A 143,094-nucleotide genomic window follows, 5' to 3' on the forward strand; every position below is an offset into this window, starting at 1 on the left:
CCAGGACCCTGGTCTATGAAGGGAGGAAGAAGGCCTTTGGCAATTTCTTGAGCTGCTATGTTATCACTGCTTAATGCTTGCCCTTGAATCTGTATAGGAAACAAGGCTTACCTATCTTTAAAACGAATAAACTGATACCTACTTGTACTGACTCTAGAGCCTGTTCTTCCTTCCTTCTCTGGGTTTTATTCTGCCCAAACATTTCAGTGTTGACCCATTAATACTGGAAAATTCACTCCTTGAGCCTTGAGTTCTGACACTACCTTATGATGGCGATCTGCTACCCCCATGAGGTCTTGCCTTTCCCTGATGTTGGTAATTTAAAAGCAATCAGAAAAAAAAAAAAAAAAAATACGGGATCCCTAGGTGGCGCAGCGGTTTGGCACCTGCCTTTGGCCCAAGGCGTGATCCTGGAGACCCGGGATCGAATCCCACATCGGGCTCCCGGTGTATGGAGCCTGCTTCTCCCTCTGCCTGTGTCTCTGTGCCTCTCTCTCTCTCTCTCTGTGACTATTATAAATAAAAATAAAAAAAAAATCTTTAAAAAAAAAAAAGAAAAAATAAAAAAGTATAAATAAATAAATAAAATAAAATAAAATAAAAGCAATCAGAAAGCTGCATATAAAGTACGAATAAAGTAACTGCTCTTTTAACGTGCGTCTAAACATCCATTGTCCTTCACAATGATCTTTGAAATGTCTGTAGAATTATCTTCACATCTCTGCTATGAGTTTGACTACTTTACAATCACAGGGTGCTGCCGTGGCTAATTACCTCGTCCCCTACTTAGCTTAATTCGGTCCCATCCCAACTTCCTGTACTGCTGGCATTGACTGTGGGTCCAGACAGCGAAGTACAAGTGGAGGATGTCAAGACGTGGGCTATTTCATGCACGGTTCTGCATGTGCCAGATGCTTGCCTGCTTGAAGTGCTTTACTAAATGATAACTAGTTGTGCACCAGAAAACCCAATAAGAGTAGATCTCATTGTTATAATTCCATGGCTTCATATGCTAACAGGGAAGTCATTTTTTTCCTTTAAAAAAAAAAAAGATTTTATTTATTTATTTACTTGAGACAGAATGTGCGTGCACAAGAGGTAGAGAGGAGCAGAGGGAGAGGGACAAGGAGACTCTGTGCTGAGCATGGAGGCCAATGCAGCACTCAATCCCACCACCCGGAGATCATGACCTGAGCCAAAATCAAGAGTCAGTCATTCAACAATTGAGCCACCCCGGCACCTCAGGAAGCCATTTTCCGACTGTCTGCTCCCCTGACTTCTTGCTGTGTCATTGCATCTCACTCTACTTCTGGCCATGTATACCACATATAGTTGTACAGGTTATGCATTAATTAAAGGTACAATATCATAGATTAATATTAATAAATAATTTTTATGATTTATTATAATATCATAATTTATATATTTACTATGAGAACTTCCTGCCGGATAGAAGTGAGGTATTTTGAGAAAGAAGGGCCTTTTTCTGTTTCTTATGAAAATGCCATATTTTGCATTCTCTGCTTCTGAAGATCCCATACAGGTGTTTATTTACACACATGTACATGTGCATGCCTGTGTGTGTGTGTGAGTGTGCACGTGCACACACACACAAAATTTTCTCATCACTCTTTGTGCCCACAAAATTCTCATTTTAAGTTTTCTCCCTTAATATGTAAAGTATTATAAGGTCTTGGGATGCCTGGGTGGCTCAGTGGTTGGGCGCCTGCCTTCAGTTTAGGGCGTGATTCCTGGAGTCCCAGGATCAAGTCCCACATTGGGCTCCTCGTGGGGAGCCTGCTTCTCCCTCTGCCTGTGTCTCTGCCTCTCTCTCTCTCTCTCTCTGTGTCTCTCATGAATAAATACAATCTTTAAAAAATGAAGTATTATAAGGTCTGAAAAACATGGTTTCGTGGCTGATACCTAATCCACTGAAGTACTGATTAGTTCACTGTTGCCTTATAAGACAGTGCTCTGACTAAAGTCCTAGGTCAGTTTTAAGGAACTCATTATTATCAGGCTACCTTCCAGCTCCTTGGCTATTTTAGCCAGGAATATAGGACTGCCTTTACAGTAGACAAGGAAAGATGCTGCCTGCAGGATATGACATGGAGACTTTGCTCAAAATGATCACCTCCAATGGTAGTTTTTAGTACTTAACAATTCACCGAAAAATCCCTGAACTAGAAGGAAACTTGCAGATAGAACTAGGACAACCAAAAGTGCCCTGGGTCTCCCAACCCTGCCCCAGTCTTCCCCAACCACACAGGCATCACTAACATCACAGCATGTCACCTGCTGGGTCTGGAAGCAGGAGACCTTCCTAACTCCTGCTGCGAGCAACCACTGCATTGCTCCTGCAGTTGATGTGCACTTGAAATCTCTTTGCCAATTCTGAATTCTAGACCAGGAGTCTCATTAAAATGCAAACACCTGGGAGGAAAATATTTTCAGTCTTCACTGAGTAACACCTCACGAAGACCTGTCAGCCCGCCATACAACATGAGAGTCTTATGTGATTAATTTTTCTCTCCTTTGACTGCTACAATCAACTAGACCTTCCATTGTTCTGCTTCTGAAATAACCCTCAAACTTATCTCTGTGCCATTTCCCCCACAACTCCTGGCGTGTTCCTCCTCCTGTCCACCTGGGCTGTTGTGCCTACCATACCCGGTGCCCCTCCCATGACCCCTTTTTCCACTCTGGCCTCTGTGGTCAGGAGACCTGCCTGACAATGGATGCCACTGCCCAGGGAGGGCCGGTCACACCCAGCATCTATGGACTAAAGACCAGACTCCGAGCCTAATTGGGCTTGGGAAGGTACTTTAAGGAGGACACCAGGGTATTTTGTAGAAAGGGAACTGTATTTGCTTTGGAACATAGGAAGGGGAGGCCACCAGGGTATGAACTAAACAAGGGGAAACAAAATGCGCTGTATAGAAATAAACAGGAATTCCAGGGTTAGGGCCAGATGGAGGGCCTGGGAGTGGGGGACAGGGCAGAGGAGAAGACAGGAGTACATGTATGTGTGTGTGTGCATAGAGGGGAAGGGATGGAAGACTGCACAGATGGCCATCCCCAGTGGTGCATTGGTCAAAGATCTCTTAGGTGACACTGCTGTACATGAGTTCTGTAATCAGACAATGAAGTAAATGGACAGTGGGTAGTGGGCAGGAGCCAGGTTTCTCACTGAAAGTAGCAAGGGAAGAGGCTAGAAGGATCCATGTAGCAATGGATTGGAGTTGGAGACATCAGGATGAACACATTCTGGGCCTGGGGTAGGAAATATACAAGATGAATGAACCTGGAGCACTTGCAGTGGCAGAAAGTAAGGAAATGCTAAAAACAAAAAACAAAACACAAGACAAAACCAAAACACCCAACCACAGTGAATGAGGGTAGATCAAAGGTGCACAAGAGCCAACTTAAAGAGCTCCCAGGGACCCAAGCTGAAACAATTTGAGCAATGAAATAAACAAAGTGGCATTGCATTACAACTGAAGGCACAAAATAATATCCCTAAATCCCTACTGGATGATAGATTGTATAATTAAATAATTGGATATTATGATAGGTTTGATGAGACAAAAATTCCACATAATTTATATAGATACACCCCCTCTCAAGGAGGTGGTACAGAACTTCCAGCTTCTCAGGTGCAGGCTGTGTAGAGTGGCTTTCTTGCAAAGACAGAATGGAAAGTGGCAAAGTATAGCCGTGCAGTGGAGGAACCTGACAAACACGCCTAAGCCAGGCAATCAAGGCCAACATCAGGCAGTCACAAATCATGGTGACAGTATGAAGCCCTGACATGAAGGGACATAGATCCTATGTAAATGCAAGATGTCAATGACAGGAGAAAATAAGTGCATGAGAATGCTCTGTACTTTCTCAATTTTTCTGCAAGTCTAAAGCTGTTATTTTTTTTAAGTACAAAGCTGTTAAAAAAAAAAGCCTATTTTTTAAAAAGACTCCTAGAAATGGGAATGTTAGATATACAATTTCAAATTGTTCATGTGGCTGGCATATTAAACCCTCCTGTGTCCCCAAGCCCAAGAGAAGGTCCAGTGCACTCACTACGGTGGTGGTGGTGGTGCGACCGTAGGGCAGGAAACAAGAGACCCGCCTCTCCTCTGCTCTCTTTTGAGACCCACGGCAGTAATGTCCTCTACAGAGGGACTCCAGGGCATGCATCAGGGTCAGCACCCAGCAGAAAGCAGCAGTGACCTGTGGCAGAGCTGGCCTGGTGTGGAGAAGCAGCTTCATGACAGGCAGTTCTTTCTCAAGTATCTTAGTGGAAGATGTGTTAGTCAAGGTCTAGTCAGTAAAACTATCCTAAGTATTTCAAACATTAGAAATGTAATACAGGAGATTGGTGACAAAGCTGTTGGGAGGCTTATGAGGACAAAGAGGAGAGATATTAGAAGAATAAGAAAGAATACCCAGAGTTGAGAAGCAGTGAATGCCCAAGGGTGCTCAGCCCTGGAACAGCTCAGAAGAGAGGCACTGATTCTCTGACAAGATGACAAGATGACAGCTGGGGTTTGGAATCACCTACCTTTGCTAGTGAATGGCTAATGCAACCACTAGCAACTTGCAGCAACCACTAGCAATGGCTACACTGGAAGAGCCAGAAGCAGAAGTTGTCTCTCCCACTGGTCTTCCACGAGGACCTCCGAGGGGCAGATCCTGCCAGGGGCTGGACCATGCAGTGCATGTACTCCTGCAGAACAGAACAGAGGCCTCTGGGGATCCCTGGGTGGCTCAGCGGTTTAGCGCCTGCCTTCATCCCAGGGCATGATCCTGGAGTCCCAGGATCAAGTCCCACATCGAGCTCCTTGCATGGGGCCTGCTTCTCCCTCTGCCTGTGTCTCTGCCTCTCTCTCTTTCTGTGTCTCTCATGAATAAACAAATAAATAAATCTTAAAAAAAAAAAAAAAAAGAAAGAAAGAAAGAAAAAAAAAAGAACAGAGACCCCAAGTACAGATGGAGGCTGAGGCCACCGGTAAGTAGCCAGCAAAGAAAGTGACCCTTGGCCAGGGCCTGACTGACTCATGGTTTGTACTAACCCTCAAGGCCTTCCAGAATGTTTTCTTTCCAACATTTATACCTTCTCCTCTCAATCCCTGTCCCTCCAGCCGGACAAACATCCCACCGTTCCCTCTGGAAGCCTATCCCTCCCCCTTGCCCCTGTCCTTGCTCTTTCCCCAGGGAAACCCCACACACAAAATCTTACCAGTTCTTTTAAATCCTGCTGACGTAGCCCTATTCTGCCAAACCTTCCTCTCCCTGTTCTCACCTGGAAGCACAGATGTGCTAGTTTAAAAGGAAAACAAACAAAAAAAGGCAGCAGCAGCCCTGATTTATATCCATAGGTTATTTCTGTGGTACAAACACTCCCGCTGGAGCTGCTGCCTCTCAACTTTGGTGAGCATGTACCCACAGACCTGGTGCCCCATACTTCCTGGGAGCAGTGTTTCTGTCTTGTGAAATTTCTTAGCCATCGACAGAGCCTGTCCCACAGCCCTCACCATCTGCTACCAGGAATTACAGTTGTTTCTGCGCATGTTTTCACTCTCCTGCAGAGAGCATCCTGACCTAGGGGCAAGGTATGAACTAAAACCCCATCCCCAGGCTTCCAGTTACTGCCTAAACTCTTAAGGTTTCAGTCCCTCTATTAAACACAGCAGCAGCAATGGTGTCCCTATACCACAGGGCTGCTACAAGAATTTCAGATCATGTGTCAAAGCATCTTGTGGAACAGGCCCTGGCATGTGATAGAGGGGTAATAAGTGTTATTTCCTGCCCTTCGTAGATTTTTAACACTCTAGAACAGGAGCCATATCGATTCAATTCTTAATTACCCCTTGTAACTAGTAATTGCTCAAAAATATTCTTGTTGGGCAGCCCCAGTGGCCCAGTGGTTTGGTGCCGCCTTCCGCCGGGTTGTGATCCTGGAGACCCGGGATGGAGTCCCACATTAGGCTCCCTGCATGGAGCCTGCTTCTCCCTCAACCTGTGTCTCTGCCTCTCTCGCTCTGTGTTGTCATGAATAAATAAATAAAATCTTTTAAAAAAATATTCTTGTTAACATATCCACAGAAAGAATGATGTCATTGATAGGAAGGAGGAGGCGTGGGGGTGGGGACATAAGCACAGGCCTGTTGGGGGAAGTGGAGGTGGACTGGTTGGAACAAGACAAGAGAAAGCAGAGAAGGGGGCAGAGGGAATGACAGACCAAAGCCCACAGATTCCCTGATGAGTTTGGAGGACCTCTTTGGTACCTCTGTTTCCTTGCGCCTTTGCACCTCCACTGGGCACGAGATGTGCTGTTGCCCACTTCCCAATTCTGGCTTTGGTTGAGCTGGAAATCAGGGTCTTGGGCCACCAACAGCTTTCCTGGTGGTAATGATGGCAGCAGCAGCATTTTACCTGTAGCCACTGATGGCATTTCCATATACTTACTCCAGTGGGGTAGGAGAAATTGGGAATGGTGTATGGTGGCAGAAAAACACTCAACTAGGAATGTGGTTCTGCCTTTTTGTTCAGAAATAGCATGTGTTTCATTGCTGTCCTGTTTGAATCGATAGATACCTATCAATTTAGTTGATAGGAATCTATTAACCAAATCGTACCTACAACCGAATATGTTTGAAACCCACTTACGATTTTCCCAGTAGGGCAAGTGTCAACAAAATCTTTTTCATTATCTGTCCCTTACATTTAATCAAAAAATCACAGAATCAGAATCAGAGGAGCCCAGGGCCCTGCCTGCCCTAGGCACTTCCGTGCAGCAATCATAGATCTAACCCAAATCCAAATCCAAAATGTTAATGATAGGTGAACTAAGATTCACAGGCAAAAAGCGATTTGTTCAAGGCTCAGAGGCGGACTCCAGAACCCCTGCGTGTGTGGGAACACAGGCTTCTGGCTCCCACCGTAAGGCTCTGTCTGCCTTCACAGGAAGTGAAGGAAGTACCACCTGGCTGCTCCCATATTTTCAGAGACTGGGATCCAGGCATCTTGAAAGTGGGCCCCTCCATTTGTGGGCAGCATGACAGCAGGGTGGCTCTTCCCGCCATAAGGCTGCTCAGCGTGTTTCCTTCCATTCACCGATTCTCCCAGAGAGTTCCTGGGATACGCCAGGGATAGGGGAAGGTTGTATTGCATCACACAATCACAGCATTTGCACTGTGTGGTTTCAGGGCTGTAACGTGTTAGTGCTTTGGGTTTATTGCTAGTCGTTGACTATTCTTGGAGGCTTCTCGGGAAGCTAATACAAAGTATCTAACTGGCAAATCGGCCTGGCATTCCAGGGACGCTGGTGCTCCTCCGATTTCTCCCCGACGCTCTCAGCACTTCCATCCGGTAGCTCCCCAGCATTTTCTGGGGCTCACGGGCTTGGCACCGCAGGCCTGCGCGGACCATGCCCTCTCCTGTACCGGGGCCGGCTGCTGGTCCTGGTGCCTGGCGCGGCTCCGCGTTCGCAGCGGGCAGTCCCCGATGCTCCGATGCTCGATGCTCGCGGCCTGGGCACACCGAGCCGGCACCGCCGCGGGCGCACACCGCCGGGCCACGGGGTCACAGGTGGGCGCCCCGGGGCACCCGGAGCCGACACCATCCGTGTTTCCTCCGGGACGGACGGCGCGCCGTCATTCCTCCCCTTCCCTGGTGTGTCCTAATTCTGTACCGCCAGCAGTACGTGTTCATAATAATAACAACAAAGCTGAGACAGACCTCCCAGCGGGTCAAGGCCGAGAACCCGCCACCGGGCTCCGACTGCAGCGCGGCCGCAGGATCGAGCCTCTTCCCGCCCTGTTGCGGCCGAAGCCACACAGCAGCCCACGGGGCCGGCCCACTTTCTGAAAGACGCGCTCAAAGAACTTCAGAGACAGGCCCAAATTCCGCATAAACCTCTCCTGGCTCCCGGGGGCCCCGCCGCCCGCTGGGCCGGGCCCGGACACCAACGCGCCCCAGGTAGGACCCCGTCGGCCCCGCGGGGAAAGCGCGCCGGCACGCGCATGCGCCGCGCACGCCCCGCCCCCGGCACGCGGCCACATTCTTCGAAAACGGAGGAGCCTGTGGCGGCGATTGCGCCTGCGGGGCGAGGAGGCAGAGGGGCGGGGCGGGGCGCGGCGGGGCGGGGCGGGGCGGGGTCGCGCGTGCGCGGCGGCTCCCCCAGCAGGAAACCCGGCGCGCGGGGGCGGGACCGCGCGGGCCGGAGGTAGGGGGCGGGGCTCTCCGCGGCCGCCGCCGCCGCCGCCGCCACAGCCGCCGCCGCCGCCGTCCGCGCCGCCGCGCATTGTGCAGCAGGCGGCCCCGCGCGGCAGGGCCCTGGACCGGCGCGGCTCCCGGGCATGGTGAGCAAGGCGCTGCTGCGCCTCGTGTCTGCCGTCAACCGCAGGAGGATGAAGCTGCTGCTGGGCATCGCGCTCCTCGCCTACGTCGCCTGTGAGTTCGCGCCCTCGGCGGGCGGGCGGGGAGCCCCATTCATTCCGCGGCGCCGCGGCGGCGGGGTTGGGGGCCGGGGGCGCGTGCGGCCCGGGGCGGCCTGCGGGACCGCGCGCCGCGCTCTCAGCCCGCTGGGGGCTGCGGTCCGGCCCTCCCGGTGCGCTCGTGCGGCACAGCTGCCGGCCAACTCGGGCGCAGACCGCGAGCGCCTAGGCCCGGCGGGGGGTGCTGGCCGCGGGGCTCCGGGTCGGCCGGCGCCCCCCGCCCCCGGCCCCGCCGGCCCCGCCGGCCCCGCGCGGAGATCTGGCGTCCACGTCGCCCCGGCAGCCGGCGATTCCCGAGCGTGCCGCGAGGACCCCTGGGCGCCGCCGCTGCCGCGCCGCCGCGTTGGGGAAGGAGGATAAAAATACTGTTGCCGTTGGCAGAGCCCCCGCTTCGCCTGTTGGCTCCGCAGGAAAATTACTCAGCACTTAACCGTTGGGGAGCCAAGGGCTGCGGCCCCCGCCGGCCCGCGGCCGCGCCCAGACGTGCGGGTGCCCCGGGTCCCGGGCAGGCGCGGCGGCGGCCGGGTGCACGCTGTGCGCCGTGTGGCTCCCGCGGCTCCCGCGGCTCCCGCGGCTCCCGCGGCTCCCGGGACGCCCAGCCTCGGCCGGACCCCGGCGGACCCGCACGCGCAGGCAGCGGGTAGACCCTGTGGCATCCTAGAGGCGGGAACTGCCCTGTGCGGGCTTGCTTGCTGGGTGGTGGTGGTTGTTGTTTTCTAATCTATATGATGGGAATACATTTTAATTGTTGCTATTAATACTTTACCAACTACCACTGTTGGTCTAGAAATAGCTCCCCGTGTGAGCTCCGTTTGATTCCTAGCCACCAAAGTCTTCAATGAAACCCCCTGCTAACTGTTTGAGTTACCAAGATCTGATTCCAGAGGTGGCAGGGGACTTTAGAAAGTGACTTCAGTAGAGCTCTGGGAGGATATGTGTTATTAAGACGCAGGCTGTCCAGCCAGCACAGCCCAGCTGTTCCAGGAGGTGGAGCAGAGAAAGCTCAAGCAGGGCTCTTAGATCCTAGACAGTTTCAAGCCGGGGATGGGTGTTAGATGCCAGTAGTTTGAAAGGGAGAAAAGCTACTCTTAAGTGTTTGTAGTCAGTCTTGAGTAAGAAGAGCTGAGACTCAGGGGGAAGATCATTTAAAATTGCATAATTATTGTTATGAAACAATAATACCTAAATTTGCTGGGTGTTTACATGTGTGTGCAGGCAGGAGTCTCATTGGCTTATTCAGTTATCTCAACAACCTTAGGAAATACTGTGGTCATTCTCATTTTAGAGCTGAGGAAATTAAGACCAAGAGAAATCTACACAGATAACAAATAATAGCCAAATTTTGAACGCAGAAAGGCCAGGGAGCCCTGGGTAGAACCCATGTCTGCAGCAGCCTCAGCTTTGGTTATCGGACTTCTAAAGTTGGACAGAGGTGTTTAGAATTAATAAAGGGGGATGCAGGAAGCCATGGGAAGTTTTTCACCATTCATTCCACCGGGAAATCCTGCCAAGTCCTTAACTGTTGTCTGTGACCATGCTTGGTGTCAGGGGACGCTGAGAAGTGCCATCCTGGTCCCTGGAGCAGGGATTCTCAAACTGGAGTGTGCATCAGAATCGCCCTGAGGATTTTCAAAACGTGGAGTTTTTACCTCCCACCTCAAGTTTTTGATGGAATAGGTCTGGGATGTTGCACTTCATAGCTTCACTTGGGAAGCTGTTGCTGTGGTCTAGGAACCCCTGGCCTAGACAGTAAAGGGACCAAGAATTAGATAATCATACAAATGAGGGTTAATTTACAAACTGGTATGAAGGAAAGGAATGCCTGAGAGCTTATGAGAAGGACTCCTGAGTTACAGTAATCAGGGGCACTTGTTTCCATGATGAGTTGAGGCTCAAGCTGAGAATAAGGATGTATAGAATAGGGAGGCCTAGGAGGGAATTTGTTCCTCTGCATGTGCAGAGGTCCTGTGGCAGCCAAGAGCAGGGAGTGCTTTAGGAATGCAAAGAAGGGTAGTGTTCTTTAGAACATGAAAACAGGGTACAGTGTTGAGGCTGGCCGGCAGATGGGGGTCATATCTGGCTGGCTTGGAAGAGGCCTTGGGCCAGATTATAAAATTTGTGATTTTAGTTATGAGGGGCTGAAGAATAGGGTGGATCAGTGTTACTAATGAGCAGGGATGGTATATCCGAGACACTGCAGAAGGGGTGAAAAATGTTACAGGACTTCCGATTGGTAGTGTCCAAGGACACTGAAAATGTAAGTCAACAGGGAGCCAGCCCATTGACAATCTTGCCCTCCTTGTTAGGAGTGAAATCTCTTTGAAAAAACTGTTCACACTCCCACTTAACACACGCCCTCACGGCTAGCCCGTCCCGGTTCTGGAAGTGCATTGCCTGTTCCTCTCAAGTTCTAGTCTTTCTCATTTCTCAAAGGGTGTTTTTGTTTGTTTGTTTTTTACTGCTTGTGCCAGAGTCTCCCTTCCTATCAGTGAACATTCTGGACCATGCCTAGGGGAGTGAGCTTGTGCCCCGTGCATTGTGCACTAGAGCTCTTTTCCATGCCTGTGTTTTCTTCTCAATAAAATTCCCAATCTCCAGGACAGGAATTGTCACTTAAGTGTTTCAGCCCTTGTATCACTTGGATCAGTGCTGCTAGCTCTTTGGAAGAGCTCCGATGCCTGATTGAAAATCATGCCAACCTACTAGGCTGAGGCTCCCCAGGCAGAGGCTGAACTGGACTTACCTTTAGTGTTTTTTTTTTTTTTTTTTAACATGCATATAGTTTGAAAAGCCAAATAGTCTCTGCATGGTTTGTTGGGTAAAACAGAGTCCCTGCCTTTGTTTTTCCCCACCCAGAGGCAAGCACTTAACTTCGGTTAGCTGATTTTGGTATTTGTCTTTGTGTCATAGGATAATAGCTTGCTAATTTGTTATTTGTCCGTGTTACTTAGTGCCTTTATTCTTTGGAAGATGATGGTTTATTCTCTAAAGCTGCCCTCCTCCTCCATGTTTACATCCCTCATGTAGATATGGTGTAATTTTGAGATCAACATTTAATATATATGTGTATGACTGAACACTATTCTTATTGCTACTGAGCATGTTGTGCATGAATTTTTGTTTTTCCTGCAGCTAATAACTTTTTTTTTTCTTTCTATGTACTATTTCTGATTCAACTCCAAATGCTTGTCAGTTGTTTGCATCTTTCCCCAAATGTTCAGAGCCAGAGGACCTTTTGACTAGCACCTTCCGGAGGAAGGGCCCCCAGAGCCTTCGGACCTGCTCTGCCCGTCACAGGTGTCCTGTCCCCTGACTTCCCCTAACTTATTTCACACTTCTTTCACTTGGACATGCATTGGAGGAGAATTTTGAGACCATCATAAGTGTCTTTCTTTGCATTTAGTTGGTAGATTGATAATGCAGAATTCTAGAAAAAGATTCCTTTAGAACTTTTTAGGGATTGTCTCCTTACTTTCTGCCTTCTAATTTTTTTTAAATTTTTATTTATTTATGATAGTCACAGAGAGAGAGAGAGAGAGGCAGAGACATAGGCAGAGGGAGAAGCAGGCTCCGTGCACCGAGAGCCCAACGTGGGATTCGATCCCCGGTCTCCAGGATCGCGCCCTGGGCCAAAGGCAGGCGCTAAACCGCTGCGCCACCCAGGCATCCCTCTGCCTTCTAATGTTGACAAGTTGTTTCAGGTCTGTCCCTTTCCATGGGACTTGTGTTTTCTTTCTGGAAGATTGCAGGATCTTCTTTTGGCCCATGATAGTCATGGTTGACCACACATTTCCAGCTTTCTGCCACCCTGGCCTTGTCCTCACTCCCAGAGCTCGGTGGCCTCATGCAGTCACCATGCCCTGGAGCTGAGGCACGGGGTGCCCTGCTCCAGTTCTGGGGCCAGTGATTAATTGTGAACGTTTCCTCCTCTCTTAGTTGATAACTGGCATCATTTAAGGTGATGACACTCAGTGCGGAGCACCCCCCTCCCCTGCCTTAGAGTGACATGCCATGAGGAATGCATCATTGTTTTTAAGCGTCATAGGGTCTGGGCTTGCTTGTTGCTGCAGCTCAGCAGAGCCTGGCATGCATTTGTGCCCCTTGTGCTGGGTACTGGAGAGGCCCCTGGCAACCCAAAGACTCTTCCTTTTCAGTTCCGGGGATTTTCTTAAATAATTCTTTGCTTGTTTCACCTCCTCCATTCTGTGTTCTCTCTCCCCGGAATATCAGTATGCTGATGTAGTATTGCCTGCTCTAGGCCTTTTATTTCCTATTCTCCCCCACCCCACCCTCTTTAAAAAAGTTTTGCTCTGCTTTCTGGAAAATTCCTCTTTGTATTTTAGCACTTCTAGAGATTCTTTTTTTAATAGTATTTTTGCTATCTTTTAAAATTATTATTATTCATGAGTTCTTTTTTCTCTGGATTTAAAAGAAATTTTAAAAATGTCTTCATTTCATGTTTGTGTTCTCTTCATAGTAGTTTTGTTTGCTCATTTTTCTTTCTCGCTGAAGAGTCTCTTCCCTCCAGGTCCTTTCCCACATTTCTTGTGCGAGGCTTTCTTTGGTTTTCTGCTGGCCCTAGGTTGTTTGCTCCTGTTTCGGAGGAGTACTGTAGATCTGTCCTCTGGGCTCTGAGCTCTGGTGACAGGGCATTGCCAGGTTTCTGCTGGACGGCCCAGTGGGGACAGGGCTTCGGGTCTCAGCAGTACCTTGATCATCGTCCCAGGTGAACCTGGGGCTCCCCAGTCCAAGATGCCCTTCCTAGAGATGGAGCTGCCTGGCATCTGCTAGGGTGAGGAGTGGAGCTGCCACTCGTTCTGCTATTCAGACAGATTTGAAAGTCAGACCCCTGTTTCTGTAGCCTTGTCACCCCATTTCCACATGCACCAGTCATGACCATTCCAGACTCTCCTGACCATTCCGGCCTTCTCCGCTGCCTGCTCATCCTTCTTTTGCTCTCTAGCCACCTTCTGTTCCCCTTTTCCTGTCCACTTAGGCTTAGACCCTAAGCAAGAATGACAAAGAAGTCTACTTTCTGATGTTATAGTGAGCTTAGGAGCCATTCTTCAGCTTTTGAAAATTAGAGTTGTGATACCTTGTAATATTCAGGTATTTTTTGGTGTATCATGCATCATGTGGTAATGACACCACACTTGTGGTACCTTTCCATCCTGTTACTCTTGTTCCACTGGAGAGGAAAGCCACTAAATGGAACACTGAAACCCATCTAGAAGCATGGTATTTGCATTTGTGGGAACAGACTTCAACCTTCAACCTTCAACCTTCATCCACCAGTCTGAGTTGGGCTTCCCTTAGAATAGTTTTGCCTTAAGATAATCAACCTCACGTGACTAGGGACTGTCCTCGAGAATTCACACAGTAAATACCCACTGGCCTGCTGCTTGGGAGACATGGGGAGTTAGACTGCATCCTGATGCCAGCAGACTACTGGAAAAAAAAGGTAGGGGAAAAACAAACAGTCCAGGTGCTGGTTCCAGATTTACCTGAGCATGAGGATTAGCTCATGCTTGTTAAATGCAGGTTCTCAGGATCCTCCTGAGACCCACCAGGCAGGGACCTGAGGACCTTCCTTCCAGCCCTCCTTTGGGGTTAGGGAGGGGCATCTCAAAATGGTTTTGAGCCCTCGACATTTTATTTTAAGAATTCTCATGCCTGTTTTCTATTCTTTCTAGTGAAAGAGTATTTTGGCAAACACCCAAATACTCCCCTGCCCAGATTTACCAGCTGTTCTTTTTTTCCACATTTGTTCTTTCTCTCTGTTTTAATGTATACTTTTTTAATTTGGTGGAAATATATGAAAGCTGCAGACATAATATTGCTTTACCTTTAAGTAATATAGATCTGCTGAGACTAGAAGCATCTTCTGTAGAATCTCATACTCAAAAAACTAACATAAATGGTATTGTCCAATGTACAGTCCATGTTTGAGTTTCCACTAATGGTACCATCCGTGTCTGACAGCCTTTTCTGTTGTTGTTGTTTTAACTCTAGAATCAGTCAAGGTTTATATGTTGCATTTGGCTGTTAGTTCTCTAACTTAGTTTGATTATTCATGACCCTCACCTTTTAAGAAAAGCCCGGGCCAGTTGTCCTATAAAACGGCTTGCTTCCTAGATTCATCTGAGTGTTTCTTTACAATTAAATTCAGCTGAACTTTTTTTATACTAGTGCTTGTTGATTCGCATCCTGTCACGGTTGTCGCACTCTTCATCATATGCTAGATGCCTGGAAGGGCTGGCTTTATTTTAAAGGTGTCTTTTCCCTGCACACAGTCCTGGGGGCAGTTCTTGGGGGCTTGGAGTATCTTCTTGTCCAGCCAGTGCATTCAGCGTCCATTGGCAGTCCTTGCTTGGATCAGTTTTAACATTGGGAAATCCAAAATGCTGGTTTCTGATCCTATAAGCCCTTCTGTGTTTATTAACGTGTATTCTTCTGGAAAGAACTTGCCTCTCTCATTCATCTCTCACTTTCTGTAGTAGTTTCCTTTGCCTGCTGTAAGTAATTGCCACAAACTAGGTGGCTTTCACATGAGAGAAGGTTATTCTCTCACAATTCAGAGGCCAGAAGTCTGAAATCAATGTGCTTCTGAGGCCACTGTCCCTCTGCAGGCTCCTTTGAGCCTCCAGATGTCTTGGCTTGTGGATGCATCCCTCCATCTGCCTCTGTGGGTGGCCACATTGCCTCCTGTCTGTCACATCTCTGTGTCCTTTATGAGGACACTTGGTCCTAGACTTAGGGCCCAACTGGGTAATCTAGGATTCTCTTTTGGACTCAAGATCCTTAATTACATCCACCAGGAATCCTTTTCTAAGCAAGATCACATTCAGGGTTCCAGGGATTAGGCTGTGGACATATTTTGGAGGTATGTCTCACCTACCCCCACCTCCCTTTAAAAAAAAATCTTTGTGGACTCATAGATTCTCTGCGTCTGTGAGCACTTCCCTGGTCTCCAAATGTTCTGGGCTCTTGTTCTTTCCCTGCCCCAGACCTTGAAGTAGCCATTTCTTGAGGAAGTCCTGCTTCTTTCACTGGGAGACGTTGTTAAGGAATCAGAGCCTGTGCCCTGGTTGTGCACATCGCCATCGAGGTGTCCTTGCTCCCATCTTTTTTAGGGGACAGAGCCAGGAAACATACACACTTTTTCCAATCATGAGTTTATACACATGCACCCAGTTTAAATCCTAACAGGTTTCTTCCTTACCTTCCCCCATTCCATATTGTTGTGTTCTTTTTGCCACTGTGAAAATCTCATTTCTGACATCAGTAAAAAATCGTTAGCTCTCTACTACTGTACAGACAGAATGGTTTGGGAATTACTATGTCAGTACTACTACTGACAACAAACTTCACCGAATTCAAGATTTCTTTGTAGTTCTTTTTTATCCTCAGAAAATATGACCCACTGAGGATGTGCAGTTATTGTGTCCAAAAGCTCCTTGTAATAATTTTTTTTTAATGCCTGATACAAGTCAGACTCATTTCTTGGTAGGTGTCAATTTTCTTCTTTCTGATAAAGTATTTAAACCATATACCTGGTTCAAAAGTCAAAGTACCTAAAAAATTAGCAGCCTTTTGGGGAAATCTGGAGCCTTCCGCACCCTTTCGATATATTTTGTCCATCTTACTGCAAATGTTGGCCTTAGTCTGTGGATGCTTGCCCTTTCTTTGGGTTTTACTCAGCAGGTAGCATCCTGTGCAGACTCCTTGCCTCCCTTCCTGGAGAGCGAGCGTGCTGTGTGTGTGCAAACAGATGCCCCTGTGCTGTTGTACAACTGTAGTACTCCTGTGTGCATGCACCTGTCTCCTACAGAAGGCATTTCAGTGATTTCAGATATGTTGCTGTCACAAGGACCGCCACAACAGGGAAACTTGTGCTCATGTTCCCACCAGGGTCACAAGCAGCTGGTTCCCCTCAGCCTCCCCAGCAGAGCTTTGGGCAAACATTTGCTTTTTCACCAGGCTGAAAAATGGCATCTGTTTTAATTTGCGTTTCTCTTATTGTGAGTGTCATGAAGCATCTTTTGAAATGTTCAAGAGCTATTAATATCTCTTCTTCGGAGAACTGTTGATGGATTTGCTCATTTTTCTGTTGAGTTGCTGGTTCTCTTTTCCACTCATTTTTTATTTCAAATAGACTCCGTAAGTATCATGGGTCTTGAACTCATGACCGGGAGATCAAGAATCACATCTTCCTCTGTCTGAGCCTGCTAGGCACCTCTCTTTTCCACTGCTTTTTAAGAACTTTTTATGTATATGTTAGCTGTCCTGTGTGAAGTGAACGGTGATTACTTTCTCATGCCTGGTATGGTGTGGAGAAAAATATATTTGGTCTCTGTCCCCTATTCTTGGCGCAGGGTCCCCTGGGTAGCCAGGATGGGGCTGGTCATGAGAAGGACCAGCCGTCTGCTTAGAGGGTTGGCACTTTGGCCCCCCATCCACCAATCTTCAGGAAGAAAATGCAGTGCTGGAGGTTGAGCTCTACAGAAACCTGAGCAGTGGGATTTGTTGAGCTCCCCAGTTTTTGAACACAAGGGGTTACTGAGAGAGTGGTATGCCAGAATGCTCATAGAAGCTCCAGGCTCCTCCCTGTACCTTGCCCTGAGAAATGCAAGCAGGGATTGGGAAGGAATGGGAATCCCCTCAAGGCCCAGGGGTTGGTACTTTAGAGGATGGATAGGATTTGGACAGTAGAGTTGAAGGCACAGGTGCCAGCATGACTATGGGCATGGAGGTGACAGGGTGCACAGAGCAGGCCCTTCTGGTGCTTAAAGGCAGCATTTGAAGTCTGCCTCCACATAAACTTTATTCAGTGAGATGCGTAAACTTTTGATCAAAATTCGTGCAGCTGAGAAGGTAGAGATTTTGATGAATATATTTCAGAACACACAAACATTAGGGCAGGGCCAAAGAGAAACAGTTTTGCATTTGAGGCAGCCCATCTAGCCTGGATGTTGCACTCTGCCAGGTGCATCCCCCTGTTTTGTGTAGATGCACTGCCGGGTTTTCGGCCTGGTATGTGGTACTGCTGAGTAGGCCAGGAAGTCAAGAGCCTGGTTGTTGTGACGTCGAAGAGCTTTCATGAGTAGATGTTTAACATGCAGGCCCGGTTGCCAGATTCTCCATGAGTGTTGAATGCACATTAATGCCTGCTTCCCCCTTTTTGTTTTCTTGCTTTATGTTCTGCACATGTTTGGATCTTAGGAGCTCCTGAAGGATACAAGTGGGGAGAATGATTCAGGATTGGCCCTTTTTGGAGAAGGGCGGTTTCACTTGCCTTCATTCAGCTCATTCTGTGCCTTGGGGACAGTCATCTAACCCTGCTGTTTCATTTTTATGCACTTATAACATGGAATGCTGTGTTCTTTTATACTTGGCAGGTAATAGTACTTTTTAAAAACAGCTATGAGGAATTGAAAGAATTTCTTTCAAGAGATAGTAGCTTCAGTTGATGAGCCACCTGGAAGAACAGATGTTTCCAGGTGTGAGTGTGAGAAAGTGACCTCTGGGGAGGGATTGTCCTCACGGAGGAAGGGCAGTGACAGTGGACAAACAGGTGCACCCTGGAGGTGGGGCAAGGTGTTCTTTCCCTCCCTTTGATTCAGAAGGGCAAGGAGTGAATTTCAAGGGAATAATCCATGAATTTCTTTGAGTTTTTAGTTAAGCTTTCTATTTTTCTAACCAAAAGAAACTAGTGCCTTTATAGCAGCACCAGCAAACAGTTGAATCCTTTTATTGTATCTTTTTCAGAGTCTAAACATCTTGGAAAATGAAAACAATTTTGTTAGGGTAGTGAGACCTTGGAATTTTATTCTTAGTATCTTTGAACATTTTTATACTCTTTCTGAAAACAAATATGCTGTTTCTAAATTAGAATTCAGTTGACATATGTAATATAAGTGATCTGAGTTTCGTTTATTTATCTATTTATTTATTTTTAAAGGTCTTATTTATTTCATTTCGGGAGGGAGTGCTCACTTAGGGGTGGGAGGGGCAGAGGGAGAGGCTGGAGAGAGAATCCCAAGTTGACTCTCCACTGAGTGGGGAGCCTGACATGGGGCTCGATCTCACAACTCTGAGATCATGACCTGAGCCCAAACCAGGAGTCCCGATGTTTAACCGACTAAGCTACCCAGGCACCCCTCTTTATTTATTTTTGAAGGGTGAGCAGACAGCCGTCTTATATCAGCAACAGAAGATTGAAGGGGTAGGATGGCTCCATTGGAATCAAGTGAAAGAATCACATTAATCTGATGCTCTCAGGGGCCAGTGACAGGCCTTGTAGAAATGGTTACTAGCCGTGAATGATAAGGGCCATAAATGGTGGTTCTCCTTGTAACTTGCATGCAGCCAAATCAGGATCTTAGATCTCGTCTGCCTCTTAGGTTTTTTTTTTTTTTTCTTAATTTTTTATTTTTTTAAAAGAATTCTATTCTGATTCTTTGCTCTCCTTAGTCCCAATACACCTTAATTATTTAAAAGACATAATTTCTATCCTAGGCTCTCAAAGCAATGAAAAGCCCCCTCTCCCTGCCTCTGCCACTGATGCAGGTGCTGAAATTCAGGTTGAGGAGTGACTGACTTTGATAATGCTACTGTCTTGCAATGAGGCATGGGAGGAGGATAATCTCCCCATTTTGTAGATGGGGAAACTGAGGCAGAGAATGGTTATGTGACCTGCCCTGGCTCTTAATCTGGTACTCCATGGTGGTGTGGAGAGACCCAAAGGAACCCGAAGGCTGCACCTACCTCATTTCGTAGCTTCTGTGTTGACTTTTAGTGACATTTGTCCTGAAAGAACGTTTCACTTCGAAGCAGTCCCAACGAGGTACCTCCAAGGTGGAGGGAGCAGGAAAGTATTTTAGGGGACCCCACTCCTGGCATTGCCCTTGTCTTAGTGGCTGGTTGACTGGCTTCTGGTTCTCCCCTTTGACCCTGCTGTGCAAAACCCCTTTTTCTTTATGACTCTAACCTGGCTGGTGAGCATGGTGGGCCCAGGTGGCTACTGGGCAGCTTGTCTGCCCTGGAGCTCTTCAGCCTCGATGCCCTTGCTTGGGTAGTTGGAAGGCAGGTCCTTCTGTCCTAGCAGCAATGTCCTGTCCAGGCCAGGTGCTGAGTTGGCAATGCTTGCAGCCCTTCTGAGCCAGAGTGGCAAGTCTTGTACCTGCACCTGCCTGGCTCACCTGCCCAATCCCCCACTACTGAGCACCTGAGGCCTTCTGAGCCTCTAGGGCACCTGTCCCCCATGTGCTCCAAACACTTCCCCCACCCCACACACCTGCCACTCACTCTTACCCTTCCCCCTTCCCATACTCCCACCTCACTATATTAGTCCTGGTACTCCCCTCACTGTCTGCTCACTTCCCTCTTCCTCTCTGCCCCCCCCCCATTCTAACCGCTTTGTCTAAGGAACACCTCCTCACTATCCTCCTATCCCCTTATCTCCTTTCCTGCTTTCCTCCCCACTCCCCCATCCAGTCCCTCCTACTCCCATCTCTTTCCCTCCCTCCCTCCCTGCTCTCACCCGTGCAACACCCCCCCCCCCCACACACACACCCTGGTCTGGCTCCCCACATATGTACCTTTTATCTTGTTCTCCGGGACTGTGCCATCCCTGACAAAGGCTGTGGACAGAAGCCTGGCATTTTCCAGCCTGTTAGGGTGACGTGCGGACACAGCCGTTGGACAGCCACCCCAGCAATGGAAAACCAGCGCACTCATCTCAAGCACACCTGGCTGCAGTCTTGGTGATGCCCGTGGGCACTGTGCTGGGAGATGTCCCTCCTCAATCCCTCGTGTACCTTTTTTCCCTCTCCACCCTTTCAAATACAAAATGAAAAGGCCAACTTAAAAGCATCATCAAGATTTTTAAAGTTCCCATTTAAAACTAAATAATTTGTAAATAGGAAAATAGTGTACTCAGTGTGGAAAAACTAGAGAATGAAATACAAAAATAAAATCCTAGTTCTCACAGTTTTAGCATATTAAACTGCCTTCCCATACAGAAATAGTGATGTCTCTTCATTTTTAATGAGGGCTTTCTTTTTATAGTAAAGTTTTATAATTTCTTTTATACAGGTTTTATATTTGTGAAGTTTATCAGGTTTCTCTGTAGCATTCTGATCCAGTAGCAAATACGTTATTAACAAAGCAACTTTTTTTTTTTTTCAAAGCAACTTTTAACATCAGGCTGCAAAGTTACCCCCAAAACAGTATTCAGTTTTAAAAATATTTCTCCTTTGTGCTTTGCACGAATCCTTATATCTACACATATTCTCTTTCTGTCTTGCTCTTACTCATAGTGTTCTACTTTCCAAAAAAGGTTACTACACCTTTGTGTGTTACGTCATATCTTCACATTCTGGATTTGGTCATACGATGGCTCCTTTCTTCATTTATTATTTTTTTAATTTTTATTTATTTATGATAGTCACAGAGAGAGAGAGAGAGGCAGAGACACAGGCAGAGGGAGAAGCAGGCTCCATGCACCGGGAGCCCGACGTGGGATTCGAACCCGGGTCTCCAGGATCGCGCCCTGGGCCAAAGACAGGCGCTAAACCGCTGCGCCACCCAGGGATCCCCCTTTCTTCATTTAGAAGTTGTGCTGTGCAGTCTGAATTTTCCTTTTCTTCCTACCTACTTTAAAAAAAATTCTTTTTTCTGCTGTTCTTTGCCTTCAGCATTCTGAAAATAGATTTATCAGCATTTACTCTCAGAACTTCATCAGTGGTGTCCATTGGAATTTAGTTGAAAAAGGAAGCGCATGTACAGAGCTGTTGCCCTGTCAGTTTTCAGCAGATTCATCATCCACTAGGCAGCAGATGTTTATTGAGTGGCCTGCTCTGTGCTGGGACTGGAAATGTGTGCTTTCTCCTGACTTCTGTTTCCACCAGGAAGTGGGAAGTGATTGGTCAGAAGGGAAGAGCATGGACGGAGTCTATTTCAGAGTGAATCCAAGGGAAGTGAAGTCCCTGCTTGTGCTGTAAGCTTCCTGGGCTGTATGTAACCCAGGTGGTAGAGGTGGTACAGGCGATGCTTTAATCCCTGCAGCCTGAGGCGGGGCTGGGCTGGGCTGGACAGGATTCGCCCTTTGTTGCTCTCCTTTTTCTTTAATGAATGTTTCTTCTTGTCAGAAAACTAAGAAGATGCCTTTATTTGGTAGCCTCGGGGGACGTCTATTTTCATTTTCTACTGCCGCACTTGCTTAGGTTGGGCCTACTGTCTCTTTAAGTGGGTGAAAAAAAGCGAAAAAAATAATGTGGCAACTTCTATTCTTGCTAGGTATACATCTATGCCTATATACGCCTATATACATCTGTTGGTATCTGTGAAGTTGCAGGAGAGGAGAAGGGGAGAAGGAGAGTCCACTTCTTGTCACTTCTGTCTCTTATGATTTGAAGAATCTCATGTTTGCCTTCTGGGGTGGTCTGGCATTTTTCTATCTTTTTTGTACCTGTTTCTCTAAACTTGATACTACTGTCTAGTACAGATTAAGCAGCTTTTGAATGTTTAATTAAATAGTAGTACTGTGCAGTAGAACTTGAGAATATGTTTGAGTGGAACATGCTTACAGATGTATTGGTGTCCTGTTGTGAAAATGCAAAAGTGATTTTCTCAGGTGAAGATTTGGAGACGGAATGCATCTTAATTCCAGCTGCAAGAAACAGACACACATAGACGTTATGACATAGGGTAAATAGCTTGGTAGCTTTCTGTTGGTAGATGGTTGCCTCTCAGTACTGCCTTAAATTGAAGAACCTGGAGGAAACCAAGCTTTGTGGTTAGGAGTAAGTTACAGTTTGCATACTAAGGTGCAGAGGGCATTCATATCTTTTATGTGTTTTGGTACTGAGTTTTACATCACAGTTTTAACAGTTTAACAATATGGAAGCATTTGGAAGATGCCTTTCCCTCTTCTTCCTCCTTCCAGCTAACCCTGTTTCCCTTCCTGTCAGTCACTGGTTGACATTTTAGTATATATGAATGAGTCTGTATGGTTTCCTCTGCATTATGAATTCATGAAATATATTTAGGTACTTTTAAAATGTGAATGGTTTTATACCACGGATTTTTCTGTGATTTGCATTTGTACTTAATATATGGAGAAGAATGGTAGATGTATATCATGGGTTGTCCTCACTTAAAGGAAGATTTTGCGTGGCCGAGGCTTTCTTTTTTTTTTTTTTTTTTTTTAAGATTTTATTTATTTATTCATGAGAGACACAGAGGCAGAGACACAGGCAGAGGAAGAAGCAGGCTCCCTGTGGGGAGCAGGATGTGGGACTCAATCCTGAGACCCTGGGATCACGCCCTGAGAAGGCAGATGCTCAACCACTGAGCCACCCAGGCATCCCTCAATGGGAGAGCTCTTTTCCTTCAAATTTGTTCTTAGAGCCTTTTTGAATAAAAGTGACACCTATTAAGGATAACTCAATGTTTTAGAATTTTAAACCTTTACCTGAAAGACTGTTTTGGGTTTTCAAGGTCAGTGTGTGGAATTTCTGTTGGAATTTTCATTCTGCATAGTGTTTATGTTGCAGAGTAAATACATGGGATAGAAAGAACAGAAGATCTTGACCTTGACCTCAGAGATCTAGTTGGGGAGGGGCAGACAGAAGCAGGTATAAGGCTCTGCAGTGGTGTGAAGGGTCAGAGAGGGCATCTGAGGGATGAGAAGGCACATGTAGGGCTTGGAAAGACCATAGAACAGAGCCACCTGGCCCAGAGAGGTGGAGGGGTAGGGAAGGCCTCTGTGAAAAGGTGAAGAACGGGGCAGGATTTGAAGTCAGCAAGTGCAGTGCACTCTGACATGGGGGTTCAGTGTTTGAACATGGGGGAGGGGAGCATGAGAGAGGGCAGTGAGTCATGGGAGGTGAGGCTGGAGGGGGCTGCAGAGGGGTACTTGGGCATCCTGCCCAGGAGCATAGGAGGAGCCCTGGGATTGGCTTCTGCTTGGAGAGGGGACTCCTCCTAGGCCTCGAGCATGGGGTGCCAGGGGGGAGCACTGGACAACCTTTGGGGAGAAAGTCAGATGCCGTGATTATGCCAGGGCTTTGTGGTACAGAGTGACAGTGACACGGAGTCTCTGTCCTTAGGTGTGCCGAGTCAAGCTCATGGGGACCGGGTCCTAAGCAAGCTTTATCTCAGCAGCATCTTGCTTTCTATCAGAGATGAGAACATCTATGATAAGGTGCTGATTACTTCATAGTTGGGAAGCACAAATACAATGTAAGAATCGCCCAGTCAGGGATCCCTGGGTGGCGCAGTGGTTTGGCACCTGCCTTTGGCCCAGGGCGCGATCCTGGAGACCGGGGATCGAATCCCACATCGGGCTCCTGGTGCATGGAGCCTGCTTCTTCCTCTGTCTGTGTCTCTGCCTCTCTCTCCGTGTGTGACTATCATAAATAAAAAAAAAAAAAAAAAAAAAAAAAAAAAGAATCGCCCAGTCAGTGGGGTAGGAAGGCTGGGGAAGATTGCTTGTTGTATTCAGAACTGCACTGAGGGATCCCTGGGTGGCGCAGCGGTTTAGCGCCTGCCTTTGGCCCAGGGCGCGATCCTGGAGACCCGGGATCGAATCCCACGTCGGGCTCCCGGTGCATGGAGCCTGCTTCTCCCTCTGCCTGTGTCTCTGCCTCTCTCTCTCTCTCTCTCTCTCTCACTGTGTGCCTATCATAAATAAAATTAAAAAAAAAAAAAAAAAGAACTGCACTGACCTGCTGGGACAGTTGATGGAGGTGTGGGGGCCAGGGTGCTGGGGATGAGGGCATCTTGCAGGGCTGGCATTAGGCATTAGGGTGGGGGACGATGTGTCCTTGGAACCCTTCACATGGGGGCAGTGGAAGAAATTCTGGAATATAAATATATACACACACTTTCTACCTCAGCCTTTACAATGTGTATATCCATATATATGGGGAACTGGGGTGCATGCTCAGGGGTTTCGATCACTGTAGCCGGCAGTCAGGATGGTTTGGTGAGCTTGGAAATCTTGAGCAGGAACATGGCAAAGCCAGCAGCTTTCAAGGCGGGACACCTGGTGCCTGCCAGGTGAGTGAGTGAATGAGAGTGCTCCATGAAGGTGGAGGAAATGGGAGGGCAGAGGGGGAGGGTTTCTGGTCCTGGTGGTGCAGTGGCCAGAGCCCAGGGTTGGAGTAGGGCATGAAGCAAAGGGTCGGGCCTCGTCAGAGCTGGCCTGGGAAGGGAGGGTGGGCACATCTAGAAGTGTGGAGGGAGTGTCCGCAGGTGGCTTACTTGGACATTGTTGAACTCTTGTCCTCTTAACAAAACACGGGGTGTCCTAGGAGGATTTGAGCATGGCAGAGCAACAGAGGTTGGCGGTTTCCTGCAGTCTCGGATTGTAGGTGAATCGGCGTCACCCAAGGGCCTCATTGAAACCTGAGGATAGGGATCCCTGGGTGGCACAGCGGTTTGGCGCCTGCCTTTGGCCCAGGGCGTGATCCTGGAGATGAATCCCACGTCGGGCTCCCAGTGCATGGAGCCTGCTTCTCCCTCTGCCTATGTCTCTGCCTCTCTCTCTCTGTATGACTATCATAAATAAATTAATTAATTAATTAAAAAAAAAAAAAAGAAACCTGAGGATTTGTGCCTCACCCAGAGGCCTCATTAAAACCTGAGGACTCGTGCCTACCTGGAGTTTCTGATTTAGGCGACCTCGGCAGGCAAGAGGATCTGCATTCCTGACAAGGTCCCCGTGACGCTCCTGCCACCGCTCCCGGGACACACTTTGTGGAGCTCTGTTTTAAATAACCTTTTGTCCTGTGTGTGGATCAGAGGGTCCCTGTGGAAGAGAGTTTGTCTTATCCAGGCTTTTAAACCAGAGTGGTGGAGTTCCTTGACAAGATGGTTGAGTAAATGGTTTTGGATTCTGGGTTTTTCTCACTTAGCAGTTTGGGGGATTTTAATAGGTCACCGTGTGCTTTGTAAGCCATGAAGCTGCCATGCCTGGAATGGACAGAAGCAACTTTGTCCTCTTCAGACCTAAAAAACTGTATTTCAGACTTGCTTTTTGTGAGTTGTAGAAATTAAAATAATGCAGAAGGTATAAAGACGTCTTACCCCAAGTCTCTCAGATTTCTTCTGTGAAGGCACTTTCATGTTTTTTAAGCATGTATATAGTTTTTAAAAGGAAAAAATTGATTCTATTAAATTTCTGTTCTAAATATCAGCAGTTTTACATGTAATAAAGATTCTTAAAAAAAAAAAAAAAGATTCTTTGGAGGACCATATGTCTGCTGCAAAGCCCATAGTTTCTTGCTTTTTTAACCACTTTGTAAAAAAAAAAAAAAAAAAAAAGGAACATCTTGGGACAAAATTTTTTTTCCCATGGGAATGGCAGTACATTTTATTAGATAAGCCTATGAGAATGTGTGAGTCACTTAAAGTGTTTTATAGCTGAAGTTTGGGACCTGCCAGCGGGGATGGCAGGGAACACAGGGCAGGGCCTAGAAAGTGCTGCTGTCCTTTCTGCTTCTGGAGCTTGCCTGCCTCTGCAGCTTAGCCCAGAGTGGGACTACTGTCACAGGGAGATCTCAAGCAGGTGCCCTCCGTTTGGCTTGTGACGCTTGCTTGTTACTGGTGTCTGCTCAGCCACCCCAACCCTGGAAGGGTTTCATGACCTTTTCCTTGGACAGTTTTCATCATGTCTAACTGCCTAGGACAGTCAGGGGCCTGGCTGGCTGCAGGGTGCATAGTTTTGGGCTAGGCTCCTTCAGGTTAGGCAGGAGGCAAAGATCCCTGTTCGGTGACTGCTGCCCTTTGATATATGATGCTGCCTGACCTTGAACACCTAATTCTTTCAGCGGGAACCAGAGACTGAATCTCCCTCCTTCAACACATCTCCCTTTCTTATTTGAAGAATTAAAAACAAGAGTAGCTCTTAATTTGGACCTTCTGCTCCACTGAAACAACTCTTTTAAAGCTTTTCTCATTACAACAGTAGTGTATTTAAAAAAAAAAAAAAAGTAGGGACATCTGGGTGGTGCATGAAGATAAGCATCCCACTTTGGTTTCGACTCAGGTTGTGATCTCAGTGTCTTGTGGGATTGAGCCCAGAGTCAGGCTTGGGACTTTCTCCCTCTGCCACTCCTGCTCATGCTCTCTCCCTCTCTCTCTCTCGTCAAATAAATAAAATCTTTAAAAAAATAATGTATATTTTTGCCTTCTTTGAAAAACATTTTAGTCTAGCTGCTTCAAAGTTTACCTGAGGGCAGGCAAATATTTGCCATGTTCTGGTACGAAGATTGTTGAGGTTCATTTGCGCTAAGCAAGGGTGCATCTTTCCTTGGCACGTTTACTAGTCAGTTCAGGTGAAGGCAGGCAGCCTGGGTGGGGGGAGGAAGGGTTTCTCCAGGTTGCAGTCTCCATCCAGGCTTTCTACCAAGGTCTGTGCAGAGGTGTGCTTTGGGCACAGGGAAGAGTGCATATGCACTTGGTAGGGAGTGCGTCGGATGGGGAGGACTTAAGGCCTGCCTCCTCTCTAGGTTAAAGGGCTGGGGACACAGACATACTTATCTGTTTTGATTCAGCTTATGTTTTTGCTGCTTAACCCACTACTTCAAAATTTAGGGGTATGAAATAGCAACCATTTTATTTTGTTTACGAGTTCATTGGGTCAGGAATTTGAAATGAAACAGAAATATCTCAGACATCTGTTTCATGATGTCTGGGACTTCAGTTAGGCTGGAAAATTTACTTCCTGGGGGTTTCTTTGCTGGCACATCTGGCCCCTGAGGATGGGCTCTGCTAGGACTGACTGTTAGCACCTGCACAGTACCTGGCTGTGACCTGTAGAGCCAAGGAGTGGTCAGACCTCGTCCACAGCGGCCCAGGCCCCTCAGAGCAAGTATGCTAGCAAACTCGAGGGAATAGCACTCTGTCACCAGCTCCAAAGCCACATGGCATCACTGCCAGCCTCCCCTGTAGTGGAGATGGTCACATGAGTCCACACTGATCCCACTTCCTGGCAGGAGGCATGTCAAAGAATTTGGGGACAGGTTTTATAGTGCCACCAGGGAGGCACTGTGTGAAAAACACAATGACACCATACATCTCTGCAGTGAGGACTTGGCACAAAGTGAGTCATAGCTTAGACGAGGCGTTCTGTTGTAGTTAACACGCTCAGAAAACCTGGAGAAGAACAGTAAACAGAGTCACAGCAGAACGCGTGCGTCAGTGTTGCTGTGCTTTAGCGTTGCTGGAACTTACTCTGCCAGTAATACTCCTTTTAAATGAGCTCCAGGTGCCCAGTCTTTGTACGGGGTTCCTGATCTGAATGCTTCTCTGAATTGAAGTGTTCTTGACCTGAGCAAGTGGGGATTGGAATTGCTGTTCACTCTTTCAAGACAGGGAGCATCTGCAGCATGCATAGAGGCTTTGCTGTCCCCAGAAGGGTTTTATGACCTCAGTGTTCCTCAGTTTTAGGTGGAGCACCTGCCACACATGGGGCTTAGAGGTTAGGGGATTGGCTTAGAGGCCAAGTTTAGGAACAAAACCAAGATGCCTTTTCCCATTGGAGTTGGGGGTGACTCTGGGGCTTTGGAACGAGGCCTTGCACTTGTAGTGTTGGTGGAGTATGGGGGGGGGGGTGACTGGTCGTGTGACCTTGAGCAAATCCCACAAGACTACTCTTGGATCTGGTCTTCAGCTGTGAAATGGAGGTGATTGCACAACCTGGTGACTAGAAACTGAGTGGAGCTAAGAAGGCCAATATGCAGGAACCAGCGGCAGTGGTACTGGCATCGTTGTGCTTACTGCTCACATGCCTTGTCCTTGTCACATGATTCCCCATGGCCTGGCTGGATGCAACAGTCAGTGCCATGTTCCATTGAACCTCTGACATGTTTGCCTCAAGTAGGTGCCCTACCCACACCTCTAGCTGGTGCTGGCCTTCCTGGCTCCGAGGCTCTGCTTCTACTTGCCTAGTAGACATCTTCAGCCTGGATCACGACAGGTTGCCTCTGAGGGAGTGTGTGCTAATCTCAGACCATTATCCCCTCCCCTCACTGCCTTCCCTCCACCTCTGGTGTTCTCATCTCCTAAGAACACCCATTCTCCACCCCATCCTGGTACACTGCCCATGCTCTTCTGTCCTCTGCATTCTTGACCCATCTGTCCCTCACACCCCTGCTTCCTGTTAGGCCAGAACACAGCTGCCCTGAGCCACACTCTGACTGATGATTGTTGGTTGTCCACTCCCCAGGAGCCCTGCTGTCTTGGAACGAATGCTAGGAAGAGGAACTGTTGGTGCTCATATTGGGTGCAGCAACAGAATCCCCATGGGGGGCTTGTTAAGGAAACCTTCTTGGTCCATCTGGGCCTATCCCTTCATCCTTCCCTCCCTGGGATATTTCTGCTAGCATTGGCCTCCCCACCCTTCTCCTCTGAGTACATCATCACAGGCCAGGAGACACCCCCTGCGTATGTGAAGCCTGCACCCCCCTCTCCCCAGGTCCGTGACCTGCTGCCTCCTCTCTGCTCCCCAGGCCTGGTCAAATGCAGCCTTTACTTCTCTGATATGTATTACATATAGGTGGCTTTTGGCAGTTCTGCCTGTAAGGACAAGACTTCCTGCACTAGGATGGCACCTAGTCATTCTGGTATCCCTTAGAGAAGGAATTGATAAGCAACTGTGGCCCATGAGCCAAATCCAGCCCACCCTTGAGCTAAGAAAGTTTTAACAATTTTTACATGGTTGAAAGAAAGTCAAGAAAGAAATGCTGCTTCATAACACATGAAATTCAAATTTCTATATCTTTGAATGAAGTGGCATGGGAGTGCGGTCACACTTTTAGAATTATCTATGACTCTGTTCCCACTTCAGTGGCGATGTTGAGTAGTGGCTCTAGAGATCTTATGGCCAACAAAGCCTAAAGTATTTACTCTTTGCCCATTACAGAAAAAGTTTGCTGACTCCTGCCTTAGAGCCGTGATTCACAGTCATTTGAGAGAGCGTTTTATTCATGCATTGATTCTTTCAGCAAATACTGAGTGACCACTGAATATTGTGTGGAAGTATCTCAACGTCATAGAGAACAGCCATGAACAAAATAGTCTTTGCTGTGTTGGGGCTTCCATTTTCTTGGCTGGAAACATACAAGCAGAGATAGATAGATAGATAGATATGTGGATATAGTATGTGGTGGTAAGTGGTGTGAAGCAAAAGAAAGCAGGTTGAGTGTGGGTAGGGAGGAAAGAGGGTGTGTGTGTGGGAGCATTATTAGGGATAGATTGGTCAGGAAGACCTCATTGAGCTGATACCTGAATGAATTGGAGGGAGGCAGATAAAGCGGTATTTGGGTAAAGAGTAAGCATGAAGAGTCTGAGGCAAGTTGGAAAAATCACCAGGGACCGGAGTGCCTTGAGCCTGGACCGTGTGACCCGGCAGGTGGGCAACAGGTGAGATGTGGCTGTGGCCTGCCACCAGATCCCTTAGGATGCAGACTCTCCCCCTTCCCCAGGGGGCACAGTCACCTGGGTCACTTGAAAAATGCCATACCCAGGCTCCTCTGCAGAGATCCTGATTCGGGAGGTCTGAAGTGTAGACCTTGTAGGGCCTCCCAGCCTCTGAGATGCCCAGATTTTATCCCTTTGGAACTGGAGAAGGCAGACCCAGTGTACTCTCCCACAGCCCCCCTGCCAATTCCTAGTCATTGTTAGGTCCTGGAGAAACTTCAGTCTAATGGGCACCATGGAGTTAGGAGCTTTTGTTGCAAGACCTCCTAAAGTGCTTGGCTCCTAGCAGGGGCTCAAAATATAAAAGTTTGTGTTTTTAAAAAGAGACCTGCATTTATGTTGGTGACTGTCCTCTCCTACTAGACTTCATGGGCTTGCTGTTTCTCCTACTGCCCGGTCTTGGAAGGACTGTTCATGATGTGGGTCAGTTTCCCATTGTCTCAGGAGTGGCGGGCACTCCACCTGTTCCTGCCTGAGCGGGCTCAAGCTGTTTCCCCTTGGGGCTCCAGGTGGACCCCTACTGCTTCTTGTTATCTGAGCCTCGCCACCGGTGGACCCCTACTGCTTCTTGTCATCTGAGCCTCGCCACCTTCTCTGGCCCACCTCTCTTGGGGTCCTCCCTGGCCATCATGTTAGTGGATGAGCAACGAAAGGATTTTGGCAAACATCGAAGACAGAAGGCAAATCCTGCATGGGATCTCCATGCAGTCACACTTTCTAATATCAGCAAGCTGAGTTGGTGAGCTCTTGGCCTCCTGGTTTGTAGGATGCCTGGTTGTCAGTGCTTGCCTACAGGCACACCGAGTATACTGTGTGTGATAGAATTGTGTGCCCGTCGGGCTGGGAAGTGCTTTCCCTAACTCACACTTCTTCCTATGACTTAGGATAAAAAAAGTACATGTACTTTCTAGGTAAAAATGGTGGTCAGAATGCCCAACAAAAACATGCTAAAACACAGTGCAGCCTTTTAGAATATACAGGTGTGAAACAGAAATGGTAGTTTTGTTTGATTCAGTATCATAATAATAATTAAAATAGGGTAATTTTAGGTAATTTAGGTAAAGGGCTTTCTGGGGACGAATCTGCATCTTCTGTGCAGCCTGGTATTCAAGGACACATAATCTGTCCCCATTTGAAAACATTAGAAAACCAATGGTCCCCTGAAATGTCAAGCTTTTATGGAGGATTTTTGAAAGCTTTGTATGTGTGGTTTTGTATGGACTTTCAAGGTTTTCCCCCCTAGACTTACTGAAAGTCATCAGGAATCTGATGGAGACCCACAGGTTCCAGGTTGAGAAATTATGTTCTACAAGGATTTGTCTCTAGTGCTGTCTGATTAATATTTAAGTAATCACATTAGACTAATAGAAACTACAACGGTGTTGAATGAGCATTTTAATATGTTCTTTGTTGGAGAAGGACACTCATTTTTAATCATACCCTTAAAAAAATCACTCAATTTTTTTGTCCTAAATGAAAATTTCTGTGTGATAGATTTTCCTGGAACAGAGTTTCCTGGCATAGCATGAAGTCTAGATACAGACAGAGAATTGTGAAAGCAGTGTGCCTCATTTTGCGTGTCAATATTTTTAAAATAAAAATCAGAATAAATTAAGATATCTTGAACGCTGTGTAAGGGAATTTGGTTTTAAGTTCTTTGTCAGTGATGGTGAATGATTATCTTTTTTTTTTAAGTACTTCTCTTAATACCGAGTCCTTGTATAGCACATAATTGACTTCATTTAGTTCCATTTAGTACAGGTGTCTGTAGAGCACAGCTCTTAGTAATTCCCAACGACCCCCTTGTAACACTGTAAGGTGAGTCAGATTCACTTAAGCAGTTGCAAAATTCTAAAAGCAGTGTTAATTTTTAATAATGTTGAACTTGTAAACTCTGTGCTCTACAAGGTTGCAGGCCAGTCAACACAGAACACTGGGAGCAGGGCTCCATAATCGTTGGGAATTGCTTGTGTTTTCCCCCTTGGAATGAGTCTGCAGTAATTCAGGAAGTTCTCCTGCCTGCTGTTTGGTCTGTGCTGGGTACCAGTCCTTTTTGTTCTCCAAAGCAAAGCAGACCGAGCCTTTGAGAGTTTAGAAGGAGGCCAGAAACTCGACATAAAAACATCTTCAAGATTAATTGGTCATAACACTTCTGAAGAGAAAAAAGTACAGGATACGCACAGGATAAAAGTAATAAAGTGAACACGTTCTTCGACCTCCTTCTTTCAACTAATTTTTGGGTGGCTGGCCTACATGTGTTGGGAGCTGCAGATGTGAATCAGAAACCCCTCATCTTGCAGGGAGACTCCCCTGTAAACTGCCAATGAAGAAGTGTTGTAGTGAGTGCTGTGACAACACAGGGCTCCTAAGGTTCCCCTGGGGCAGGCAGGGTGGTGGGGAAGGCTTTCCCAGGAATGTAATGCTTAGGTGAGGTATCTACACTTCTGGCCAAGGAGAGCACTGGAGATGGAGCTGCTTCAGGAACGGTGGAGGCTGCAAGGGGGTGGAGGGTTGGTGGTACTGGATGGGGAGCCTACATAGAGGTCTGTTTGATGAGGAGGGGAGATGGGGTTCATGAAGCTATGGGGTGTGGTGGTGAACTGGAAGAGCAAGATGAGTTTGCAAGTGCAGGGAGCCAATCAAAGAAGTCTGACCCACAAGAATAGTTTCGGGCTTTAACCGTGTATGGCCATTATTACCTGTTTATAAAAGGTGGCAATGATGTGGCCCTAGGCCTCATTCCCTGGGGCAGATCCCAGGGCCTCCCCTGCTTCCCAGGGGAGTGACGCTTGCCCAGAGGACCAGTTGGAAAGGGGAGAGCACGCAGAGCCCTGGTGTTTATACTTCAAGGAGGCAGAAGACATCCAGAGAAGGGGGGCAGCCTTACATGCCCTCAGATGGTCTAAGGGGTGATAGAAGGATTGAGAAACATCTCTGAGACAGGCATTTCATTCATTCATTCATTCATTCATTCATTCATTTTATTTATTTAAGAATTTTTTTATTCATGAGAGAGACACACAGAGAGAGAGGCAGAGACACAGGCAGAGGGAGAAGCAGGCTCCATGCAGGGAGCCCGACGTGGGACTCGATCCCGGGGCTCCAGGATCACACCCAGGCTGCAGGCGGCACTAAACCGCTGCGCCACTGGGGCTGCCCGAGACTGGCATTTTAAACTGACTTAAGAAAAGACTAAAAAGGAACTAAATACAATGGAATGATTTGAAAAGGTTGTCAGAAGGCATTATGTACCCTGAAGGCACCTTCAGGAATGGATAGCTACCCTCCTGAGCTTCCATAGCCAGAGAGGGAGAACTTCCTGGTGTGTTTTAACAGAACCCTGAAGCCAAGAACAGACGCTCTGTTTATTTGAGGTACACAGTGAAGTGGGGCCTATGGGGCTTGGCACCTGCTGGTTTGCCCACAGTGCCAGCTGTCTGAGCTGAGCACCAACCCACGTGTCCCCAGGTTGTCTTGGGGGGGCATGGAGTTCAACAAGGGTTTAAAAATCTTTCCCTCCTTTTTAAAAAGCAAGATAAAAACAAAGAAGGAAAAATAAACAATTATGTCGCCATTTAAACAGTATTGTGGCATCTTCGGACAGTCTTCCGATTCTGTGTGGTTCTTAGTAGCAGAAGTCCTACTACATATATATTTTCTCATCTGGAATTGTCATAACTGCATTACCATGTTACAGCATATTTTCATAACCGTATTTTTTAACAAAATTGACATGTAACATTATATACAATATTAGCAAGATATAATTGACATGTGTTATAAATAGTATTATGTTAATAATATATAATGCTACATTTTAGCTTATATAAGTTAATAGTTAATATCTCCCTATATACTGCTGTATAAATACATGGTATATGTTACATAAGTCTAATTACCATCCCTCGCCACACAGTTAGACATTATGTATGCGTGTGATGAGAACTTTGACGATTTGCTCTTAGCAACTTTCAAATAAGCAAATACACTGTTGTTAGCTGTAGTTACCATGCTGTACATTATATCTCCAGGACTTATTTATTTTAACCACCTTCACCCACTCACCTCTGGCAACCTCTAATCAGTTCTCTGTATTTCTAAACTTGGTTTTTTTTTTGTTTTTTTCTGTTTTAACATTCCACAGATAAGGGAGATAGATCATAGAGTGTTTATCTTTCTCTATCGACTTATTTCACATAGCATAATGTCTTTGAGGTCCATCCATGTTACCCAAGTCGCAGGATTTCCTTCTTTTCATAGCGGAATAATATTCCATTCATCTCTCTCTCTTTTTTTTTTTCTCCAATTCATCTCTTGACAGACACTTGGGTTGTCTGTGTCTTGGCTGTTGACAGTCATGCTGCACTGAACATGGGAAGCAGATACCTTTTCAAATCAGTGTTTTTGTTTCCTTCAGATAAGCATCAGAAATGGAATTGCTGGATCCTGTGGCATTTCTGTCTTTAATTTTTGAGGAACTTCTGACTGTTTTACATAGTGGCTGCCCCAGCCTAAGTTCCTGCCAGCAGTGCACGAGGCTTCCCTTTTCTCTACGTCCTTGCCAACGCTTGTTAGTTCTTGTCTGCTTGATAATAGTCATCATGGTATTTAATGGCTTTATGATTTAATTGAATGACTATCATAATTTATATATATATTCCCCACTTGTAGGATATTTTGGCTTATTCGCCCCCCCCCCTTTTTTTATTGTAAGTAAAGCCATGATTTGTAAAGACAGCTTTCCTGTATGCATGTATGTGTATATGTGTGTGTATGTGTATGTGTATGTGTGTGGATTATCCTGAGGATAATACTCAAAAGTAAGCTCACATGGTCTAAAGGTATAAACGTTTAAAAAATTTTTTCGTGAATAAAGAACATAGTGTGGACTTATTTTAATTTCTCCCATTTCTTGCTTATTTGCCACTTTTCAGTTATTTTATTACTATATTGTGTATCAGTTGCTTACTACTCCATTTGGAGAGGAATGTGCTTGTATGGAATCAGCGATATGTGGTTTTGGAAACTGAGTCCTAGTCAGTAAACATTTGTTAAACCCCTACTAAGTACCTGATGCTGACAATAAGAAGATGCCTGGGAAAAGATCCTAACCTGAAGGCCTTCCCAGGCTCACAGAATCACTGTCTCCAGGTTGGGGGTGGGGAGGAGGGTTTTGCATTTGCTCTGTCATCTTTTTCTAGTTCTTAAGAGCATCTGGCCCTTAGGAGGTATTGAGTATTTGGGGAATGACTACAGAAGGGCCTAATAGGAATGAGTACAAATAAGAGAGACATTCATTCACGGGAAGGGTTTCTTTCTCTGTCTGGTAACTTCATGTGGCGGCACATGGCCTGGTATTATGTTTTTACAGTCATCCATGGCAAAACTTCACTGTTGCAGCTGGGCTGGTTATGCACATTTATTGAGCACCAGCTGTGTACACATGATAACCCCCCCTCCGGTGTCTATAATCAAAGAAGCAGGCCAGCAGACAAGAAACTGGATTATAAGAGAGATGTGGGAAGTGCTGAGAAAGCATTTGGGCGTCCAGGTGAAGTTAAGCCACAGAGTCAGGCCGTTGTCTAACCTCTCTGGGTTTTGGTTTCATAGACATTTAAAGGAAAAGACTGGACTGAGCCCTAGGATCTCTTTCAGGCATGCAGTTCTTTGATGCTTGTGACTGGCTCTTCCTCAAAGGTTGGGGACATACTGTTTATTGAAACACAAGCACAGCTGAACTGCAGACCTCCAAAAGAGGTATTCCAAAATTAAAGAGATGTATAGGATCCTCTTTTCACTTATTTTTTAGTAGGACTTAATACTTCACAAGTATGCATTCTGTTGTCTTCATGAGCTGTAATTTAGATTTTGTAGAGTACTTGAAAATATTGGTTGAATATTAAAATTGTATTATTTGGAATCCTTGAATGTCTTGAAGTTAAATATTGACCTCTTTTTCTCTTCTTTCCCTTCCAGCCGTTTGGGGCAACTTCGTTAATATGAGGTAACTGTTTTTAATAACTTGAATACTGTGGTTTGGGTTTATAGACATATTTCAGTTATTACATATATACTGTAGATGGTATGGGTTAACTGGAGGATTTTAAAAATGAAACTGAGGGTTTGGTTTTTTTTTCCTCCTCTCCATTCACACATCTAAGCTTGTGTTTTTTCTTATGGATTTTCTCAAGGAATACAGGTGATTTTACTATTTATTCAGGTAAAGCCCATCTTTACTGGCTGATTCTTCTGCATTGCCCACTGCAGGGTCCCTTCCCTCCTTTTGTACACAGGAAGGGGTTGACCCTAGCTTTTAACTGGCTAAAATGTGTTTGTGTTTCTGGGTGGCTTGAACAAACACATGGTGGGGGCATGCCTGTCCAAAGCCTTTTGAGAAGGGGGCTGTCTTAAGGAAACCGTGGCTGGCCCCTGGCCTGGGAGCAGACCACTGAGTCCTGAGGCCACCTGTTTATCTCAAATTCCGAACAAGGAGCCTTCTGGCCTGCATGTGCATTATTTGTGCTTTGTGATAAATGTAACAGGGACACCCAGAAGAGTAACATCCTGTGTTGATATTCTAGAAAAAAAAACCTTAATAAGCATTCATTATAATAACAAATTTGGCGCTGTTAGAACAGTTTTGCATTTAAAGACAAATTCGTTACACTTTTTATTTCTTGGTAGTGAAAATAAAAGAGCAGCCATCACAGTTGTGGTGCTTGCTGTGAGCTTGGAAGTTGAGTGTCCCTGCACTAGGCTACTAGGGTAAAGGGTTGCTGTGCTCTCACCAGGCTTTTCATATTGAGTAGGTTTTGCAAGGCCAGTGGGGCGGTGTTGATCGGACTCCTACCACCAGGGCGTGTCTCCTGACAAAGACTTCTGTGTGTGGCTAGGAGGGGTGCTCAGATCCCATTTAAAGGAACTCTGTTTTTTCACCTGGAAAAGCTCCATTTTGCATCAAATTCCCAGGAAAGCCCAGCAGAGAAACTTGGACTCCTATAGACACACTTCCTGCCTCTAATTTAAAATCCCATGTTGAGTGTAACATGAAAATGAGATTATTTTAGTGGAATAGAAATAACTCTTACAAGGTAGAAGTGAGCCTGTGAGGTGAACTTGAGATTTCCCCTCCATTATCTTCCATTTCTCTGGTGCACCCCTTTCTGGAGGAAATTAGAACCTGGGACTGATGTTTGGGAAGGGGAGCAGAGATGGTCTGCAGCCTTTGGTTTGTGCTGTCATTTGTTCAGAAATAAATCTTGAGGTCATCAAGCCTCTCAATGGATCTCAGTTTCGCAGCTTTCTACTCAACAGGTCTATCCAGGAAAATGGTGAACTCAAGATCGAGAGCAAGATTGAGGAGGTTAGTTACTTTCCCATATTTTGCTCCTATTTTTTTGTTAAGGTTTGTGAATTTCGGTTCCTTTGTTTGTGGGGATATCTTTATTGTGGCAGGCTGATGCTAACCCCTGATTTTGAAAACCGCCCTTCAGAAAGGACTCCCTTTTCTATCTGTTTCCCTGTGGATGCACCTCTGTGTCAGTAGTTGTCCATTCTATCAAGGTGTGATGTACTAAATTCTACCTCTGAGGCAGAATGGATATAAAAGTTTGTCTGACTTTTCAAGTGACCTTCCCAGAATTTCTTAGAGAAGGGGAAGTGAGGACCTTTACTCTAGGGATGGAGGCAAGTGCCAGCATCCACTCGCCCCAGCAGATGCTGGAAGGCAAATCTGCTCAACTCAGACACTGGGACTCGTCCACATGCACAGGTGGGGAACCGCTCACCTGCTAACTGAGAGCTTGCTCCTCTGGTTGATTATATACCTTCTACTTCAAAAGAATTGCTTATGTTTTTAGTCAAATAATTGTAGATACAGGTATACTAGTGCACAGTGGGCCATGGGAGGAGATGGGGAGTCAGTCATTTTGATCTGAAGCCAAATGTTGTAGTTGATGGGGATGGCCTTGGATTGCTCTTGTCCTTCCATTGTTGCTCCTGGTGTTAACACAGGAAAGGGGTCAGCCTGCCCTCAGTCCATGTGCTGAGCAGGTGACAGGACGTGGAGATGATGTGCAGAAACAAGAGGCTAAGCTCTGTGGCAGCATTTCGGGGATTCTTTCATTCCTGAAAAGAAGAGGGTGGTGTTGGTCTGCCTACTTCTGTGAGCCTCAACCACTTTGCGTGTAGTAAGGAAATTAAGAGGTTAATTTTCCCAGAGACTTAAGTATCCTTGGAGAAAGAGCTCCAGCATGCAGTTTAGCATCTCAATTCTTCACTTGTGATTTGATTCGCCTGGTATAACTGAATATCAGACTGGAAGTGGATAGTAGAAGAAATGAAAATCTGTTTTGCATAATGTCATGCCTGTGTAGAACCTCAGAGGGTGGAAGTGGTGGAGGACTGTCTTGGCTGCAGAACTGATTTAGGTTATTTTTGTTTTAGATCGTTGAACCACTAAGAGAGAAAATCAGAGATTTGGAAAAAAGGTATGTGCACTTTTGGTTTTTTGGTTTTTTTTGAAAAATGCTTCTATCTTACGACTTTAGAAGGTCAGTATCTAATATAAATTTATTCCAACTGTGTAATTAATTCATTTTTAAAATTAATTCTATAGTATGAAAGATATCAGGCACTTCCAACACAGGAACTTTTTTATAAGAAGGTAGATATATACTGTCAAATTTGGATATAGTGTTTTACAACCTTTTTTTTTCCTTTTGTTGTTATGAACTATTTCTGATGAAAGCTATGAATTCTTCCTAGAAAAAAACTTATTTCTTAATTTTAATAAAGTTACTTTTTTCAGGAGTCTTCCTGAAGCCCAGCCACACAGATCCTACATTAAAAGTCCTTCCTCTGTTATCTTCTGTCAGTTTGATTTCTACAAACAATAATGATCTCAACAAATGTCCACATACATTTTTTTTAACTCCTCTTTGAATATGACACTCAAATAGGCCAAACATTAAAGGAAGAGAAGATACAGGTGTGTGGAAACCTTCCTTTTCCAAACCCTGTGAATTTCTCCATTCCTGCAAATTCGTGGCATACAGGTTGAGGCGAAGCCTTACCTTCTTTCAAGTTATGCAGGGTGGTGAGGTGGTTTCTGGCATATACTGATTGGGCTGAGAGAATTCCAGAACAAGAAAATAAAGCTGGAGGGCCTGAAACCTAGTATTGTATGTAAAACTCTGAGAAATTAGGGTCAGTTATTTGTTTGTCACCAGGCATCAGGAAGGTTCCAAAATGGAGTCCAAGTAAAGTGGCTGGGAGGGAAGAATTGTATAATAGGGTGGGAACTTACTTGAATCAGATCCCAAGGCAAGTTGCTCCTCACCTTTTGCTCTGGCGTTCCCGCCGGCCCTCTACCTGCCCTGTGTAGCTCTGCCGCACCCACATTCTCTCTCTCTCTCTCAAACAGTTGAGCTCTGGGCGCTGGAACTTTTCCCTTGAGTTAATCTGGAAAGCTGGGTATCCAGAGTGACAGTTGAGTCTTTAGAAGCTTGAAAAAGAAAAGTCAAAACATTCGTTCAAGTTTACATGAATGTTCAAGTTTACATGAATGTTTTTCTTTTGTTTTTTGTCTTTTCTTGGGACGAGTTTGGATGTTGTACATCGGCATTGTGTGAGCCTTTTGTCAAGCCCAGATTAAAAAGGAAGAAATGGAGAGCAGATTTTTCTTTGATTTTGGTGTTTTCAGTAAATAATTTAGTCAAAGAGAAATAAGGGTGGAGAAGAGCCATCAAACAAAATGTGTTCATTCATTTTCTTCTTATCCTCTACTGATGGCTTATTTGCAGTGAGGCAAACTGTTAATGTCAACTCTCACTGGACTAAAAGTTATTTTTTAACAGATCAAGTTAAGTGGCATAAATTTGTCATTTGTACTTTACATTTTTCTCACTGTGATCTGGGCTGAAATTAATACTGCTTGTAACGTTTCATTGGGTGGGAGCCAGAAATTCTGCCTTTGGTAAGACAGGAATAATTTGAAAGATTTTAATGGAAACTTAAAAAAAAAAAAATATATATATATATATATATATATATATATATATATGTTTATGGTAAGAATAACTCATCAGGTTTTTTTTTTTTTTAAAGATTTTATTTATTCATGAGAGACACAGAGAGAGAAAGAGAGAGAGGCAGAGACACAGGCAGAGGGAGAAGCAGGCTGCATGCAGGGAGCCTGATGTTGGGCTTGATACCGGGTTTCCAGGATCACGCCCTGGGCTGAAGGTGGCGCTAGACCGCTGAGCCCCCGGGCTGCCCCATCAGGTTTTATATTTCCCCCCCACAAAAAAAATTACCCACCACTGATATTTTTTTAGAGAGGAATATTTGTGAAAAGTGAATTAGTTAGATAACTTCCCTAAAACAATGGTTTATATAGGCGATCTCTTGATCTCTTGATACAGGAGAGTTTTATGATTCCTTTTGATACTTTGTTGATGTTCTTTGTGCTTTTTAAATTGGAAAGTAAAGCACAAGTGTGAATATAATCTTAAGGAATGTACCAGCGACTCATTCTTGTCAAACTGTGAGAGTTACCTTTAAGATAAATACAGAGGTTAAGTGTTTTCTACTTAGGACTGCTTTACTAGTTACTCATCCTAAAATGGTTTTGGTCTCCAGGTTGGTGAGTAAGTCAGGCGACAGATGAACCCGGGGTTGTTGTGTTAGCTAGAAAGTCAAGTAGAGACATGACTGTGGTAGAAATTGATGGAGCTCTGTCTGGTTTTATTTTTCCTGACTGATTTGTGTGATAAGAATGATCAAATAACCATCTTGACGTGAACAAGATACGGATGTAACTGGACCATGTTGTCTTGATGTGCTTGTCACTTGGGGGTAAAGTGACCCCCAGGAAATAGGAATAAAACATTTTGAAAGGTAAGGATTATATGTATGTGAGGAAAGAAATGGGGGTAATGCCATTCTAGAAGCCTGAATAAATGGGTTATGTTTTTTCTCCTCTTTACCACACCCCCCATTTCTTAACAGTTTGCCATTTGTTTGATTGCATTTCAGTATCTTTAAATGTTCTGTAAATAGATAGAAAGTAGTGATAAGAATTTAAATTCTTAGTAAAATTGCTTCTTACTGGCTACCTTAACAAATAGGAGGGTTAGAGTCTGGAATGGTGTAAAATAGTTATTAAAGGATTAATTGGTGGGGGGGTAAGAAAAAATCCATTATTCAGTTCCTGCTTCATTCACCTCCCTTGCTTCTCTCTCTCACACTCAGAAATGCAGAATGCAGGCTTCACGTGGGCAGGACCTTGTCTTTCTACGTTGTTTGCTTCTGTGTTCCCAGCGTGTGGCACAGAATAGGTGCCCAATAAAAAGTTGCCGAATAAATATATGGATGAGCCAGGATGCTGCTGCATAGGGTTTTGACCTACTTTAGGCCTTTAAAGAAGCTGATATCTCTCCCTTGCCCACTTTGCCTAATGCTAGGAAAGCGCAGGAGGGAAGGGCTGAGTGGCATGCTGAAGGAGTGGCCCAGCGAGCACCATGTCAGAGTTACCTCACAAAGTCCCCTTGGTGTTATCTCAGTGTCACTTCATACGTCTGCTCACGCAGTCCCTTCAGAGTCACATCACACAATCACCTCAATGTCCCCTCACACAGTCACCTCAGCGTCACTTCACACAGTCCCCTCAGTCACCTCACATAGTCCCGTCAAAGTCCTGTCACACATTCCACTCACATAGTCGCCTCAGTGTCCCACACAGTCACCTCAGTGACACCTCACACAGTCCCCTCATGCAGTCATGTCAGCATCACCTCATACAGTTCCCTCAGAGTCACCTCATACAGTCCCTTCAGTCACTTCACACAGTCCCTCATGCAGTCACATTAAGTTCCCTCACATAGTCTCCTCACGCAGTTCCCTCAGAGTCACCTCATACAGTCCCCTCAGTCACTTCACACAGTCCCCTCATGCAGTCCCCTCAGTCACCTCACAGTCCCCTTACGCAGTCACTTCAGTGTCACCTCAGTCTCCTCACACAGTCGCCTCAGTGTCCTCTCACAGTTCCCTCAGTCACTTCACACAGTCCCCTCATGCAGTCCCCTCAGAGTCACCTCACACAGTCCCTCAGTCACTTCACACAGTCCCCTCATGCAGTCACCTCAGAGTCATACCTCAGTCACTTCACACAGTCCCTTCACACAGTCACCTCAGCATCACCTCACACAGTCCCCTCACACAGTTGCCTCAGTGTCACCTCACACAGTCCCCTCAGTCACCTCACACAGTCCCTCACACAGTCACCTCATACAATCCCCTCACATAGTCTGCTCATGCAGTCCCCTTAGTCACCTCACACAGTCCCCTCACGCAGTCACCTCATACAGTCCCCTCACACAGTCACTTCTGAGTCACCTCACGTACTCACCTCAGAAAGTCACCTCACACAGTCCCCTCATGCAGCCTCCTAACTCTGTCATCTGTGACTGCGAGAAGGCAAGCAGTGTGAAGTGCAGACTGAGGAGCCTGAAGGAGCTTAACCCTGGTCTTACTTCTGACTTTGTGCACCTGACTTCTCAAAGGAAGAAACGAGGATTATGAGGGAGTTCTCCCAACAGTTATAACTTGGTCACATATGAAATCTGATACTTACGACACGTTGAAGAAAAACGAAGTAAGAAATCCAGCCAGTATTTTCGTTTTTTTTTTAAAGGTTTTGGCACACCGTGTTTGAGGTAGGCTTATCAGTCCGTGTTCTACAGGTGACCACACGTCCAGCAGTTGTGTTTCTGCTTCAGTTTTATTTAACTGTATTTCCTGTAAGAAAACTGCTGTTTTCTTTCTGGTACCAGTGGGCAGCAGTGGGCAGGTGAGGAGGGGGTAGGCGTGGAAGGAGAGAGGCACTGTAGGGGCACCGGGGCCGGCTGCAGAATTTGGGATTGGGGCTGGATGGTGGATGTGGGCGCTCAGAGAAGAGAGGGGACGTCGGGCCGTGTGAGGGGTGCACACGTCCGGTGCTGTGGTTCGCCTGGCCACCCTCCAGCTGACTGATGGAGGAAGTACTTGGAATGACAAGAAGTGTCACTGTGCAAACAAGGCATCTGTCAGGTTCCCTGAAGGCTTCCAGTGTTCAGCAGGCGGAACGTGCCTGCCCCGTAGCCGCTGTGAGGACATTCACTTGGCCGTTACCGTGGGGCCTGTGCTGGGGACGGCTCCTGCCGGCGCAGCCCTCGGGAGGATGCTGTGGTTACCCCGACAGCAGGACGCCCCGAGGCGGACAGAGCTCTCGGGGCTCTTGCCCTGGGTCACAGGACTACGCAGGGGACGGCCGGGATTCTCACCCGTTCCCTCAGGTTCTCGCACCTGCCTGCCTCTGGTTTTGCAGTCCGCAAGGGGAGCTTGCCCCTCTGAGAATCTGGAAGCTCTTAAGTGAGAGAAGCCCTCCTGCCCAAGCTCCGAGTTAAGCGTGTTTCCACTGTCGGGAGGTGAGAAACACTCGGTGCAAGGTCTTCTGTCTAGTGACCTGTCCTGTTCCGTTCAGTTGAGCGGCCGTTAAGGAAGTGCCTTCTGTAGCCGGCCGGGCCCGTGGAGGGGATGAGGCCGTGCCCCTGGCGCCTCTCCAGTTAGATAGTGACTGTCAAGGTGATGGCTCTGAGTCTCCTGAACGCACTTTGTTCCTGACGGGCCTACTTCCAGAATAGGTACTTCACGTCTGCATTTGTCGGCTCGCATTGCCCTGCTCCCGCCGTCAGCGTGGGCCGGGGAGTCCCGGGAGCTCCTCGGGGGGCAAGAGGCGTCGTGGAGACGTGAGGGGAGCCCCAAGGTGGGTTCGGAGCAGCCCACGGGAGGCAGGAAGTGCTGGTGCCCAGTCATCTGTCCCGGGGCACTGGTGGGGACAGGCTGGGGGCGGGTGCTGCCATTGTGCCATCGCCCAGAATAAGGGGACGGGCTCAGTTTTCGTGTCTTCTTCCCCTTGCAAGGCACAGTGGCCTGCTTTGGGTCTGTCACTTCACACAGCTGCTTTCTCCCTTCCAGGCCTCCTCACTGTGAGGAGGCCGCCACCTCCCCCATTTTGTGTTTAGCTCTGGCTACGCGTAGCCTGTACCTGGGTAAATTTTCCCTCGTCCAGGATGGACTCTGTGGCCCCAGCTTGAGTCTGCACAAGGGGCAGGTTGCAGATTTCTTGAATTCAAATGACCGAGCAGTCGCCCGGTCCCCACAGCCCTTGCTTGGAGACGGGTAAAGGGAGGAGGCAATAACCGTGCCACAGTCTGGCCTTTGTTTTGATGATAGTGGAGCAAATCCTCACAGGAGATGTTTGACTTTTCTTTTCTCGTCTCTTCGTGTTCTACAGCTTCACCCAGAAATACCCGCCAGTAAAATTTTTATCAGAAAAGGACCGTAAAAGAATTTTGGTAAGTTTGCATACCTGATGAATATTTGTCATATCAAGAAACTTGCTTTTTAAGTAGAGGCGTGACCGCCGTACTGGGAGTCACCGCGCGGCCAGTACGCTGGCTGGTTTGCAGCCTGTTCCCACAGTCACAGGACAGCATTGCCTTCTAATTCCGCAGCGTTTCCATCCCCCAGAAGGAAACCCCATCCCTGTTGTCAGCCATGCTCCTCCCCGCTCCTGGCAACCGCTGAGGCCACCCTCTGTCTCTGCCAATTCTGGACATTTCCCGCGAGTGAAATACGTGGGGTCCTTAGTGTCTGCTTCCTTAAACTCAGAGTGATGTTTCTAACGTCCACGTAAGCTGTAGCACAGATCGCTGCCCGGTCCTTTCTGTGGCTGGTAACATTCCATATTATGGATGTACCACATTTTGTTTCTCTGTTTATCTGTTGATGGACGTTTGGGGCGGTTTCTGCTTTGAGGCCATTGTGAATAATACTGCTGTGAACCGTGGGTGCACAAGTTTGTGCACAGAGGTAGTTTTTTGGGTCTCTTGGGTATATACCTAGTGCCACTGGCTGATGGGACTAATTGTGTCCCATTGAATCGTCTTGGCCCCTTGTCAGAAAACAGGTGACCAGAAACGAAAATATCTTTCTCTACACTCTTGGTTCCATTCCATTGATCCTGTCTGTCCTTGGGCCAGTACCACTGTCTTGGTTACTGTAACTTCATAGTAAGTTTTGAAATTGGGAAGTGTGAATCCTCCCACTTTGTCTTTTTCAAGACAGTTTTCGACTCTTCTGGATTCCTTGCAGTTCCTGGTGAATTTTAAGATTAACTCATCAAGTTTCTTTACAGAAGCCACCTGAGGGTTTGATAACAGATCACATTGAATCTGTGGATGAATTTGGGTGGTGGTGTCACCTTAACAGTATTGTCTTCCGATCCTTGAACAGGGGCTATCTTTCTATTTATTTAGTCTTCATTAATTTTTTTTAACATCCTTTTTGTAGTTTTCAGAGTATAAGTTTTATACTTACGTTGGACTTATTTTATAGCATTTTATCCTTCTTGATGTTAGCATAAATGGAATTTTTTTAGTTTAATTTTTATATTTTGTATTGCAAGTAACTAGAAATACAATAGATTTTCATATTTTCTTATATCCTGCAACTTTGCTGAAATCATTGGGTTCTAATAGTTTCAAATAGATTCCTGAGGATTTTTTTATATACTGTACAAGATCATGTTGTCTGCAATTATAGGTGGTTGAATTCTGCCTTAACAATTTGGATACTTTGTTTCCTTGCCTAATGGTCCTGGCTGGAACCTCCTACAGTGTTGACTAGAGTGGGAAGAGCAGACATTGTTGTCTTGTTCCTCATTTTAGGGAAAAGCTGTTAGTCTTTCACGGTGAAATAGGATGTTAGTTGAGGGCTTGTCATAGATGCCTTTTTAAACAGGTTGATTCTCTTCTACCCCTGCTTTGTTCAGTTTACAACCGATCTTGCATACCTGGGATAAATTTCTATTGGTTAATGTATAATCCTTTTTTTATATACTGGTGGATTTGATTTGCTAGCATTTTGTTGAGAATTCTTATGTTTGTATTTATGGGAGATTTTGGTCTATAATTTTCCTTTTTATTTTTTATTTATTTTTTTTTTTAAGATTTTATTTATTTAGGTAGCCTGGGTGGCTTAGCGGTCTAGCGCTGCCTTCCGCCCAGGGCATGATCCTGGAGACCCGGGATGGAGTCCTGCGTCACATTCCCAACATGGAGCCTCCTTCTCCCTCTGCCTGTGCCCTGCTTCTCTCTTTCTCTCTTTCCGTGTGTCTCTCATGAATAAATAAAATCTTTTTAAAAAATATTTTATTTATAAAATCTTTTTTAATTAATTAATTAATTAATTTAGATTTTTATTTATTTATGATAGTCACACAGAGAGAGCGAGAGAGGCAGAGACACCGGCAGAGGGCAGAGGGAGAAGCAGGCTCCATGCAGGGAGCCCGATGCGGGCCTCGATCCCAGGACTCTGGAATCAGGACCTGAGCCAAAGGCAGATGCTCAACTACTGAGCCACCCAGGCATCTCTATAATTTTCCTTTCCTATGATCTCTTTTGCTGGTTTTGGTATCAGGGTAATACTGACCTCATGGGATAAGTGGGAAAGTGTTTCTTCTTCTGTTTTTTGAGATGAATTGTGAAGATTTGGTATTAATTCTTATTGAGGTGTTTGGTGGAATGCACCACAGTAGTTATTTGGGCTTAAGCTGTTTTTTGTTGTTGATTTTTTTTTTTTTTAACATTGCTAATTCAATCTCTTTTTAGAGATCTATTCAGATTTTCTGTTCTTGAGTTATTTTGGTATTTTGTATCTTTTTAGAAATTTCATTGCTTTGGCTGCCTACTCTAAGTTTTGGTGTGCTGTTTCTTCATTGTCACCCATTTCAAAGGATGGTTAATTTTTTAACTCACTGTTTGATCCTTTAGTCATCTGGGAGTGTGCTGGTTAATTTCTGTGTACTAGTGAATTTCTCAAATTTCTTTGTTACTGAGATCTAATTTCATTCCATTGTAGTCAGAGATTGTACTTTGTATGCTTCAATTCCTTTTAAATTATTGAGGCTTATTATATGGCCTAGGATATGGTCTGTCCTAGAGGATATTTCATGTACTCTTTTTCTTCGTAAGATTTTATTTTTAAGCAATCTTTATACCCAGTGTGGAGCTTGAACTCACAACCCTGAGTTCAGGAGTCTCATGCTCCACTAACTGAGCCAGGCAGGCACCCCTCAATGTACTCTGAAAAGGACTGTGTGTTGTGCTGTTGTTGAGTGTTCTATATATGTCTGTTAGGTCTAGCTGGATTACAGTGTTTTTCAAGTCCTCTATTTCCTTGCTAATCTGCTGTTTAGTTCCTTACGTTATTGAGAGAGGTGTTGCTGCCTCCAACTGTTGCTGAAATCTTCTATTTCTTCCTTTAATTCTTTCAACTTTGGCTTTGTATATTTTGATTCTCTGTTAGGTGTATAAATGTTTATACCTGTTATATCTACTGGTATGCACTGGATTGGATTGACCCTTTTATCATTATAAAATCCCCCCCCCCTTTATCTACTAAGATTTTTTTTTTGTTGTAACGTTTATTTTGTCTGATGTCATCATAGCCATTCCAGCTTTCTTACTGTTTCTATGCTAGGTGTTATACTTTTTTACATTCAACACATTGTATCTTCCAGTCTTCAGTGTATTCCCTTAATACTTTATATAGTTGGACCTTGTTTTGTTTTGTTTTTCTCCCATTTGACAGTCACTGACTTTTGAGTGGTTGGCTTAATTCATTCACATTTAATGTTGTTACTGACATATTTGGATTTATAACTGCCACTATATTTTGTGTTTCCCATATGCCTCATATCTTCTTTGTTCTCCATTCTTCCATTTTTCTTTTCTTATGCATGAAGTAATTTTTTTCTTATGTGATATTTGAATTCCTTTATTTTTTACTGTATTTTAAAAATTCATTTTGTTACTAAGTATTCTAGTGCTTACCATCTATGTTTTAACTTATACACTACTTCAGCTTTATACTGAGTTCCAGTGAGATATAGAAATGCCACTCCTACATAGTTCTATTATCCACCCCTTCTTGTGACATTATTTCTGCAAGTTTCATGTATTATTTTAGTCCAAGTTACAAATCCATAATACATTGTTATAATTATTTTATATTTTATGTCTTTTAAATAAGCTGAGTGAATAAAAGAGAGTAAAGATGTATTTACAGAATTTGTTACATCATCTTTTTCATTACCCTGTCTAGTTTCCTTCATTTAATCCTGTGGGTTTGAGTAAACTTTTGGTGTCATTGCTTTACAGCAGTACAACTTTGCTCCCACCTATCCTCTTCATGCTGTTGTTGTCACATATATTTCTATATTTTGCAGGACAAATAATACAGTGGTATACATACTATTTTATACAATTGTTTTGCGGTGGTAGTGGTAAAATATACACAACACAGTTTATCATTGTATCATGTTAAGTATATAGTTCTTTGGCTTTAAGTACTTTCACATTATTGTGCTATACAATTTGGTCTTTAAATTGATTAAGAGTAGAAAGGAGAAAGTGCCACTATATTGCCTTTTAAATTACCTAATTACTTTATTTGTTCCTCCCCTTTTGTTTCCTGGGTGGGAAATGCTGCCTGGGATCATTTGCTTTCAGCCTGAAGAACATCCTTTAGTATTTCTTTTATGGCAGAGCTGCTGGCAATGAATACTTTCATTTTTTGTTTATTTTTGCTTTTCAGTTTGAGAAGTTTGGGTTGAATATAAAATTCTTGGCTGGCAGTTTCCTTTTTGCACTTTGAATGTGTTACCCTACTGCTTCTTCCACCTTTTGTGACAGAGAGTAGGCTGTTAGTCATGTTGGGGTCCCTTGTACCTGAGTATTTTTCTTTGTTTCCTGTCTACTTTCCAGGGGTTGCTATCATGTAAATTACAAGCTCAGTAGTAAAACAACAGAAACTGAAAATCTCCCCCTACTGGAAGCTAGAATTCTGACATCAGGGCATTGGCAGGGCGGTGCTCTCTCTGAAGTTTCTAGCACGAAATCTGTTTCATGCCTTTCTCTTAGCTTCTGGTGTTGCCACTAGTGCTTGATTCCTTGTCTTGTAGACACTTCCATCCAGTCTTTGCCGCCATCATCACATGGTGTTCTCCCGTGTGTCTCATACTGGATTTAGGGTTTACCCTACTCCAGAATGATCATATCTCAACTGATGACATCTCAACTGATGACCCTATTTCCAGATAAGGTCATGTTCCGAGATTCTAAGAAGGATATATTTTCTCTAGGGCAGTATTTCACCCAGTACAGCTGCTTCCAAAACTTTATCTTCGTCTCTGATTTTCAGCATTTTCAGGATGATGTGGCTACAAGCATCTGTTTGTGTTTGCATTTCTCCTGCTTGGATGGAATTTGTCAAGCTTCTTGAATATGTAGGTTCACGTGTTTTATGAGTTTGGGGGACTTTTCAGCCATTATTTCTTTGACTATTTTCCTGCTCGTCTCTTCAGGTGCTCCCATGACAAGCCTGTTGGTGTGTTTATTGCTGTCTCATACTGCTCTGAGCGCTATGCACTTTCCTTTCTTTCTTCTCTCTGCTCTTCAGGCTGCATAAGCAGTCTTGATTTATCTTCAGGTTTGTGCGCTTGCTTCTGCCAGATCCAATCGGTTGTTGCCTCGCTGTAGTGAGTTTTTCTATACTTGTCAACTCCCAAATTCCCATGTTTCTATTTTATAATTTTTCTCTTTTTAGTCTCTATTTACTTCTTCAAGCATGGTTTCCTCCCACTCTTGTGAACTTATTTATGCTGGCGGATTTGAAGACTCTGTTGAATGTGACAGCTGGGCCCTCACACAGGCAGTTTCTGTTGCCTGGCTGTTTTTCTCTGTGTCCAGGTCACATGCGTTCCTATTTCTTTGCATATCTCAGAATCTTTTGTAGCGAACTCGATATTTTAGGGAGTATATTGTAGCAACTCTGGGTACTGTTCTCCCCTTTCTCCAAGCCTTGTTTTATTTTTTCTTGTTTACTTGTTTGTTTAGTGACTTGGCTGATTTCTTTCAGTGATGTCTGTTCACTTGGAGTGTGGGACTCTGATGGTCGTTGCTCAGAGGCTGCAGCCTTGGGGACGGACATAGTCACTCTGGGATGGCTGTGGTTCTAGAAGGGCTCTTGTTGACCATCTCTTAGCCTGATTTCTCTGTTAAGCTGTCTGCCTTGTGTGGTATCACACTGTTAGGCTCTAGTAATTGCTAGTTGAGCCAACTGTGCTTTAAACAGTATTTTGCATTATAAATTGTTCCTCAGTCTGATCTAGTTAAATTCTGGCCCCTTTGCAGTGGTAGATTTTTAGGCCAGTCTTTGAGGTTTGTTCAGGTTTGTTCTGATCTGAAGAGGGCTCTTTTAGGTGTTTCTTCTGGTTCTCTCTACTAATCAGCTGGCCTGTGGTTAAACTTGTTGTTATAGAACTGCTGGGCTCCTTTCTGTTGATTACCACTTAAATCTCCATTGTTTTCGAGATATTTTTTTAAAAGATTTTATTTATTTCATCATGAGAGACACACAGAGAGAGGGGCAGAGGCACAGGCAGAGGGAGAAGCAGGCTCCGTGCAGGGAGCCTGACGTGGGACTCGAGCTTGGGTCTTTAGGATCATGCCCTGGGCCGAAGGCTGCACTAAACCGCTGAGCCACCAGGGCTGCCCAGTTTTTGAGATAATCTTTATGCTTGAACTTTCTTACTTTCTCTTTCAAATTAAGTCTGTCCCTCTGGGGAGAGCTTTGGAGCTCTGTGTTTGTATGGACTGCCTCTGTCCCTGCAGAAAATCTCTGAGCCACTACTATGGAGCTGGAAAAGGGATCGACATTCCTGCTTACAAGCAGGGACCTGGCAGGAACAGTACCCCAGGTCCTCTTGCCTTGCCTCTCTGGGCATGGAGTCCACTCTGTGAGTTCACTGGGGCAAAGGTGACCAGAATCCCATTACTCAATCACAGCCTGCCATGCCTGGAATAGAGCTTCTGCCCTGTATGTGGGAACTGGAGGAGGAAGATGTCTCTTAACCACTTGGCTAACATCTCAGGAATTTAGTCTGGGCAGCTCACAACTGGAAGGAATGAGGAATGTGGATGACCTGCTCTTTCTGGTGAGATACCATTATCTTTTGACTGGGAGCGCCATTGTTTTGGCCACATCTAATACCCACCCACTCTGAACTATGAGGGTGAAGGGTGGAAATGTGGGTGTGGGCCATGGCTCAGGTCTCATTGATTCTCTTTGTTCTTACTGAATTTTAGATATTCTTTTTTTTTTTTTTTAATTTTAGATTTTCTTAATAAATGTTTCTTCATTTGCTGTATACCCTTAGGACAATTTGCAGAGACTTTAAACAGGTTTTTGAATTAATTCTCACCAGTTATGGTTGGTTTTTGCTGGGGGATGGGTCTGTGGAACACCTGATGTTGCCATTCTGTAAGATGTGTTTTATCTGTGATCTTGATATATATACAAGTTTTTTTGTTCTTTTGCCCATTCTCTAGGCTGTAGGACTATGTATCCCAAACACCAAAGTAATACTCTTGAATCAATATTAACCTTTGTACACCACAGAATCTCCTTTTTTCTTCTGAGTTGTGGAAGACCTCTTGCCTTTTTAGATGGTGTACATAAATCTTACCCTGAGCAGACTCTGACTTCTGTTCTACATATACCCCTGTCTTTTGGGGTTATTTCTACCATATCAAAAATGCATAGGCACTTAAGCATGAACTGAGATATATATCCATGTCTTCAGCAGAGAAGAGTTAATTTTTCTAATCTTTCTGCTGCCACATGTCAGAATGATCAGAATATCTGATGCCCTGCACTCATGTATGAGTCCTGCACATCTTGCAAGGGTTATCATTGTATCCACATGGGATGATCTTCCCGTTGTTGCTGAGTATTAGTGAATTTATTTCCCTTTTCATATAACCACAATAAATGGACTGTGTGTTCTTTACTCATCTGCCGTCTTAAGCCACATGTCAGAGTCATCTGGTGCCATGTCGTTCCCAAGACCCAAAGCCTTTTCAGTGATTGTTGAAGCCTTAGCACAAAGGAGAGGTTTGTTCAGAAAGGTATTCTTCTTGCTTTCTGAGCAGCATGAGTTTGAATGCTGTCCTTGAACTGGACCAGGTTGGCTGCCTGTGAGCTCCCACAAGAGCAGGAAGTACAAGCAGTTGAGATGAGCTCATGGCTGCAGAGCCATGCGAAGCCGTGTGCAGCCTTTTCAGTTCCACTATAAGAGGTGTTCTGTCCTTTGTTCCTACTGTCTTTTTGGGGTGTTAGCTCTTGTTATTCAAAGGGTATGCCTGGGCTTGGCGATTCATATTCCTGAGGAAGCTTGTAAGAGATGAGATCCTGCCAGGTTTGTTTCTGTTTGAAGTGCTTGCCTAATGGGCTGAGATTGATTAGGGAGAGACCTTGGAGAGCCACTCAGCTGTGTTACATAAATCTTTAAGTATTTTTGATAGAAAGGACTTACTCGAGAAAAACGGTTCAGATGCATTTTAAGCAAGGCTGAGGTGCTTCCAGCAATTTTATGTCACCACTAAAACTAGTAAAATGTTGGAGGCAATCACGTATAATTTAGTGCACTGCATTTCTGGTAGCTCTGAGCTGTCACTCGGTTATTTTAGGTGTGGAGATAAAGTTAGCGTGCGACAGAACATCTTAGTTTAAGTAACATTTGCATATAGATACAGAGTTACATTAAAGAAGGTTAAATTTCTTTGAAAAGAGATGTAATTTTTCTGATTTATGAACTGTGGAAGGCTTGGGAAAATGCAATGAAATGAAGGCACAATAAAGTGAATTTTCATCCCTCAAGCACTACATTTGGAATTCAGTTATTTTTCCTGAAAATTCTGTTTTCAAATCATTGTTCAGGTGTATAGGGGAGATGTAGGCATGCTGAGGATAAAGCATGAACCAGGCACATCTACAGGTAGTAGGAAGACCATGAAATTCTGGGGGCACCCAGGTGGCTCAGCGGTTGAGCGTCTGCCTTCAGCTCAGGACATGATCCTGGAGTCCTGGGATCAAGTCCCACATCGGGCTCCCTGCGAGGAGCCTGCTTCTCCCTCTGCCTGTGTCTCCGCATCTCTGTGTGTGTGTCTTGTGGATAAATAAATAAAATCTTTAAAAAAAAAAAAAGACTGAGATTCTGAAGTCTCTGACCATATTCTGTCATTACTGGGGATCTGGGGATCTTGGTCAGAACCTCTCTTCCTCTATGTGTCCGTTTCCTGTCTCCAGAATAGAGCAGATTTAGGAAATGGTGCTCTCCATAAAGAAGGAATGCACCTGATTGAAAGCTGATGAGCATCAGGACTTTTCAACCATCCACATTCTCAACCATTATACAGTTGACCCTTGAATAACTCAGGGGTGAGAGACACTGACCATCCGCCCCCCCACCTTGCCACGTGCTGTCGAGAATCCACATGTAACTTTTGACTCCTTTTGCCTGCTGTTGACTGGCAGCCTCACCATGACGTGAACAGTCGAACAACACATACTCTGAATGTTATGTGTATTACGTATTTTGTTCTTAAACTGGAGAAAAGAAAATGTTATTAAGAACATCGTAAGAGAAAATACAATCACCGTACCATCCTGTGTTTATTGAACAAAAATCTGCGCAAAAGTGGAGCCGTGCAGTTCACACCTGTGTTGTTCAAAGCTCAGCTGTGTTTTTATTTTCGTTAGAGCATATGTAAATGTCTGGTTGGTGTTGGTGGGATTCCTCTATGGCTGGCAGGTCCCCACCCCGTCCCCCAGATCTACCTCCTTCAACCAGAGGTGGCTTAGCTTACACCCCTGGTAAACACTGTAATTAGGTATCAGATTTTATCTGAACAGAGCACCTGGTGGCAAACTAAATGTTTTAAGACCCATAGTCCTAAGGGTTTATGTGCTTTTTTTTGGTAAAAGAATTGGCGGATTTTTTTTCCCTACTGTGAATTCTTTCAGTTTGGAGGAGGAGGGTAAGATGAGTGCAAGTTTTGATGGCAGAGAAGGCGGAGCAGAGAACAGAACAGGGCAGAGAGGGTAGTTTCACGGCCTTGTCTGCTTTCTGAGTTTGTTCTTTTCACTTCTTCCTCCCCAAAACGCAGTATGCTTTATCTGGCCCCCTTCACTTATACCACATAATTTGAATAAAGTCTTTTATTAGTTTAAATGATGTTTTTCCGTCGTGGTTGCCTCTTTCCATTTGTTGTGGCTCAGGTCTTGGAAGCACAATATTGCTGGCCCCCTGCCCCCCACAACTGCATCTTGTCCCTGTTGGTGCACCCCATGCAGCGTTTGCACTCCCATTCACACACTGACCCAGCAGTAGAACCTAATCATTTAGGGCTTTGATCTGCAAAAGTATCTGTTGCTTATTCATTTGTTCTTGTAAATAGTTGGAAAGATCGTTTTTTGTTTTTTTTTTTTTTTTTTTTTTATGAGGGTTTTTTTTTTGTGTCCAGTTTAAAAAGCACTTACATTATTTGGTAGTTCACTGAATCTCTGCACGTTGCTAATCATTTTTTAAAAGAGAGTCATTCTGAAACTCTCCAGGAGTAGTGGTAGAGTTATACAACTGATGTTCAGTGTCCTCTCCATTATAAAACAAGAACCTTTTAATATAAAATTCTCTGTAAGAGGAGACATTTGGAAACTTGTAACTTTCTGTACTGTCGACTGGGTGGTAGCTTAAGTTTTTAGGCTGCTTAGAAGTTGACAGTAGTATAATGACTTGTTCTGGAGGAAAAGTGAAGATGCTGCCTGTAAACAGTGTCTTCTTCCTTGCTCTCCTACCAAGTTTTAAGTTGAGGCTGCACCATAGGCATATCCCCTTGAAGTTGGTTGTCACTGTGTCCTCTTGTGCTTTCTCTGGGGACATTGGGCACCGTGTCCTGGTGCAGATAACCGGAGGAGCAGGGTTCGTGGGTTCTCACCTCACCGACAAGCTCATGATGGATGGCCACGAAGTGACTGTGGTGGACAACTTCTTCACCGGCAGGAAGAGGAACGTGGAGCACTGGATCGGCCATGAGAACTTCGAGCTGATAAACCACGACGTGGTGGAGCCACTCTACATCGAAGGTGAGCGAAAGTGCACATTAACAGCACATTGAGCCCGGTGGGTGGGCTCCCCAGAGCAGCTGGCCCCCAGCTGAACCTTCTGACCTGGCCACAGTGAGTTTGAGCTGTGCCTCCTTTCTGAAACGGTCTTACTGGGTACAAGGCACTATCCTAGTTTCTGTGATAAGATAACGATTACGGCAGTGTGGGAATTTGACTTCACTGTTTTGAGCACTCCTGGCTTTGAGTGTTGTGGTCTGTTCAAGAAGGGCTTGTGTAATCCTCCCCACTGCATCACATATCAGTTGCCCATCCCACTCAAGTAAAAGTACTTCTAGCTCCCTGCAGGGTGCTAGCTGGTATGGAATGCTGATTAATAGTGAAATTCCACATCTAAGAGTTTAAAGCCTCAGTAACTTTGTTATTCTAAAGGAGTTGGGGGTTGGGGGCTATGTGAGTTGGATGGTGGTCCCCCAAAGAATATATCGATGCCTTAAACCCTGGAACCTGTGAATGTGATCTTATATGGGGAAAAGGTCTTTGCTGGTGTAATGAAGTTCATATCTCAAGATGAGATCAGTCTGGATTTCCAATGGCAAGTGTCTTTGTAAGAGACGGAATGGAGAGGACACAGACGCATGGTGAGAAGAGCACGTCTCTTGGAGACCGAGGCAGAGATTGAGGCCACGTAGCCCCAAGCTGAGGACTACCTAAAAGCCAAGGAGGGATTCTCCTCTAAAGTGTTCAGGGGAAGTGTGGCCTTGCCAGCAGCCCCCGTTTTCTACAACTGTGGGAAAAGAAATTTCTGGTGTTTTAGTTTGCCTGATATGTGGCACTTTAGCTACAACAGCCACAGGAGCTGAATATGGGGGCCTCTGGTGGACTTTTATTGAGATTGTCTGAGGTGCTTGGTTAGCAGGCTTCTAAGGGCCTTGAGGTCACCAGACTTCACGTTCGTTCTCATTTAAATCTGACCAGAACCCTGAGAGTAAATGGTATCATCCTCTCTTGAATGTATAATGGAAAACTGGAATTGGGTAGTGGTCTGCCCAAAGCCCTGCGGCTGTGAAGTGGTCAGGCCAGAACTCAGCCTCGGGTTTCAGGCTGCGATCATCACCCGCCCCTCCTCCTGTGTGGGTAGTGTGGCCTTCTGCCTTCAGGTGTTAACCAGTCCTGCGTATATTCCCTTGTCAATAGCAGGTATCTTGGAGAGTCCCTGTAATTACTGAGCAGGCTTACTGTGGGTATACTATGTTTCATTTACTCCTATCCTTGAAAGTTCTCCAGTGTTTTATTACAAGTATCTTCTTCCTCTGAGTTTTATTTCCTTAATGAAGAGTTTGAATGTGAATTTGGCCAAATGCTGATAATGTCTTCATTGTTTGGTGTTGTCTGTTTCACTAACTCCTGAATAGCACTGGGCATTATCTTCAAAAACTACTAACAAAAATATTGCTAACTTGATCGAAAACACATGGTTCTTTGGTGACTAACAAAAAGTTAGAATTTCTAACATGTTAAGTTTCATAAAAGAAACCTAAATACTTTCTTTTACCTTTTCAAAAAAATTTTGCTTTTCATAGTTCTTCATAATAGGGATATTAATCATTTAGTATATATTTAGTACCTGCCTGCCCCTCCCCCTGAATCTGGCTTTTATTTAATTGAAATTTTATAATTACAGTCTCATCTGTTTATTTTCCCTCTGTGCTGTTCTATTTCTTTTATGCTGTAAGTTCTTTTATGCTGTAAATTTTATTCACCAAGAATAGAGAAATATTTAGTCACGGTGTCCTTTGTGTGATTTTTTTTTTTAAACATGTGATTATTTAATTTATCAGGGAAATATTTTAGGGTTAGGCTGTAGTTAGTGAAGTGAGCCTAGGTAGTAGATAAATTAGCTCCCCTTCACCCTGGACTTGATTGTGGGTTTGCTGTGAGGGTTAATTGAGGTAATGCACGTGATGGGGCGCTTACAGGCTGAATTGCAAAGTGTGGGCGATAGCATGCTGCAGTGAAAGTCCTCCCTCATGCAATTAAGGTCATGAATCAGCTGGCTCTAAGATAACTGTGATTACCTGGGATTGTGTGGGTGGGCCCACGTGATCACGCCGGTATTGCAAAGCAGTGGCGGCAGAAGGTGGAGGAGCTAGTTGGAGAGATTTGGTAGGAGGGATGCCACCGAGAGATAGGCACGGGGGAGGTTGGGGGGATTCGGGGTATGAGGAGGACTCGACCCACGGCTGTTGGCTTTGAAGGTGGCCTGGAGCCAGAGCGTGCCGGCAGCCCACAGCCAGCACGAAGATGGGGACCTCAGTGCTGCAGCCTCATGGAACTGAATTTTGTCAACAGCTTGACTCACCCGCTGATGGCAGGAATGCATGCAGCCCTGCTGACACCTGATTTCAGCCTGTGAGGGCAGAGATGAGAACCAGCTGAGCCACACTGTGCGTGGCTTCTGACCTGCAGATGCAGTAGATTATAAATGGGCATTTTTTTAGCTTCTAAGTTTGTTAGGGCATCAGGAGAAAACTGCAGAGCTTAGCATAGGGGCTGGCGCCTAGTAAGTGTTCCCCCAAATAGTAGCTGCTGTTATTATTGCTCTATTTCCGCACATGGCAGTAAACATTTGTGAAATGAAACTATTGATCACATAATTTAGTACTACCAAGAAGCTGAAACTTAGTAAACACAGTATGTTGGTAAGTAAATTATCTGCTTTGCCTCAGAGCCTTGACACCAGAACTATTTGAGACCATTTCTCCTGCTTCAGGCAGTAGACTCCGTGTAGAGGACAACCATGAATGCACCAAGTGGACTCGCACAAGAAAAGGTTCATACTTCTTGCCCTTTGCTGTGGGAGTGGCACCCATGCAGGAGTGCATAGAACATTTCCCCACCTCCATAGTCTAAAGCCTGTTTTCCACTTTCTCCAACCTTAGCACAGAGTCAGTCCCCCCACCACCTCCCCATTTCCTCACTCCTGCCCCCACAGGCCCACCTGAGTCTGCACCCCATATGGGTAAAAGAGCACCCATCATTGGATCCCATGTGTGGGTACAGTAGTGCGTTTCACGGGCAGTAATCCTTCCCCCACCAAGCCAGACACAGCATGAATTTAACCAGATGAACTTAGCTTGATTTGCTCCCTCCCCTCGGTGTTGCATCGTCACATGGAGGATGACATAATTCAGGGCACCCTTGTGTGACCTGTCATCACCTTGAGTTTGCATTGCTTGCCATAGTTCACTTACACTGCAGTTTTTCCTCTGATTGAATTTTATAGCCGGTGCTCATCCTAGGTGGGATTGCCATTTAGGGTAGTGTCTTTGAGTAGCCAGTTTTTGAGCAGTGATGAACAAGTTAATGTGTCCCATTGATGGGATAAAATTATTCTCCTATGTGCGGTAGAGTGTATTACAAAGTATGTACACCTAGTGTTCTCATAACTCTGCTTTTTTGAGTACCTTTTTCCTAGTAAAAGAAATTCCATTTGATGTGATGTTTATACCATAGCAGGAATGTTCTTCAGCTCTGAAAAGCATTTTATGGAACTTGTTTTGGTTGGTTTTTCTGGGGCTGGCAAGTTGTTTGGATTCTTTTTGTTGTTGTTGTTTGGATTCTAATGGGGTAACAATGGTGTCACTTAATTTGGCAGTGTCATGGTGGAGCTTCATTAATTTTCCTTCACAGATTTCCTCTTGTTATTTTCAAAGTGTAACCATTATGCCTCAGAAGCAGAGGCATTTTAAAAAAAAATTTTAAAGTGATTTAACTAAAAAATTTTAATTTCTAAAAATTTTATAAAATTTTTAATTTTATATTTATAAAATTTTATATTTATATTTATAAAAAATTTTAAAGCGATTTAACTGTTGTGGGAAATTAACTGTTGGATGCACTTGAGCGTGGTGAGATTGGGAGGGGAGAAAGTGATTGCCACACGCCCAGGGTCAGGGCTGAGAGTGGGTACCATGGAATTCAGGGATCGCCATGTAATCATGAATTGTAAACTGCTTTAAGACCAGTGGTGCTGTTGTCATGGGGGTTCTGTTAGAGGCCTCCACGTTGTCTGGGCTATGTTATATAGAGGAGTATCACTGCTTTGGAAGGAATTATAATACTGAAATAACTGAATCTGGTTTCATATTGCTTTAAAAGAACTCTGGATTTTACTAAATGAGACATTGAAGTTTCAGATAGTGAATCCACCCTGCAGATATTGAGCTGTGGAAGGAGTAAGGTTAATTCTTGCAACCCATCTATTAAGGGTTTGGGGAAGGTTCTGACAAGCCAGATTTGGGAAGTAGCAGGTGTGTTCGGGTTTTGTGAGGGTGATGCCAGGCCATGGAGATTGTGAAAGGAGGTACGCGCTGGGACAGCCCCTCATTCCAGCCTGGAGGCCTGGCGGGCAGTTTTGGGCCACAGGGGGCTCCGTGAGAAGGGAGGATGTCTGGAGAAAGATCCCTGTGATCATGGGGGCAAGGATGATTTGGGATGCATGGGACACGGAGCACTGACCCCAGAGACTTTTCAGAGAGAGCTAACTCTGCTGAAGGATAGACGGTCCCCAACTTATGATGATCAACTTAAAGATTTTATGACCTTAATAGTGGTGTGATAACAGTACACATTCAGTAGAAACCACACTTCAGATTTTTCATTTGTATCTTCTGGGCTAGGAACATGCCGTCCCATCCTCTTGTGATGCTGGACAGTGACAGCCACAGCTCCCAGTGTGATCGCCAGCGATCACAAGGGTCAGCAACCTGTACGTATTACAAAGTAGGCTTTGTGTTAGAGGATTTTGCCCAACTGTGGGCTAATACAAGTGTTCTGAACACATGTGGTACAGGTGAGGCTAAGCTATATGTTCAGGACTTCCTCATCATTTGAATGTAGTATAGTTTTATTATTGGTGTTGTTCGATATCTAGGATGTTTGCAAATACGGGGCCATGATGAACCCTGCTTGAGAAAGCTGCCCCACATACACATCAAAGCCACTTTTGTTAATTGCCTTAGACTCATGTCCAGGCTCCTGATGTATACAGCCTGTGACCCTCCAGATGCTGTCCCAATTTACTTGTCCACTGTCTGCATAAGCAGGAATCTTGAAACTGACATTTCTATAGAGGACAGAAGAAGAGACAGCCATTGCATCATGGGGAGCCTGCTTCTGGAACATGCAGTTACCTGACCTGTAAGAGGTCCTGGAAAATGAAAGCAGAAAATGACCATCATAAACACTCTATGAATACTGACTGTGCTCCGGAGGTAGATAGGTATTATTCTCATGTACAAGTCAGGAACCAGTGCCTGGAGTCCCATATCGCACCTCGTACCTAGGTGTGGGGATCCTGTGCAAGGCCAGGAGGGGTGGGTACCAAGACAGGGAAGACAGGGAAGGCTGGACTGGCATACCCAGATGCCCCAGAGTTGACCATGAGTGATGGATGGAAACTGCATTTGCCAAGAGTATTGGGTCTGTGTTGATGTAGATACTTGAGGAGTGCTATTCTGATGAGATTTTTGTTGAATTATAATTTAGACATTTTTTTTCTCCCTTTCAGTTTTTGTTGCAAATGTAAACATAAAGTGCAAAGGCTGCAGATCCAAGATTCCCCCTCTGTTAAACTTGGGGTGGGGGGAGGGGGGATTTCTGCAGGGAAGCTCGGGCACCATGGGTGCTTTCTCACCACCGTGTTATCATGGTGATCCTTTAGCACTTGGGGGAGATTCCGAGGGAGGTGAGGGCAGCTGCTGGCCGCAGGAAATGGACAGGCGGCAGCACTGACTGTAACTTTTGATGCTGGGGCTGAGGCAGATCTCTGGCATGTACAGTCTTCCCTTTGCATTAAATCAATATTATTTAATATGAAATCAAGGCAAAAATCCCACTCTCAGTTCTTTGTGCCAAGAGAGAAATTTGGTCTTTACACTGAAAAGTTCTATATCTTCTAAAATCCTGTTTTCCATCATAAATGCTGGTGTTGGGGAATCAGGGTGAAGGCCTTATGTTCCACGTGGCAGACGGGAACATCTTGTGCAGCATTTATGGCAGGGCTCTGGCCTAGACTACAGGGAAAGAAAGTGTATCAATGGGAGTACCTTTATGCTGGGATTTTACTGTATGCTAAATAATTGCACCAATTCACAGCACCAACCAACTTTTTGTTTTATTCAAAGCTTCAGGGTACAACTCCTTAATGGGTACCTTACCAGTTTAGTAAGGTGTGGCTCTGGTACAGGGAAGCAGTCAGACACAGGCCACGAAAATCACTGGGAGATGTAAACATTCAGTTGGTTTTTTTTTTTAAAGATTTTATTTATTTATTCATGATAGTCACAGAGAGAGAGAGAGGCAGAGACACAGGCAGAGGGAGAAGCAGGCTCCATGCACCGGGAGCCCGATGTGGGATTCGATCCCGGGTCTCCAGGATCGCGCCCTGGGCCAAAGGCAGGCGCCAAACCGCTGCGCCACCCAGGGATCCCTCAGTTGGTTTTTATGTGGATTTCCCCTTTGGTAGGAAACTATACTTGATTTTTTTCATGGAGCCTGAACAATTCTGGGTGATCTCAAGTTGTTCAATTTCGACACCTTTTCCCTTTCATACTTATGTATCATCTGTGTATTTTCAGGCACAGTGACATTCATCCTGAAAATCTATAGGATGTTGGTTTGTGGTCAGTATAGTTGCAGGACTGTTGTTTTTGGGATTGATGGTGGGGCCGAGTGTGCCTCAGTTGGACCCCACCCCTTGGCCATCCTCTTCCCAGCATAAAAATAACGTCCTGTGTTCTGGCAGGAGTGCTGCTTTGGATCTATTTAAGGAAATTCTGTGAAAAAGTAAACACTAGTTTGCTTTACTGTTTCCCTTCTTTGATCATTAATTTGAGCTCTTTTAGGGCTAATTGTTTAGGCTCCTATTTTTCTGGCCATGATTACAGCTCATGGCCCTTGCAAATGTGACAGGGTCACAAGGTCACTTGGTCAAATGGAGAGGCTCAGCTCCAGTGAATTAATGGGCATGCCCTGCTTTCTCGTCTTCTCTCCCTCCCCTCAACTTAGATGTTTGAACATCATGTTCATTTTTGGTGTATGTTTTTGCAGTGCAGTTGACATCTTTTGAGGACTTTTTTTCCCCCCCCTGGGCTGTGAGGGTTCACTTTGCTGTTATTATTAATATTGCTCAGTACTTTTATAGCACTTCTCATTCTTCTGATTATTTATGTTTGTTCTAAATCCCCCCCACCCCTTCTCTCCTCTTCAGAATTCCTTACCCAAGTAATTGCTCAACAGCCTCCATTGCTTGGTCCTTTCTAGGACAGGGACCAGAGTTACTGTCATTAAAGCTCCAGACAGAACACATTCTCATGGGAAGGGGAGGGACTGTTGGATATATTGATTTTCATAGGATTTCAGATTCTTTTTAAACATGATGCATCAGTGGTACTACTTAAAAGTGACAGTTTTTAGGGCCCACCTTAGCCTTTCCCGGTGGGATGACCAGGGAGCTGTGGTCAGGCTGAACTACAAGGTGTGAAAACATCAACAAACCAGATGGAATAGCTTTTTGGATAAAGAGGCCAGTCTATGGCTCATCTCCTTACTCAGCTCGCTTTAGTGAGCTCTGCTCCCAAACTGGCCCTGGCCCCGGAGCCACGTAGGGGGAATTGGTGTTTCTTATAAGCCTGTCTAGCCCTTCTGATGCATTAGATCTGCCCGGGTATCTGTATTTGTGTGTGCACATAGGTAACAAGTAGGGGGCACCCTCCTGCAGAGAGCAAAGCTGTGTGGAGCACCTAAGGAGGAACAAGGCTGTCTTGTTCTCAGTGACTTTTCATCTGGTGAAGAGGATGTGTAGAAAGGCCCAGACAAGGCGGGGTGCAGTTAGTGCCACGGACAGCCAGCAGTGAGAGTGATTATCTCTGACAGGGCCTGTGGGAGGGCTTTGCACATAAACTGACCTCTGAATTGAGCCTTCCAGGATAAAGTGTAGACTCGTGCTTATGCACAGGAGACAAGGAGCAGGTTGGAAATATTCATGTGTTTTATTTGGTGTCTGACTTACGAGGCACAGGCTCTCAGAGCACCCACTTTTCTAGTCTTTGATGCACTATGACTTCTTCGCTGCAGATGTTGTCACCTCAAGAGTAAAAACTGCTACATGATTTGTTCTGTGAGATCACAACCCATACACCTGGTTGACATGGTCTTTGGGAAGCATGTGGCGGCTGCACCTGCATGAGCAGAAATCCAGGGGAGCAGGCTCCAGGTCCAGGTACACGGTTATGTGCTCTCCGGTGTGGTGCACAGGTCTGAAGGCCTGGCCAGATGAATTCTGTTGTGGATCTGGCCCACTCTTGCTCAAGAGTGGCAGCGGGGTGTGCTGAGGTATTTTGCACAGAGGAGATACAACACGTGTATGTGGAGTTGGTGGTCTGCTGCCTATACACCTGCCATCTTTGAGCTCTGAAGCAGGTGAGCAGGGACGGACTGACCCATGTTCTTACTGGTCTGTCTGTAAGCTACAAAGGGTAAAACAACCTAAGAAGGACAGCATTCCATGAGACCTGACTTGTTAACTTAAACTTTGTAAGTGTTTATGTTTGCTTTTTATTTTTAGCTGTTTATCAACTCAGAATAACTCCAGGGTGGGGGTCAGAAAGCAGTCACAGGATTTTCCTTTACTCTTAATGAATTTGCATGTTAAGATTATAAACAATTTCAAAAGGTTTTGAGTTTTCTTGGTTTTCTTGAAGGAAGATTGGTCTTTAAAAGTGTGGGTTCTAAAAAAAAAAAAAAAAAAAAAAAAAAAAAAAAAAAAAAAAAAGTGTGGGTTCTATTTTTAAATAAGTAGTTTTCAAATGTGGCTTTAAAAGTATGCGTGTGTGTATATGTGTGTCCAGAGTCTCCCCACCTGGAGTGTCTGCATCTGGATGCCAGGGGTGCAGGCATCTCTCATTCAGAAGCTTCACTGGGGAGCTCGTGTATCCGGCAAGGATTGATTGAGAATCTTGAATGACAGCAGTGGTCAGGAACCTGACTTTTAGCTCTTATATTCCTAGGGGAGAGACAGGAAGAACAAATAGATGGAACCTGACTTTTAGCTCTTATATTCCTAGGGGAGAGACAGGGAGAACAAATAGATAAACCCAAACCATTCATCTTGACTTCAGCTTTAGTAAAAGTTAAACCCTTTTCCCACTAATACTCTTTTCATCTTTTACTGCTTACAAGTATCTTACTTTGCTTTTTGCCATCTTAACCATTTTTCAAGTGTATCAGCCAGTAGTGTTAAATACACTGTATTAGACCAGATCTCCAGAACTTAACTTTTTCGTCTGCAAAACTAGAACTCCCTAGCCATGAACAGTAGCACTCCTCCCACAGGCCCTGGGAACCACTGACCTACCTTCTGTCTCTGAGTTTGACAACTCTAGGTACCACTTATAAGTGGAATCCTACAGGATTTGTCTTTTTGTGACTCGATTGTTTCACTTTAAGGTAATGTCCTCAAAGTACATCTTTGTTCTATTGTAGTATGTGACAGGATTTTTTTCATTTTAAGGTTGAATAGTATTTCACTGCATGTATGTGTATACACTATTTTTGTCTATCTGTTCATTTGTCCATGGACACTTGAGTTGGTTCCACCACATGGCTATTGTGGATAGTGCTGCTGTGAACATGGGTGTGCAAATATCTCTTTGAGACCCTGCATTCAGGGTCTCAGAAGTGGGATTCTTGCTCTTTTATCCTCAATAATACCTGTTATTTTTGGCTTTCTTTTTTTTTTAATAGTAGCCGTCCTAATGGGTGTGAAGTGGTACCTTACCTCATTATGATTTTGATTTACATTTCTCTAATGGTTAGTGATGCTGAACTTCTTTTCATGTGCTTGTTGGCAATTTGTGTGTCATCTTTGGAAAAATTATTCAAGTGTTTTGCCATTTTTTGAGTTATTTGAGTCTATTGTTGATTTATAGGAACTCTTTGTATATTCTGGATATTAACACCTTATCATATATATGACTTGTACATATTTTCTCCTATTGTGTAGTTTGTCCTTTTAATGGTGATTGTGTCCTTTGATATTGTCAGAAAAGTTTTTAAAGTTGATGTGATGCCATTTTTCTATTTTTGCTTCTGTTGCCTTTGCTTTGGTGTCATATCCAAGAAATCTTTGCCAAATCCAACGTCCTACAGCTTTTTCCCTGTTTTCTTCTAAGAGTTTTATTGTTTTAGGTGTTAGGTTTAGGTCTTTTGTCCATTTTAAGTTAATTTTTGTATGTAGTGTAAGACAAGGATACAACTTTATTCTTCTGTGTATAGATACTCATTTTCCAGGGATCCCTGGGTGGCTCAGCGGTTTAGCGCCTGCCTTTGGCCCAGGGCGCTATCCTGGAGTCCTGGGATTGAGTCCCACGTCGGGCTCCAGGCATGGAGCCTGCTTCTCCCTCCTCCTGTGTCTCTGCCTCTCTCTCTCCCTCTCTCTCTCTCTCTCTATCATGAATAAATAAATCAATCAGTCTTTTAAAAAAAAATACTCATTTTCCCAGCACTGTTTGTTAAAGAGATTGTCCTTTCTTCACTGAGTGGCTTGGTATCCTGTCGAAGATCACTGAACTGTGTACACAAGGATTTATTTCTAGACTCCATATCCTGTTCCATTGGTCTGTGTGTCTGTCTTTATGCCAGTAACACACTGCTTTGATTACTGTAGCTTTGTATTGTTTTGAAATCAGGAAATGTAAGTCTTCCCACTTTGTTCTTTTTCAAAATTGTTTTGGCTAGTCAGGGTCCCTTGAAATTCCATATGGATTTCAGGATGATTTTTTTTTTTTTTCTGTAAAAATCATTGTTGAGATTTTGATAGAGATGGTATTGCAGAAGTATTTTTAAAATAAGAAGACTTCTTTAAAAATCTCATCAGAAATTTGCTGGAAGTCTTAGCAAGAGGGAAGCCTCACAAATAAATATCCAGCAGATGAGACCCACAGTCTTACACATGTTGTTCTTGCCTCCCTTGAGGTATGGTCATGGTATAGGAGAAACACATCATTTACCAGAATGTTCTGTGAGCCTGCATAGTAACTAGAACCCCTTTCCAAAGATACTGTCTCCATATAACCATCTGCTTCCCTTTCTCCTCGTCTTAGTGGTACTTGTGTATTGAGCCTCCCACATGTGCTTGGGCTTGAAAGACTGAGATAATTAGGGTGAATTGAGTGGAGACCAAGCTCACAGTCTAGAATATCATGCTCTTGTACAGAGCCACCACTTTTGCCCTTTGTTGGAAGATAAGAAACTTGTTCAGCTCTCACCCCTGGTGGGAGAGCATGTTCCAGAGTAACCCCAGCCCCCAGAAGGCACTGCAGTGATTCCCATGCCATCCTGGGCATGACAGGAGATTTTCAGCAGGGGACAGCTGGTGAGTGGATGTGGGTGGGGAGGTAGGGCACTTTCTGGTGGGAGGGGATGTTTTCTGAAAAAGTTGTTTTGGAGAATTTACCATGAGGACTGTTTTTCCCAGTTTATCTTTTGCCTGTCATTTCTGAAACCTAGCCCCTAATGTGCTGTTACCTAAAAGAGAGCAGTGGTCCCTGGATGGGAAGAGGGTGGGAGACCAGGGGAGTACCTGTGGGCCCTCTTATATGGGTGCTGAAGCCATGTACAGGGAGGATTCTTGTTGGCAGGGGTGTTTCAGACCACCTGTTCCTTGGCTTGCTATGATGGTGGTGATGTTTTCTCTCACTTGGAGCTGAAGTAGAATGGTGCAGCCCAGACTTGTCTGTAGGGATGGCTTCCTAAACATGCTTATTCATCGCTGCTATTTCACAGGGAGATGTTGTTTCCCAGGGGCCTCTCTGTTGTGTGGCCAGTACAACCCAGGAGAGCAAGGGTTGGGGGTGGCAATGTTACAGTGCATGCCTGTGCATGAGGGGAGTTGTGTAGAACCCACTCGTTTTGCCATTCATGGTTTTAAAAACCACTCTCCTACTGCAGCTTTACTGATGGTAGTACCATATAGTGCTCAAAAAGCTCTAGGTTTGGATTTATATTAAACTGGGTTCAAATCCTGGCTTTGTCATTATTTTAGCTGCTTCATCTGCAAGCTTCTTAATCTCTAGTGTAAAACAAGAATAACAGTACTTTACCCTCAAAATTATGATAATAATTATAATGTGTTTTCAGCTGCTTAGTGATTGGTGTCAAAATCTATGTTCTCAAAATGCCTCCGGCTTAAAACTCAACAATCTTCATTGTCAGTGCAAGTCCAGCCTCTATCCTGGTATTTAAAGTCTCGTACACTGTCACCATACCAAACTTGTCACTTAGACCTTTCAGAGCCTCAACAGAAATTTTGTCCTTTCTCCTCCATGGTTCACAGTACCCTTACTCCCAAGTAACCCGAGTGTGAATGAGCTCCTGGCCCATCTCTCTGTACAGGCAGGTCTACCTAGAGGCCAGACTCCTTGCCTAGTCTCCTTCATCAGACCAGGATCCTCCAGAGCTGGTGATTTGTCATTTTATCTCCACCCTTGTTCTGTGTCCTTCCTGAAATAGGCATTTGATGACTGAAGTTTCATTATTAATGTTGGTTTCCAGTGTGTCAGGGGGTCATTTTTGTTGGTTTTCATTGACTGATTATTTATTGAGCCACTGAGCAGATGCTTAATAAATAATCAGTCAACGAAAACAAAAATGACCCTCCGACTGTCATCTCAGGGTCTGGTTTTATGTACACAAAATATGTGAAAACAAAGCAACAAAAGCATATTTTAGTGCTTTTATGTCAGATTGGTTTTACAAATCAAAAACCTCGTTTGCTTTAAATTAATATTCATGCTTAATTCAGTGTCTGAAAAATCAGTCTTCATTTTGATTTGCGAACTATATCTGGGATAGATCTCAGAAACAGTCAACTCTGTAATCAGATTTCCTCTCATTAGAGAACAGGCCTAGATAACCAGGCCCCCATGTATTTTTGTTGCAGACAATTAGACTTTGTTTTTGTTTAAAGTTCTAATTGCAAAAGCAAATTAGTTCTTATGAAGAATAAAACAGTAACAACTGGGACTTCAGTGAAAGATGCAGAGATGTTTCTAATGTTTTCCTCCAGAATCACCTGTGGGAAAATCACTTCCATTTTTGTCTCTAGTTGACCAGATATACCACCTGGCCTCCCCAGCCTCCCCTCCAAACTACATGTATAACCCCATCAAGACCCTGAAGACCAATACGATCGGGACATTAAACATGCTGGGTAAGTTGTCCTTTCCTTATTTCGCAGCTGTTGCTAGGGATACGCCAGACAATTCCAAGCATAGGTCATTGAAGTTCTGTTAAGAGTTTGATCTTGGTCTTTAGATCTTGGTCTCCTTCATCCCCTGTTTGTGCTCTTTCAGAGTGACCTTATGAGCCATCAGTTGTCACAGGGGAACACAGCCATCATAGTAACCAGTCTGCATTCCTCAGTTAAATTCCCAGGAAGAGTGACTACCCAACACTGTGACCACACATCCTTTGCTCACTTTCCCCTCACACCTGGTGTGTGTGCCTCTGGGCTAGAAGAGGCACTGGTGACTCTGATCCGAGGTTGGGTTGGTGCGGACTACACACACGGGGGCTTCTGGAGCACTCCTGGGAGGAGCAGGAGACCGGCATACCTGATGGGGTTGTCCAAGCTGAGTGTCCAAGTCTAGACTGAACTGCAGTATTCACTTTGGAAGTGAAAGGTGATGGCATGAGCACCTTTAAAAGTGGCCACCCATGCACGTTCACAAACAAGACCCCTTAGATTTATAGCTGTGGGTGACATGTGCATATTAATGCTTGCATTAGAGACATCTGAAGTTTGACATGGGTTTCAAAAGCTAGGGGCTAGAATAGTTGCAAAATAGAAAAAAGGAACCACTTTTTAAAATGTCAAGTGAAAAATGGTTTTAATTTTGGGAACATTTAAAACAGCTTCTATAAATGGATTTGGGAAACACAGCACTAAATTTTAATTGAGGAAGCACAGAGACAGGGGATTGAAAGGGCAGCCGGAGATTGGTTTTCGAATCTCTCAGACTAAACACTCTAGGGGGTCAAGCTCTGTGTGAAGTAAAATGATTCATTCTTCTAGTCTAGAAAGGGCATTTGTTCTCTTTGTTGCAACTCCTGCCCTGGCCGCCAGACAAAACAGAGTCCCCATTTCTGCTCAGAGGTAAGACATTGGTAGAGCTGCTTGCTACCCATTCCTGCCACCTGCCCACACACTCTCTGCTTCCCCAGCCACCTCCTTTGTACCCGAGCTAGATGCAGCAGAGGAAAAGCCTCTAAGCCAGATGTTTATAATGATAATGAATACTAATCACTGTGCCCAGGACACATTCCTGTCCTCAGATAAGGATCATCTCAGGCTCTTCTGCTGGGGAACGTGGTGTTTCCTGCAGGAGGTGACATACGGTCCTGGGCACCAGTCATACCAGTGAGGAAGGGACCCTTCCAGAAGGGAGGTACCAGTGAAGTGTTAGGTGGAGAGGACTCTTGAGCCATGGCCCAAGTCTTGAAGTCTGGAAGTCTTGAAGAGGAATGGTAAACTGCTTTCCAGAGCTACAGGGACAAAAAGCTGAAATGGGCGGGGGGCGGGGCAGGGAGGTTACAGGCAGTTGCTAGGCCACAGAGACCCAAGTAAGACTTCTTATGCTGAATGGAGAGAAGTGTTGTCTTTAATCATTTTGCACTTGAGATAAGATGCAACGAACCCCACCTGGCCCCTTCCCAGTGAGGCTCTTCCCTCACTGTGCCTCCCTATTTCTCTGGGCCCGTGCTCGGCTTCTTCAAGATGAGACTCCTTTGTCCAGTCTGCATAAACCAGGCACTGGAGCAGTGCCCATGGGCTCCCCTGGCTCCCCTGCTGAGAGGTCCATGTGACGATGGAGATGCTCCGTGTCCTGAGTGTATCCATGTCACTGTCTTGCTTGTGGCATCATACTCTAATTTTGCAGGGTTTTACTGTTGAGGGAATTCGGTAAAGGGTTCACAGGATCCCTCTGTTAGTTTGTACGACTGCATTTGAATCTACAGTTACTTCAAAAGTTGACCATCAAAAACACCTCAGGATCCTTCCTTTTGAAACTAGAGCTTCTATGGGATAAAGTATAAAGCCTATAAATTCCATGTCCTGCTCTGTCCTGTGTTGCATTGCATCGTGGCATCGGCACAGACGATTTCTAGTTCCTTACTGTTCTGCAGCCCTGTTCTCTTGCTCTTGATGCACATCTTCACTCTTCATGGCTCCCTGCTTCCTTCCTCCTGGTGCTACCTCACCCACACCCCTGGGGCCCCTCATGCTTAGGACATTTCTAGTCACCCAGCTTCCGTAGAAGTGCCTACAGCTTGTGTGTGCCCACCCAGCTCCTTCCCCAGCACTTCACGGGTGCCTTGCTGGACCTCTGCCCCAAGCAGAGCGCTAGCACAGCCAGCCCTTGGGCCTGGTGGCATCTGTGCATGGAGGCACTGTGGGGGAGTACCTTCAGGTTAACTGAAGGGCCAGAGTTTCTTTGCCTTAGGGCTGTGAGCCTCTGATGAACTGCTTAACATTAGAAATCTGAGAGTGTCTGGAGGACTTTCATACTTTCATGACCACCATAGAGCCTGATGTTCTAGGCTGTTCTACCTGTGGGGGGATTTATACAGGAAATGGTTCAGAGCTGGTCACAGGAATGTGGCAGCTCACTTTGGAGAAGCAGAGCATTGAAGGAGACAGGAGAATGGGGTGGAGGGGCCCAGCCAGGAAGACTGCCTCGGGTACACACACAGTGACACATGGTGTGTTGAGGAGGTGGCAGCTGGACGAGTTTGTGGGGAGGATAGTGGAAGTGAAGGTGCGAACAGCCTTGGCTTCTGCCTACCAGCGGTAACCCCAAGCCCGCACCTTCCCAAACTCACAGATTCTCCATTTGGCCCTGCCTCCATTTAGCAGTATCTGACTAAATACTGTGTGTCTGATGGTTCATTTGTATTTTTCTTACTGCTCTTGTTTTTATTTTGGTTCCAACATAGATGCGCTATGAGCCGATGGTTCACAGTGCACAAATGATCAGATATGATTGATGCTAAAAAATGACATAAATTGGCTACACACATGTGCATATGTAATCTCCCTGTTGCCCCGTAGCCGACTACCTCTCTGATCAGATGTTTGCTTTCTGTAGGACTGGCAAAACGAGTTGGCGCTCGCCTGCTGCTGGCTTCCACCTCAGAGGTGTATGGAGGTGAGTAGCGGGACTCCCACAGGGGCACTTGCTCTGGGCCCAGGGGACAGTATTAGGTGAAGAAGGAGTCAAAAATGAGTCGGGATTCCATTGTAAGAAGGCCCAGCCTACTGTCCCTGTTTGTGTGTAAGGCAGCAGAGAGGCCTACCATCTGAACCCTCTGTGGTCTGCTCTCAGGGCTGAACCCCTCTTCCTCCTGCCCCAGAACGCTCTCAGAGGACTGTGTTCCTGTCACCTTTCCAGGAAGGCCCTACCACTTACGAACCCACAGAGTGTTTTTTTCCATTCAGCTCTGAAAGGACCCTGGAAATCCTTCATCAGGGATTTCTCTTGCCAGTCTAGCTGGTGCGGGTCATTCTTGGGTGTTAGCAGCGGGAGTGGTGAGCATAACCCACTGGGAACTCGGAGGTTGGCCTTTGCTCACTTGGCGAAGAGATAGGTGCTGATTGCCTCACCTGTTATACAATGATTTCTGGAAGAATCTTAAGAGATAGTGCCAGAAAACTCTTGAGCCTGTTTTATCAACTTTCACCACCCTCGAGGCCTGTTAAGGAAGCCAGCATTCGGAGCAGGGTGAAGGCTGCATGTTCAGTGCACGCTGATTAACATTTGGTGCTCAGCCAGCTGGTGTGGGGTTGTGGAGAACTGTGTAGTTGAAGCAACAGAAGCGAGGCTCTGACATGGTGTAATCTGTCTACTGCACGTTACTATTTGGGATGGAAAAATGAGGAAGTGAAGGGGCAAAATAGGAAGAGGTGTGTGTTTGTTTTTTTAAATAAGGGAACCAAGTGAAAAAAATAATTACAGAAACAAGGAAATTCTACTAACTGCAGTTCTGTTCTTTGTACTCCCTGTGAAAAGGTAGAAAGCACCATCCACCTTGAATCTCGGCAGTTAAAAGGATCCACCCCCAACCCATTTACCATGATGCTTTTGGAGCAGGCATTGAGTAGACTTAAGTTTCCCCTCCCTGTTGTTTCTGTAGCAAGACTTACAAGGGATCAGTAAATTTCCCTTTAGAGAGAAGATTCCCCTCGGCTTCCTCTGCTGGCTTCATGTGTCACAAGAGGAGGGTGTTGATACATTTCAAAGGGCTCTTTCTAAATGTCCCATATATAAAAGTACTCTTCTTACTGGACCCCTTCTTCTTACAAGGACCCCTGTCCAATCATCTTCCTGTCGCCTTCTTCATTATCTGTATGTCTGATGACAGCTTGTGTCCCTTAGGGTTCTTAAATAACATTGAGATGTGACAGTTCAGCTCCTGTGTTTGATCAGTGCAGTAAACTGACGCTTCATGGGGTGGGTGTTTGATGTCTTAGCCTCCAACATGCTGAGAAAGGGAGATTAATTGGAAATTAGTTTCAACTCCAGAACTTTTATAGCAACAACATGTGAGGATTTTGTAAAGCCTCGTCTTGAACCTCAGTCATCTGGACACCTCAGCCCAGGGTGCCCATCGAGAGGCAGACACACAAGTGTGCCCGATCTTCTCTTTCTTGCATTTGCCAAATTTATGATGGTCTCTTTGGAGTCTAGGTGGCCCAACTCTTGTCACATATCCCCAAAAAAGGTCTGCTATCAATCATCTGTTACATCTGTGTGAAATTAAGTCACTGGCTTTCTTCTCTCAGGGAGTATTCGCCATAGACCTCTTCTCTCATCCTGCAGTAAAACTGTGCTCCCTTCTTAAGAGAATTTTAAACCACAGCAGTGGCTAGAGAGGTCTGGATCTTTGCCTTGATTTCGCCATGTTGTAGAAGGGGTGCCGGCCTCCTGAAGGGGGCCAGCCAGCTTGGGTGCCTGTGCATTCATGTGTTTGTCCTGCAAAGGTCCTATTGTTCCCATGAGCTTGAAGTCAGATTTTGGCTTTAAGATAAGCAAAAAGGGGTGCCTGAGTGGCTTAGTTGATTAAGCATCTGCCTTCAGCTCAGGTCATGATCTTAGAGTCCTGGATCAAGCCCCACATTGGGATCCCTGCTCTTCGGGCAGCCTGCTTCTCTCTCTCTGCTCCTTACCCCAGTCTTTCTCTCTCTCTTTCAAACAAATAAAATCTTTAAAAAAAAAAAAAAAAAAAGATAAGCAAGAAATGAATTTATAATACAGAGTTCCTGTGTATTGTCCAGATTTCTTGGCAAAGATTTATACATTCTATACCATGACTGTATGTACCATATACATTAGGTATTAATTCACTTTCCAAAAATACACTTGTGTTAAAAAATAATTTGTTGCTAGAGTTCTTTAAATAATCAGTTCCCTTGGCACATCTTAAAATGTGATTGATTTACACATCAGAAAAACAGGAATTGGGAAGTGTAAAATGTGTGCTAAAGGAACAAGCAGTCATTTGCCTGACACTCCATCCTTCCACCCTACTCAGAAGGGGGAAGTAATAGTCTCACTGAGGTTCTCAAGTTTGTTCTCGTCTTGTTGGCACATGGGAAAATCCTCCTGTTGCACAGAGATGCTCTTAAAATCATTTCAATAAGTACATGCTTTACTATAATTATGTATTTTGTAAATATGAAGTGGAGCCATATATCCCTTCACATAGACTACATTTAACTATAGTCTGTATAATAAGTGTTAAGAACAATTTATGGAAGAGAAGGGACACTTGTAGTTGAGATACCTTGGTCTTTTATTTTTTATCCCTGTAAAGTACTGTCCTTACTTAATATGAGAGATAAGAGCAGTGCATCCTTCTGAAACTTGGAAAATGGCCTGTGCCACGTTGATAGGTATCTCCCCATTTGTAAATGTTTACCTTGGTTTTTCTAGAGCAGCCTTGGACGTCATAAATACTCATTATTCAGAATGCGAATGACTGAATGAACACACGGTCTTACTTTCCCATACTCCTAGATCCTGAAGTCCACCCTCAGAGTGAGGATTACTGGGGCCACGTGAACCCCATAGGACCGCGAGCCTGCTACGATGAAGGGAAGCGTGTTGCCGAGACCATGTGCTATGCCTACATGAAGCAGGTATCAAACCATGTTCTGGGGGTTGTGGTGTAGACATTCAGAACACCTGTTCCATCAAATGCAGAGCACCATACAGGAATGAAACACCATAATGAAGTTTGCCTGACAGTGGCCACTGGGGAAGCTTAGTTTTCTCACTACTGTAACTTCATAGTATTATCAGCAGCTTTTCCTGTGTATGTCTTTTTTAAAAAATGATTTTCTGGAGATAAATTCTTCAGTGTGGAGTGCTACCACATGGCTATGAATGGTACATTTCTCCATTGCTTGATTGCCTGCTAGCAGTTAGTAAAGGCCTCTGTTTTCCTGAAGCCTCCAAATCCAAAATACCTTTTTTAGTTTTCTTTGAGTTATTTAATAGGTATAAAAGTGAATTTGTGATTGCTGTAATTTGAACCTTTTTAGGAATTGTTACTTATATTTATTTACTATTGTTTCCTGATCTCTTAATTATTCAATATTGCTGCACTGGGGGCTTCCCCCTTGGACGACGTCATGTGGCAGATCCGTTCACCCATGTGCTACGGCAGAAGGCGCCCACGAGACCGAGAGGTGGAGGGTCTGTGTTCCCACCCCGGCTCTGCCTCCTTATGCCCTGGACTGTGACCTATCCATCATAGCACTGTCTGTCTCCAGGCAAGGGCCCAGTCTAGTCCATCCTTTCCTCGGTTGCTGTCCCTGAATTTGGACCAGTTTTCTGACATCCTCACAGATGTACCCTCTGGTAAGGGGTGGTACGTGGAGGCAGATTGTTGCAGACTAGAGTCAGATGGTGTGGCCCATGCTCCCAGGACTTAGAGACTTGAGTGTCTGTTCCTGGGAGCAGCATTCTGAGGCCAAGGGTCCCGCCTGCAGTTGAGCTCAGATGGCCATGTGCTTTTGCATGACAGAAGAGGTTTGTCAACGTGTCTAGCAGAGTATCCCTGAACACCTTATTTTTTTTCCAGTGGAGAGTTGTCAGGAGCTTTTTTCCTCATATTTTTAATGAAATACTAACATTAAAGACTCATAGAATACTGTGCTGATAGAGGTATTTATTTATTCTCTTCTTTCTCAGCCAGAGGAAAAACTAATTGCTTTCTGAACTACTTTGGGCAATTGGCTTACATTATCTGTTTATCTTAAGAAACATAAATCAATTCTAGAAAAGACATCTTTATTGTTCTTGAATCCAGAGTGCCTTCACCCCACAATTTAAGATGGTCTCCCAGATACAAAGAACAACCTCTGGATGGGTATGTTGGTACTTGAGAAAACGAACGTGAGTGCTTAACGGGTACATGTTACATTTTACTGCATAATAAGTATAAAGACTATTGAGTTTCTGGACTGTTTTCTTGTATTTTCATTCTTGTGTTATGTAGTAAATGAGTCTGGTGAGTCTATAGGAGATACCTATTTTCTCAAGATGTGACCTCATGATAATTGTAGTAATAATATAGCCAGCATTTATTGAGCACTGACTATATGCCAGGAACTGTGATACACATCCAGACACTAGCCAGGGTATTCATTTCAAACACAGACTAGCGCTGCATCTGTACATGTCATCAGGCTCATGAGCTCAGGAATATAACATCTAGATAAATCTGGATCTGTCAGCATTTACATTTCTGCCCACATAGGTCTTGGGGGGTTAGTGGCATAGGTAGCATTGCTCTGAAAACTGTAAAGTCATCTTCCCATTAGAAGCCCTTTGTGTATACATTGGTCTGTACCTGTGTCCCTAAGAGCCCTGATGAGAAGGTACCTCTGCATAGCAGGGGCCATCATTGTGAAGGACAGTCACTCATTTGAGTGATACCTCTACTATGGAATGTCCGGCATGTGCTTCACCCACAGGAGCCCCTAACAGATGACTATTGCATGGATGGAAAAGTCACATTGGTGGTCAAGTGAATAATGTGCTTCTCCCTGGGACACTGAGGGCTCTACTTGGTAGAGCCAAGTTCTACGTGTGGGAACAGTGTATGGATTACTTTCTCTCTTGGTACTAGGTTTGAGAAGACCTTGTGGAAGAAAAGCTCTGTGTTTTTGAGAAGCTTGGGGTCTTGGCTAATAGCACCCAGTAGTCAGTAGATTCATCCAGGCTCATCACATTATTTAGCACACTTTTGCCCAAGGACTCTTGTCTGCCTGGGTGAGTGTTATGGTCACTGCTGCCTGAAATAGCACCTGCCTCTCGTTGCAAGTTGGGACTTGTGAGCTGTGTGATGCAACCACCTTCCCGTAGCACTGCTCCTGCTCCTTCAGGATGGCCATTAGGTCAGGAAGTGACTATGCCTCTGCCCCTGTGGGTGATAAGATCATATCTGGTTCTGGTGGCTGCACAGCAGACAAATGGACATTATATCTCTTGATGTGAGGACAGTGTGGCCAAGGGCAGTGGGATGGGACAGAGGGCACTGTGGCCTTGCCAGAGTTCTAAGAGGCCTGTGAGGAAGGCACAGCATGGGTTTCCCACCGTCCCTCTCCTATTTGTCTTACAAATACTCTGCTCCCTTGCAAGGAGAGCCACAAGTCCAAGACCAGACCCCCTTGGGTTCTCTCTCCCTCCTTAGGATCCATGCTGAGAAGAAAGAAACATGGATGCACCCTGTAGTTCAGAGGTGTTTGTGTTCCTGCCCTGGTGGGAAGCGTGGCCAGGAACAGAAATTATGAGAACACAGATGAGCAGGAAGGAAGAAATGTTACCCATAATCCTATCCAGAGAAAAAATAAGGATAGAACAAAGTGAAATAGATACCACCATGTGAAAATTGTAAAAGGTGTAAACATTTAAGACATTAAAACAAATCTTTTACTCAGAATTTTATAGTAGTGATGAGAAAAGAGTGGGTCAGAGCACCTCCTGCCCATATGGTTTTGGCCCCTCTGGGTACTGCCTGGTCTGGGGGAGTTGGGGGTGGTCCTTCAGAGCGTGGCCTGGTCTGTGGGAGTCAGGGGTGGCCCCTCTGGGTGCGGCCTGGTCAGAGGGCATCCGGCCTGGTCAGGGGGCATCCCGGGGTGGCCTGGTCTGGGGGAGTTGGGAGTGGCCCCTCTGGGTGTGGCTTGGTCTGAGAGAGTCAGGAGTGGCCCCTGAGGGCGTGGGCTGGTCTGCCGGGAGTCAGAGGTGGCCCCTCGGGGTGTGGCCTGGTCTGGGAGAGTCGGAAGAGGCCCCTCAGGGAGCGGCCTGGTCTGGGGAAGTCCGGGGTGGCCCACCTGGGCATGGCCTGGTCTGGGGAAGTTGGGTGGCCTCTCTGGGCACGGCCTGGTCTGGGGGCATCGGGGGGTGGCCCCTCTGGGCACGACCTGGTCTGGGGGAGTCGGAGGGTGGCCCTTGTGGGCTAGGAGTGCCTGGGGTAAGTTGGCCTCTCTTAGGGCTCAGCCTGTAAGGCAGATTTGTTTAATCACACTTCATTCTCCTAACACCTTTGAGGTAGGGGTGAGTAGCCCATTTTACAGATGGAAAAGTGGCTGCAAAACTTGCGTTTAGCTCCTTGGCCTGTAAGTGGAGTTTGAACCCACACCTGGCTGCCTGGCTGCTGATGGCCCTGCAGGGGGCATTGCAGGTGAGGAAGCTTGGCTCAGCAAAAGAAGATGCAGCTCCAAGTCCAAGGGCCTCAGTGCTCCGGTGAAGCACACACCCAGCGAGGACAGCAGAGCCAGCAGTCCACGCAGCTTTGCTCTGGAATTGCCTGCTGCTCCTTAGAGCAGTGTGGTTAGCCAGTAAGGGGCTGTGTTGTGACATGGTCCGTTCATAGTTCTAAATATTCAGACTTTCAGGATAGCATGGTAGATTCAAGACTTTAGGTATACAATTTATGCTGTCTGGAGACATGAGAAAAGAATGACCAGAAAGAAGGGGAAACCATCATCCTTTGGCATATTTTTAATTCATAATTTTAATAACTTAAACTCTTTTTTTAAAAAAGATTTTATTTATTCATGAGAGAAACAGAGAGAGAGAGAGAGAGAGGCAGAGACACAGGCAGAGGGAGAAGCAGGCCCTATGCAGGGAGCCCAACGTGGGACTTGATCCCGGGACTCCAGGATCAAGCCCTGGGCTGAAGGTGGCACTAAACTGTGCTGCCCAAACTCTTATTTTTTTACATGACCCATCCCTTCTTAAGTATATATTGTCACTTCATTGTGAAGACTGCATATGGTAGGCGGCTGTGTCTTACTCTGAGTAAATCCAATGAATAAGGATTGAGAATATAGTCAAAGTAAATAGAGGTATGAATAATCTTTTTCTAAAGATGTTAAAGATCTGTTCCTAAAGAACTTTTCTAAAGATCTAAAGGAAGATTTTTCTCTTTTCCAAAGGATTCTCAGAATAATGAGTTCATTTTCACATATGGAAATGCCCTAATGTATTGGAAATAGAACTTGATTTCCCAGAAAAATCTGTCCCACATTCACATTTCAAAACACGTCCTTCGGGGAAAGAGAAGATGCAAGTCCTGTGAGTCTCCTTCCAGGAGGTGGAATGAGATGGAACCCAAAGAGGATTTTGACCTTTACAAAAACATGGGAAAAATGAAAATAGTGTTCAAAGTTTGTTTTGCATCCCAGAGGTGGTACTCACCCTGAGCCCCTTCCCCAGGAGCCCCACTCAGCATCACACTGGATGCCTGGGCTCTGACCTGTGTGGGAGCGTGTGAGCTTACTCTTGATTTATTCTGTTCATGTTAGCAAGGTGTGTCCTTGGGTATCAGAAGAGCCTAAGAGAAGTTATTTTGGGGGGTCTGAGAAAGCTAAAAGATTCATGGTAATTGCTTCTTTGTTTTACGTCATCCTGGCTTCTGTAGGGTTTCATAGGAATGCTCAAATACTGGGAGAAACCTGTCCTTTGAACTTGTCAGAGACGAATTAAAGTGTATTTTCTTTGTGCACTTGGATGCAATGCTTTTGTAAATGTGGGGACTTTAAATGTGGGGACTTGTCTGCATGCTGTGGTTGGTGCTTGGTGTGCATTGTAGCTCACGGCCCTGCACAGGTACGACTCTCTGGAGTCCGTGGCCCACCAGCTGGGGCTGGGTCTGCAAAACAAGCCACCATTTGTAAATCTGTAGATTGGCAGAGCAGAAAGGCAGCTCAGAAATCATCCAGTGGCCAAGTCCACTAGCCTTGAGGGTTTTATTCTCTGGCATCAGAAACTTTTAAGAAATTAGAGGGTTCAGATGTATATTTTAGTTTAAAAAAAAATTGAGGGCAGCCCAGGTGGCTCAGCGGTTTAACGCCGCCATCGGCCCAGGGTGTGATCCTCGAGACCCAGGATCGAGTCCCACACCAGGTTCCCTGCATGGAGCCTGCTTCTCCCTCTGCCTGTGTCTCTGCCTCTCTCTCTCTCTCTCTCCTGTCTGTGTTTCTCAGGAATAAATAAATAAAATATTTTTAAAAATAAGTAATAATAATAAATTGATACTCGGGGCACCAGGGTGGCTCAGTGGGTGAGCATCTGCCTTTGGCTCAGGTTATGATTCCGGGGTCCTGAGATTGAGTTCCACATCAGGCTCCCTGCAGGGAGCCTGCTTCTCCAACTCTGCCTGTGGCTCTGCCTCTCTCTCTGTGTCTCTCATGATAAATAAAGAAAATATTTTTAAAAATAGATATTCAACAAGCAGCTAACAAATCAGATGTTTGAAGGTAGTGTTCACCCTTCGGTGTGAAGACCTGGGGCCTGGACTTGCCCACCATAACCTTGGCTCCTGGCTCTGCCGCTTGCTCACCAAGCCCTTCCCACATCTAGAAACAGAGTAGTATTTGCCCCCTCCTGGCCTCACTGTGAGCATTGGCCTAACCTGCTGCACAGAGAACACTCTGGACTGATAGTTAAGGCCAAAGCAGGGCTATTGAGGGAGATTGGCAGGCAGACACATCACTGCTATCCCCTGACCTTGTATGGCCTTGTCCCTTTGCCACCATCAACAGTGAATTGCAGCTTCTTAGCACCTGGGAGAGTCATGCTCAGCAGGATTGCTCTGTGTTCTGTAATGGCCTCCATCCTCTCGCCAGGTAGGGGCAGACCCCATTAGGATGCATTTAGGAGAGGCCACAGGGGAATTACAGGGTTCACTGTTTAGCATCTCATGACCCTGTTGCTTTTGTGATGTGCAAGCACTTCTCCCAGAAGCATGGGAAACATCATGGAGGCTTCATAGAGTCAGGCCCGTGGTACCAGGAAGCACTTTGCTATTTCTCCCATCCTTGCCCTAGGTCCCCCTTCAGGGCAGGCTGCCTGTAGCATGGAGAGGGTGGCAGAGGGAAAGCTCTTGGTCAGCAGCTGCTCCTCCCTACGCAGGGCTTCTGTGTTCCATCCTCTGGCGCCTGCCATCAGTGAAGACGGTGACTGTGATCCTGTGTTCAGTGGCTTGAGATAGTACTCACCAAGGAATGAGTGCATTTAAAAAAAAGAGCTTTTGGGGGAGAGCCCATTTAATCCTGGCAACCTTTCTGTCCTCTGGAGATATTTGAGGAGGGAAGAGTGGTTTGTTCCTTCACTCTGTCTCTGGGGTTACTGCTGGTTGATCAGACAGGCCTGCCTACCAAGCCACTCACCCCTCCCGGGCAGTAGAGGTAGGGAAGGAGACATTCTGATGGCAGCTCACCCATGTTTATTGTAGCCTGGCCACTATTTGCAAAGCCCAGTTATCAGAGCAAGCCACGTGCTCTTTCCCTGCTTATGTTTATATATGCTCACTTGCGTGGTGCCCTGAGCATTGCCTTCTCTAAAGTTTCTACTGGTTTTATATTGTTATAACTCAAACTTGGAGGAGTCGTCCTGATGTTTGATAAGAACTTCCTGACAGTTGGAATTATAATTGAATGACTCTTGGTCCCCACCTGGGACAAAACTATGGGCACTATGAAACCAGCCATTCTTTTTTTGTTTTGTTTTTTAAGATTTTATTTATTTATTCGTGAAAGACACAGAGAGAGGGGGCGCAGAGACAGAGACACAGACACAGGCAGAGGGAGAAGCAGGCTCATGCAGGGAGCCCGACATGGGACTCAGTCCCGGGTCTCCAGGATCACGCCCTGGGCCGAAGGCGGCGCTAAACTGCTGAGCCACCTGGGCTGTCTGAAACCAGCCATTCTTAGTGACTGGGCAGTTCCTTGCCTGAATCACTGTTGTGTGTGTGCATGCACGCATGTGCAGAGACCCTGCCTTGTGCCATGGTGGAAGCTCAGGTGCACCAGTAGTCGGCAGGACCCTGTCCCTGGCAGGTGGAACGTTGAATGTGAGTTAAGAGTTTGTGCATGTGTTTGCTCATTGGTCCTTCAGAGCAGAGTCTTCCTGAAGAGGCATCATGGCCTGGTGGGCACCTTCTGGGTTTGCATTCAGGGAAGTAGGCTGTGGATCAGACACAGGCCTGAGATGGAGAGTAATTATACTTTCCTCCAGCATGTGTGTGTGAACACTCAACTGGACTGGCACCATAAACAGCTGTGTCCGTATCTGCTGAGGTCCGCCCTCCCACTTGGGGTCTTGGCAGGATCCCAGGGGATGAGGGCTGATGGACTGAGTTGGAGGTGGTCATTGTGTCGTGATGAAGCAGAACACAAACTCCAGAAGATGCCAGCATGTGAGAGGAGAGCAGGTCTTAAGTTGAATGAGCCCTTGGGTTTATGTTTCTTTCATTTGAGTTTGAGACCTGGAGTTTCCAGAAAAGCATGGTGGCTATCCCAGCAAGTTTACCTGGTCAGAGGTATTATCCTGTAGCACCAAAGGTTACAGTTGAAATGGAAAATCAAAACAAACAGACCTGTGTAGGTGCTGGCCAGTTCCTGTCTGCAGAACACAGCTTCTATTAGGCTGTGTTCTGGAAGGTTATTCTCAAGGACAGAGAAGTCCAGAGGATGAAAGCATTTGATTTGTTGCAACCTTGCATAGCCCAGTGAGCTTCCCCCTGCTGGGTGTGTGGGTTTGACTTTTGTAAATTTGATGAGGTTTTTCCAGCCTTTTTCTAGAATAACTCCACATTCATTCACTTCTGATTCTTTCTTCATCTTACTAATTAAATGCAAATTGATACTTTTTGAGTTCTTTTCTATTGAGATCAACATCTCTGCTGCTTTCTTCTCTACTCCCCATTTTGGAAATAGTCTCTGGTTAGTTCAGTGGAGAAAAGAGTTGATTTATTTCTGGACCTAGGATTATAGCTCGTACCTTAATCCTAAAACTCTGAGTAGCTGGTGTGGGCACTATAATGCATTGCTGGGAGGAACTAGCAAAAATATAGCCCTCTGGTTTCTAGAAGTGAGCTGTGTGCTGAATGGATCCATGCTTCTCATGTGCTTCAAATCTCGGTGCACATAAAAACTGCTCGTGTTTGTCTAGTAACTGGTCCAGAGACATGGGCAGAGATGGCCAGCCCGGGGAGCTCTGGCACAGAGAGGCCACATGAGCCCCTGGGACACTGTACCTCCTTACCTCCCACTCATCACACTGCTGGAGAAATCGGTGCTAAATCAGCCCCGTTAGTTGAGGGTCCTTTGGATCCCAACCTGTGCCAGACCTAAGGTGGTAGAATTAGAAAACCTTCTGGACAAGTAGAGACAACAGTAGCAACCCGTGCTTTTTGCTCCCAGGCCCGTGCCAAGGGTTGTGTGGGGATTGGCTTCCCTTAGTGCGCCCCTGTAAGGTGAGCACTGCCCCCTCCGGGTATAGTATGGCTGAGCGAGGTTAAGTGGAGGTGGACGGCACACAACTGCCCGCAGATGGTCTGAAGTCTAATGGGCAAAACAGGTGAGGGATACAGACGCTGTGAAAGTCCGCTAATTCAGGGTGTGATAAAAACATTTAACTTTTTTAAAAAAGATTTTATTTATTTATTCATGAGAGACACAGAGAGAGAGGCAGAGACACAGGCAGAGGGAGAAGCAGGCTCCATGCAGGGAGCCCAATGTGGGACTCAGTTCAGTCCCGGGACTCTGGGATCACACCCTGGGCTGAAGGCAGACGCTCAACCGCTGAGCCACCCAGGTGCCCCCAAAACTTTTAACTTTTGATTCATGAAGAAGCAGCCTGTGAAATTAATAGTTGCATGAGATAGATTTGAGAAGGCTCTTGGGGTTTAAAAATCACACGTGGTGGGCAGCCCGGGTGGCTCAGCGGTTTAGCACCACCTTCAGCCTAGGGTCTGATGCTGGAGACCCGGGATCGAGTCCCACGTCGGGCTCCCTGCATGGAGCCTGCTTCTCCCTCTGCCTGTGTCTCTGCCTCCCTCTCTCTCTCCCTCTCCCTCCCTCTCTTTCTCTCTCTCTCTTTCTCTGTGTCTCTCATGATAAATAATCTTTTTTTTTTAAAGATTTTATTTATTCATGATAAACACACACACAGAGAGGGGGGGGGGGCAGCGACACAGGCAGAGGGAGAAGCAGGCTCCATGCAGGGAGCCCGACGTGGGATTCGATCCCGGGTCTCCAGGATCGCGCCCTGGGCCAAAGGCAGGCGCCAAACCGCTGCGCCACCCAGGGATCCCGATAAATAAAAAATCTAAAAAATAAATAAAAGTAGTAAGCACACTTTCCTAATTAAGTATTTGAAAATATACCTTTCCCGGTTACAAAAGTAATGCACACTTATTGTAACAAACAGAAAGATTTAAAAAACAAGAAAATGAACACCTGTAAACCCACCATGTAGGGATAGCTGTTCTCAATAATGTTGGTACTAGTCTGTCCAGGCCTTGTAGCTAATAGTCTCTAGGGGGCGCTGCGCTGTCTTTGGTTTTTCACTAGAACAAGTCTGTTTGCTTCCAGAACAGACTGGGGGTGTAGGGCAGTGTGCCTGTTTACGGATGCGTGTGTGTCCCGCCTTTTCCAGGATAAAGCACTTGCTTGTTTTCCTTCATATCATTCATTGTCATTCATTGACGTTTAAATCACTATTGAGCGATAAACTTGTGTGAAATACTATGTGAAGAAGATTATAAAAGAGTAGGCATAGCATGGCTCTATTTGGGAAATATACTTACTTACTGGGGAAGAAAGTATTCTGTAAATATTTTTACCCCTTGTACTATTTGCTACCTCAGAGGTTCTCTGCCAGAAGGTCAATTCCAGTGGCCTGATGGCAGTGGAACTGGGGACACATTGGAGTTTGTTATAACTCTGTGCAGTCTTCAGACTTGTTAGTCAATGTATTATAGAGACACAACCAGAAAGCCACTTTCACACAGGAGCGAAAAGCTGGGATGTTTTCAGACTTGCTTTATAAGCCAGACACTGGAAACACAAAGCGAAATGCATCCCACATCCTCTTCTCCTGTTCTAGGAAGGCGTTGAAGTGCGGGTGGCCAGGATCTTCAACACCTTTGGGCCACGCATGCACATGAATGACGGCCGGGTGGTCAGCAACTTCATCCTGCAGGCGCTGCAGGGCGAGCCACTCACGGTAGGTGCGGGCCTTGGGGTGGGGTGTCGCGGGTGAGGGTGTGGCAGAAGGAGCTGGCAATCTGCAGGCAAGCAACCAAGGAGCCGTGCCTCGGGGGATTACTTTCCCAAGGTTGCCCCTTTGCCTTGGGGACCCCCTGCCGCTCTTAGTAAGGAGGAGGGAAGTGTGGGGGCTCGAATCCAGAAGCATGAAGGAGCCCTGGTGTTGTTACCTCCAGGCACACAGATAGCCTAGTGCGTGGGCTGCAGCCTGGTCCACACTGCGCAGTCTCAGAGTGTGTCTGCCTGCATGGCCTGTCTGCAAAGATCTCTCCAGATGTTGTCCCGGCCCACAGGCTATAACCAGGGCCATGTGTATTCTCGATGCCCCGCAGGGTTGCTGAGAAATGTGGTCTTAGTGGTTTCCTTAGTGATGTCCAGAAGCATGCCCTCTGCTGATCACACCCAACCTGGGAGGCTTCTGGAGCTCAATGGTCTAGGGTCAGTGGTTCAAGGGTGCAGTACCAGTGCCTGGGGCGTTAGGGTAGGCAGCTCATTCCACATGTGTCCCCACTGCCCCCTGTCACCTCCTCGAGGAAGAGTGGCCCTCAATTGCTCTAGAGGGGTTTGCTGAATTAGTTCAGTTGGTTTTCTCTTTGGTTTTGCTGAATCCTTAGTGCTCTCTCTCTCTCCTCTGTCCTGCTCTTCTCATTCCTCCTCCTCCTGGCTGCCGCACGTCTCTGCTCTTCTAGCCCTGTCGACACATAGTGCTCTGCTGCTACAGCCTGGTGGTCTTGCCCTAAGAAGATCCAGAATCGGGCCCCATCCACCTCTCCTCCCATTGTTCCTGGTCCTCACTGCCCTGCACTCCCTGTTTATTGCCCTGGCCTCCTAGCGCTCATTCTCCCTGTCGGGAGAGCCTTTCAAGAAAAGTAGCAGCTCAGGGGCTTTCATCTGAGAGTGTGATGCACAGGCCTCGCCGTGTACCCCAGCTTTGCCCCTGCTGTTCTGCAAGCTCAGTCCCTTGCTCCCACCTGTCCCAGGAGCACATTCCTTCCGGGCATCTTCTTTTTCAGCCATCCTCTCACTGGGGGAGCGCTGGACCATTTTACGTGAGATGACACCCAGCCACCCCTCTACCTGTCCGTACCTGTTGTTTTCACTGAACAGACTGAAGTATTATTTTTCCAGGCCCCAATTCCACCTCGAGTGTAAGCTCTTTGAAATCAGGAGCCGGTTCCATTCATGGCTGTGTCCCCAGCTGCCAGAAGGATGCCCGGTGCCTAGGCAGCCCATGATAAATGCTGGTCAAGCTAAGGATTGGGGTTACAGAGGCTGTTTGCTTTTGGGCTGAGCTCAAGTGCCCTGTACCTTGTTCTGGAAGTAGTGATCGTAGTGTTACTGCCAGGCAAAACTGCCTCACATCCGCGCTCCCTTTCTGCCTGCTGTTTGCATTCCAAGAGCACCTGCATGGGGACCCCTTAGTCCAGCTGCCCTCAGGGACACTCCTGGAGCTTTTTTAGCCCCTGCCCTAACTCTCCTCACCCCTGAGATGCTGCTTTGTTTGCAGAGCAAACTGGTAAAAGCCTTCTGAGAAACAGTTTGAACGATTGCCTCCCAGGCAGCGGCTCTGGCCCAAGTGTCAGGTGGGACAGAAGTCCCTGGCCCTCCCGAGGAAGCACCTGTTGTGGGCAGAGGTGATAACTCACGTGCTGTTGCTTGGCCGCCAGGACTCTGGGGCCGGGGAGCAGGGTGGCTGGTGCCATGCCCGACGGCAGTGAGTCCAGCATGCAGCAGTTTGTCATTTCTAGGCACTTCCAGTGGCAGGAGTCTTCAGGGAGGCCTTTCAGAAGTGTGTGGTCCCCTCATCCTGCAGGATTCTGTTTCCCTTCATCCTTTGCTGTCCATTGAGACGACATCTCTTGTGTTTGTCAGAGGGCTCTGTGGAGAGGTTCTGGAGGGGTTCATGGCTCTCCTTCCATCCCATCTTCGAGAACATTTTATTTATCAAGCGAGCAGAGTAAGGAGGCCCATCCATCCTTTCCTTTCCTACTCCATTTCCAACAAGTTCTTTCCAATACTGAGGACCTCTTTTTGTGACCGCTCGGTGTCTGGCCTTCCCTTTTCTGAGCTGCCTTACCACTTGCCTTCCAGCTGCTTTCACCCCACAGCCCTTTGTTATCTCACCTTGGGGCAAATTTCCTTCTTTGGGCCTGTCCCATATCTGGAGTCAGAGGTCTGTCAGGGTAACTGGGGGAGGACTTCGCTGAGTTTTACAAGTCACGCAGAAGCTGTTTCTAATTCTAGCGTCTGCATATGGAAGCTCAGAAGATACTGTGTTTCAATTTAGAAAGTTTAGAAAATAGATGGTAAGGTTCAGGTAGAGTAAGCATATTGTCTGCTCTGAAGGTCAGTCAAAGCCCTCGCACATCTGCACTTGTGAGCATGTGCATATTCGTATTAGGGTTTGATTCTGTTTTGTCCCCTTACTGTGATTGATTCCAGTTTGCAGATGATGGGGAACAGCTTGATTGAGATGAATTTTTCCAGATGTGGCAAAATTAGGGTTTGGGCCCCGGTATGTATCTTTTTAAAAAGCCATGCTGTTTTTTTCTAAGGGGAAATTTTGGAGAAACCATGCTTCTAAGACCAAAGTCTGCATTTTATTTATCCTTTGTATCTACAGTGTGATATTGGGAAGTGAGGTTTTAACTTTGGACCTTTGTTCATGGAGGCACATGAGACACAGCAGTGGATTGGAAATGGGGAGTGCTCCCCATGCAGCCCCACAGTGCTCCTCATGCCCTCTATGTTCTTTGTGCTCCCCTGCAGGGCTCCCTGTGCTGTCCCTCGTACCCCACTGTGGTGCTCCCCTTGCCCCCCCCTTTGTTGTTCTCCCCTGCAGGGCTCCCCTGTGGTGGTCTATGTGCTCCCCCCCGCCTCCCCTGCAGGGCTTCCCTGTGGTGGGCTGTGTGCCCCCCGCTGTAGTGCTTCCTGATAGTACTCCTTGTGCTCTTGGCTGCCTGTCTGTCTGCACACCCATTTGCCTCTCCCTGTTGGTGATTGCTGAATCACTGTGCTGCTTTGACCTGCACACAGCCCTGGTCCCCCAGACCTGAGTGTCCTCGCACCTCTCTCATTCTGGGAAATGCCACCAGAGCTGCTACAAACCTGGCTGTCTTCTCTTAGAGGAAAACAAGGCAGCCATGGGAGCCTTGCAGGGTGTTCACCATCAGCACCAGGCCCTGTGTTAATCATGTTTTGGCATTTGTTGCTTATCTACTTTTGGCCAGGCCTGTAAGTGAGATACAGTCTCTGACCTGGTGTGCCTTATCATCTGGCAGGGAGTGGGGGTGTGGGGGTTGCAGGTGCTCCTGAGGCCAGGGTGGGCATATTTGCAGGGGGAGGTGGAATTGCATCTTCTCTCTCACACATAGTGTTTTTTACTTTACTTATTCATCGTTGCACATGCGTAGAATGAATAGTACACACAGGAGTTAACAATTATGGTAAAGACTGAAGATGTATGTAGTATATATAGGGAGGCTGATTTAAACCAGAATAGAAATGAACAGTAGGACACACTACAGAAACTCAAACCCAACAGGACTTTACCAGGATACCAGGGAGAAGGGTCCAGGGGCACTGCTTATGTTGCATTTTAACTGTGTGCACGCACTGGAGCACATCTCCTCTCTATCATCGACAGGACCCAGGACAGTCGTGCATGGGGTTCCCCGAGAACCACATGTTCCTGCCACAGCCTGGTGCAGCCCTCCCCCCCCACCCCCGCCCTGTGAGGAGGACTTTTCCTCAGAGGCCCAGGTGCCACCCACATGGGCACCAGGTGGGACTGCCGTGGGGGTGGTGCCGAGCAGGCTTTAGTCACTGAACCTTTCAGGGAGCAAGCTGAATGCCCTTTGACTGGTGCCTGCAGCTCAGCTCTAGGCCCCTCCAGCCTTATGGGGATGAGTCAGGTAGCAGGGGTGCCTAAAGATAACCTGGCATTCTGGGCAACAGCACCCCCTCCAGGAGGGCACTCTGATTGAGGCGGCAGTGAAACACTTCAGCAGATGCCATTTATTTCAACCTTCAGGAGCTTTTATGGACTTCGCAGTGCAAGGCTCTAAACCTTTGGGTTAAGTCGTTTTGTGACTTTCAAACCACAGAACATTGCCATCATGATTCTCTTGTTCCTTTTGTTGAGAAGGTGTTTGGTGTGATTCTCCAGAACCCTGGAGGCCCATCTCACCAACCCCTGGCTGTGACTCAGCCAGCCAGCAGTGCTGAGTCACATCGGGTAGGACAAAAGACTGCCCCTGCATGTTTTTCTGTGGGGTCGGCTCTGGTACGTCACAGCTTGGAGGGCTGATGGGAGTGAAGACCAGGCCTTGAGCCAGACTTGGTGAAGGCCCTTGCTGCTCTGCACATGCTGTGGGCTTCCTGTGAATGTTGCCAGCACACGGCAGACAGCAGACCGGCTGACCCACTGTTGCAGTGACCTGACCGGGGTGGGTAGGAGGGTGCAAAGAACGTAGGCAGTGGTGTCTGGACCATCAGCATTGACTAGGCCAACCCAGGAACGGTAGGTACATGCAGGCAACTGAAACAAACAAACAAACTGTACATACAGCTCAACACACAAACCTCTGTGTTCTGGGTGCTGTGACTCTGATTGATGGGTGTTGCCCCACTCTCATACTCACTTTATAATGTGGGAGAATGGTTCAGTGCCAGCTTACTGTGGCCCATAGTTGACAGCTGGAGTTACAGGCAATTCTGAACTTATTGATGCACTGGGGTAAAACAAAGACTTCTAGAGTCAGGGTAGATTTTCCTGTCCTGGATCCCCGTTGCTGCAGTGCTCAGGGCTTCCACGACCTCATCTGTAATGAGGTTGCATAAAAAATAATGCAGATGTGTCCCACCTGTGGGACTCCTCAGGTGCAGGTGGATTTCCAGGATGACAGGCCGGCGATGCAGTCGTAGATGGACTTTGCCATCCTACTTCCTATTTACTGGGCCCATGGCTTCCTTTCTGATTGCCCAAATGTACCAGATGGGTCCGCAAGACCAGGGAATTGGGTTCAGGCAGAGATGCCAAGATGCCTGCTTCTAAGAGGCCCATTCATCTTTCTTCAACGTTCCTTTACTGAGTTTGGCTGTTGTACTTGTGTCCTTTGGACAGAAACCTCTGTAAATCGGTTCTCTAACCTTTCCTCACTGGAAGGGCTTCTGCCTAAGTAGGTAAATCTGGTGCCCTTTTGATATTGGTATATGCAAATACTTATTAAGATAACGAAAGCAGCCTTCTAAACCTGCTTTTCAAAAAAGGAAAAGGCACTGGGTGCCTGTGAGGCTTGCTTTTCTTCCCTTCCATTGTCCTCCCCATCTGCTTCTCAGATCTGGTGGCCTGAGCCCAGGGAAGCCCTCTGGGAAAAAAGCATAGGCCAATGAGGCTGGTGTGGAGCTAGTGTGGGCTGTTGGCTGTTGGCCTCCGCTCCTTTTTGGCATCAGGGCAGGAGACACCAGTGTGATTCCCTTTAGGTGCGGAGATCAGGCTTTTCTAGGAGTCAGTCCCTCCTCCTAGCTACCCTCTTTCTTTCCCCACCAGCAAGCAGACAGAAGCCCGTGGTTCCTTCTCTGTGACTGTAGGGTAAGGGACTGCCTCAAAGAGCCTGCGTCTCTCCATTCTCACTAAGTGTCTAAACTGCAGGACCTACGAGGTTATTGTTCGTACATGTTTGTGGAGCCCTGGTGGCCTGCAGCTGAGGTGGGGCGCAGGGGAGCTGGTGCCGTGCCGTGCCGTGTCTGGGGAGTTCATAGCTTGGGAAAGTGGGCTGAGTGGCAGAGGTTAGAGGGATAGGAGAGGAAGGCTGAGCGTGAAGGGCAGAGCTGTTCATTGTGGCTGGAGGAACGAGCCAGAGAAGTATCAAAAGGAGAGGGAGCATTTGGACAAGAGGGTCTGTAGCTGGTGGAGGGGAGGAACTGAGTGGGGGCCTGGCGACGCGGCAACATATGGGGAGCACAGAAGAGTGCGAGGGCCTCCCCCTTCCTCCCTTCCTCTGCCTCTGTCTCCTATCTGGAGTTTCCTGGTTTGTTCCCAAACTTGGCTGCATGTTAGTATCACCCGGGGAGCTGGCTGTAAAAGTATCAGGAGGCTCACCTCCTCCTTCCCAGAGATTCTGGGACTAGTCTGACTGAACGCCCAGCTGTTCCAATGTGCGGCCCCCAGGCACTACCTACCGCTCTTGCCTGTGCATGTGCACAATGTTCCAGGGTGCAGGCCCCAGGCACTACCTACCTCTCCTGCCTGTGCATGTGTCCATCAATCACCCTGCTGGACTCAGAGACCTGGGAGCCTCACATAATCCCTGACTCGTCACAAGACAGTAATAGCTGACTCCTCCCACTACTGACTTTAGAGGACAGACTTGATACATGCATGCATGCACTTTCTCACCGTTGGGACATAACTTGAAGTACAGAGTGAGTTGTGGTCTCACTGCCTCTTCCGTGCTAGATCTAGGGTCAGACTGTGCCGCTGGAGGCTTAAGGAACCCTGTTTTCCCATGATAGTGTGGTTTTCTCAGGAGGCCTAACTGTTGCTTTCCTCCTAGGTGTATGGGTCCGGGTCGCAGACAAGGGCATTCCAGTATGTCAGGTAAGGCAGCTGGGCCTGCTGCCCACAATGCAGCCTTAGTGCTGCTTCCAGCAGAAGTGGTGCAGACTAAACAGCCTGTGTCTGTTTTGTATGTTCATTATTTTCACATCTCTAACATGGCTTGGATAAAAGGATTTTAATTTTCAGATGGGAAAGCCCTTGAGCTTCTCCATTTAAAAGGTAAAATTTTACAGGTGCCTGCCTGGCCCAATACGTGGAGCATGCAACTCTTGATCTCAGGGTTGTGAGTTTGAGCCCCATGTTGGGTGTAGGCATTACTTAAAGAATCTTTAAAAAAAAAGTTAAAATTTTACATATAAGGCTGATATTTATGACTCATGTGCTAATCTTTTACTGCCACCTAGTGTTTCATAAGGAAACTCACCCAGTTCCTGAGGGCAACTTGATTTCAGATCATACCAATTGGAGAGCTGGCCTTAATCATCCAGCAAACCCTACAGATGCTGAAATCAGACCCATTTTAATCGTGGCTTTCTGGGGAGGTTGAAATTGTCCTCATTAAGGGAAAGAGAAGATAGTCTGTTCTCATGTTGTCAAATTTTATATTGGAACTGAATGCGGATGAAAATATATTCGAGAACCTTGTCAAGTAGTCGCACGTGGTAATTATTACCATTTTCTTGTTAATTCGTGTAAGGCTGGTATTCTCATTGGTCAGTTTGGGTGGTGACATTTTAAAATGCAGTTTGGGTTCTGAGAGAAGAGTTACCCTATAAACATTTGCATAGACCAAAATATTTCTACACATGACACATTTATTATAAATTCTGTTTAAGTTTCTGATATCCTGAATCATCGTAAAATCCAGTTCTATATTTTGGTACCATATATTTTCACTTTGCGATGCAAATACCCTGGAATGCCTATCAGCTGGAAAATGCTGTTCCTGTTGTGTCCTGAGGCCATCTGGGGGTGCTCTAAGCAGTGAAGTGGTGGCAGGGTGGCAGTGAGGGTACAGGTCTGGGCCACCTCACCGAGAGCAGCCACATAGACTTTTGTGTGATTATTTGAGAATCCTGAGTAGAAGTCTCTTTGGGAAATAGAACTGCTCATTAAAAAAGTAATAATAAAAATTAATAAAAATTAAAAACCATTGTAGATGTTTTTTTTTTCCCCAGAAACTATCAGTCAGTTTTCACATTTAGTCTAAAAGAAAGCTACAAATAAATACACATCACAGTCCATGCTTTTTCGCCCCAGCCATGAGTGTCTTGCCAAGCAGGGCACAAAAACCTTAGGAGTAAAATATAACTGGCACACTTTCGCCCAAATAACCTGAGATGAGATTTAACCAGGAAATAGCAAGATGCCTACAGGACTGTTTTCATTTCAAAACACTTATCCCAGGAGCCATGTGAGAAAATGCATGCAGAGAAAATGCATCATGCCACTTTTCTATATCTGGACCATCTTAATTGGACCTTTGTGTATTGAGCAGTGTCTTTTCATAATAACTGACCTTCCATCCCACTCGCCTCCACCCACTTCCCAGTTGTGCACATCAGGAGAGAGTCGTATGTCATCAGTTATGTGGCATGACCTGGAACCCCTCGCCACTGGCCGCCAAACTTCTCCAGCTGAGAGAGCATGAACTGTCAGGGAGACAGCAGTAAAGGGCAAAGCAGTCAGAGCTCATTCTTCTTAACTGCTCATTACTTCAAAGGCAACACATACAAATTCACTTAAAAGAGTCTCAGACTTTTTCTGCTGGTAATTAAAATATGTTAAGAATTCAGCAATGCACATGCCACATACCATCCCAGCTCAGGAGTGTACATGCCCACAGTGTGTGGCCTGCCCTGATGCACTTCCACGACTGAACCAAAGTAGGGCAAACAACTGTCCCGATTTCCCGTTTTTGGCATTCAAGACTCAGCTGAGATAGAAGAGTTACAGTTTTGCTAGTTCTGATAAGCTATTTTTGAGAAATAATTTTTTGTAGTTAAAAATGCTCCATGTCTGAATCTATAGTTACTGTACTAAATTAACTGTTTCCAAAATCCACAATTGCCTTGAAGTAGCATTTCATGGTTTCTGAGGTCCAGATGATCATACCATACACATTCACACCTTGGCATGACTGATGTTTTCCTGGTCCGGTTACAGCCTCATCCACATAACAAAGGCGTGCTGTCTTTAAAAAAAAAAAAAAAAAAAAAAAAAGTCACTTTGTCAAAATGACACTTTTAAAGAGTTTCAGGATAAATAGGTGTGATCTATGCAATTTTGACCTTAAAAGTTGCCAGATTATTATACAAAAGATGCACCCCTCCGCACCATGAGGATGATTGCATGAGTCCGTTGTCTTCCGGCTTAACGTGGACCTCCACCCCGTTTCAGTATTAAAATTGATTGTGGATGCTCGTGAATGGCAGCTTTTAACGTCTTCTTATGAATATGCAGAGACCTATGCCATGAGAGATGTGTTATGATGTAATATAATAATAATTACTGCCATCGTGATGAAGTGACTTTTTGCCAGTTTCTAGAAAGTCATCCAAAGTCAGCAGTTATTTGCATTTATGCTTGACCTATGAGAATGGAACGGACTTAGGCATGTTCACATAAGATACCTAATCATTGAAAACAAAAATTCAGAAAATACTTAGCTAAATACCTGCCCCCCGCCATTTTTTTTTTTTCTGATGAAAAAGAAAGCAAAAACAGGTTTTGTTTTGAAGTTAACCATAGCAACCTGTTCCTTGCTGGTAATGATGGAGGAGGAGGAAGCGGAGGGGAAGGTTTCACCACAGACTGCATTTGGATCACCACAACAGCTTTAACAGTCTTCTGAGAAGTATACCTGATGAACGTAGACATAGGAAAGTGCTCGTGTGCAGCAGTGAGGTGTCATTTTTACGAAGTAACTTTTTTTTAACAGAGCCACACTTTAAAGCCTCTGAAAATAAGAACCAAACCTTGGTAAGCTAAAGTTTGCTTACTTCTCTTCACCTTCATGGCCCAGTCGGTTACGATCCATCTGAAACATCCAGATCGTCCTGACCGTTCATGCGAAGAGTCTTGGGCGGGGGGGGGGACCATGGATGGGGAGGGGATTGAAATCTGAGGGGGTAGGGAGCAGTGGTCCGGTCTATTTCAATGCTGTGTCGTTTGGCTTTATCTGTGATTTGCCAGTATGAGAGTGACATACTGGAGAGCTTTCATTTCAGTGGGTCTTAGTGTTTTTTTTAATCATTGCTTTTTCATATGAACCAGCTATGTGGGCTCACATTTAAACATGGACACTTTCCATCAGAAACTGTAATAACACCATCTTTTGGGGGCGTTTGTCTATTTTTGATTTTTCAGTCATTAAAGGGTTTCAGAAATAGACAATAGTAGAGCACTTAATTAAGCCCATCGATCGCTTCCATTCCTGTTTAGCCATCCTATACCCCATGCGCTGAAAACGAATCCCAGACATCATATCATTATCCACAAGTACTTTAGCATTCTCAACACTGCTTTTTTGCAGGATTTTTTTTTTTTTTTTTTTTTGTCATTAGTTTTCCATTTGGATTTTGGTTTTCTTTCGGGAGGTGACATGGGTCTGCTCTGCTCGGCATCGCCCTACAGCAGACAGCGCCTGACCTGGCTTTCCTTTCTGTTCCAGTGACCTGGTGAATGGTCTCGTGGCTCTCATGAACAGCAACGTGAGCAGCCCAGTCAACCTGGTGAGTGTGTCCACTTCCTCCACGCCCCCTAGAACAGGTTCCATGCTTTTAGGAAATCATGAAGAGCAGCAGCCATGGCTTTATTTGCCAAGAGCACGCATAGGGCATGCATGTGTTTGCTTATTGCACATTAGTGGGAGGAAAAACACAAAATAAGAATATGCAAAGGAGTAAAATGTCTGCAAGGCATGTATGAGTGGTATGATAAGCACTCACCTACCTCTGTCATCCGGAAGGGCCTAGGACTAAAAGGTTGTGAAAGGCTGTGGTGGCAGTAGATGGACAGTTTTCTGTGTGCATTTCTTTCTCTATTATTTGACATTATGTACTCCCTGTAAGACTTGATTAAGTGAGCTTTATAGATTATGGAAGTTAAGGGAGTTTCCCAGTTTCTGATCATGTCTGTAGGTCACCTGGCTATACTGAGCACCTTTGTTGCTTCTTCCTTCATTCCTTCCTATGGCCCCAGAGTCTCCTTGTTGGAGGGATCCTAAGGTTCTCTCACTCCGTGTAATAATTTTTTTTTAAAGATTTTATTTATTTACTCATGAGAAAGAGAGAGAGGCAGAGACACAGGCAGAGGGGGAAACAGGCTTCATGCAGGGAGCCTGATGTGGGACTCGATCCTGGGTCTCCAGGCGGCATTAAACCGCTGAGCCACCCGGGGTGCCCTTGCTCCATGTTTTTAAGCAGTTTTACTACTGGGTGAACATGCTTCTCTTCAAAGCACTTCATTCTGTCTCTGGCCAGTTCTTACTGGCAGGAAGTATTTCCTTCTATTAAGAACTAGAATCTCATTCTCTGTGAGTAAGGCCCACTAGCCTTACTTCTCAGTGTGGGGCCCATTAAGGCTAGCTAATGCCTCCCTCCACAGCATGGTGACTCTCCAAGGATTTGGGGGGCAGGGTCACACTGAGTCTCCTCCCCAGCTCTCAGCCAGAGTTCACATTCAGGTCCTGAGTCCTCCTACCCTCTCACCTGCTGTCCCCCTGGATAACTCCATCTCATTCTGTTTAAAATATGAAGTGTTCAGTATAGACTGTCCGTCATTCAGGATGTTCTGCTGATGCCAATGACTGCTGACATTAGTTTATGGGGAGTCGTGGCCTTACCTTGACAGGCCTTGGAGTCTGCTTCAGGTGCTTCCCCCAGACTACCTCTCCTGCTTCCTCCAAGGTTTTAAGGCTCAAAGGGGTACCCATGCCTGCTTATTCCTCAAAACTGCTTCATTCAGAAACATTTCTTTTTGCTTGTCTTTGTAACCAGCATATCCTGTCTTCATTTTTCACTGAGTTGGGAGGGAGTTTTCACCACATAGGAAGAGGTGGAGACATCACTCCCTTGTCTGGGTGTAGACCGATTCATGGGTGCCAGTGGCTGCCAGCACCCAGCTAGGGCTGCTTTTGTGCACTTTTAAAGAAAAATGATGAAATTAAGAATAGATTGAGACGAGTCTTGTGAGCCTCAGTTTCTTTCAAGCATTTGCCTACCTAATAACTTCAAAGGCCACGCCACCTTCATCCTGGGTTTTGCTCCAGGCACTTTAAAATGTGCGTGATGTTGGTGATGCCCCCCATTTTCCACATAAGCACAGTCTTTAGATACTAGGTTCCTTCTTTTCTTTCTGAGGGGGCCTTTACACAGGCTGTTTGAGAACTCCCATCCCCTGTAGAAACCTGCCTTCCCTGAAGTCTGAAGACTGTCTGCCAGTAGCCCTGACAAAGATGGGCCCTCTCCTTCCCAAGTTCCCATCACTCCACTTTGCTAGTCAGTCCTTTCTTTGTGCTTAGATGTGGGACTAGGGTCCTTTCCTGCTCTCTTTCCTTCCAGCTCCAGGCCAGACCAGGAAGTTGGGAGTGCAGGGTATTTCGGACACCTAATGGTCAGACTTGGTGGTGGTCTCTTACAATGGAGAGGGGGTGGCAAATAAGAGTAGCAGGATTGAGAAGGGAATCCTGCAGTCTTGTGTGATGGAAGAAAAGGAGGAAATGATTTTCCTTGACAGTCCCTAAAGGCAAGCTCACTTTTTTTAAAGGCTTTTCCTCTGGCTACCCAGAGCCCTCATCTGTGAGTGCATTTTGGTTCCATTGCAGTTCCATGTACAAGTTCGCAAGTCCATTATTGCTTACGCTGTTATCACCATGCACTTAGAGGGAAATGTCTTATCTTATGAGAGCTCATTTTATAGAACCAAACTTGTATGCACAGTGACCATGCAGTTACAGTAACTTTATATAAGGAAATTGTCCTGGTTGGCTAGGTAATGTATGTCTGTATTAGATGCTCTTGACCTAGCTGAGGGGCGTTCTTGTCAACAGTCAGTCTAGCAGACAAAAGCAGCGCCAGATACAGTTTAGCACTTTGCTAGGTGGACTAGTCATCATCCTGATCAGGGAAGCACCCAAGGAAACATGAAGAGGCAGGAGCCTCATGACTTCCCAAGAAGCCAGTTAGCCCGTGAATACTTTGAAGACATGTATATGATTTGGGTGGAAGTGGTCTCTGCTGTTGTAATTACACTTATAACTAGCAACCGTTTCTTCCCTAGGGGAACCCGGAAGAACACACAATCCTAGAGTTTGCTCAGTTAATTAAAAACCTTGTTGGTAAGTAAGACAAACACGTTGCTGAGTGAAATTGGCTGCACTTACCCTATCAGTTAATAACATTCGGACTAGAAAATGTGTAATTAATACAAGCTAATTGAATTGGATAAAAAGCAGAACTTTATCAGAAACACTTAATTGTCTTCTGATTCTTTAATTAAGTAATAGAAAGATACAGATGAAGGTGGGAAGGGGGGTTGGTCCTGTTCACAGGTCTGTCAGCAGGTTGGGGTGGAGTGGGAGGAGGAGATATGTTCCCAGTGCTTGAGATGTGATTCTGGTAGATCACTCCACACAGGTAACAAATGTTTGATTTCCAAACATGGACAGTGATGTGAATGGGATTTTGAAGAGCCGAGAAGGAATAACACCAGCTTGTGTGTTTCTGATGGAATCTGTTGACGATTTTCGAGTTCTTGGCAGTTCTGGCCAACCTGGCCATGACATGTTGGAGGCAGTGTAGACACTGGAAGTAAACCCAATCAGGGGCGTGCTCTGAAAGTTATTAGAAGTTTCTGTATTTTCAGCCAGCCCTTGTGTTGCAGATGTATACTGGGTGAGCCATTTGTCACATCAGCAGGCTTCCTAGAGCTCTGGGAAGTCTGGCTCTCTGGGTGGGGGTGGGGTTGGAGGGTTGGTCTGTTTTCCATGGTTGATGAAGAAATTTGAGTCAGGACATAACTAGAATGGAGTGTGGCTGGCTAGACTGGGGTGAACATGATGTAGGATATTCTGAAGTGCCTGTCCAGGCCCCATACTTAGCTGGGTTGTCTTCAGGGCTGTCCTTTCTGACTTGGAGCTATCATCTACCAGCATGTTCTTATCAGCTCTGGATACTTGGACAGAGGGGGCTGGCCTTCCTCAGTCATAAATTGCAGGATTTCATGGCCCCAGCAGCTTCCCCAAGATCTGCTTTCCGACTCTAGGTCTGCCTGTCTCTACCCAGATAAGGAAGGGATGTGCTCAGGTAACAGGTTGTCTGGGATCTGGGCCATCCAGAACCTCTACCTAAGTGGGGCCCATGATCCAGCATCTTCAGTGTCACCCAGATGCTTGTTAGAAATGCAGAATCACACACCCCACTCATATCTTCTGGATCAGAATCTGCATTTTGACAATATCCTCAGGCATTATAATCAGTATGGTTCTGTGAAGGGCTGAATAGCACACTGCCCCAAACTGCGGAAGCTCACAACAGCAACTGTTGTATTTGTTTATGATTCTTTGGAACTGGCTTCCACTGGGGGGGCATGATTCTTCTGCAAGTCTTGCCGATGGCCCCTCATGTGACTTCATTCTGTTGATCCCCTGTGTCTGGGCCCTGCTAGGGTGCTGGACAAGCCAGGCTCTTTGTCCTTCTGCATGTGGTCTCTGTAGCAGGGTAGCTGGACATCTGTGTTGGCGCAGGGCTCACACCTGTAGGTGCATAAATGGTTAGGTCTTTCTAAGGCATCAGCTCAGAACTAGCCCACAGTCATTCCTCCTGCACTCTACTTGGTTAAACAAGTTGAAAGCCAGCCTGTTTCTAGGCCGGAGTCTCCTATAGTGTGTGAATGCCTCAGGAGGGCTCACTGGGGCCATTGGCATCACAGATGGACACACACATTTGCCACTTTTATTTACTTTGGAGTCTGGTTCTGTGGACATCCATGCTGCATTAGCTGATGGTAGGTGGTCCACCTTGGAGCCAGCAGCTAGGGTAGGCCCTGTCCTTTCCCTCAGGGGTGGCCCAGGCCTGTAGAGACAGAGTAACTGCTTCTCACGCAGTTCTCATGGGGCCAGAGGTACGGTCCCCCATGTGGCTCAGTGACTCTGTGAGAAATGTGTTCTGTCATGCACATGTTATGCACCCTTATTCACTATGCAGAGGGGATTTCACTTTGAGGAGTATAGTAAAAGTCCCACCTGGACTGGTTTGTGATTCTTTTACCTTCTTTTTTTCTTAATCAATTCAGGTAGTGGAAGTGAGATTCAGTTTCTCTCCGAAGCCCAGGATGACCCACAGAAAAGAAAACCAGATATCAGAAAAGCGAAGATGATGCTGGCATGGGAGCCTGTGGTGAGTGTGTGGCTCTATGCTGACCCGTCAATAGAGGTCCACAGCGGGTCCTTGTAGGCACTGGCAAGCTTGGGCGGATAAGACATAGGGTTCCGAGCTGTTACATGGCTTCTCCTTTCATGTGTCTCAGTCTGTGAAAGGAGCATCCAGGGCAGTGGCCACGTGCACTCTGGGCCTAGGAGGCCTGGCTGACCTGTCTGTCTCCACTCAGCTCAGGATGTCCTTGGATGCGCCGGGTTGGGCAAGGTTGCTACATGAATCAGGGCGAGCAGAGCCACTCGGTTCCCAGGAAGGCGGAACCCCAGATTGGAAGCATGAGAAACCAAAGGCCAGGGAGAGGTGACCCTCCATGCCTTTCTGTTGTTCCTAGATTAGATGAGACTCCTTGTGGCCTGCGGGACTATACAAGTGTGTTAGCATCTATCCCACAGGTGTATGTGGGAGATACCCGGGGAGAAATAAGGACTCAGGAGGCGGCCATAGAATTCAGGCTTAAATACCATCTTCATAGGGAAAGAAGAGGGGCACATAGGCCTCTTAGAGGACAGTAAGTGATTTTTAAGAAAGGTGAATGGGCCCTTAGAAGAACTCCTGGGAGATAACGATAGCTTATGACAATTTATGTGGTATCAATGTCTAGTCCTCTCTCCTGTGGTGAGAGTCAGTCTTCCCTGGTTGATGACACTTTGGGGAGGGGACTTGGGACAGCTGAATTTCTGTTGGAGGGGCTGTCTTTGGGCTGCTGGGAGGAGTTCAGAGAAAGCCTCGCTCTCTACTTGCTCAGGTGCCTGCAACTCAGCATGGTCAGCGTATCAAAGTAGTGGATTTGGGGCTGATGTCACCCTGAGCTCCCACAGTCCTGTTATGGGGTGGCCTTTTCTGCTGCCCTCCAGAGAGCTAAGTGAGAAGAATCCTCCAGTGTTGGGCCTTAAAGGGACCTGAGAGTTCCAGTCTGATCTTATTTTATCCCAGGGTCTACAAGTCTGAGTGATCTGAAGGTCACAGGGATTTGTTGAGTGCACTAAAAATATGGTCATGCCCAGACAAAATTTAATACATAAGAGTTCCTGCTGCACAAAGCAGCAAGTGTAGATCTCTGTTTTTAGAAGGCATTTGCCATTGGTCTTTTGTAAGTAGAACCTATGTCTTAAAATATTTTTTAAAAAGCTAAATGCACATTCGCTACATAGTAACTTTTGCTTTTATAGTAGGTAAGGTATGTAGGTATTTTTATTTTTCTGGAGTTTAAATGGATAATATTCTAACACATTTAGATGAGGTACCTACCACTAGTTTCTCTTCATACTAGTTTCATCTCATTAATAATTTTTGAGGGATCTTGTCCAAAGAAGCATTTAGTCATATACCCATCTTAATTTCTCCATGTGTGTCTTTTTTGACAGTGCTATTGAGGTACAATTGGCAGACAGCAAACTGCCTGTATTTAAAAAGTACAACTTAATAAGTTTTGGTGTATTTTTATGCCCCTGAAACCATCACCGCTGTCAAGGTAATAGGCGCATAGTCTTCTCCCCTAGTGGTCTGATGCCCCTTGGCCGTGCTTCCTTTCCAACTTCTGCCCTTTTTTACTCCTAGGCAGCTGGTTAGATTTCTGTTTTCTGTTTGCTGCAGGAGGGAGGCTCTAAATTAAAATTGCTTCCATGGTGTTGTCATGAATTCTCCTCAGACTCAGCCTCTTAGGTCACTGGGAGTGAGTGTCCCGTGGGAGAATGAGTGTGTGGCTCACACCCAGGTGCTTCCCAAGGCACCCTCCCTCCATCACACACTTCCAAAAGAAAAGCACACAGACGCACACGTGCGTCGTTTTCAGGTGTTTTGTGGTTGATTCAAGCAGGGTGGACCCCAGACCAGCAAGAGTCTAGGGTCTTTGGGGGATCAGAGCTCATTCTCTGTCAGTCTGGGGTGTAATTTGTCAAATTGCACAGTGCGCTCTGAAAGCGGCTTTGGCTGCTCTTCCTGGTCAGCCCTGGTGCCCTGTGACACACCCCCATGGAACAGGCCACCCATCATCAGCATTTCCTTCCTGCAGAGCCCTAGGAGTGTCTGCTGTTGCTCTCAACACTGACCTGGTCTCCTATTCTTACCTTCTCTTTCAACAGGTCCCACTAGAAGAAGGTTTAAACAAAGCAATCCACTACTTCCGTAAAGAACTCGAGTACCAGGCAAATAATCAGTACATCCCCAAACCAAAGCCCGCAAGGATAAAAAAAGGACGGACACGCCATAACTGAAAACCTCACTTCTCACGACGGGAGACTCCCTGTGTCACACTTGATGGGATGTATTTTTTTTTTCTTTTTTTTAAGAAAGACTTAAAACAGGTGTCATGAAGAACAAACTGGAATTTCATTCTGAAGCTTGCTTTAAAGAAATGGATGTGCCTAAAAACTCCCCTCAGAAAACTGCAAATTTTGCCTTGCACTTTTTAAAATCTTGTCTTTTTATGTAAAATAGCGTAGATGCATCTTTGCATATTTTCACGTTTTTTATCTTGCTATGAGAGCATATGTCGTGACTGTCGTTGACAGTTTTATTTACTGGTTTCTTTGTGAAGCTGAAAAGGAACATTGAATGGGGTGAAATATGCCAATTTTATTTATAAAAGTGGGTACTTATAAATGAGACCTTATACTATGCATAAAGGACAAAAAAAAAAAAGTGAACTTAGCAGTATTGTCAGGTGGGTGACACACCGACATCTATTCTTCAGGCGGATAAAAGAATTCTGTTTGAGAGCTTTATGTTTCTTTTAATTCAGAATTTTTCCAAGGTCTAGTTTTTAGTTGCAAACTTGACTTTGAAATACTTCTGTTGGTTATCACGATCAAGGATATTTGAAATCACTACTGTGTTGTGCTGCGTATTTGGGGTGGGGGCGGGGGGACAAAGTTAACGTATTCTTGGTTAACAGTGGTTAAATATGCTATTTTAATAAAATATTGAAACATATTTGCAGTTTTAAGGATTGGCTGACTTTCTGCTTTGCGTGGTACGTTGTTGGATTGCTAAGAAAAGCACTGTAGAATTTTAAAGGAAAAATCCAAAAGCTTCCAGGTTGGTGGATGTAACTTGAGGAGTAGATATTAAACACATTGCTACTGGGGCTGAATCTACATGCGATATTAACTGCTGCGTGGAGAGATTTTTCAGATCTCACCCAGGGTTTGAATCAGTGTGTGTCCTCCTCTGGCAGCACAGACCAGATGGAGAAAAAGAAGTGCCATTTTTTTGTAAAATCTATAAACTAGGCTCATTGAGTGAAAACTTTGAGAGCCTTGGCTTTCATTAAGAATTCTTTCAAGCTCTAATGTTAGTATTTTTCATTCCTTTTATAATAAATGGGAGAGCAATGCAGTGAGTTAAAGCAGCTACATTTTCCATTTTCCATTTTGTTGCATAATAACAACAAAAAGCTGACCTGCCACCATGAGAGCTCAGTGGTTGGGCCGAATGCTTGTTTCCATAGCCAACCAGGGGAAGCCAGACTTGCCTGCCTTTCAGAATCACTTGGGGATTTTCTTTTTTTTAATTGGACATGTTTTTCCTATTAGAATCTCTGAGGCCAGGCCAAGGAAGCTGTGGTTTTGTTTGATTTGTCATGCTAAATTCCCTAGTAGAGTCTGGAACTCAAGATTATTGCTAGACCAGACATTGTATAAAAGAGAAAGAGGATTCAAGGAAGGTTTCTTATTTTAATTGTCATTATTTTGGCCTAAACTGTGTGATACACCACTTTGCTGGGCAGAGGTGAATAGAGCTGAGAAGTTTGGGACATGCTATTGGTGACCCCCAGAAATGGAAAAATTAGCAGAGACCTGAAGGGAACTTCTGTAGAGCTAGGCTGGGCAGAGCACTTCGGGGGTACCCAAAAGCCCTGGGGTTCAGAATTCTTTTAGCTTGTTATTTGCTCGTGGCTAGAATTCTGGAATTCTTTTGACTTTCATCCCCATGGTTTTCATAAAGATTTTCCGGGGATAAGGAAAAGGGGAAGAAGGATCATGTCTAATTTTCCCTAAGGATAAGGGTTATGCATCCAGGGAAATAATGTAAGCTTCAGATGGAGCATGTAACTGTCCAGGGAGAGAGGAGAGTGGTACTGAAGAGCCTGGAGATGGACAGGTGAGTGCTTAGATGATGGTGCCCCCTGCATTTCAGGATTGGCTCCTGACCTGGACGTTACTGTGGGGGTACAACTCCTCTTCCTTCGATGACCGTGAGTGAGCTCAAGCAAGGTGCACATGACAGAGTCAGAACATACTGGATTTCAGTATAAAGCCGGGCCCACTGGCCCTGAGGAGACTTGCAGCAGCCTGGCTACTCCATGGGCCCTGCTGGAGCCTCCAGTCATGGCCCTGGATGGGCTCCCTCTCACGGTTCTGAGTTGTACTGTGAGCCTGACCTTGTTCTCAATGTCGACGTTTTATTGAGTGAAATGCTGGTCTGGCCCTGGCAGTGAGTGACAATTTGGCCTCATAAGGGAGGCTGTGGGAAATCTGGGAAGTCCTCAGTGACTTCCTGGGGCAGAGGAGGTTTGCATATGAAGGTGATTTGTGTGTATCAGGTAGACTCTGTGGCAGATTGTTATATTTGATAGGGAATTGAAACATTGCATTGCCCTGAGAACTGTTGACCACAGTATCTGAGGTGGAGATGCACACTGCTTCAAAGAGCTTTGTTCTAATTATCAAGATTAACCTGCTTATTTTCTCTGTAGTAAAAATTCTTGACTGTGGCCTGTTTGTACCTTAGGCACACTGGGGAACCAGGGTCATTTTTATCTACAGTTGTGTTGTGGGCAGGAAAAGTAGGGATTTCATTATCAGAAATCTTAATTTTTTTTTTTCTGCTTTTGGGTGGGACACATTTGGCAGGACTGGCATGATTTCCCTCTCCCCAGATTAGTTAGGCTCTGATAAAACCACAGCAGTTAGACCCGTTGACTCATGCCTCCTGAGGGCAGGTGTTGGCAGGGAGAACAGAGTACTCCTGCTGTGATTCAAAACAGTTCCGTTTTCTCTCCTGAGCATACTAAGCATGACATTTTTCTCTGCTCTTTGCTGTGAATACTGGGCTTAGTTCCTAAAGATAAAACTCACAAAATTGTGGGGTCCCCCTATGATGGGCTCCCCCTGGATTTTAGACAACTAAGACTTGTCTGCACCGAGCCTCCAGCAGTTTGACAATTACAGTTCAGATTTTCCTCCTTCAGCCCTTGTTCACTCAGAGCCGACTATTCCAGTAAGTTGTAACTCTGTATTTTTGCTTATCAGTCTTCAATGTGAGGGATGGCAGTTTGCCCTGTGCCTCTTCTTGTACCTAAGAAGAGATGTTGGTTTTTTCAGTTCTGCTTTTTAGCAGTTAGGACAGAGGGATGACTTGCAAGCTCCTTCAGTGTTGGCAAAAGGGTTCATTCAAGAACTTTAATGCTTTTTAAAAGTCTTGCTGTTTGGGTGCATTTTGAATTTTGTGTTTCTGTATTTTTTTAAACATTTTATTTGAAGTGAAACCAATATGTCTTGGCATAAAGACCCAGGATGCAGGAGTCAGAAGAGCTGGCTCTACCATTTACCAACCAAGGAAGGTCAGTTTGTAAAGAAATAGAGTTAAAGAAAAATGCAAGGAGGAGACTTCTATTTCCAAGAAGATGGAGTAGACAGACTCCCTTTTCTTCCCACTAAGTACAATTTAAAATCCTGGACATTATATGAAAAACACATGTAGAAGGACTTGGGAAGTGACTAGGTGTCTCAGGACCTGAGGAGGGATACAGTGGTGTCATGGGTGGACTTGTGTCCCACCCAGAATTCACATGTTGGATTCCTAAGACCCTCCACCTTGAAATGTAGGCTGTATTTGGAGATAAGGTCTTTAAAGAGTTTATTAAGTTAAAAAGGCGACCTTTAGGGTGGAACCTAATCATGTGACTGGTGTCCTTATAAGGTGGAAATTCAGACAGCGTATGTGTGCACGCACACAGGAAAGACCATGTGAGGACACGGCAAGCAGGTGGCCATCTGAAAGCTGAGGAGAAAGACCTCATGAGAAACCAAATCTGACATCTTGATCTTGGATTTTCAGTTTCTGGGTCTGTGAGAAAATGAGTTGCTGTTGTTTAGCCGCTGGTCTGTATTTTGTTATGGCAGCCTGAGGAAACTGAGTGGTGGTGAGTTCCCTGGGTTTTCCTTTTGTGTCATATATCCCAGATTTGAGAAGCCGGCAATGCAGAAATGCCAATGGGCACAGCCAATTTGCCTGAAACCTGTTCACTGTAGCAAACGTACCAGGAAAGGGGCAGCCTAGTAAGGCAGAAGGCTTCCAACAGTAATGGGTCTACTCCAGCCAAACATCATGTGAAAAAATTACAGCGTACCCCACCCCCCCTTCCTGCCAGCAAAGGCCAAGTGGGGCCTGAAGTTCCCCTTGCCTGGCTGTAACAAGATGTGTCAACCTCCTCCCCACCACTCTCCCTGGTAGTATCCGAGAAGGACTGAGCGGGAGCTAGGAACCAGACAGCCTGATCTAGGACTTGCATCTCCAGTGAGTGGCGATGGCCCCATCTTCATGATGTCTGACCATGTGAGGGTCCTGGACCTCCACCCCCACCAGCAGTATTGACATGCCCCTTTCTCTTTTCACTGGGGTGGTATCAGGGGAACCCTAGTGAAGAATCAGGACTTTCAGCACTTTGATCAGTAGTTACAAAGCAATCCCAGTGGGGACCGCTTTGCAGTACTAATGAGATGCCTCTATCCCCTTCCAGCCTGATTGTCATTAGTGGCGACCCAGTGAGGAGCCTGGACTATCACCAGGAAACAATAAAGAGCAGTGCTCCCTCTCACCCAGGAGTGGTGTCAGGCAAGGCCTGCCAAGGCCCAGAGTTTTATCTTACAACATTCAGCCAGGTTGCATGTCATACTAAGAACCAAGATGATCTCAAGTGGAGTAAGAAGAGACAACAGATGTTAGAATTATCTGACAAATACTTTATTTTTAATTTTTTATTTGAATTATTGTTGAAACACACTGTTATATAGTTTTGGGTGTACAGCATAATGATTTGGCAATTCTGTACATTACACTATGCTCACAAGCGTAGCTACCATCCCGTGTGTCACCATTCAGTGGATGCTACTTCAGTACCATTGACTATATTACTGATGCTGTACCTTTCTCATCCCCACCTGACAAATATTTTAAGCAGGCATCATTAAAACACTTGAGTGAGAAATCATAAACCTGCTTGAAACATGAAAAACAGAAAAATTCAGCAAAAAGGAAGTATAAAAAAATTACATGGAATTTTAGAAGTGAAAAATAACCAAAATAAAAAGCTCTGTGGATGAATTTAACAGCAGAGTGGAGACAACAAAGGGAAGACTCTATGAACTTGAAGATGAAACAATAGAAATTACCCAGTCTGAAGAAGTAGACTGAAAAAAAAGGTGTGTGGAACTATAACGAAAAAATGGGTCATGTCATTGGAGTGCCAGAAGAGGAGAGGAAGGTGGAACTGAAAAAAATATTCCAAGAAAAAGAATGCACAATTTCCTAAAGTTTCCAAAGCAACATAAACCAACAGATTTAAAAATGCAAAGTGAATCCTAAATAAGATAAACCTAAAGGAATCCGTGCCAAGATACATAATAATAATCAAACTGAAAACTAAAGCCAAAGGCAAACAGTCTCCAGGGCAAAGGGAAGTGACACATCGCCTCTAGGGGCAAAACAATTAGAATGGCCATGAGTTTCTCATCAGAAACCATGGAGTCCATGAATAAATGGCACATTTTCCAAGTACTGGAAGAAAAAAACTGTCAATCCAGAATTCTATATCCAGTGAAAATATCCTTTAGAAATGGAGGGGAAAGCATTCCTTCCTCTCTTATGAAGGAAAACTATGAAAGTTTTAACAGCTGACTCATGCTAAAAGCATGACTAAAGTAAAATTATTTAAACAAAAAGGAAATGATAAAAGGTGGAACCATGGAGTATCAGGAAGGAAGAAACATGGAAAGAGCAAAAATATAGGTATATGTAATAGGTTTTCTTTCTCTTAAGTTTTCTGAATTATGTTTGATGATTGAAGCAAAAATTTTAACACTCTTGTGGCTTTCAATTCATTTAAAGAAAGCAACTGTATATAAATGTTGGAGGAGAAAATGTTTCCATATTACACTCAAACTGGTAAAAGCTGATACCAGTAGGTTTTGAGAAGTCATGTGTATATATAATGTAATATCTAGAGTGGCCACTGAAAGTTATACAGAGACATACCCCAATGTGCAAATAGAATTGTAAAACAAACAAACCCACAGGAAAGTGGGAAAAAGGAAACAAAACACAACAAGCAGAAAACAAGAAATAAAGGCAGAGACTTAACATGATAATTACATAATTACATTAAGTGTAAGTGGCCAATAACACCAATTAGGAGACATCAAGAGAATGTAGGAAACAGTTGGTACAATTTTGTACATAAATTTGACAACTTAGATGAACTAGACCAATTCCTGGAAAAACCCAAACTAACACAATTTATTCAATATGAAATGCATAATTTGAATAATTATATAAAATTCATAATACCCTCCTAAAATACCTCCGGGCCTAGAAGATTTCACTGGAAAATCCTACCAAATGTTTGAAGAATTCACATCAATTCTAGAATTCACATCAATCTCTTCCAAAAACTAGAAGAGGAAGGAACACTTCCTAATTTATTTTATGAGGCAGTGTTACCCTGCCATCAGAACCAGGCAAAGATAGTACAAAAAAAGAACTATAGACCAATATCCCTCACAAATATAGGTACAAAATTTTTATTGAATATTTAAGTGCAAAGATTTTAAATAAAATGTTAGCAAATTGAATTCAACAACATATAAAAAGAACTATGTACCATGACCAAGTGGAACTTATTCAGGAAAACAAAGCTGGTACCATATTTGAAAACCCTGATCAATATATTCTGCTTATAAAGGCGGAAGAAAAAAAAATCCCATGATGATTACATGATGCCAAAAATCCAATGATGTTAGGTATTCCAGCTATATCATGGTCTGATGCTGTGTGCTATCTTTCTGACAAAACTTGAATTCGAAAGATTACTTTTAAATAAAAATTTTAATAAGCATTGAAAAGGATTAAATAAGAATCAGTAGCTAAAAATGGAATTTCATTAATCAAGTATTAATGAAATAAAATTTGTTGAAGGTATACGGAAAAGATAAGTGAAGGTGATAACACCTGATTTTCCTATTTTAAAGGTGATGGTGAGGTTGCAGTGATACAATATAGGAATGTGAGGAGGAAATGAAGATAATTGTGTTTATACTTCCCACTATAGAACCATGACTGAGTCAACTGGCCAGCTGGAAAGGTCATGGATGGACAATTAATCAAAATCACCACTCTTAGTTTCTTTTTTTTTTTTAAGATTTTATTTATTTATTCATAGAGACACAGAGAGAGGCAGAGACACAGGCAGAGGGAGAAGCCGGCTCCATGCCGAGAGCCTGACGTGGGACTCATCCAGGGTCTCCAGGATCACTCCCTGGGCTGCAGGCAGCGCTAAACCGCTGCGCCACCGGGACTGCCCATCACTCCTAGTTTCACAGATCAAATGGCAGGAGGAAAATTTACCTGTTATCAGAGCAATTTAAGAACACTTTGTCAGCGTTTCTATCAACATTTGGGCTTCTTTGGTATTGGATGCTTATTTACGATGTTCTATTTCACATTTCCTGGTTTATTTGCACAAAGTTTGTTTCTCAGCAAAGAAAGAAAAGGAACTGGAAATCAGGAATAGGATGAGAGATCTAAATTTAAAACAACAAAAAACTAGCCATGAATTACATCCAGTGCATACACACATCCTTTGTAACAGTCGACTCCACACATTTTGTTCAGAATTACTGCATCTGCATCTTCCACTGCTTCTCCACCTCTTTTTAATGCTGATGGTCACTGCAGTAGCACCTCTTAGTGTTTTTCTCTGTCCTCTCCCCAGGCCGTTTTATGTTAGGTAGGGTAGGTATTTATTTACATGAAAAGAAATGAACTTTCAAGGAAAAGACACAGCTTTTATAAATCCAGATTTCCTAGATATATTTGCTTTTCCCTCCAATTACTACAATATGTTGTAGAAGCAGAGTAGATCACATACTACTAGAAAAGTAGTAACAAGACTTCCTTGAAAGTTTATTTAGTGGTCTGAGCCTGAATGGGGTGTATTTCTTTTAGTTCTAACTTTTCTACCGTTATCTAGTCTTTCCTATGCCCTTATGTATATACGCTATTAGTTTTACGAGAGAAGGAAGTTTAGTCAAGAGTTTCAGAGGAATCAGGTGCTAGATCTCACAAGGGCTCAGCAGGGATGGAAAAGTGAATCAGTGTTGTAGAAGAATCACCACTGGATATCCCATTATCTCAAACTTTAAGAAACTAATCTTCAAGTGCAGAATTTTCAATAAACAGTCTTCACAAAATGTTCACTCACCCTGGTGGAAACACTTAACTTTGTGAAGCAACCCATTCCATGTTTGGAATTTTGAGCTAAAATTGGGTTCTGGTTGTGCCCTTGGGGCTCTCCAAGAACAAGACAAAGACTTTTTTCTCCTAATAGCCCTTCAGATGTTTGAAAATGAGCAGTCTGGTCACTCCAGGCATCTCATCTACAACATAGATTCCTGATCATCCTCCCCCCTGATGCCCTCTACTCAGTCTTTAAAAAGATGGGGTGGGGTGGGGGTGGATAGCAATGTCTGGGCACAGGCCATCCTTCCATTTTTATTCTTTTTATCTTTTTAAAATGGCAATTTTTGCCCTTTGTTGAAGCTTTATATGAAAATAGTTGGTTTAAAAAAAAAAGAAAATAGTTGGTTTATAAAATCCTGGAGAGTAAATCTGATCCATAAAAGAAGACAATATTTCTTTATCTTAAAAGGGACATTTAGAGAATTAGGTGGTATGATGTGGAAAGCACTTGATTAAGGGCCTCTGACCCACCCAGACTGGCCTCAACTTCTCACCAAGTTGTCACCCTTGGTCACCTGAGCTTCTGCTCAGAAGGCAGCTGGCTGTCAGTGCAATAGTTAAATGAGGAAAAAGTTCACTATTTCCGGTCTGAGTCCAGGTTCAGAAAACTATAGGCCTATGAGATACACTTTGGAGGGAGGAGGTGGACACTGCCATGGGTAAATAGGGGTAGGGACAAGAATAAGCTAAATTAGGTGGCCCTTATCCTGGGGAAGAAGGAGAGAGATTACCCCATATGGGAAGGACCCCCAAATCTGGGTTATAACTCCTATTCTGATCCTTAACTCACTTTGTATTTTAGGGGGTGTCTATCGTCCAACACTTACGGCTGTTTTCCTCATTTGTAAAAATGAGACTAGATCAATTTCTCCTTTCCAGAATGTGGTCAGGCTCCATCCAGCCCACATGGAAGAGCAATTACTCTGATGGGCTCTGTGCTAGGCTCTGGGAATTCAGTGATTAGCAAAAGATAATCATGCTCTCTATTCTGGAGATTACAGTGCAACAGAGAAAGAGGTCTGTCAGATACTGGTCCACATGATAACTTTCTCTCAGGAAATGCTAAATCACAGCACTATAGCACAGCCTGTGTGAGGAAGTGGACTTGTAAGAACCAGGGAGGGGGAAATGACAACACTGAACCCTGAAAAAAGTATGGGAGTTAACTAGGCAAAGAAGGAGAGAGAACCTTCCAGAGGAGGGAGTAGATGGCATGCTAAAGGGATTGAATGATTGGAGTGGCTGAATCACAGAGCAAGGCAGGAGAAGGCTAATGGGAGAGGCAGGGGCTAGACTTCTTACGACTCCACGTGTATTTTCACCTTTAACCTAAGAAAATCAGGAACTTTCACTCTGAATATACTGTAGGATTTGGACTGGAAATCCCTTTTAATAGAGTTTCATGAACTTGAATGGGGAAAAAATATTAAATTTTTTTTACTATCCCTTTACTCAAATTTAGCCTTTTCTTTAATTATAAACAACAAACTGCAGTAGTCTTAGCTCTTACTTGGGATGTTGTCATGCGTACAAATCAGATATGGCATCACATTATACTTGTGATGAATATCTCAAAATACTTTCACTACTGTCAAATTACCATGATTGTGTACCTGTCACCAGATTTTGTTACTTATAGCATGAGGAAACACACTTATTGCTATATCACAAATTTGTCTTTTAAAATGTTGGTAACTTTATCCTATAATTGGTTTCACTCGTAATCCTATATATTTTACATATTAAAAAGCATTATGCTTCAAAGAGATTCCTAAACACATGAAAAAAGTGAAGAATGTCTGATTTGAAGTAAATGACCAAACAGGAGTTCTATTTCTAGTAGCATGTCAGATTAGATAACCTGAGTAAATCTCCAATGAGGGCAAATAAAATACTGATTATAATTTATAAAATCTTTCTAGATGTATCTCTTAAATGATACAAAATAAGGAATCCACTTGTATGGATAAATAAATAAACCCACCACACTGAAGAAGGCAGTGAGAATACTTTCTTTCAAACAGCTGGGTTGGAGTGAGTGGGCTGGTGGGGAGAGAAGATCCATGAGAATCTTAACCTCAAGGTGTCCCTGTGTAGTCTATAAATCCACATGTGGAGAATTTAATCTACAGTGGTCCCAGCTTGGTAAGACTTCCCCTCACCTTGCCCCTCCACTTAAGGACACTAGTAAAGGCAAATGCAAGTGCCTCGTGGAAGAATTCAGTTTAAGTCGGGCATCAAATGTTCTCAACCAAATAAAGCTCTAAAGAAAATGGGCAGGAATTAGATGTTACATAAAATCAAGATGACATCATGGGTGAAAAACAATGAATGCAAGGCAGGTGGTAACAGATCCACAAAGACTTCTTCAGATACTGGAGACAGCAAACAATATAAAAGAAGTTTAATACATTTAAAGAAATAAAAAATTGAAAATCTGAGCAGATAACCAGAGACATAGATAACATATATTTGAAAAAGAAAGGTAAAACATAATTGAAGTTTATATATTTGAATAACATTTTTTGAAGAGATAATAGAATGGAGAGGAAGCAATATTCAAAGAAGTAATGCGGAGAATTTTCCAAATTTGTTGAAAGACACTGACCCCCAGATTAAGAAAGTCAACAAACCCCAAATAATGTAAATATTTATTTATTTATTTATTTATTTATTTATTTATAGCACATATAGCGCGTATATATGTATACCTAGCTGTAGGAGATAGCAGACAAGTAGGTTACAAAAGACTGTTGGAGGGACAGTGTCACGCACAGAGAAGTGATAGATGAATAGCAAAATTCTTAATGTCAACAATAGAAACCATAAGAATCATCCTCAAAGTGCTGAGTAAACAACCAAAAATTCTGTACAAAGTGAAACAAGGGAAAGTGCCAAACTTGAGAGTTTCCCACCAAATGACCCTCAGTAAATGGATTCTGAAGGATGTAATTCTATCCAAGGGAAAATGACTGCAGGTGTGCCGTCTGAGCTGCAAGGAGAAATAGTGAACCAAGGTAACTATGTGATATCTAAACAAACTAATGACTATATATGAAACAAAGATAAACTGTTGGGAGAATAAATCAGGCTGGACTTAAAATGCCAAGTTCCAACTGCTCAGAAGTTGAGAAAGGAGACTGAAGAATAAGGTTTGCAAGGTCCTTGTGCTGTCCAGAAGAAGACCATGACTACTGAGTGCCTGTCGTGTTGTCAAATAGGTATTAAATAGAGCAAACGATAATAGAATAGACCCAGTGTATGCCTTCAAAAGAAGTTAAGGGAGAAGAATAAACCAAAGAAAACAAAGCAGTCCAAAGGAAGGCAAGAAAAGAAGAACAAGGGGAACAGAATAGGTGAAACGGAATGAGTCAAAAGTTCAAAATATGAAGCACCTGGGTGGTTCAGTCAGTTAAGCCTCTATCTCTTGGAGCAGGATCTCAGGGTTGTGAGGTCGAGCCCCAGGTTAGGCTTTGCACTCAGCACAAGTCTGCTTAAGATCTCTCCCTCTCCCTTTGCCTCTCCCCCCACCTTGTGCTATAAATAAATAAATAAATAAATAAATAAATAAATAAATAAATAAATAAATATCTTTCCAAAGCGTTCAAAATGTGATGTTAGAAATGAAATTGTTAATCACAATAAGTTTAAGTAGGCTAAATTCTCCCATTAAGATCTTAATAGTTATGCCATATTTTAAAAACAAAATAAATTTCTGCTATGTACTCTTTACAAAAGACACACATAAAGAACACAGAAAAAAGGCTAAACTATGGAAAAGATATACCAGGCAGTTAGATATACCAGGCAAATATAGTTATATTGATATCAAAGGATAATTCAGGCAAAATGCATTACTGGGAATAATAAATTTGCTACATAATGATCAATGATTCCTCTGACCAGGAAGATGCATTGATTTTAAATTTGCGTATACCCTGTAAATTTGTGTATAGCCTCGAATGACACCAGACTGAGAGAATTAAAGGAGAAACTTGTCAAAATTCCATCATCATAGTAGATTTTAACACATTTGACAGTAATTAGTAGATCAAACAAAAGAAACAGTAAGAAAACAGAAAAATCAAGCTTGAACTAATGGACTTGACTGCATCTGATGTCTGGAAAAGACACAGTCCTTTTGAGCACACATGGAACACTTGCTGGGGCCGACACACAGGTACATAAAGCTGACCTCAGTATAGTTCAAAGGACCAGGATCTGACTCTAGTTGGGTTTTTAAAAAATATTTATTAAAAAAATGTTTTTACCACAAAGCAATTAAGTTAGAAAACAAAGCCAACACAATAATTTAAAAAATCCATTCACTTGGAAATTTAATAACACATGTAATAAACTTAAGGGTCAGAGGAGAAAATATAACTGAAATGTGATGATTTCATCATCTTAACTTTTCGCATCAAACTCATGGGATACAGTTCTTGGAAGGAAACAATATTAAAAGCCTTCAAAAAATAAGAAGGTTCAAAATAAAGCTAAGATCTAATATAAATCAAAGGCCCACAGACGTAAAAGGAAGGAAATTAAGAGAACAGAAATTCATGAAACAGAGAAACATACAAAAGAACAGATCAACAAAGCAAAATCTTCAAGTTTGAAAAGATGATTCACTTTTTTTTTAAAGACCTGAGTGGAATGGAATGGGAAAAAAAATAAAACCACAGATGCTACAGTGAAAACATGTAAGAGGATACCAAGAACAACACTAGAAATTTTTTAAAAAGATTTTATTTATTTATTTGATAGAGAGCAGAAGCAGGGGAGAGGGGAGCAGGAAAGGGAGAAGCAGGCTCCCCACCGAGCTGGGAGCTCAACACGGGGCTCGATCCCAGGACCCTAAGATCATGACCTGAGCCAAGGCAGAGGCTTAACTGACTGAGCAACTCAGGCACCCTATACTTTAAATTTTGATAGAATGAATGATTACCTAGAAAGATAGAATTTAGCAAAACAGATCAGGAAGAAACACAAAATCAGAATAATTCTTTACCTATAAAAGAAATGCAGTTGATAGGAAACAATATTACCTCAAAGAAAACACTGCATTCAAACGGCTTTATCCGAATGCTACCAAACAGGGAACAGAGCATTCCATTCCTACACCGAATAGAAAAGAAACCCTCTCATTTTAAGAGGCCAGAATAACCGTGATATCTAAATGGATAAAAACAACCAGAAAAAAACACTAAAGCCAACCCTCTCATGAGCATGTGTACAGGAATTCTGAACACATCCAACCAGATAAGTAAAAGCAATCATGATCAGGTTAGGTTTCACTCCAGGGATTCAATTCATAAATATTAGAATTTTGTTAATTGATTAACAAAGAAATGTGGTATCATCTCAACAGATAAGGAAAACAGAATTTGACATCCATACATGACATTTAAAACATTTCTTAGCATATTGTTTAAGCCAGCAGGATAAATAGAAAAGTCCATTTCCTTAACTTGATAAATTTCCTTAATTTGACAAAAGACATCAACAAAAATCATCCAGCAAACATACTGTATGGAGGAACACAGCAAGATTGAGAACAAAACTAAGATGCCCTCTCCATCACCTCTCCCTCCCTCTTCTTTAATTTTGCTGGGGCTTGAGCTAGCCCAATAGTAGGCAAGAAAAAGAAACACATTTAAAAGGTGAGAATGTGGGGCAGCCCGGTGGCTCAGCGCTTTAGTGCCACCTTCAGCCCAGGGCCTGATCCTGACCCAGGATCAAATCCCACGTCGGGCTCCCTGCATGGAGCCTGTTTCTCCCTCTGCCTCTCTCATTCTCTCTCATTCTCTCTCTCCTCTCTCTTCTCTCTCTCTCTCACTCTCTCTGTATCTCTCATGAATAAATAAATAAAATCTTAAAAAATAAAAATAAAGGGTGAGAATGTAAAATAGGACAGCCACTGTGAAACACATGGGTGGCAGTTCCTCAAAAGAATTAAACAATTGCCATATGATCCAGCAATTCTACTTCTGGACACCTACCCAAAAGAATTGAAAGCAGGGACATGAAGAGGTAGGTGCACACCCATGTTCATAGCATTATGCACAGGACAAAAAAAAAGGGGAGAAGTAACCCAAGTGTCCATTGACAGATGAATGGATAAATAACATGCCATACAAATGCCCATTGGAATATTATTCATCCTTCAAAGGAGGGAAATTTTTTTAAAGATTTTATTTATTTATCATGAGAGGCACAGAGAGAAACAGGCAGAGACACAGGCAGAGGAAGAAGCAGGTTCCCTGCAGGGAGCCTGATGCAGGATTTGATCCCAGGATCCCAGGATCACACCCTGAGCTGAAGGCAAATGCTCAACCACCAAGTCACCAGGCGTCCCCAAAGGAGAGAAATTCTGACACGGACTACAACATTGTTGAATCTTGAGGACATTACACTAAGTGAAATGAGCCAGACACACACACAAAAAAATGTATGGTTCCACTTAAATGAGGTACCAGCGTAATCCTGCTCATAGAGACTGACAGTGGACTGGGGGCTGCCAGGAGCTGGGAGGGAGGGCTGTCGGGGCTAGATTTTCAGTTAGGGAAGATGAAAAAGTTCTGGAGATGGATGGTGGTGATGGGCACAGTAATGTGAAAGCACTCAATGCCACTGAACTATACACTACACCTAAAAATGGTAAATTGTATGGTATGAATACTTTGTGAAAATTCTTAAAAGTTGTAAGGATTCTAAAGGAAGAAACAAAATTATTAGAGGCAGATGTTATGAGTGTCCATAAACATCACTCTCCTGAAGCCACTACTTCCTACTAAGCCGGCTTTTTTTTTTTTTTTTCTAATTACTCATGATTTGTGAATGGAGATGTATTTCAGGGACTATAAACAAAATCACCATTTTTCTGAGAAAGAACAAAAAGTTTCCATCAGACTGTCAGAGGGGTCTGTGACCCACAAGAGTGTAAGACCATTTTGAGTGCTCCCCAACCTCCGCCACAGCTCTGTGGGCATCACACAGGCTGTGACCTGACTCCCTCCATCAGCAATGCCTCATGACCTCCTCCTAACCCCCTCTGCCCCCCACCCTTCCTTCCTCCCTCCCTCTCCTCACACCCACCCCACTTTTCTCTTTCATCCACTCAGGTTGTTTAAAGACTACGTAAAGTGTGTTCTTAAATATTTCTTGAATTCATTGGCGAAGCTTTAATTCTTTTAAGAGAAGCGAGGCCTTGAATTCACCCAAGCTTCAGCTTTTTCCTTATTACCCTTCATTTCCTGCATGATCGACTTAAACAGGCCCAGCGCGAGCTCAGGGCCTGGGGCCCAGCAAGGGCTCCAACACCTGTGGGATGATTAGAATACTCCAAGCCGTGTTCTGTGACCTTAAATAACTTCTGACCAGATTCTCTCGCTGGCTTCCTACCTTGCGTTTAGCAGGGGCAGAATTTTAACCAACCAAAGACCCCTGCTCAGTGCCATGGTCTGCCCGGGGGGTGGCGGGGATCCCGGCAGGGTAGGGGTAACAGAGAGCTGCCTCTTGGATGAGGCTCCGACTCTGACAAAATCCAGGGAATGAAAACTGTGGCCAGCCTGCTTCCCAACCGAATGAATTCTGAGACTTCTGTTTTTAACAAACTGCTTTTATTTCTATTTTTTAAATGAAATGCGATGTTAGGCACTTGCATGAAATATCAAAGGCATTTATATTGTTTAACTCTTCCTTCCTGGCTGCAGAAAGGGGGTAGGCAAGATCTGCTGGAGTAAAGCCCAGCGGAAGCCACGTGGTGCAAGGCAGCCCAGTGGGTCACCTCCGCGGCCGGGGCGCCGAGGGCCGAGGGGTGGTTGGTCAGTAGTCATCGTAGTTGACGCTGGCTCCGTGCCTGAAGCTGTAGGGGCTCTGGGGACCGATGGCGGCGTCCTCGTCATAGTGACGCTGGTAGTAATCATAGTCGTGCCCATTTCGATCTCTGTTCAGCCAGTAAGTGATGTCATCTTCAAATTTCTGGAGAAAAAGAGAAAAGCAGAGAACGGATTTAAGGACACGCATGCCCCCACCCCCCCCAGACCACATCTTATCTCTGGCTTTTCTCTGTGACAGCTTTTCTTCAACCATGAACAACTCTTACCAAGAACCACTTGGCTTGATAGCATGGAGGTCAGCAGACAGCTGAAGAGCACTGGTAAAAGCCGTTGCCCTCAGGACAGGGCCCATCCGAGCCCCTGTAAACATTTGCCCTTTGAGTTCTTAATGTACCCAACACTTCAATATTTTTCTCTTTTTTGGGGGAAATAAAATGGACATCTCTCAAAGATTGCAATAACTTGGCCTGCCCCCTGGGCACGGTACACCTCTTCCTGCACACATCTTGCAGACATTGCCTTCTCTCCCCGCCCCGTCCTGTCGCCTGGCCCCTCAAGTGCACGGCGTAGATGCTCCGTAAGTTAAATCAGCCACTGTCCTGGCGTGTTTCAGCCGCACGACCTTGCAATGATGACCTTTTATACCCATGGCGTTGTTCGAGCGTGCACGGCTGCACTTCTTCATTCCACAAACCCTGATTAAATGGGCCCAGCCCGTCAGCTCTGTGCTTGGCACTGAAGGGCCACCCGAAGTAGGACACAGTCCCTGCCTTCATGAAGCCGACAGCTGCTGAGAGTCACATGAAAAGAGACAGTGGCAGTGAGCAGGGATAAAAGGGAAGGGGGAGAACTGAATCGAGTGAGAAGCAAAGAAGGATTTTCAGCTTTACAGCCGGGGTAACAGGTCTTTGCCGTCGGTGCCTCTCTTAAAAGAAAGACTAATTCTTTGTCGGTAGTGAAGGCACAGGATGAACGTAGATGGGCACTTGCACACGACTCTGCCGACGACTTGGTTCGAGGTTTGGCGTGAGGCCGAAAAGGTGGGCACAAGAGAAGGATGACCTAGGGAGCTTGCAGGGTACCTACAAGTTTGGGTCCAATTTTTCTCAAAGTGCGCCCAGTGCACCCCTGCATCCAAATCTCTTGGATGCTATGAAGTGCACGTTCTCAGGCACCCGTCCACACTGCCTGGATGGAATTTTCCGGTGGTTGGGTCGCAGGAATGCATTTAATAAGACTGCCGGGTACCATGAGTATTTGGGCACTCCCTGAGGCCGGAAGGCCCGGCCTCGCCCACGATGCGGTTCTCTGTGGCCACCCGCTTCAGGTGAACCCTGGGTCAGCCTGTGCCACGCTGGTGAGCGCAGTCTGCCCCTCCTCTGTTTGCTGAACCCCAGGGGCTCTGGCCTCTGCTCAGCCCTCCTTCTGCCTCAGCCAGGAAAGTGAGAATGTTTGCTTTCCTCACAACATTGCAGCAAATCATCTTGCTCCTTGGTTCTTGGCATTTTATAATCTTGTTTGAAGTTTTGGCAAAACTCAGACCTTGAAATGTCAAGGGTTCCAAGAAGTTAAAAAATTGTTCTATGAGCACAGAAATAACACAGACTTATATTTTACAAATCGATACATGGGAGTGGGACAGAGTCAAGGGGGGGATCGTAACTCCATTGCCAAAGACAACCACAACTGACACTTTGGAGTATTTCCTTCTAGTCTCTTCTTTAATATTTAGTTATAATCTTATGGATCCTCACCTTATTCTCACCTTGTCACCAGTCGTTATTTTAGCCATTTCCATGCTACACTTTTAATACCCATTTTCAAGGACTGCATCAAAGAAATACAAATTACTACAAATGACATACCATTTTCATGTTTAAGCAAGTACTTTTTTTGTTTTGTTTTGTTTTAATTTTCAATGAGAATTCGAGGTGGTGCTGAAGATGCCAGAAGACTGGTGCTCTCACACGTGACTGCTGGGAATGTGCAATCCGACAAGCCTAAAGACCTGCGAGTGATTCTATCTTTTGCCTCAGCTACCCCACTGGGAAGAACACAACACCAAGTACGAAACAAACTACACACGAAGATGCGAGTCATAGTACCTGCCTTCTGGGTGGTTATGACCATAAGTGAATTCATATAAGTGCTTAGATTCCTGCCTGGCACGGAGTCTAGATGTAGGTGTTTAGCTTTTTGCACAGGAAGATACTTAGGGAATAACCAATATACCCAATGGTTGGGAATGGGAAGGAAATTATAATCCCGTTACATGACTGCACTTTATGCAGCCATTAAAAATGAGGCTTCTAAAGAGTTTAATTTTTTTCCATCTATTGCAACATCTTATACATCCTTGATGCACAGTATGAATCTTGGGCCATTTAGAAGAGTATTTCCAGATGCCCCTGCTGGGAGATGCTGCCTGTCATCTGCCCCCACCCCCCTGGGGCATGGGGTGGCGGGCTGAGTGTTCACCAGGCCCCCGAGCCTCCAGGAGAGTGCTCCGCTAGCGCCGCCCTGCTGGGCACTCTGTACACTGCCTTTTGTGCAGCCGGATCTGCCAGCTTGCTCTGCCACTGCCTCACCTGTACCTCCCCGCTGGGAGTCTGTCACTGTAAACACTCTTTTTCCTTGACTTAGCGAAGACATCCATTCTGAGGCACCTCCCTGCCTGGACCCATGAACAGAATGGAACCAACTTTCCCTGCAAATGCATTGCCAGATTTTCCGGAGAACATCTGCAAAGACCCATCTCTGTTAAAAAGTCACTTTTCATCTCTTCCCATTGTCCACAGGGGTCTTTGCATCGATCTTGTTGTTTCTGACATATGGGGGAGGTAAAGCTGCAAATTTTTGGGGGAGAGGAAGTTATGAGTTATTTTAAAGACACCCAGGCAAAACTATGCAGATACATTACATCGGATTCTGGGATGAATTTAAGTCCCTGCCATTTTGGACGACGACTTTTCTGGAATCCCGCTTCCCAGTCGTGTTGGAAGAGATTCCCATTTGTTTGTGGTGTGATGAAAAATTCCAGCTGATATCCCTATATCCTGATGGAAATGTTATCCGGTGCCTGGGTAGCACCTGGCATACAATGGGGGCTCATCCTTTGGAGTGTGTTACAAAGGCTAATTTTCTGTGCCCTATTTCCCCACCAAGCTGCTGTCCCCACCACACTGCCCTGAAGGGAGCCAGGCCTCCAGGAGGCAGGAATACCCACCGCTTCGTCGAAACCCATATAGAGGAACTGCTGATACCACTGCTGGACCTCTGGCCGAGTCCGGTCCCACAGCTGTCGCTTCTGGCGCTTCAGGCCGCTCAAGAATTCTTTGGCCTTGCTCTCGCCCACTGCCACATTAGTCTTAGCTGGAGCAGGTGCTGAAATGATCAATTCCCCACCCCCCAAGGTAGAAGGAATGATTTCTTTTCTTATTGAGGTGAGTCACTAGTATCTATCCCAGACCCCAAGCCCACCCTGCAAGAGATGGTTTTGATTCTGAAGTTCATTCTTACATCACATGGGATAAAATACAGCTTCCTGTCATTGGACTCCATGCCCCTTGGCAGTAAGTTCTCCATTTGGGTGCAGCCCTATAAAGGGGCACAGGCCAGCCCCCAACTTCAAAGGTACAAGGGAGAGACAAAATTTTAGCCCATCCTCTGCAGCTACTCACCAGGCCTAGACCCCAGTCTCAGGCAGGGGCTGGCGGCTTACCCCTTAGGTGTTTAGAAACAACTATCCAGTTGTATGGCCACACAAGTGGATACTCCTTATATGTGCGAGCATGAGGATGCCGTGCTTGCTCAGGAGACCAGGAAGAAAAGAGAATGAAAACAATAGCTCTGGGCCCCAGCCCAAGCTGGTGGGCTGGTGAGCTCTCAGGCTGGGGAGCTGGGACAGGCCCACCTTGGGCTACCATGTGTGGGCCTCACAGATCATCGACGATTTTACTGAGTCTTGGAGGGTACTGGTATACACGGCTTCTCCCAGCATCTTCCCACTGTGGTCACAACTGTTTAAAAGGCACCACTTCTGCAGGAAGTGCTCAGGAGAAGGAGCTGTGCCGCTTGGCTTATCCCTGCTCTCCACCCCCTCATCTAGCAAACTGGATTGACAGTCCCTATCTTGGTGTTGTTACGAAGTCCGCATGGACATTGGGAGAGAAGCTCTATGAGTCCCTTGGTCACATGGATAGAGCAGCAGTGGATTTGTTTCCTCACTTCCCGTTCAGTTCAGGGTTTGTTACAACTCTTTGCACATAGTGGGTGCTCAATATGTGTTTCTAGGCTTGACTTGAAAAAAAGCTGAGGATGTGCATCAGGACTCAGGAGTGTCTTGGTGGTCTGTGCTCTCCCACCTCTGACAGGCTGGCCCTTCCAGAGCTTCCATCACCCCAGGTGTCCTGGAGGAGTGTGCTGCCCCGCACGGAGATCAGGGATTGGCCAGGGCCTGGGGAGCGGTTGGAAATGCTAAGGAAGATGCTGGGAGCTCCCTCAGGAGCCCTCTGCCCCTATGAGGGGCCCCAAGTGCTCGGCACCTGAGGAATCTCTGGAGGGGGCTGCGGGGCATGTGACTAGCATGAGGGGCCCCTGTGGTCAGGGAGCAGACCCCCACCTGCCAGAACCGCTCTTAACTGCGTGGGGGTGGGAGGGTGGGGCTGAGGAGAGACAAACACGGGATCAAAGGCTCACACCAGAAATGTGGTCCCACTCCTGATTTTCAAGAGCTAGACAACTTCTTTATTTTACAGGCAAAGGTGACAGTTCCGAGGGGAGCTGGCCTTCGCAAGACCCCACGATCGGTCCAACTGATCTACCTGATTCTGGTGAGCCCGGGACTCAGAGTGCCTGGCTCCCAGCCTGCTCTGCTTTAAACATCTTGCCGCTGCCACCACATTCATCATAGGAGTATTTTTTCGCAACAGGTGTTAGTAACAAAACAGTTTTTTCTGTGCCACCCTGCCCCAGAGGGCTAATTAGACACAGAACACCAAATAGTGCTAATCCGAGTCTACCTCACTGATGGAGGTTTGATGTTCTCTAGAGGATATGCTCTAAATTCAGATAAAGGGCATCATGGTTCTAACACACAGAGCATTCGATTAACACAGTAGCACTGTTTCTTTTATTTTGGAGTCCACACCGACAGCTTTCAGGAAAACAATCTTCAAACACTTACTGCTAATAATATTTACCTAATAAAATACCACACACATACCCACAGACGAAGCCCTTCAGATCTGCCAACCTTTCAAGGAGTAAACACTTCCGATTTTCCAAATACAAGACCCCAGTGAGCACACTCAACATGGCCTTTCACTGGGATCCATTAAGAATGCCGCCCTTATCCGTGTGGGGTTTGCTTACCTTCCCGCTTCTGAAGCAGCAGCTTGAGTTTATTCCCACTTATGCCACCTAACGGAAAGAAGATAGAAATCAGGTCAGAGTTGCACTGTACACTTTAATTTCCCAAGTGCAAAAATCAGAGCTGGAAAAAAAATCACCACGCGCCCCCTCTCCACTTGGCAACCTGGTGGTATCACGGTTTTCATGTTTGCTGCATTCCATGTCATGCAGGAAAAGCAATTCAGGCTGCCTGTGGCTCATACTGGTGACCATGACCATGGCTGATCAGGGGCGCTAGGATTTGAGATACTCCCTGGGAGAAATGACATTGTTCTTTTAGCTCCTTACATATACCTTACGATGAGGCCACCTGTCATGTGTACCTTCCTGCAGACTCTCTCTTTTTTTGTGGTAGAGCAAATGGAATAGTGATCCCCCCAAATTTACATCCACCCAGAACCTCTGAATGTGGACTTATTTGGCAATAGGGCATTTGCAGGTATAATCAAGGATCTCAGTTAACTAACTAAAATGAGGTGATATCACGCTGGCTCTAGAGTGGGCTCTGAATCCGATGGCTGGGATCTTTGGAGGCAAGGGCGAGGGTACAGAAAAGGTAGCCATGTGAAGGCAGAGGTGGGCAGCTATCAAGAACTCATGCTGCCACAAGCCAAGGAATGCACTTTAATTCTTTAAAAAAATCCAGCCCAGTTTTACAGCTTACCTGGATTATCTTCCCAGTTTGGCATCATTGGTACCATTTGCTGTTATTTATATTGAGTTCTGAAAGTATTTCTAATCAGCCTAAACATCTGAACCGAAAACCTGGCCTGGTAGGACACCCTCCTCCTCCTGGTGAGCAGATGTGAGGATCGGTAGACACCTCTGATCCTTAAGCGCTATACATAGGTGCAAGGCTTATCCGGTGAAGGGGTGTCTAAAGCACCCAGGAGAAAAGCCCGACCTCCTAAATAACGAGCAGAGCATGTTCAGGTGTAAGGAGATGGTCTGGCCCCAGGATGGAGGAAGTGGTGTCCTGTCCACCTTTCACGGCAGGTCCTTAACCTCCCTGCCCATGGACAGGCCCTAATGCCTGTGTTTGCTTCTGCAAAGATAGTTTCCTGGGAATAGGAGCCATAGTTTTTGCCAGACTTTCAAAAAGTGTCTGGGACACAGATAAGATTAAGAACCCCTCCTGCTTAAAGAATTGACTATGTAACTGGGGGATAAAGCCACACGTGTGGCCAAAGGCCACAAATTAGCTGCCTGCAGCTGAGCTTTACCTGGAGCTGTGTTTTATGAGTGCACCCAGTGTTTACAAAATCTGAATTTGAATGCTCTGGGCCCAAGTCACTCAGCACACCCCCATGGTCCACAAAGAGCCTATTAGCCTCTGTAGGCATCTGGATTTGAAGGCTACCCAACTGCCTGTAGAGGGGATGTGCCAGCCAGGGAGCATGGCTGGGAAGAATCTCTAGGAGCCAGGGATTTTTTTTTTTTTTTTTGGTACATCATACATTTATTACCAACAACCGTCTCAACTCCAAAATTTGGCACAGGGATTAAAAATAAGCATTAAAAAAAATAAAATAAAAAATAAAAATAAAAATAAAAATAAAAATAAGCATTACTAGTCACTTTCACTAAGAATGCACAAACTTTGTTAAAAATTTACCAAGCCTTCAAATGATTTGGCTACAGATATTTATAATATATACATTTTAAACTACGTTAACTGATACAGTGGAATCTGATCTGAGAAAACGAGTCAGCAAGTTGTTTCCAGAAACACACTTGGGCCATAGATTAGGGCATAAAGTAAGGTTTCCAACACCTAGGCAGCCACCCCAAAGATGGGGTGAGTCACCCCAAAGATGTTCCCCATCAAGAGTACGTAAGCAGAGATGAGCCCTTGACGGGGCTCCTGTAGAGAGGATTATTTAATTAGATTGGAGGGAGACTACTCTTAAAGGCTGTACTTCCCATCAAACCTTAAGAGTCAATAAAGAAATCTGTGAATACACTTGCCAAAGCAGACAGATCCACTCCTTGCCACTAATATTAGCGTTTATTAATATCTTAACATTTGTCCATCTTTTAACAACAGCGTGGCACACACAGAATTAAGTATCGTCCGCCCATCTGTTTGCCTTCTGTAAAAGCACTTAACATTAAGTGAATGAAATGTGGCCTGATGTTGAAATAGACACTGGATTCAGGCATTGATGAAGTCGTTGCAATTTCTAACAGCAAATGTGTCACTGCAGTTCCAGAAATGAAAGCCTCACCAAATCTCAGCTGTACAAAGGAAAGGCTCGGGAAAATCCTAAATTGTGAATTATTAATGTGGCCACTGTGCCAATTACTACCCACTGAAGTATAAATATTAATACATATAATCAGATACCACATTAGTTTGAGGGGGAAAAATGAAAAAATGAAGAGCTGTGAATTTTTTCCTACAGAATGGATTTTTTGGTCCCAACATCATCAGTCACTACTTCTAGATGGTGATAACAGGCACTCTTGAATTTATTTAACCTGACATTAGATCTCCCAGCAGATGCAGAATTGCAGGATATCCCTTTGAAGGTGCTAACTATTAATAAACTGCTCAAGAAGGAGCAATGATCATTTTCCCCATGAAATGATTTTGGAGGTCATAAAGAGCCACCTGTGGGACTCGGTGTATAAGGATTTTCATTGTATGTCATAAGAACTTTCACACTCCAGCTCAATGATGATACTATTTTACCTGACACTGTTCGCCCTGTTTTTCATATGAGTGAAGTAAGACACAAGTCTGAAAAGGAATGGCTTTGGCAGGTGCTCACTCGCTTATAAGCATGTGCTTCTGGGACACCTGGGTGGCTCAGCCGTTGAGCGTCTGCCTTCGCTCAGGGCCTGACCCCGGAGTCCCAGGATCGAGTCCCACATCGGCCTCCCTGCATGGAGCCTGCTTCTCCCTCCGCCTGTGTCTCTGCCTTTCTCTCTGTGTCTCTCATGAATAAATAAATAAAATCTTAAAAGAAAAAAAAAGAGGATGTGCTTCTGAAAATGGGAGGAACGAAGTAGGAGAGGTGGATCAATCACATAATTGATTAGCCCCCCCTGTGGTTGTAATTTAGAAGGAGAGCAATTCTCTCCAGTGGAACAGGTCCCCTGCTATTGGGGCGACCTGGAGCTTTGGCCTCAGGACTCCTAGAGGTGGGCTTCCTCCCTCTCTTCCACCTGCAGTTTTCTTTTCCACACCTGTTTTGAATAAGCAAGCACAGAAGCCAAGCTATGAAGGGTGTCTCCCAGTCATTAGCCAGCTACTCTGCAGGGGCAAGAGCACCAGTCTTGCATGTTGGGCGAGTATTCCGTGCCTTCCAGTGAGTCCCCTTAGCAGGAGATCCGGGATCACCCTAGGCCTCTCCGAGTTGTGAACGGTGACCCTACAAGTGGAAGGCAGTGTTCGCAGGCCAGAACCCTAAGGCCGGGTCTGTGGACTCCGGGTTCAGATGCCTGCACCAAACTGCTTCATTTGGGCGGATTTGTACGAATACGCTCATTTTATAGGGAAGGAACCTGGAATTTTCAACCGATTCGCTGAGGACTCCAGGAAGCACAGAAGGTGAAGCGTTTCTCCTTTAGGAGCACCTCCCCGGGCGGGAGGGGAGGCCTGGGAACGGCGTGGCAGACCTGGAACTTGAGTCGGTTGGGGAGCGCCTGGCAGGGACCTGCCGGCCTGCAAGAGCCTCTGCATCGCGGCGCTCGGGGCTCCCCCCCCACCCCCACCCCCGGGCCGGCGCGCCCCCCGCCGCCGCTCGCGTTACCCCCCGCCCCCGCCCCTTAGGTTGGTCCCAAACACTTCTTGCCGCCCCCCGCTTCCGACCGTGACCCTCATTCTTTCCCAAGGTGAGCACGCGTGCCGGAGCTGCCCCTGCCCCTGGTCCTCCGTGTGCGGGGCAAGCGCGCCACCCCCACCTGTGCGCGGGCCACACCCAACACCCTGTGCCCCGGGCACTGGCCCAGGCTCGGCCGGGTCCCTCCGCCCTGGCCGGTGTCGGATCTCCCTCCCGCGCCCCGCCGCCGCCCCGCTTACCCGGGCCCAGGCACAGCAGCAGGAGCAGCGCCAGCGCGGTCAGGGCCAGGACGGCGGGCCGCGCGGAGGAGGCGGCCATGGCTGCGGCGGGGCCGGAGGGACAGCGCGCACCTGCAGCCGCCGCCAGAGGACTGGGCGCGGGGACCGGGGCGCGGGCCGGCGGGTGCTGCGTCCCTCCTCCCGGCCGGGGCGGGACCTGCCCGGGGCGCCGCCCCTCGGCTCCGAGGCCGGGGAAGGGGGGCGCGACGGGCTCCGGGCCCCGGGCCCCCGGCCCCGGCTCGGGGTGCTGCCCCCGCCCCCGCCTGCGCGTCCACCGCGGCCTTAGGAATTTCCCTAATTCCCGCGCTGCGCCTCGGGGTGCTTTTGGCGGTGCTGCCTTTTGTGCGATTTTGAAAGGCTCCCCAGTCTGGGTTCAGACCTGCAGGTCAGGAAGACTTCGCCCCCAAACCGCCCCGATCGAAACCAGGCACTTGGGGAACTCCTAGGTGTTCGCAGGACAAATGGGTCCCTGTGTGCCCCCTCCCCCCGGTGACCTGGGCAGCTTACGAGATACTCACGGGGGCGGTGGCTCAGCGGTTGAGCATCTGCCTCGAGCTCAGGGCGTGACCCCCGGGTCCTGGGATCGAATCCCGCATGGGGCCCCCCGCACAGGGAGCCTGCTTCTCCCTCTGCCTGTGTCTCTGCCTGTGTCTCTGCCTCTCTCTGTGTCTCTCATGAATGAATGAATGAATGAATGAATGAATGAATGAATAAATAAATAAATAAATAAATAAAATCTTTTTTAAAAAGATACTAAAGGGAGACCCAGTGAGCCGCAGAAGTGCCCCCCTCCCACCAGTGCCAGGAGCAGAAACGCAGAGGACGCATGGGCAGGCAGTGGGGGGTGGCGAGAGAGAATTAAGCCAGAGTTGTCCCAACTGACCTTAGCTGCTCACCTGCGTTTACCAAGTGGCCATGAGGCCCCATTACCTTTAGGGGCCCTTCCCGCCTAGGATCTGCTCTGCGCCCAGCGAGGTTGCTTCTGTGCTTCGGCTGGTCAGCCCTCTGCCCCCCCCCGCCCCCCTCCCGGGCCGGGATTCGCTCTCCGAGGGACGCAGTCGGTGTAGCCCCCTGCGCGGTGACCAAGCGGCACCTTAGTTCTAGCGAACGTGTGGAGGGTGTCACAGAATCACCAGGACTTGTGCCAGAGAGAGCTGAAAGGCCGGGTCACGCACCTCACCATCGATGGGGGGGGGGCGGTGCTCACCAACCCTGGGGGAAACTGAGCGGTCAGGGCGAACCGAAAAGGCCCAGTAGCAAACCGCGGTGAGTGTCCTTGATTTTAACCCCGGGCAAGACATGTATCAGCAGGAAGAAAACCAGAGCAAATAAAAAGCCAGGGCTCTGTTTGGGTTGGTCTAGAACATGCATTAAAGATGTTAATTGTGTTCTCATTTCTCTTGTGGGCATCACCCCCGCCCCCTGCCTGCTCCAGATCTCCAGAGGGATGTGCTTCTAACTTAGTGCTCCTCATCTCTTCACTAGGGGCTGATCAGCACCGACTTCTTGTGGCCAGTAAGACAGTGGCCACCTCCCTGGACACTTTCTTTTTTCTGTCTTATGGATGCAGACCTACATTTCCTCCCCTCACCCATCCCTTCCCCACTTCAGCTGAAAATGCGGAGCACTGATTTTATTTTCTCCTAATTCAAAGATTCCAAAGGGAAAAAAAGGTCTGCTTTAATCAGCTTAGACAGTTGGGGCATTTGAAAACAAACTGAATATTGAATCCTAATGTTTTATGAGGCTATATTAAAAAAAAAAATCCAAACTTTGATTTAAAAAAAAAAGAACACTGATGTAGAATTGATCAAATTAAGGATCCTACAGAAAATAATTTTTAAATAATTGCCGTAGATGGGAAGAACCTTTCCTGAGATCAGGCTCCAATTCCTTTGCCCAGGGAGCTCATTCATGTGCCACCTCCAGCCACCATCCTGGGCCCCCTGGGACCAGCAGCACCTTTCATGGGGTGGGGGTGGCGGGCTGTGGTGAGAAGACATTGCCAGAAGAGTGTGCGGAAGCTCGGCTTACACCTTCTAACCACGGTGATAACCAAGCAGATAAAAATGATCACATTTACTTGCAAAACAAGAATGGTTTCCAGAAGACTTTATGGTTCCTGGAAAAGTGGGATATTACACATCCCAAATTATGACAAATTTCTCCATCTCTGCCAATCAAAGAGACAGCCTCTTTAGGGAAAATTTGTATTGAAATATAATGTAATACAGAAAGGTATGACAATCAGATATATGATATCATGATCGGGAAATAACTTTATCAACCCGCCAGGGGCCCCTCCCCATCACCTATCAGTCATGTGCCATGGTAGTTTGGTTTGAAGCAATCGTCTTTTTTTTTTTTTTTTTTAAACAATCGTCTTTTAAGAACATTTTAGGGGCATCTGGGTGGCTTAGTTGGTTAGGGGTCAAACTCTTGATTTCCAGTCGGGTCATGGTCTCGGGGTCATGGGATCCAGCCCCAGGTAGGGCTCCATGCTCAGCAGGGAGTCTGCTTGAGATTCTCTCATCCCCTCTGCTCTGCCCTTCCCCAGCCCTGTGTTCTCTCTAAAACACAAAATGTCATTGATGTTCAATTTTCATTCTCTTAAAAAAGAATACCCTCAAAATAAAGACTTAGAGTTACCAACAGGTAGATATTAATGAATAAAAAGAGTTATTTAAAGGCATCTGATTCATGACTGTGTCATTTGAATCCAGTTCTGTTCGATCCTGTCTCAATGTGTATCTCTCAAAATGCCCACTGGACATCCTTCACCTAGACCATATTCCAAAGGGAGGTGTCCTCGGCTCCTGGGTTCTTGTCTGCCTTCCATGCTGGTCGTGACTTCTTATCACCACTGATGAAACAGCACCCTGCTCCCGCAGCTACCTGTCCCCATGTTCTTCGGTCCTGTTCACGCGTGAGTGGCCCAGGGTTCCTTGGATCCTGCGTGGTGGGATTTCTGCATCTCTCCCACACACACTTGGGATGAGTCAGCTTCCTGGGGCCGGCAAGGCTGGAGCCCTGGTGGCCATGGCTTCAGCTTCCATAGAAGGTTCCTGGATGTGATGGAAGAGTTCAGGTTCCCCATGAAGTCAAGAGCCCTTTGCATAAGCAGTGTTTTGTGGGTGGGAGCCCCCCACTGTGGCCTCCTTGGGGGCGGCTTGGCTGGGGAGCTCTGGCCAGAGGCACCTGTCAGCTCCTGAGAGCCACGTTCCTCTCCAGTGGTTTACTCAGCAGCACGTGACAATTCTTTTTTTTTTTTAAGATTATATTTATTTATTCATGAGAGACACACAGAGAGAGGCAGAGACACAGGCAGAGGGAGAAGCAGGCTCCATGCAGGGAGCCCAGCGTGGGACTCGATCCCGGGTCTCCAGGATCATGTCCTGGGCCGAAGGCGGCGCTAAACCGCTGAGCCACCCGGGCCGCCCTAGCACGTGCCAATTCCAACCACACAGGAGGCACTTGTGAGAAGTCCTTTTCTTCCTCCTCCCTTAAATTCCTTATCTGCAGCTCAAATGCGGGGCTCCCCGTTCTCTCTCTGCTACAGCTGCTCCCGTTCCTTATTCCAGTGTTTCTTGAATTGTGTCAAAAAGTCCCAAGATGCCTGTCAATGCACGTTCCCGGGTCAGATGCCCAGGAACTCTGGTCTAGTCGATCTTGGACGGGCCCCAGGGATCTGCCTGTGTTGGAAGAAGCAGCCTTCCCCTCATTCACCAGAGCAGCCTCGGGGGCTTAATCTCAGCCATTTGGCATTTGGCACAGCAGCAGAGAACAGAGGCTTTGGGTTCCAGTTCTTTCCATGTTTTGCACTAACGATGTACATAAATCACATGTTGTCTGTGGTTCCTTAAAATTCGAGGAATATTATCCAGTGTGTTGATGCCAGAAGCCACCGGCATGGAGCCTGACGTGCAGTGAGCCCCTGAGAATCAGGAGGAAGGGTTATCTTTGCCAGAACTTCCTGGTGACCACTCCTTACCCTGCAGCCTGGGCCTGGAGCTAAGGGTCCCTCATTACAGACAGGCCACCATCATGCCCACACCTCATTATTGTATGTTATCAGATTGACTTCAAATGCAGCTGTAGCATCCTGTACCTCAAAATGCCACAGGGACCAACTCCCTCTCTCCTAGTTCATAAGAAATAAGGTTTTTTTTTTCCCCCAAAGATTTTATTTATTTATTCATGAGAGAGAGAGAGAGAGAGAAAGAAAGGCAGAGACACAGGCAGAGGGAGAAGCAGACTCCATGCAGGGATCCTGATGTGGGACTTGATCCCGGGACTCCAGGATCACGCCCTGGGTCAAAGGCAGGCACTGAACCGCTGAGCCACCTAGGGAACCCAAGAAATAAGGTTCTAACAGAGCATGGTGGTAAGGGTGCCGGGAACCTAAGACACACCGGGGAATTCTACAGAACAAAACAGCATGGGAAAGAGGGCAGCATCTGACACACCACTGCCATTCATTACAAGAGGCCTTAGAGACAAAGCAACCAAATGCAGTGTGGGACTCAGCTTGAGTCAAACTAGGAATAAGAACATAGTATGGAAATTTGATAGGAGAAATGTGATCATGGAATGGTTGTCTTATTAAGATTGTTACTTTTTTAGGCATGAAAATGGTTTTACAGTTATTTGTTAAAGCCCTTATGTGTTTGAACTGCCTACTGGAATATTTATGGAAAAAAGATCTGATGTATGGGATTTGCCCAAAAGTATTTCAGGAAAAAAAGACTGGCAAACATTGATGATTCTTTTGCTACGAAACCACTTAGACACGACTGGAGCCACAGTGGTGATGTCTATAGAGGATCATTATACTATTTTCTGTGTATGTTTATAAGTTTCCATAATCAGAAGTCTAAAAAACATTGAGTCTTAGTGGTACCACATTGACTGTAGAACAACACATGCCTTCAAGACTCTCTGTTTAGCATTTCAATATGTATAATAGTTATTCCGTCCCTTCTACTTCCTGTAAGTTTTCTGATTTCTGCAAAACTCAAATTCTTGAGCATTCTCTTCACCTTCACACCTTTGTGGCTTTTCCCACAATATCTCATTCTGTGGGGTGCCAGCAGGCCCTCATCTGTGCTAATCAGAACCCTACCGTTCTGGTCGTCTATCACTGCAGGGCTCAGCTGGATGGTTCTTCTGCTCCACATGGCGTTGCTAGAGCTCACTTGATAGTGCTTAGTTGGCAGGTGGGCTGCCCTGGACAGTCCTGGAGAGCTGTGCTCACATACCTGGTGCCTTAGTGAGATTACCTGCTTAGTGGGGTCCACTCAGCTGAGATTGTCACCGGAAGTGCTTTTGTGTGGCTTCCGTGCTGGTCTCTCTAGTATGAGGATCTCAGGATGGTTCCTACAGGGACACTTCATGGCTCTCAGACAGACGATTCCAAGATCACTTGTTCCAAATGACAACTGAGGGGGCTGCCAGTATCTTCAGGTCTTGGTCTCGAAAGTGACATGAATCTCTGCCACCATATGCCACCATATTTAATTAATTGAAGCAGTCACAGAACCCATTGGTTTTCAGGGGGAGCGGCAAAGATGCCATTTCTCAATGGGAGAACGCCAAAGAATTTGTGACTGTTTCTAACCCACCATACCCACCCACCCTTCAAGGCCAAGCCGAGATGCTAGGTCCTTCAAGAGTCCCTCCTATTTCTTCCTTTTGGATCAAGAGTATGTTTTCCTTTGAATTTCTGTAACCCTGAGATCCCCCTGAATGTTTCGTCATTCCACCTTGGATTTATTTGTGTACTTTATTTTTCTTTTCTCCAATGGATTTTAAGCTTTTGAGCTCTTCAATCTGTTTGTTCTCATTTTTTATTGCCCCATAAAATCAAACACTCAATAAATATTTGAAGAATGAATAAATGTCTTCTAAAAGAGAATCTGCAGTCACACAGGTTGTGTATAAACAAAATCACCTTGTATATTTCTGTTTTTTATTTTAAGTTTGATATCAGAAAAATAGATGTTATGTGTAACAAAACTCATAGCAGTGGCTCGGTGATAGTGATAAGGAAGGACCACTGCATAGAGACCCCTACCAAAAGCCAGTCATGGACACTGTCTACACCTAGGGACTGGCCACCACGGGGTTAATCTTCATGCTCAGTGGTGGGTCTTCCAAACTCCTTTCCTGTTTATTGAACATATTCTCGTGTTGGAATTTTAACAACTTTTGCCATTTCAAATAACTGAAGCCAAAGGCAGGGAAAGTAGGAAAGTTTCTTTTAGATCAAAAAAAAAAAAATACTGAGAAGCACAAAGTCCTTATTATGCACACTCCTGGCTCCCTGAGAGGCTCTGTGAGCACAGCTCCTGTGTCTGGAAGCGGGGCTCCCAAAGAGGTGCCGGGGGCACCCTGGCGGATAGATGTGGTCCTCAGGGCAGGTCAGTGAAAATTCCCAGCTCTGGGGCCTGGAGACAGCCGAAGAGTCTTGACAAAAAAATGGTGTTTGTATCCCTAAGTGACCTCAGTGAGATAGATGATGTTATTAAAGAGATTTAACGTGTGGAGCGAGGCCAGTTTCCAATCTCTTCGTGCGTTGAAAATGCAGCATTTTAACCAAAAAGATCTCGAAAGCTGAAGATCACAGAGACCCTGAGCTGATGGGCACAGCTGAAGGGTGGCACAGCTACCCACATTAGAACAAGCCCGCACACATTTCCCCAATCCCTTTCCCCCGGGGGCCAGAGGACCACGGTGGGTTATTAATACCAGGCGGGGCGGGGCGGCCGCTCAGCCGCTGCACACCAAGTATGGGTTTTCCAGGAGGCGTTCGCAGTTGCAGGGTGATGCGCAGAGCACTGGGCGCCCGCACCAGCCAGGCCAAGGCCCCACCGGGCACAGGGGGCAGGCAGAGGCCAAAGGTCACGTCACTTTCGAGGCCAAGACACGAAGACACTGGCAGGCCCCTCTTCTTGTCATTTGGAACAACTGATCCCGTAGGAGCCAGCCTGGGATCCTCATGCTGGAGAGGCCCGCCCGGAAGCACTTCCAGTGACGGTCCCAGCCGAGCGGACCCCGCTAAGCAGGTACCCCACTAAGACGCCACCGGCACTGAGGCGGTCTCTGGATTCATAAGGGAGCCGAAGCAGTCCCCTCAGTTTTTGACAACTGTCTTGAACCCCAAGGGGGTGGGACAGAGATCGTGTTGTGGTGTTGCTCCCGGGGCTCTGGGGCATCGCGGCTGGAACCCTACCGAACTCTATTCGGGGCCAAATAATCAGAGCTCCGACAGAAATACAAGCAACACCCGCACGATCCGGTCCGCGGAGCCCCGCATCACAGTTCTTTTCTTGTTCATTTCCTTTTCCTTTTGATGCTGTTTCACTTTGTTAGCTACAGCGGCCGCTAATTACTGAGCGCAGGATCTTGGGGTAGCCCTGCACCCGCAGAGCCAGGGAGTGTTGCTCAACGGGGTTCCCTGTCAGCATCAGAGACGCGTCCCTCTGTTAAGGCACCGGGGCTCCAAGAGCGCTGCAGAATATAAATATGAGACAGTAGGAAGAGCCAAAGAGCCCCATTCACGGAGGAGAGAAAGCAGGGACCGCCAGCGCCGCCCCCCTCCGGCCCCCCGCAAGCGAGCTACCCACCCCGACGGCATCGACGCCTGTGGGTACCACGGCTGCCCGGGGCGCAGAGCCTCTGGTTTAAGTGCCACGCGATGAGCCCCGAGCTGGTCCTCTCGAGCCCCTGCAGCGTAGGCAGGAGCAGAACCTCCCTCCTCCAGGTAAGGGGGCCGGGCCGGAGGTCGTGACTTGCCCATGGGCGGTCCTGACCAGCACTGACAGTCTCCAGACTGGGTCTGTGCTCTTCCATCTCTTGGGTCCATGTGCATTCCGGGCTCACCCACAGTGCTGGGTGCTGGGTGCTGGGTGCTGGGTGCTGGGTGCTGGGCACTGGGTGTGAGAAGACGTGGGGCCGGCTCTGGTCCGCAGGGGGCTGGCGGCCTAGTCAGGGATGCAGCAGGTCGACTCTAACGTAGCCCGAGCAGCAGATCGCACTTGGATTTTGCCAGCAGGGTGAATATCTCGGAACTGGCATTTTAAGGACCCCAAATAATCCAGATTTGTCTTATTAGAAATAAGAATGATAAAGGCTTATCTGAGTGATTGATAGTCTATAAAGCACCTTCACATGGAGCTCATTATTTGGAACCCAAGGTTCAGGGGTGAGAGGTTCCTCCTCTCTGCCAAACATGCCTCTTTATCTTAAGAGTCTGCTCAAGAGCCTTGTCTCACCCAAGATATTTACACAGGAAATTTCCTTTTCCCTTTGACAGTTATATCCTCTTAGCATGTTAGTTTGAAATAGTTTAGGTATTTGCTTTGTGAGCTTAGTCTTTGCTCTATTCCCCCCGCCTCGTGTGTGTTGCAGGGAACGTAAGGGGGTGCTGTGTATTTTTAAGTCATTTTTCCTACTACATTTGGCAGACCCCTCCAGGCTGGGGATGTAAACTCCTGACTCATTGTTTACTGCCTACCCAGTGAACCCCATCCTTGGAGAGCCACCTGGCGTGGCATGAAGGGGTGGGGTAGCCCAGGTTGCTGGAGCAGCTCCAGGTGGAGGAGGGGAGGGGTTTGTCATGTTGGGGGCTCCCAGTGGCCCTTTTCCTTAGTCCTGTCTCCACCTTGAGGGTCCTGGCAGTAGGGGATCTGGAGGGGCGGCAGCCATCACAGGGCACAGCCACGTGAGACCCCTGAGACCACGTGGGTGAGCCCTGTCATCCTTCTCTCTGCCCTGATAGACCCTGGGCACCAATCCCAGGAAACAGAGCCCCAGGGCCCAAGCAGTAGAGAATTTCTCAGAACCCTGCTCCCCTTGGGTGCAATCTGCGGAGTTACTTAGATAAAACTTTCCTACTTTTTCCAACTGCCCTCAACCCTGAAAACAAAGCCTAAGAACATCTACATCCTCTAATGACTTTATGGAAATTCCTGAAGCACAAGAAACTAAACTGCACATATTTAAAATGTGCGATTCAAAGAGTTTTGACAAATGTACACAGTTGTGTAACCACCACCTAGTCGTGACATAATATTCCAGCACTCCAAAAACGTGCTCCTCGTGGCCCTTCGCAGGCATTCCCTTCTCCTGCCCTCTGGTTTCTGACCACCACTGACCCATTTTCTACCACTGTGAATTTGCCTTTTCTAGAATTGTGTACGAAGGGAGCCATATGTGCTCACTCTCGTGTTTGGTTCCTCTCACTTAGCATGATGTTCTAGAATTCTTCCGGGTTGTTGTGTCCATCGATAGTGTATTCCTTTTTATTGATGGGGTTTATGAAGATTTCATTGTGTGGATGTGACATAATTTATTTATTCATCTATTCACCAGGAGATAAGTATTTGTGTTGTTCCGATTTGGGGGCCACTAAAACAAAGCTGCTATGAAGATCCCCATACACTTCTCTGTGTGGACACATTTTCATTTCTTTTGGGTAAATCCCTGGCAGGCAACGGCCGGGCCATATGGGAGTGTGGGTCTAGCTCCATGTTTTTAACCTCCATAGAGATACTGAGGGTGTGTGAGGCCATCTGTTCATTCATCAGATGGGAATAGGGAATAGTGAAAAGCATGTCAGCACTAGGAACCCCAAAGCCAGTAAGTCCCTGGGTTTAGGGGGCTTACAGTTTAGAGCGAGGACATTTCTCAGAAAAACACATCACGTCCTAGCAGGAAAGCAAGTGGGCGTAATGGGCTCTGGTAGGCCACGTCACTAAGCTGTTCACTGCATTCCTCTGCGTGAATGCTTCAGGGATGCCCCACTCCATGGAGAAGCCTTTCCCATGTTATAAGCTTTAGCCGTTAGAAAGTTCTCCCCTACTTGGGCTGCTGTCCATTCTTTCTTACCCAACTGGGCTTTCTGGGCGGGGGGGGGGGGAAGACTCCTCTCTCCTCCAACCCATGACCCCAACAGACACTTCTTAGCTCTGTCATTGACATCAGACGCTCTCTTCCTCCGCTATGTTCTTGCCTTGCTGACCCTCATGGGGCCATGTTCATGCTGCAGTTCGGGAGGACTTCCTTTCTTCCCATTCTCTGTGGCATTCCCAGCTTACCTCCTGGTATTTTCCTCTGAAGATCACTGGGTACCGCCTCCAGGAGGCCATGCTTTCACTCCAGGGTTGTTGTCAGGCTGAACTGAAAGCCCTGTTCACAGAGTCCCTGTGCCTCTTGGGCGGCACCCGTCCCCACCCTCTATGGATGTTCCATTCCAAAACCACTAAACCCCGCTCTTTAATTGGTAACTATGGTTCATAGAGCCAAAGCTTGTTGCTTCACTGCTGCCTACCTGACTGCAAGTCTTGGACAGAAAGATAAGCATAATGTGCTCTGTATTTCAAGGACTCACCATCTTTCACGTCCCCCTTCACTAGAAGCTTCCCCACACACCCTTGCTCCTGCCCCAAGTGGCCAAGGCATGTCACTCTCCCCTCCCTCATTTTCTGCTCCCTTTCTACAGTCTTCTCCTTCAATAGGATTAGTCCTAATATTAGCAATAGTGTCATAAATGCATAAAAGGAATACACAAATCGTAGTCCCCTTGGTTTTTATCACTTTAGAAGAAAAGGGATACCACTGTCGCCAGCAGAACACCATGGGCAGGTGGTCATTCTCTGTGGGTTTTCTGAGTGTGATCAGCTGGGGAAGGCCCCAGACCCTGCCCCACAGGCGGGAGCTGCCTCTGCAGAGGTCGGCTTCGTGGCGGTGCTCTCTCCTTCCGTCGGAGCTGAGCTACCGAAGAGTCCAACAAGCCAGCTGCCTGGCCTTCCCAACACCGTGTCCATGAGCGCAGGTGCTGACCCCTCATGGTCACAGCGGGCTCTGCCCCCCTCCCTGCCCTTCACCAGCTGTCGCCTGAGTGACCCCAGGCCTCCCACTGTCCCTTACATCGGGCTGTTGTGACTGGCGACAGGGATCAGCCCGCGGGTCAAATCCAGCCTGCTACTCTTTTCAGCAAATAAAGTTTTATTGGCACACAGGGGGCCCCTCCATTCCTGCGCGGTCTGCGGTTGCTCTCACACCCGGTGGTGGAGTTGAGTAGCTGCGGGAGGCGGGTCCGGCCCTCAGAGCCAAGCACTCACTAGCTGGTCCATCCCGGCAGGAGTTTGCCGGCCCCATCCGTGCGACCCAGAGCGCGGGACGGGAGACCTCGGAGCCCGGGCCTCCAGGCAGCGGGCAGCTTCCCCTCCGTCTCCCTGGGAGGCCGGCTGCCCTGGAAGAGGTCTAGGGTTCTGCCGAGAAAGGCCACGTGGGGAGAGGGATCGGGGGTGTTTCTGCTCCTGCAAGCACCCGCTGAATGGAGGGCTCCGTCGAGTCCGGGGGTGACCAGCGCAGAGCGGCCCTGCTCAGGGCCATCGTGGGAAGTAGTCGTGAGTCGTCGTCGGTGCCACCACTGAGTTTGGGTGGTTTGTTACGCAGCAATGGGGATTCCAAACAGCACCCCTGCTCACCTGAGGGCCACCACAGAGCTCAGCAATGCCTCAGCCCCGGGACAGGGCCCTGGGAAGGACACACAGACAACCAGAAGGAAGGGGAGGCCAAGAAGCCTCGAGAAGCCCTGTGCACAAAGGGAGCATAATTCAGCCAGGAAGACAGAAAAGCAACAGGAAGGAGCGCACCTGCCACACGAAGGTAGGACAGGTTATGTGGAGGGGGACAGAGCAGGGCCGGAGGGGACACACCAGGGAAGGCCGCACGTGACAGCTTCCGGCCAAATGCAGAAGTCCACGTCTCACCGATGGAGGTGCTTGTTAAGTGTGTAAAACTCTACAGCACACGTAATAGGCGCGTGTAGTTTTCAGGACACGATCGCTTTGGGCAGAGGAGTCACATGTTACCTTAGTAGCAATCTTACTATTTTTAGAAATTTTTTGTCGTGATACTGCGCAGTCCCGGCAAAGGCACGAGAACTTCAGACCGAGTGGAATGCGACCAAATACAAGAGTCACACGGCGGATGGAACGACAAACACAGCCCGGCCTCCTGCTGCTGCCCGGGCCCGGGGCGCTCGAGGCTTCCAGACTCACCTGGACCGTCTTCAGTGACAGCCCGTCTGGGTGTGCCGGGCCGCGGCACCGTGAAGCCTGCCACTACCTGGCGGCACTTCGTTAAATCTGTCTTCGATCCAGCCTGTAGCCACCTGTTCACATTTCCACCGTGGACGCTGTGTCCATAGCAGTTGTGTGGGATTTCCTGTACTTAATATTGGTAGAATGTTTGTTTTTTTCCAAAAATGTATCTTGGTAAGCGTTTGGAGAGTGCCCATGTGTGCAAGGCACGGCTCTAACACAAGCTAGGGAATCCAGCATGAGCAGGGCACGCTCCTGGCTCTCAATAAACACACTGTCTAGTTTAATCATGCGTTTGACTACGTCTTTGCTCTGGAGGATGGCGAGACCATCACCATCACCACCACCAAGGCCGCACAATACTGCTCCTCTTTCCGTGATTGGAGAAAGTCGTAGGTGGGTTAGTTTGAGCATTCCTTGCTATTTTTTGTTTTAAAGCCAGTAAATGATGATTGTATCAGAATGACACTGGGTCTGTGACCAACCAGAACTGGATTAGTGGCCCAGACTAGGACAAATGCCCACCTTGCCACGGGTGTTGAAGGGCGGTCTCGTCTGCCCAGCCCTCACTCACTCGTCTTCTCCCTTCTATCCACTTGTACCAAAACCTCCCGGCCCCTATTTGAGATACGTGCATCCCCCTCTTAGGTGACCTGCGTTCCAGACCCTAGGAGTGGATGGCTGACCTGTGTCCCTTCTCCGGGCCACTTGGATCTGTGTTGTGGACACTGTCACTCACTGAGGCTGAAGCTGTGTGGGAGAAAGTCTGGGAAGTGTCAATGGCTCTGTTAGCCATCACGTGGAGGAAGCAATCCGCAGGGAGGGTGACAGATGAAGTTGTGGAGGAAGGACCCGTGAGAGATGGACACCTGGGAGGCTGTTGGGCAGACTCCACCAAGTCCACGACCTTCCAGAGCTTGCGAGATATCCCATGATCTATCTGGTAAGTCCCTATCCTTGCTTTAGGAGTTCGCAAGTTAAGACCAAAAGTACACTGATATACCAACATTTCCACAGAGACAGGCTACTCATGATTCCATACCTAGTCTGAAACCATATAAAAATAATAGTGACCATCCCACAGAGCATGCTCTGTTACAGTTCACATTTTTGTTCTCAGGCCAAAACCATTTTGCATTTCCTGTCTTACACCCACAGAGGCTGGCATCTGGGAGGATTCAGATGCTTTGAATAGCAGACAGCCAGCAATGCTGGAATCTGACAAGGAAAAATAAGAGAATCCATTTCCATTAATAAGAAGCAACAAGGTTCCTCATTGAATGGCTGAGACCTTTGTATAATTTTAGCATTAACGCACTCGGTACACAGCGGGGGGGTGTCTTTCCACCAGCTGCCCTCTCACCCCTCACATACACGCAGACCCATGTTGCTGAGCTCAAGATCAGACTTGAATGCAATTAGCAGTTCTGTCTCTAAGATCCTGCATGTAAGAAGCTTGTATTGATTACACAAGCATTTTGGCCTCTTATATTAGTTGCTTTTTCCGTGAAGCAAATCATATTTTGCACAGCATGATAAAGGCTGTAAGCAGCCAGATACACTATAAGAATAAAAAAGAAAAGAAAAGAAAGTTTCCTGAGGATAAATGCTTCTTTACAACCCCCAGCAGCTCAGTTAGTCACTCTTGCCTCTGGTATTGAGAGAGACTTAAAATAAATATCTTTAGCAGAATTTCAGAGAAAAACACATTGGCCAGAATGTGCTCTATTTAAAAAAAAATCTGCTTCTATTGACATGGAAGTCTGATGTCTAAATCAGCCAAATGTTTAGTTGGCCCAAGATTAATTGTCAAATATTTTGATGAAAAGAACTTTGATAAAGTACCACTGACTATAGATTTGAATGAAACCAGTCATTTATATAAAGCTTAGATGCATTTTTTTTTCTCAATCAGCTTTTACTTTTTCATCAAAATTTCTGACGATGGCCAAGAAGTAAAGAGCCCACTAAAGAAGACTTTACTCATTTATACTCTCTTGCTGCACATCCAATTGTTACTGCCAATGAGACAAAGCCTTTCAGTGTCCCCAAGCATTAGACATTCAAATACTTGGAGGATTATTTAAACATCAGGTATTAAAGTTATCCTGCCTATGCTTACAGATAAACCCCTCACCCCCATCTTCCTGTCTGTGGAAATGGGGAATTTAAAGCTCATTAATTGATTTAATCCACCCCATATCAAACAAGAATGGTGTAAGATAGTCAGAATGGTAAGATAGTCAGTTCTAGGACTATATTTGGAGCTTTTGAATGTAGTATCAGCATTACCACTTTCATTCGGAGAAGTCCCTTGTCTTTTGGCAAACTGTGGGTTTGTTTGTTTTCTAAGTTTGGTAGCAGGATGAAAGACCAGGGATAAAGAAGGGAATAGAAAAACTCCAATGAAGGACAGTCTTCAAAATGATTACTTTACTTGCGTGCACTTCCCCTCACTGCCAACACTCATGCCTGAAACAAGACTGGGAGTCCTTGAGTTCCTTGTTTTTCCTTGATTTTCTTGTTCACTGACCTTCCTTGTCCCAAGTGACGAGGCATACAGGAGGGCCACATGTTAACAGCCACTCTCAGTTATTAATCTTTAAGATCATTTTGATTTTCTACAAGGAGATCATGTCTTGCAATAACTGGCATAGAGAATAGATCAGTGTTGCTGGTGAGAAGATGGGAAAGGTTGGACAGAAAGGAAATGCCTAGGCAGAGGGAGAAGCTGTGTTAGGAGGGCTGAACACCCTGGTTGAACTGGGGCACTGATTCTAGTATCCGGAGAGTCAAGAAACAAGAATGTCATGGGAGGAGGGCTTGCACACATGGGTGGGAAGGCACCACATACTCTTCCTCTCTTTTGTATGGTGAGATGGTGCTGGAACAATTGGACTTATGATAAAGATCCATGAGTAAATAAATCCAGCCAGCCCAAATCTTGTTGACTTTAAACTAGAAAAAACACAATTGGACAAAGTACTATCAGGAGCCAAAACACAATGCCAGAAAACTAACTGACCAAAAAAAGCAAAATAAAAACCAAAGCAGAAACTCAGATGGAGGAAGAAAACATGGGATGGGAATATAATCTGTAAATAAGCACTGGGTGGTGAGATGCATGGCCTCAAAACCTCAGCTTGGAGTGACCCAAAACAGTATTGTGAGCACTCTAAACATCACTGCTGTGGGCAAAGGCCCAAATGTGGTGAGCATGGAATGGCAGGTTGTGGCCAAATACTTGTTATTATAGGGATTTAGTGTAGAAACTATGGTGCACGGCTGCACAAAATTCCATTACAAACAGACACGTACATATACACAAGCAAAAATGCCCAAAACAGCAACAAAAAACCTTAATGAGAGAATTTTGTATGTTGGAAATTAACACTATAGAATAGTGTTG

General features: G+C 45.9%; 2 protein-coding genes and 1 long non-coding RNA gene across 7 annotated transcripts; 1 reads left to right on the forward strand and 2 right to left on the reverse strand.

Moving 5' to 3' along the window:
* Nucleotides 1-1,027: 1,027 nt before the first annotated feature.
* On the reverse strand, nt 1,028-8,004 carry LOC140643027 (uncharacterized). Of its 2 annotated transcripts, XR_012039410.1 has the most exons (3): nt 6,285-8,004; nt 4,559-4,723; nt 1,028-3,273 (listed from the first exon to the last, which is right to left on the reverse strand). It is a non-coding gene; the product is annotated as an uncharacterized lncRNA (long non-coding RNA). The 2 variants fall into 2 exon arrangements; XR_012039409.1 differs by having other exon boundaries at nt 1,028-4,723.
* A 258-nt stretch (nt 8,005-8,262) lies between these two features.
* UXS1 (UDP-glucuronate decarboxylase 1) lies at nt 8,263-102,669 on the forward strand. 4 transcript variants are annotated; one of them, XM_072844365.1, is made up of 15 exons: nt 8,263-8,451; nt 35,961-35,988; nt 37,284-37,347; nt 38,430-38,473; nt 44,320-44,380; nt 54,893-55,073; nt 68,221-68,325; nt 71,264-71,323; nt 74,192-74,313; nt 84,578-84,697; nt 91,296-91,339; nt 94,974-95,034; nt 97,583-97,640; nt 99,596-99,699; nt 101,820-102,669. In XM_072844365.1, exons 1-15 carry the CDS (start codon nt 8,358-8,360, stop codon nt 101,949-101,951), a joined length of 1,278 nt encoding a protein of 425 aa, XP_072700466.1. In that variant the 5' UTR covers nt 8,263-8,357; the 3' UTR covers nt 101,952-102,669. The 4 variants fall into 4 exon arrangements, with proteins under 4 accessions (XP_072700466.1, XP_072700467.1, XP_072700469.1 ...); XM_072844366.1 differs by having other exon boundaries at nt 37,299-37,347; XM_072844368.1 differs by lacking the exons at nt 8,263-8,451; nt 44,320-44,380 and having other exon boundaries at nt 35,960-35,988; nt 37,299-37,347.
* A 15,192-nt stretch (nt 102,670-117,861) lies between these two features.
* Nucleotides 117,862-127,699, reverse strand: ECRG4 (ECRG4 augurin precursor). The gene is made up of 4 exons (XM_072844369.1): nt 127,537-127,699; nt 123,471-123,518; nt 121,324-121,481; nt 117,862-118,239 (listed from the first exon to the last, which is right to left on the reverse strand). The coding sequence occupies exons 1-4, from the start codon at nt 127,613-127,615 to the stop codon at nt 118,084-118,086; spliced, it is 441 nt and encodes a 146-aa protein (XP_072700470.1). The 5' UTR covers nt 127,616-127,699; the 3' UTR covers nt 117,862-118,083.
* Nucleotides 127,700-143,094: the final 15,395 nt, after the last annotated feature.

This window comes from Canis lupus, chromosome 11, assembly GCF_048164855.1.
Source record: "Canis lupus baileyi chromosome 11, mCanLup2.hap1, whole genome shotgun sequence".
Taxonomy (NCBI): Eukaryota; Metazoa; Chordata; class Mammalia; order Carnivora; family Canidae; genus Canis; species Canis lupus.

What these genes read in the sequence shown, in the direction of transcription:
- UXS1 (XM_072844365.1), top strand. Translation starts at nt 8,358, where the DNA reads ATGGTGAGCAAGGCGCTGCTGCGCCTCGTGTCTGCCGTCAACCGCAGG. An exon ending in TCGAGAGCAAGATTGAGGAG is followed by an intron (nt 37,348 to 38,429) that starts GTTAGTTACTTT and finishes TTTTTGTTTTAG; the next exon opens with ATCGTTGAACCACTAAGAGA. An exon ending in ATCAGAGATTTGGAAAAAAG is followed by an intron (nt 38,474 to 44,319) that starts GTATGTGCACTT and finishes CGTGTTCTACAG; the next exon opens with CTTCACCCAGAAATACCCGC.
- ECRG4 (XM_072844369.1), bottom strand. Translation starts at nt 127,615, where the DNA reads ATGGCCGCCTCCTCCGCGCGGCCCGCCGTCCTGGCCCTGACCGCGCTG. An exon ending in GCTGCTGTGCCTGGGCCCGG is followed by an intron (nt 123,519 to 127,536) that starts GTAAGCGGGGCG and finishes TCTTTCCGTTAG; the next exon opens with GTGGCATAAGTGGGAATAAA. An exon ending in ATATGGGTTTCGACGAAGCG is followed by an intron (nt 118,240 to 121,323) that starts GTGGGTATTCCT and finishes CTTTTTCTCCAG; the next exon opens with AAATTTGAAGATGACATCAC.